The sequence below is a fragment of the Balaenoptera ricei genome, chromosome 6 (genome assembly GCF_028023285.1).
Source record: "Balaenoptera ricei isolate mBalRic1 chromosome 6, mBalRic1.hap2, whole genome shotgun sequence".
Lineage (NCBI taxonomy): Eukaryota > Metazoa > Chordata > Mammalia > Artiodactyla > Balaenopteridae > Balaenoptera > Balaenoptera ricei.
Genome location: NC_082644.1, coordinates 13993708 through 14137886, shown reverse-complemented (window position 1 = coordinate 14137886; position 144179 = coordinate 13993708).

Below are 144179 nucleotides of genomic sequence, written 5' to 3'. Positions count from 1 at the left end.
CAATATGGTATTGGCATAAAAAGATACATAGATCAATAAAACAGAATAGAGAGTCCAGAAATAAACCCACACATATATGGTCAATTAATTAATTTATGACCAAAGTGCCAAGAATATACAATAGGGAAGGGACAGTCTCTTCAAAAATGGTGCTGGGAAAACTGGAGAGCCACATGCAAAAGAATGAAACTGAACTACTATCTTATACCAGACACAGAAATTAACACCAAATGGATTAAGGACCTAAAGATAAGACCTGAAACCATAAAGTTCCTAGAAGAAAACACAGGCAAGAAGTTCCTTGACATAGGTCTTGATGATGATTTTTAAAAATCTGACACCAAGAGCAAAAGCAACAAAAATAAACAAGTGAGACTACATCAAACTAAAAAGCTTCTGCACAAAACAGGAAACCATCAACAAAATGAAAAGGCAACCTACCAAACAGAGAATATATTTGCAAATTGTATATCTGATAAAGGGCTAAAACTGAAAATATATAAAACTCATAAAATTCAATAACAAAAAAGCATTTAAAAATAGGCCAAAAATCTGATTAAACATTTTTCTAAAGAAGACATACAGATGACAAACAGGTATATGAAAAGATGCTCTACATCATAATCATCAGGAAAGTGCAAATCAAATCTGCAATGAGGTTTTACCTCACACCTGTTAGAATGGCTATTATTAAAAAGACTAGAACTAACAAGTGTTGGCAAAGATGTGGAAAAGGGAACTCTTGTGCTCTGTTGACAGAAATGTAAATTGGTGCAACCTTGTGGACAATGGTATGGAGTTCCTGAAAAACAACAGAACTACCATATGATTTAGCAATTCCACCTCTGGGTATCTACCTGAAGAAAACAAAAATATTAATTCAAAAAGATTATGCACTCCTATTTTTACTGCAGCATTCTTTACAATATGGTTCTGGCATAAAAAGACACATAGATCAATAAAACAGAATAGAGTGTCCAGAAATAAACCCACACATATATGACCAATTAATTAATTTATGACCAAAGAGCCAAGAATATACAATAGGGAAGGGACAGTCCCTTTACAATAGCCAAGAGTTGGAAGCAGCCTAAGTATCCATTGACGGATGAGTGGACAAAGAAATTGTGATATATATATAGAGAGAATATTATTCAGTCTTAAAAAGAATGAAATCTTGCCATCTAAAACAAATGAATGGATAAAGGTATTATGTTTAGTAAAAAGTGTCAGACAGGGAACAACAAATACTGTATGATCTCTCTTATATATGGAATCTCAAAAAAAATAAATAAATAACATCAACAACAAAAACCAAGCTCATGGGTATAGAGAACAGATTGGTGGTTGCAAGAGGCAGGGAGTGGTGCAGTGGGAGAAATGGTGAACTTTTTTTTAAGTTTAAAGAAATTGAATTTTAAAAGTTTTTTTAAGAGTTAAGAAACAAAATCTACATTACCACCAGAAAAAAAATGAAACAAAGACAGAAAGAAAGGGAAAAAAGAAAAATAGTAGTCTGGTGAGACATGGTGAAAGAATCTGGAAAACTGATAGTTTGATAGAATTTGGTGGTCATTTTTCCTAAAATGAACTAAAGAATTTAAGGATATGTGATGTAACACTTTGACCATCACCACCCCTAGAGTTCCAGTACACTGAAAAATCTGCACTCCTAATTATAAGACTGCAATAGCCTCCCAAGGCTTTATTTTATACCTAAAGTTATTACCTTCTTTTATATCAGGTTTGTTGTAAATGTTCATTATTATCAGTGTTGCTTAATTTAGCAGATGGTTGGAACTGAACAATTCTTCTCAGAGGAATTAAATATGGTTATGTAATTTCCCAAGTTGATTTTAAAAAGTAATTTGAGTACAAGTAATATCTAAATTTCAGTATTAGTTCAGAATCATAGATGTTGTCATTTATCCATGTCTATATTTTGAATATCTGTGATGAACTGGATTGGTCTTCCATTTTTTTAGTTCTTTATGGTCTTCAATAAAAACGATGAATAAATCAATTTTTAAAGTCAATAAAGATTAAAAAGAAAGCAATCGCACTGTTGGGAGAGCCATCAGAGCCCAATTCCAACCTACTTTTGCCAGAAAACATCCTGTAAAAACATCCTGGTCTTGGAGCCTATGCCCTCAACTGCAAGGAGCAAAATATCAAACTCAAAATAGATTAACACAAGGAAAATTATTACATACAATAAGTCCTTGGAATGAGTGGCAACTTCACCAAGGACCCAGGTTCTTACCATCATTCTGTTTAAACATCCTCAGCATCTCTGCTCTGTCCCCAGACTAGTTGCCCTCAGGGCTGTCAGTTGGCCTGAAGAGTTCCAGAAGTCACACCTAGGAAAAGTGACACCTTTTTTTTGTACCTTTTTAAAAACAAGGAACTTTTTATCAAAAGCTGCTAGCAGACACACCTCTTATCTCTTTGGTCAGAACTGATCGCACGAATAACTCTAACTCTATCTCTCAATTAGAAATATGGAATTACCTTGATAATTTAATTAATGCGAATGTACCTCATAGTTGGAGGTAAAGTCACCTTCCCTACACTCAGCTGCATGGAGGAAACAGCTGTACAAAGAATTCTGGAGATCTGTCAATAAAGAAGAAAGGGAATAAAAAATGAGTAGCAGGACTTCCCTGGTGGCGCAGTGGCTAAGAATCCACCTGCCAATGCAGGGGACACGGGTCCAAGCCCTGGTCCAGGAAGATCCCACATGCCATAGAGAAACTAAGCCCATGCGCCACAACTACTGAGCCTGCGTTCTAGAGCCCGCGAGCCACAACTACTGACCCCACGTGCCACAACTACTGAAGCCAGCACGCCTAGAGCCCGTGCTCCGTAACAAGAGAAGCCAGTGCAATGAGAAGCCAGTGCACCACAAGGAAAAGCAGCCCCCGTTCACGGCAACTAGAGAACACTCGCGGGCAGCAGTTAAGACCCAATGCAGCCAAAAATAAAAAACAACGAATAAATAAATTTATTAAAAAAAAATGACTAAGCAACCAACAGTAACCCCTAAACTAAGAAAAAAGATAAGTGTTTTATTTTTTATGAGTTTTAACTCATAATCCACTCAAATGGATTCATTCATTCGTATGATTTGAAAAAAGCAAACCAAGTGGAGCGATTTAAATTAAAAACAAAACTCTTTTGCTCCATACTTCCCAATATCTAGTTTTTCTTACAGGAGTAACACCATTTAACCTTTAAAATTATTTCTAAAATTGTATTTCTGATGATTACTTTCAGTCTTTAACTAATCTACTTTTCTACTATATTTCTTGATTCATTAATTTGAGATAAGATCTGTTGACTTCCTATTCTGACACAAGATTTAAGTCTTGTATCATCTCAGGCCTCCTGCCAATGTGATTCTTACCCTCCTTTTTTGCTTTCTTTTAATTATTTTTGTAACTTTAAATAAATGTCCACCATTATATTTCTTTTTGTAGCAACCATAAGCTACATCTCTTGCCTTTAAACTGTCAAGGTGAATAATATTTGCATCCTTTTCCAAGGCTACAAATGTCTTCTATGACTGATCTATAGTTTGACTATAAAAACAGAAAGCCGATTAATCATGTTTTGTTTGTTATTCCTCTGTAGGTACTGTGCACTGCAGAGCCATGTAGTTGATTTTGCTGTTTTGTATAGCTTTTGCATTTTTCTGGAGTTTTTAATTACCTTTTTATTTTCTCATATTGCTTGCCCTTATTAAATACTTAAGTAGTTCTACCTTCTCAACAATAATATCAAATTTATGAAATGCCATTTTTTGCTAGATGCCTCCGTCTTGGATCCTCTCTCTGTTCCCTCAATTTTGTCTGGACTGCCATCCTCCAGACCTGCTGCAAAGCTGCCATCCTGGGACCCCTGCCTTTGTCCCCTACCCTGAATCTGTGTTGCCTTGGATTCCATGTCTTCTTCATTCTTACTCTCCTCATTTTGCTAAACAAAATCGTTAAGTAAGTTCCTAAGAAATTTTGTCTGGGAAGTAATATCCCTTAGTTTTGTAAATGTCTTCATTCTTTACTCATCCTGATTGAGGATTTAAATTGGGATTTTACATATCTTTGAAAATAATTTTCCCTCAGAACTTTGAAAGCACTTCATTTCCTTTCAGTATCCAGTATTGCAGATGTGAAATTAGTATTAGTCTGATTCTCATTCCTTTATCCTTGAACTGGTTTTGCTCTCTGGAAGATTTCAGAATCTTTCATTTACTCTGTCAGTCATTCTAAAATTTCACAGTGATTTGTCTTGTACATTTTTATAATTTGTGATGTTCTATACCCTTTCAATCTGAGGGCACTTATACTCCAGCTCTTGAAATTTATCTTTCAGCCTTTATTCTATAATTTCCTTCTACTTATTTTCTCTGTATTGCCTGTTAGTCAAATGTTTACCTCCATTTTCAGTCCTCTATGTCTCTCATCTTTTCACTTATCTTTTCCCTCTACTTGTCTTTTTTTATAGTAGCTAATAAAATTTCCTAAAACTGACATTCTAATTGCATAATTGGAATTTGTGTATTTTTTACTAATCTTTTGAATTTCCAAAAAACTACTTTTTATTCTCTAACTTACTAATTTTTCGAGGCTCCTCTGATATTATTTATGGAGATGATATTTTCTTAAATCTCTCTGAAGGTACTGAGTTATTTTACAGTGCCTGGGTTATCTTACACTTTGTTAGAGTCATTTTTTTTCCTAATAATTTTTCTTTGCCTATTTCCTTTAATGTTGCAAAATTGCCACATGTTGATTGGATTACCTGTTTATGTGAACAGAGAAACCATCATCAGGCTTCACTTTATTTAATTATTTTTTATAAATGTATTTATTTTTTTAAAAAATTTTTGTCTACATTGGGTCTTCATTGCTATGTGCAGGCTTTATCTATTTGCAACGAGTGGGGGCTATGCTACGTTGCAGTGCTTGGGCTTCTCACTGCGGTGGGTTCTCTTATTGTGAAACATGGGCTCTAGCTGTGTGGGCTTCAGTAGCTGTGGCACACGGGCTCAGTAGTTCTGGCTCGCAGGCTCTAGAGTGCAGGCTCAGTAGTTGTGGCACACAGGCTTAGTTGCTTGCTACGTGGCATGTGGGATCTTCCTGGGCTCAAACCTGTGTCCCCTGCATTAGCAGGCAGATTCTCAACCACTGCGCCAACCAGGCTTCAGATTAGAAGTGGCCGAGAAGGTGGCTGGGGGGGGGGGGCAGAATGCAAAAGTCTTTATTAAGTAATGCCACAATTCATACTGGCATCCCCAGAGTTTCTGATTCAGATGATCTGGGTAGGGCCTGGGAGCTAACATTTCTAACAAGTGTTCAGGTGAAAATGATGCTCTGCAAGGGAGTACTGCTTGTGCCTCAGTTGACCTCATCAGCCTCGGATATTTTAGAACCCAATTTCCTTCATTCTGCTTCATTGGCCATCTGTTCTCTACCTTGTTTCCATCTTGCACAAAGTTGCTAAAATTTCTTTTCTACTAATGGTCCACCTCCAAACCCTATATTAGGGGCAATACTTTTTTTTGCTTTCCTTTTGTTGATTAGTTTGTTTTCTTTACTATCACATTAATAACTTTTGGAAAAAGAGAGAATATAAACTTATGTTGTCAGACTGCCTTATTATTTTTTTTCAAACATCTTTACTGGAGTAAAATTGCTTTACAGTGTTGTGTTAGTTTCTGCTGTATAACAAAGTGAATCAGCTATACATAAACATATATCCCCATATCTCCTCCCTCTTGCATCTCCCTCCCACCCTCCCTATCCCACCCCTCTAGGTGGTCACAAAGCACTGAGCTGATCTCCCTGTGCTATGTGGCTGCTTCCCACTAGCTATCTATTTTACATTTGGTAGTGTGTATACGTCCATGCCACTCTCTCACTTCGTCACAGCTTACACTTCCTACTCCCCATGTCCTCAAGTCCATTCTCTATGTGTGCTTCTTTATTCCTGTCCTGCCCCTAGGTTCTTCAAAACCTTTTTTTTTTTAGATTCCATATACATGTGTTAGCATATGGTATTTGTTTTTCTCTTTCTGACTTACTTCACTCTGTATGACAGACTCTAAGTCAATCCACCTCACTACAAATAACTCAATTTCGTTTCTTTTTTGGCTGAGTAATATTCCATTGTACATTTGTGCCACATCTTGTTTATCCATTCATCTGTTGATGGACACTTAAGTTGCTTCCATGTACTGGCTATTGTAAATAGAGTTGCAATGAACATTGTGGTACATGACTCTTTGAATTATGGTTTTGTCAGGGTATATGCCCAGTAGTGGGATTGCTGGGTCGTATGGTAGTTCTATTTTTAGTTTTTTGAGGAACCTCCATACTGTTCTCCATAGTGGCTGTATCAATTTACATGTCAACCATCAGTGCAAGAGTGTTCCCTTTTCTCCACACCCTCTCCAGATTTATTGTTTGTAGATTTTTTCATCATGGTCATTCTGACTGGTGTGAGGTGATACCTCATTGTAGTTTTGATTTGCATTACCCTAATGATTAGTGATGTTGAGCATCCTTTCATGTGTTTGCTTGCAATCTGTATATCTTCTTTGGAGAAATGTCTATTTAGGTCTTCTGCACATTTTTAGGAGTGGGTTGTTTTTTTTTTTGATATTGAGCTGCATGAGCTGCTTGTAAAGTTGGGAAATTAATCCTTTGTCAGTTACTTCATTTGCAAACTTTTTCTCCCATTGTGAGGGTTGTCTTTTCATCTTGTTTATGATTTCCTTTGCTGTGCAAAAGTTTTCAAGTTTCATTAGGTCCCATTTGTTTCTTTATGTTTTTATTTCCATTTCTCTAGGAGATGCATCAAAAAGGATCTTGCTGTGATTTATGTCATAGAGTGTTCTGCCTATGTTTTCCTCTCAGAGTTTGATAGTATCTGGCTTTACATTTAGGTCTTTAACCCATTTTGAGTTTATTTTTGTGTATGGTGTTAGGAAGTGTTCTAAGTTCATTCTTTTCCATGTAGTAGCTGTCCAGTTTTTCCAGCACCACTTAATGAAGAGGCTGTCTTTTCTCCATTGTATATTCTTGCCTCATTTATCAAAAATAAGGTGACCATATGTGCATGGGTTTATCTCTGGGCTTTCTATCCTGTTCCATTGATCTATATTTCTGTTTTTGTACCACTACCATATGGTCTTGATTACTGTAGTTTTGTAGTATAGTCTGAAGTCAGGGAGCCTGAATCCTCCAGCTCCATTTTTCTTTCTTAAGATTGCTTTGGCTATTTGGGGTCTTTTGTGTCTCCATACAAATTCTGAAATTTTTTGTTCTAGTTCTGTGAAAAATGCCATTGATAGTTTGATAGGGATTGCATTGAATCTGTAGATTGCTTTGGGTAGTATCGTCATTTTCACAATGTTGATTCTTCTAATCCAAGAACATGGTATATCTCTCCATCTGTTTGTATCATCTTTAATTTCTTTCATCAGTGTCTTATAGTTTTCTGCATACAGGTCTTTTGTCTCCTTAAGTAGGTTTATTCCTAGGTATTTTATTCTTCTTGTTGCAATAGCAAATGGAGTGTTTCCTTAATTTCACTTTCAGATTTTTCATCATTAATGTATAGGAATGCAAGAGATTTCTGTGCATTAATTTTGTATCCTGCTACTTTACCAAATTCATTGATTAGCTCTAGTAGTTTTCTGGTAGCATCTTTAGGATTCTCTATGTAGAGTATCATGTCATCAGCAAACAGTGACAGTTTTACTTCTTCTTTCTGATTTGGAGTCCATTTATTTCTTTTTCTTCTCTGATTTCTGTGGCTAAAACTTCCAAACCTATGTTGAATAATAGTGGTAAGAGTGGACAACCTTGTCTTGTTCCTAATCTTAGAGGAAATGGTTTTAGTTTTTCACCTTTGAGAACGGTGTTTACTGTTGGTTTGTCACACACGGCCTTTATTATGTTGAGGTAAGTTCCCTCTATGCCTACTTTCTTGTGGGTTTTTATCATAAACGGGCATTCAATTTTGTCAAAAGCTTTTTCTGCATCTATTGAGATGATCATATGGTTTTTCTCCCTCAATTTATTAATATGGTGTATCACATTGATTGATTTGCATATATTGAAGAATCCTTGCATTCCTGGGATAAATTCCACTTGATCATAGTTTATGATCCTTTTAAAGTGCTGTTGAGTTCTGTTTGCTAGTATTTTGTTGAGGATTTTTGCATCTATGTTCATCAGTGATATTGGCCTGTCGTTTTCTTTCTTTGTGACATCTTTGTCTGGTTGTGGTATCAGGGTGATGGTGGCCTCGTAGAATGAGCTTGGGAGTGTTCCTCCCTCTGTTATATTTTGGAAGACTTTGAGAAGGAGAGGTGTTAGCTCTTCTCTAAATGTTTGATAGAATTCACCTGTGAAGCCATCTGGTCCTGGGCTTTTGTTTGTTGGAAGATTTTTCATCACAGTTTCAATTTCAGTGCTTGGGATTGGTCTGTTTATATTTTCTATTTCTTCCTGGTTCAGTCTGGAAGGTTGTTCTTTTCTAAGAATTTGTCCATTTCTTCCAGGTTGTCCATTTTATTGGCATATAGTTGCTTGTAGTAATCTCTCATGATCCTTTGTATTTCTGCAGTGTCAGTTGTTACTTCTCCTTTTTCATTACTGAATCTATTGATTTGAGTATTCTCCCTTTTTTTCTTGATGAATCTGGCTAATGGTTTATAAATTTTGTTTATCTTCCCAAAGAACCAGCTTTTAGTTTTACTGATATTTGCTATTGTTTCCTCCATTTCTTTTTCATTTATTTCTGATCTGATCTTTATGATTTCTTTCCTTGTGCTACCTTTGGGGGGTTTTTGTGCTTCTTTTTCTCTAATTGCTTTAGGTGTAAGTTTAGGTTGCTTATTTGAGATGTTTCTTGTTTCATGAGGTAGGATTGTATTGTTATAAACTTCCCTCTTAGAACTGCTTTTGCTGCATCCCAAAGGTTTTGAGTCATCCTGTTTCCAGGTATATTTTTGATTTCCTCTTTGATTTCTTCAGCGATCTCTTGCTTATTTAGTTGTGTATTGTTTAGCCTCCATGTGCTTGTATTTTTTACAGATTTTTTCCTGTAGTTGATATCTAGTCTCATAGTGTTGTGGTGTGAAAGGATACTTCATACAATTTCAGTTTTCTTAAATTTACCAAGGCTTGATTTGTGACCCAAGATATGATCTATCCTGGAGATTGTTCCATGAGCACTTGAGAAGAAAGTGTATTCTGTTGTTTTCGATGGAATGTCCTATAAATATCAATTAAGTACATCTTGTTTAATGTGTCATTTAAAGCGTTGTGTTTCCTTCTTTATATTCATTTTGGATGATCTGTCCATGGTGAAAGTGGGGTGTTAAAGTCCCCTACTATGATTGTGTTACTGTCGATTTCCCCTTTTATGGCTGTTAGCATTTGCCTTATGTATTGAGGTGCTCCTACGTTGGGTGCATAAATATTTACAATTGTTGTATCTTCTTGGATTGATCCCTTGATCATTATGCAATGTCTTTCTTTGCCTCCAGTAATAATCTTTATTTTAAAGTCTATTTTGTCTGATATGAGAATTGCTACTCCAGCTTTCTGTTGATTTCCGTTTGCATGGAATGTCTTTTTCCATCCCCTCACTTTCAGTCTGTATGTGTCCCTTGGTCTGAAGTGGGTCTCTTGTATACAGCATATATACGGGTCTTGTTTTTGTATATTTCCGCCCATCTATGTCTTTTGATGGGAGCATTTAATCCATTTACATTTAAGGTAATTATCAATATGCATGTTCCTATTACCATTTTCTTAATTGTTTTACGTTTGTTATTGTAGGTGTTTTCCTTGTCTTGTGTTTCCTGCGTAGAGAAGTTCCTTTAGCATTTGTTGTAAAGCTGGTTTGGTGGTGCTAAATTCTCTTAGCTTTTGCTTGTCTGTAAAGATTTCAATTTCTCCGTCAAATCTAAATGAGATCTTTGCTGGGTAGAGTAACCTTGGTTTTAGGTTTTTCCCTTTCATCACTTTAAATATGTCCTGCCGCTTTCTTCTGGCTTGCAGAGTTTCTGCTGAAAGATCAGCTGTTAACCTTATGGAGATTCCCTTGTTGCCTTTAATATTTTTTCTCTTTATTTAATTTTTGATAGTTTGAAGAATATGTGTCTTGGCATGTTTCTCCTTGGATTTATCTTGTATGGGACTCTCTGCTCTTCCTGGACTTGATTGACTACTTCCTTTCCCATATTAGGGAAGTTTTCAACTATAATCTCTTCAAATATTTTCGCAGTTCCTTTCTTTTTCTCTTCTTCTTCTGGGACTCCTATAATTCGAATGTTGGTGTGTTTAATGTTATCTCAGAGGTCTCTGAGCCTGTCCTCAATTCTTTTCATTCTTTCTTCTTTATTCTGCTCTGTGGTAGTTATTTCCTCTCTTTTATCTTCCAGGTCACTTATCCGTTCTTCTGCCTCAGTTATTCTGCTATTGATTCCTTCTAGCGAATTTTTTATTTCATTTATTGTGTTGTTCATCATTGTTTGTTTGCTCTTTAGTTCTTCTAGGTCCTTGTTAAACGTTTCTTGTATTTTCTCCATTCTATTTCCAAGATTTTGGATCATCTTTACTATCATTACTCTGAATTCTTTTTCAGGTAGACTGCCTATTTCCTCTTCATTTGTTTGGTCTAATGGGTTTTTACCTTCCTCCTTCATCTGCTGTGTGTTCCTCTGTCTTCTCATTTTGCTTAACATACTGTGTTTGGGGTCTCCTTTTTGCAGGCTGCAAGTTCGTAGTTCCCGTTGTTTTTGGTGTCTGCCCCCAGTGGTAAAGGTTGGTTCAGTGGGTGTGGAGGCTTACTTGTGGAGAGGACTGGTGCCTGTGTTCTGGTGCATGAGGCTGGATTTTGTCTTTCTCGTGGGCAGGACTGTGTCTGTGGTGTGTTTTGGGGTGTCTGTGACCTTATTATGTTTTTAGGCAGCCTATCTGCTAATGGATGGGGTTGTATTCCTGTCCTGCTAGTTGTCTGGCATAGGGTGTCCAGCACTGTAGCTTGCTGGTCATTGAGTGGAGCTGGGTTTTAGTGTTGAGATGGAGATCTCTGGGAGATCTTTTGCCATTTGATATTACGTGGAGCCTGGAGGTCTGTGGTGAACCAGTGTCCTGAACTCAGCTCTCCCACCTCAGAGGCACAGGCCTGACATCCTGCCAGAACACCAAGACCCTGTCAGCCACACAGCTCAGAAGAAAAGGGAGAGAGAGAAAGAAAGGTAGGAAGAAAGAAAGAAAGAAAGAAAGAATAAAATAGTTATTAAAATTAAAAATTAAAATATTAAAAATAAAAAATTTTAATTATTAAAAAAAAGAAAGGAAAGAAGAGAGCATCCAAACCAAAAAACAAATCCACCAATGATAACAAGCACTAAAAACTATGCTAAAAAAAAAAAAAAAAAGACAGAACCCTAGGACAAATAGTAAAAGCAAAGCTATACAGAGAAAATCACACAAAGAATCATACACATACACACTCACAAAAAGAGAAAAATGAAAATAATTTATATATCTATATATAAAAAAAGGAAAGGAAGAGAGCAACCAAATCATTAAACAAATCTAACAATGATAAAAAAGTCTAAATACTAAACTAAGATAAACATAAAACCAGAAAGAAATTAGATCCAGAAAGCAAATCCCAAGTCTACAGTTTTTCCCAAAGTCCACTGCCTCAATTTTGGGATGATTTGTTGTCTATTCAGGTCTTCCAGAGTTGCAGGGCAGGGTACATCAAGTTGATTGTGGAGATTTCATCTGTTGCTCCTGAGGCTGCTGGGAGAAATTTCCCTCTCTCTCCTTTTTCACACAACTCCTGGGGTTCAGCTTTGGATTTGGCCCCACCTCTGCATGTAGGTCGCCTGAGGGCGTCTGTTCTTCGCTCAGACAGGACAGTGTTAAAGTAGCAGCTGACTAGGGGGCTCTGGCTCACTCAGGCCAGGGGGACGGAAGGGTATGGAATGCGGGGCGAGCCTGCAGTGGCAGAGGCCAGTATGACATTGCCACAGCCTGAGGCATGCCGTGTGTTCTCCCGGGGAAGTTCTCCCTGGATCATGGGACCCTGGCAGTGGTGGGCTGCACAGGCTCCCAGGAGGAGAGGTGTGGATAGTGACCTATGCTTGCACACAGCCGCCAATAGCCACGGCTTCCACCCATCCTTGGAGTTCTTTTAGTTGGAGCTCTGAATCCCCTCTCCTCGCGCACCCCGAAACAATGGTCTCTTGCCTCTTAGGCAGTTCCAGACTTTTTCCCGGACTCCCTCCCAGCTAGCTCTGGCACACTAGCCCCCTTCAGGCTGTGTTCACGCAGCCAACCCTATTCCTCTCCCTGGGATCTGACCTCTGAATCCCGAGCCTCAGCTCCCAGCCACCACCCGACCCAGTGGGTGAGCAGACAAGCCTCCCAGGCTGGTGAGTGCTGGTCGGCACCAATCCTCTGTGTGGGAATCTCTCCACTTTGCCCTCTGCACCCCTGTGGCTGCGCTCTCCCCCGTGGCTCCGAAGCTTCCCTCCCCCCCACCCACCCCCTGTCTCTGCCAGTGAAAGGGCTTCCTAGTGTGTGGAAACTTTTCCTCCTTCACAGCTCCCTCCCAGTGGTGCAGGTCCCGTCCCTATTCTTTTGTTGCTGTTTTTTCTTTTTTCTTTTGCACTACCCAGGTACGTGGGGAGTTTCTTGTCTTTTGGGAAGTCTGAGGTCTTCTGCCAGTGTTCAGTAGGTGTTCTGTAGGAGTTGTTCCACATGTAGATGTATTTCTGATGTATTTGTGGGGAGGAAGGTGATATCCACGTCTTACTCCTCCGCCATCTTGAAAGTCTCTCCCAGCCTGCCTTATTGAGCTAAAGTCATGCTGTAATATTTTGATGCATCAGAATTTCCCTAACACCAACATATTTGTCTTTAGATCTTCTTCCTTGTCCATAAGTTTCATTATCAACTATAATTTCTGGTTAAATTTTTAAAAATTTATTCTAGTTGTAAAAATTTTAGATATCTGAAAGTATATAAAGGAAGGTATGTGGGGAATAGAAGATATTTTTAAGTAACTCAAAAATAAATTGTGGCTTAGGTGGGCTAGCTGTTTACCAAGCCCAATTCCCCTTCTTCTGCAACCCCCAGAAAGTCTCCATGTAATTAGTTCTTTATTATGTGCTATGAGTGAAAGTGATGCATGTCACCTCTAGGCTAATGTGGTTAAGAAGTAAATGGACCTTCTTTACCTTCTCTTTGCTCCTCAGAGGGCCTCTCTCTGAGACCCTAAAGGATAACAGAGCCACAAGGTGGAAGGAAACTGGATCTTTGAATGACTAACCCAAAGGAAGGGCAGTTGATCAGAAACAACTTCCTTGGATTACTATGTGCTAAGTCACTGAAATCTTAGAGTATATCTTACAGCAAGCTACTCTACCCTAATTAATAAATAATGATGAAATAAGGTCCCTTTTGAGTATATAAATGTGTTTAGGATAAATTAACTTTGCATTAGACTATTTTCTGTATGAACTTCTGTTTTATGAAAGCTACAGATGCACATAGAATTTCACCACAGAAATATATTAAATCATTTTTAGTTGCCTTATTACTTAAAATTTGGTCTTATAAATCTAAAGAAAATGTTCTTGTTTCATCTCCACTTTAGTAAATAAGATCTAGTATTTGCAATGATGATGAATTGAATGAGATAATAGACAAAAAGTACTTTCCAAAATTACAAATATTATCCAAGTGTTACATAATAATTAACTTTTCTTAGGAGCAAGGGTGACTTAGAGATGATTCTAAATTTCTCCTTGTATTACTTTGTTCACTGAACTTGTAAATTTCAGATTCTTCCCCAAAAGTCAGTGGATTCAAGGTTATTGAAGATCTTAAATTAGTTTTATCAGCTCAATTCCTAAGTTAGTGCCACTGCATTATTGTAAGAAGTTTAATTTTTTGTATTATTCAATTTTTAAAACGTGAGAAGTTTTAATTAAACATCATCAGTGCTTCTAACTTTTGGAAACTCTGAGGTTCCAACTGCAGTATGTCATAAGTCATCTAAGATGATTGAGGACCCTGAAGGCCAAATGAGGCTAATCAGGCAAATTTCCACTTTGGTAATTGAACCACTGGCTTCATGCCACATGCCTAGACTGGCCTCTTGAAAGTGAGTTATCCTCCAGCCCTAAATTTCAATATTAAGATCTGCCTACAAAGAGATAGGAAAAGAGAAGAAGAATTTTGAGGGCACGTCAGTCCTCTGTACCTGTGACATTCAATAGGCCATTTATAAAATCTCAAGTTTTTACATTTAACCTAACAAATATGTATTAAACATGTATTATATATCATATTCCGAGAGGTAGCCATAAGGTGAAGGTAAGGAGCTAATCTGTATTTGCTTGTAGAAAATTCAACTCTCAGTTTTAAGTTTATAAGACAAGTTTTCTATCTCCTCTGCAACAAAGCCTAAAATGTTCATGCCTTAAGTCTGCACCAGGAGGATTTGCAAAGACCCCATAAAGGCTCATCAGTTTAAACTGGGTCCACTTGTGATTATTTTGAGAGAAGCTGGACTGGCACTTACTTTAGTGCTCAATGGAAAAAAGATTAAAATGTGGTAAGCAAAAAAATACTGTTAACAAAAATGGAAGGAAAAAAACTTACCTTACTTTTTTAAAAAATAAATATTGTAAGGGATTTATTAATATCCACATATAGAATAAAATTAGTGGACTAGTACAAATCATCAGTATTAAGGCACTCAAGCAAGACTAGAAGAATTCCCATTTGACAATCTTTTTAGCTCCATTGATGTTGCTGTCAAAAATTTAAATGGCTTAACATTGCTTATTAGTAAATTCTGACCTTCTGTATATCTGGACCAAATTAGTTTTCACTAATCACTCTCTAATAAAGTTTAAACAATATTTATTGAACATCTACTTTGTGCCACTGATTGAGATAAGATTTAACAGGAGTGGTCCCTGCCCTCAAAAGCCTTGAATGAAATGGAGAAAATTTAAAATGACACGAAAAATAATTAGCAGCTACAAGCAACAAATGACACTCAAATAATACAAGTAAGTTTTACTACAGTCCAGAGGAGGCAAAGATCACTTTCAGTTTCAGTTTCCTCAAGATTTTTCTCGAAGAGACAAAATATCAGCTGGACTTCAAAGACAGAGGGGATTTCAACAGGCAACAAGAAGCAGTTCGCATATTTTAGGGCAACAAAATATGTCCTTAGAAAGATGAGAAAGCCCATAGCAATTTAAAAGCCATTGAAAGCTCAACATATACCAAGTAGTAGAATAGGGAAGAATAGAATAGTAGCACAGAATACTCTAAATTCCAAGCCGATCTGGAAAGATCATGAGCTTTGATGACAGAAGACTTCCGTCTGGTTTCTATCCTACAAAATCAAGCTACATGACCTTGGGCAGTTACTTAATCCCTCCGAGCCTCCCTTCTATATTTGTAAACTAGGAATTATAGACCTATATCACTCATTTGTGAATCACTGACTGTGAAGGTGAAATAAAGTAATATATGTAAAACCCCTAACAAAGTAAAGCTTCAACATGTTAGTACTTCCTTCCTGTAATACATCCATTAGGTATTCATTTTAATAAGTAATGGATTGGTATATCTGCTTTCCGATCAAAGTTGCAATCTGGTATTACTAACTAAAAGAAATACCAAGGGCCAACCAGTCAGCTTCTTTTGGGAGTTGGGGATTAAAAAAAATAACTAAGAAATTCTGTATTAACTAAAAAGGATTATTCAGCTCAAGGCATATCTTAGTCAACTTCTCATCTTTCTCTCTCAAAAGCAGTGGTCAAAGAGCAAGAAATTCTATTCCCATTTATTTTTTTTCCAGTTTTATTGAGAAATAATTGACATACATCACTGTGTAAGTTTAACGTATAGAGCATGATGGTTTGATTCACATATACTGTGAAATGATGACCACAGTAAGTTCAGTTAACATCCATCTTCTCATAATAGATACAATAAAAAGAAGGAAAAAGAATTCCTCCTTGTGATGAGAACACATAGGATTTACTCTCAACACTTTCCTATATATCATTACAGTAGGGTTAGCTATAGTCATCCTGCTGTACGTTACATCCCTAGTACTTACTTATCTTATAACTGGAAGTTTGCACCTTAAGACTACCTTTCTCTAATTTCCCCTTCCCCCACCCCCCACCTCTGGTAACCACAAGTCTGATCTCCGTTTTTGTAGGTTTGGTCTTTTTTGTTTTGTTTTTTTAAGATTCCACATATTAGTGAGATCATTCAGTATTTGTCTTTCTCTGTCTGACTTATTTCACTTAATATAATGCCTTTGAGGTTCATCCACGTTGTAGAAAATGGTAAGATTTCCTCATTTTAATGGTTATATACAATGCTATATAATGTTAATGTATATACAAACAATGGAATATTATTTATATACCACAACTTCTTTATCCATTCATCCATTAATGGACACTTAGGTTGTTTCCATGCCTTGGCTATTGTACATAATGTTGCTATAAACATGGGTGTTCAGGTATCTTTTCAAGTTAGTGTGTTTGCTTCCTTTGGATGTATTCCCAGAAGTGGAATTACTGGATCATATGGTAATTCTATTTTTAGTTTTTTGAGGATCCTGCATACTGTTTTCTATAGTGGCTGTATCTTTAATCCCATTTAATACCCAAACCTTAAGGGATAAGAATTATATGATATAATGGAAATAAGTTATACAGAAACATTTAAAAGGCTGCTAACTAATTAGCCACGTAACTTTCTGGATTTTACTGTTTTCAGAGATAAAATAAAATGAATAAATTTGCCCTAACTAGGTGTCATGATTGTTATGAAAACTAACATATGATAACGTAGGTGAAAATGTCTTGAAAATTTACAGAGTACATTGAAAACTCACTGGGTTCATTGAGTAATAATCTGTGATATTGAACATTCACTCAGAGCCATTCTATACTGCCAGTGTTAGACATAGCCCTCTTCACACTCTACTACCAACAATTCATGTTGACACAAGGTTCATAATGCTTTCTTGCACTTCACAGTAGCTCCAGGCATATGTCTTTGCAATAGGCACTAGATCTCTTTCACAAAGTTTCTTTTTTTTTTAAATTTTTATTGGAGTATAGTTGATTTAAAATGCTGTGTTAGTTTCTGCTATACATACAGCAAAGTGAATCAGTTATACATATACATATATCCACTCTTTTTAAAATTCTTTTCTCATATGGGTCATTACAGAGTATTGAGAAGAGTTCCCTGTGCTATACAGTAGGTCCTTATTAGTTATCTATTTTATATATAGTAGTGTGTATATGTCATTCCCAATCTCCCAATTTATCCCTCTCCCAACATTTCCCCCCTGGTTTTTTTTCTACTTTCTGATTAAGGTTGTTCACCACTATCAATAGATCGTAGGAGAGCATTTGCGGGTTTATCCAGCCATGAGATCAGATGGAAAGCTGGGTGATATCATGGGCAATGTACAGGCTTTAGAATTAGGCAGAATTATTTTTGGTCTCTGATTCACTGGCACTTACCAGCTATCTGTCATTGAGCAATTTAACCTCTCTAAACACTTCTGTGTAAAATGGGAAAACATGTTTCTTACAAACTGTAAGACCCAGTAAGTGTTAAATGTTCCATTTAACACTTACTTTAACACCTAGTAAGTGCTAAATGTTCCATTTGTTCCCTCTTCCCGAGTATATAAGCTGAGAAATCAGTTCTACTTTACAGCTACAAAGTACTGTTACTATGTTAATTTGTAAGCCTGAGGCTGCTGCAAACAGTGTCCTTCACTGTAGGATGATGATGATGAAGGAGGAGGAAAAGAAGAGAAGGGCAAGGGGAAGGAGAAGGCAAAGGAGGAGAAGAAGAAAGCTGACAACAAAGCACATTACTAGAGTAACCTAGAATTGGACTCACTTGTTCTGGATCTTAATCCTGTATATTTCTATATGAGCTCAGTACTATGTATGCTTCCTGGTAGCTAATACAAAGTCAACTGGATGTAAAACTCAGAACCCACAGCCGTTGCTAACTTTATTATATCACTTTTTATTTTTATCTCCCTAACCACCCCTAAATTGGATGAAGTAAATGCATCTGAAGTCTAAGTAGGTGTCTATACTGAATTTTGCACTGAATTTGTAAATAGATTAAGCATGAATTTCAATAGGGTTCCATGTACTTTTGCCCTTTCTTCACTGTTCTACAATTGAGGTTAACCTATCTCATGGATAATGAGGTAAAGTCAGGAGAAAATACTTTGTCTTTTAGATGATTAAGATAAAATATCATCCTCAGAAAAGTGATATAATTTTAGCAAATATAAAAATTTAAACATTTTACACAATAAAGTACCATGTAGTTTCTTTGCTAATAACCCTAGATTTCTCCACCTACCAACTTTATCCACATTTTACCTTATCATCATTATTAAAATGACATTTTGTCATTATATTTATGTATGAAATAATAATCCATTATTGGTATATTACTTATAATACACATAATGCGTAACTATTTTCAGCTACAATAGAAGTATCATGAATTTAACCAGTCTATAGAGTCTTAACTTCACTTTAATGACCAAGACACAGTGGTCCAAGCCAATAGACTGTTAGACCCAGTGTTTGACCAACTTCATCTTTTCAAATATTGTTGTTAAGTTCATAAGTGGAAATCCTTTCTCTCATTGAAAATGAAAATGAAACATTGAAGGTCACTAACATTTTGGAACAACTAGAGAGTTTATCACTGGGGATCATTTAAATGTTCTTCAAAACAATTTTGTTACAGCTTGGCCCCTTGGCCAGCATCTGGCACTGAGCTATTCTTCTGCCCATCATCAGCCTCCTCTGGTCAGAACCTCTTTCTGGCATCACTACATTTCCCAAGGATGTAGTTATTGAATTGTAAACAAAACCAGGTCTGTAATTTCACAATCCAGTCAACATTATGCTGAAACAATTCTAGACCAGTTCCTTTCCTGAAGTCTTTTTCCTCCTAGTTTCTCATCAAACTTTTCAAGTACTTCCCACAATCTGCATCCCAGCTCTACATCACGTAAAAATAATGACACTAGTTTTGCTTGGAGATACAAAACTAAAGTTAGGGGAAAATATCCCAGTTATAAGTATAACCTACAGAAATAAAGACGAGTTAGAAGAAATATCCATATTTGCGTTACTCTACAGAATAATGTTTTTCAGGCAGAAGTGTTAACATTTGGAGTGTTTCATTGGATTCAGGTCTTCTACAAGAATAAGGGGTGGGAACATCGTCTTTATTTGCCTAAGTAAAAGGATTCTTTCAAGGATTAGGTTTTTTTTTCCCCAGATCAGTGAGTCACTCTTCTCCAAAATTTCTATCTTAGAGGGAGGAAATTGCTTATAATGTTTTAAATAGCTAGGAGGTGGTTATTGTTGTTTTAGCTTAGTAAAAAGGGTAAGTACAAGTTTCATCTTTACCACCTGCTGAGGACCAGTCACGGTGTACTAAAAATATATCTGATCTGATGATTGAAAAATGAAGAAACAGACCCATGACTGCTAAGTGATTTGTTGTACATAATGTATTCTCACAGATGGAAATATAAAAACTATAACTTTTACTCCTTTTTTCAAATCCAGTAAGCCTCTATCTGTTTAGTGTTTGAACACATAAGCCCTTAAGAATGGCTGACAAGGAAATGGTCAGAATCTAAATTTTACCTGCTTTATCCCTGCATTGAAAATCCATCCCTTTCCTTTCCTGCCTGAAGCTGTCTCGATTATATTTCAAATATCTTCTCCTCTGTAAAGTTTCCACTGAGTATCTCACACCCGCTGGGCTATTTGTGCCTTTTCCAATGACAACATTTATGTTACCGTGCATTAAATGTGAACTCACTGAAGACAGAGGTTTTATTTCATTTGCTTTTATATCTCCACTGTTTATTACACTGCCTAGCATAGCCTTGGGCATACAGGCAGACTTTGGAGATATTTCCAGTTCAGTTCCAGAACAGCACAATAAAGTGGATTTGCAATGAAGCAAGTCATGTGAATTTTCTTGGTTTCCCAGTGCATATAAAAGTTATGTTTACACTATACTGTAGTCTATTAAGTGTACAATAGCATTATGTCTTTAAAAAACCATGCACATACCTTATTTTAAAATATTTTGTTGCTAAAAAAATGCTAACCACCATCTGAGCCTTCAGCAAGTCATAGACTTTTTGCTGGTGGAGGGTTTGAAATATTGCGAGAAATACCAAAATGTGACACAGAGACATGAAATGAGCAAATGCTGTTGGAAAAACGGCATCGATAGACTCGTTTGACCCAGGGTTGCCACAAACTTTCAATTTGTAAAAATACAACATTTATGAATAGCAATAAAGCAAAGTGCAGTAAAATTAGGTATGCCCATATTGTAGAGCCATAAAGAAGAAATAATGAATGAATAAATGCCTGAAAAGAACATCTATATGATGGCAGAAAAATTGGGTAGATTAATACCTTTCAAAATAATATGTTCAATTTCTTATATTCATACTCACATTTCTGTGCCAATGAAGAATGTAGGTTGATTCCTTATTTTCCCTAAAACAAAAGCAGAGGTTCTCTGAGAAGAATGTAGATAATATCAATAGCTATTTAAAAGGTTTAATATAGTGGGCTTCCCTGGTGGCGCAGTGGTTGAGAATCTGCCTGCCAATGCAGGGGACACGGGTTCAAGCCCTGGTCTGGGAAGATCCCACATGCCGCGGAGCAACTAAGCCCGTGAGCCACAACTACTGAGCCTGCGCGTCTGGAGCTTGTGCTCCGAAACGGGAGAGGCCGTGACAGTGAGAGGCCCGCGCGCACTGCAATGAAGAGTGGCCCCCACTTGCCGCAACTGGAGAAAGCCCTCGCACAGAAACGAAGACCCAACACAGCCAAAAATAAATAAATAAATAAATAAATTTATATTAAAAAAAAAAGCAAAGCCCAAGAGGATTAAAAAAAAAATACTGTTAAAAAAAAAAAAGGTTTAATATAGTAAGAATTTGCAGAACTAGGTGACTTTTGAACAAGGAATGAATAACGTAGGATAGATTAAGAAGAAATAGTGTTCCAAGTTTATTTTTTCCTGAGGACTTGATTTTATTCTAGTTCTCTTGAATGGGTTAAAATTCACCTGGAATGTATCCCTTCACTCTATTTGGCCCAAGGTCCTAGAACCTTAACTCTAGACCCACCTCTAGTGGTCCCTTCTCATTGTGAGATTTATAATATAATAACTCTCTGAAGTAAATGAAGTCATACTCATAGTTAGAATATCTGATAACTCTGATAAAAAAGAAATAACAGGAAGAGTTTAGAACTGCCACCACAATCAAGGCCAAAACATCTTCCCCTGTAGATTTGTAAAACTGACTGAAAATATACCCTGAAAAATATAGTCCATGGATTTTTAAAAATACAAAACGTAGATATTTGCATACTTGTTAAAATGCAAAGAGTTCTGGGACCAGGAATGCATTTAGCTGTAGCCAACCATTTACACTCTTAGAGGTTCCCTCCCTCCAATAGAGGGCCATCAATGACACAGAAGGAGCTGGATTTTGGAAACACTAAGCACTGAGTCTTGGCCCAGAGAGAAGAGAAGAGAGCGAGGGGGAAGAGGAATCTCTGTGCACACAGCAGTGGTGATGATATTTCTTGGAATGAGACTTGCCTGACAATAGATGCTTAGAATGGGTGCTAGTATTACCTCCTCTTCAACTTCCTACAATGTTCTTTAAAGATACATACATACTCATTTTCTCATCTTCCAGTTCTTCTGTCATATATACTAACTTATAAAAAAAATTTTAATAGGATATTTCATGGATTTTAACTTTTATACACATGCAATTTTTACAATTTTTATAATCAGTTGTGTCATTATACACTCCCACAAGTAATATATGAGTGGTTCACTTGCTCCCCATCTTCATCAACATTTATTTTTTTCAGTATTTTTAATTTTATCCATTCTAGTGAATGTGCAATGATATCTCATTGTGGTTTTAACTTGCATTTCCCTGATGACTAATGATTTAGAATTTCTTTTCAGGTACTTATTGCCCATTCATACATAGCCTTTTGTGAAGACTCTCTTATTATTTATCATTATATTACTGAATCACAAGAGTTCTTTATTCCAGATACAAGGTCTTTGTTGGATGTATGCATTTTGAATATTTCCTCTCAGATTTTGGTTTATCTCTTTATTTTCTTAATGATATCTTGGGAAGAGAAAGAATTTTTAACTTTAATAAAATATAATTTGTCAAATTTTTAAAATATCTTTAGTGCCTTTTGTGTCTTACTTAAAAATTTTTTGCTCATTTGTGGTAGATTAAAGATGTGAGCAAATTCTTTGACATTCCTCTGATCAACAGACAGAGCCTATGCTCCCTCCACAAGCCATCTGCAATGGCTCTATGACTGCTTGACCAAGAGAATATGGTAGAAGTTATTGACATGCCAGTTTGGAGGCTCAGGCCTTAAGAGACTACCAGCAACCTCTTCCTGTCTTTTTGAATCCTGGCTTTTGAAACCCATCTACCATGTTCTACTGAAGTAGTCCTGTGGAATGGCCCCTGGGGTGGGACAGAGGTCACTAAATGGTAACTGTGGCTGGGCTCCCCACTGATAGTTAGAATCAACTGGCCAGCCATTGGGGAGATGATATGCCAGCTCCAGTTGAGTAATCCTAGCCTGACGTGTGAAGGAGACATTAGCTATCCTGTCCAAGTTGCAGATTTGTGGGCAAAATTAAAAATTGTTGTTTTAAGCCACTGTATGTGGGTTGATAGCAGTGGGTTACATAGCAGTTGATAACTAGAAAACTACCTGAAGGTTCAAATTTTTTTTGCTTGTTTGCCTAGAAGTTAAAGAGCTTTCACCCTTAAATTTGGTTCTCTGATCCATTTCAAGTTAGTTTTTTTATAAATGGTGTGAGGTAAGGGCTGAGGATCATTCTTTTTCATATAGATAACAAGTTGTTCCATTATCATTTTTGAAAAACCTATCCATTCTTTCCTACCCACCCCCAATAAATTAACTTGGCACTATTGATGAAAACCAGTTGACCATGTATATGTGAAGATCTACTTACAGAATATTCTATTCCATTGATGTATACATTTATGCTTTTGCTAATGGCATACTGTAAATTATTGTAATTTTATAGTATACATAAATATGAGATATTAAAATTCCTCTTTTTTCAAAATTTTGAAGCTCTTTTAGACTTTTACATTTCAATATAAATTTTAGAATCAGTTTGTCATTTTCCACAAATAAGGCTGCTTAGATTTTGATTGGAAATGCATTGAAATCTATAGATCAATTTGGAAAGAATGGACATCTCAACACTATTGAGTCTTCCAATTCATGAACATATATCATTCCATTTATTGAGGCCAGCAATATTTAATTTCACTCAGTAATACTATGTAGTTCAGCATAAAAGTCTTGAACATTTTATGTTCATTTTTTCCTAATTATTGTATATTTTATACTATTAGAAATAGATTTCCATCTGTTTACTGCTGATATATGGAAAAATGATTGATATTTGAATACTGATATTGCATTCTGCAACCTTGCTAAATTTGCTTATTAGATCTAGTAATTTTTTAGACACCTTAGGTTTTTCAATATTAAAAAAATCATATAAACTATAGAGACGGTTTGACTTGCTCTTTTTCCTATCTATTATAAATAATTATTATATTTCTCATTCTTACCTTATTGCAGTGGCTTAGACAAATTCATTTTCTTTGATTTTAAAAGTACTGGGAGGGCTTCCCTGGTGGCGCAGTGGTTGAGAGTCTGCCTGCCGATGCAGGGGACACGGGTTCGAGCCCTGGTCTGGGAGGATCCCACATGCCGTGGAGCAGCTGGGCCCATGGGCCACAATTACTGAGCCTGCGTGCCTGGAGCCTGTGCTCCACAACAAGAGAGGCCGCGATAGTGAGAGGCCCACGCACCGCGAAAAAGAGTGGCCCCCGCTTGCCGCAACAAGAGAAAGCCCTCGCATAGAAACGAAGACCTAATGCAGCCATAAATAAATAAATAAATAAATAAATAAATAAATAAATAAAAATTAAAAAAAAAAAAGTACTGGGAGAGGAGCTTCAAGATGGCAGAAGAGTAAGACGTGGAGATCACCTTCCTCCCCACAAATACATCAGAAATACATCTATATATGGAACAACTCCTACAGAAAATCTACTGAACACTGGCAGAAGAGCTCAGACCTCCCAAAAGTGGTATGGATGACAGGTTCTTGCTGCTCCAGCCAGGTGTCAGGGCTGTGCCTCTGAAGTGACAGACCAAGGTTCAGGACACTGGTAAACAAGAGACCTCCCAGCTCCACATAATATCAAATGGCAAAAATCTCCCAGAGATCTCTATCTCAACGCCAAGACCCAGCTCCACTCAATGACCAGCAAGCTACAGTGCTGGACACATTATGCCAAACAACTAGCAAGACAGGAACACAACCCCATCCACTAGCAGAGAGGCCACCTAAAATCATAATAACATCACAGACACCCCCAAAACACACCACCAGATGTGGACCTGCCCACCAGAAAGACAAGATCCAGCCTCATCCACCAGAACACAGGCACCAGTCCCCTCCACCAGGAAGCCTATACAACCCACTGAAACAACCTTACCCACTGGGGGCAGAGACTAAAAGCAATGGGAATTACGAACCTGCAGCCTGTGAAAAGGAGACCCCCAAACACAGTAAATAAAGGAAAATGAGAAGACTGAGAAATACGCGGCACATAAAGGAGCAGGGTAAAAACCCAACAGACCAAACAAATGAAGGGGAAATAAAGAGTCTACCTGAAGAAGAATTCAGAATAATGTTAGTAAAGATGATCCAAAATCTTGGAATTAGACTGGAGAAAATACAAGGAACGTTTAAAAAGGAACTAAGAGAACTAAACAGCAAACAAACAATGATGAACAACACAATAAATGAAATTAAATATTCTTTAGAAGGAATCAATAGCAGAATAACTGAGGAAGAAGAACGGATAAGTGACCTGGAAGATAAAATAGTGGAAATAACTACTGCAGAGCAGAATAAAGAAAAAAGAATGAAAAGAATTGAGGACAGTCTCAGAGACCTCTGGGACAACATTAAATACAACAACGTTAGAATTATACGGGTCCCAGAAGAAGGAGAGAAAAAGAAAGGGACTGCGAAAATATTTGAAGAGATTATAGTTGAAAACTTCCCTAATATGGAAAAGGAAATAGTTAATCAAGTCCAGGAAGCACAGAGAGTGCCATACAGGATAAATCCAAGGAGAAACACGCCAAGACACATATTAATCAAACCATCAAAAATTAAATACAGAGAAAAAATATTAAAAGCAACAAGGGAAAAACAACAAATAACATACAAGGCAGTCTCCATAAGGTTAACAGCTGATTTTTCAGCAGAAACTGCAAGCCAGAAGGGAGTGGCAGGACATATTTAAAGTGATGAAGGAGAAAAACCTACAACCAAGGTTACTCTACCCAGCAAGGATCTCATTCAGATTTGACAGAGAAATAAAAACCTTTACAGACAAGCAAAACCTAAGAGAATTCAGCACCACCAAACCAGCTTTACAACAAATGCTAAAGGAACTTCTCTACGCAGGAAACACAAGACAAGGAAAAGACCTACAATAACAACCTAAAACAATTAAGAAAATGGTAATAGGAACATACATATCAATAATTACCTTAAATGTAAATGGATTAAAAGCTCCAACCAAAAGACATAGATTGGCTGAATAGATACAAAAACAAGACCTGGATATATGCTGTCTACAAGAGACCCACTTCAGACCTAGGGACACATACAAACTGAAAGTGAGGGGATGGAAAAGGATATTCCATGCAAATGGAAATCAACAGAAAGCTGGAGTAGCAATTCTCATATCAGACAAAATAGACTTTAAAACAAAGACTATTACAAGAGACAAAGAAGGACACTACATAATGATCAAGGGATCAATGAAAGAAGAAGATATAACAATTGTAAATATTTATGCATCCAACAAAGGAGCACCTCAATACATAAGGCAAATACTAACAACCATAAAAGGGGAAATCAACAGTAACACAATCATAGTAGGGGACTTTAACACCCCACTTTCACCAATGGACAGATCATCCAAAATGAAAATAAATAAGGAAACCCAAGCTTTAAATGATACATTAAACAAGATGGACTTAATTGATATTTATAGGACATTCCATCCAAAAAAAACCAGAATACACATTCTTCTCAAGTGCTCATGGAACATTCTCCAGGATAGATCATATACTGGGTCACACCAAGCCTTGGTAAATTTAAGAAAATTGAAATCGTATAAAGTATCTTTTCTGACCACAACACTATGAGACTAGATATAAATTAAAGTAAAAAAAATCTGTAAAAAATACAAGCACATGGAGGCTAAACAATACACTACTTAATAACCAAGAAGAAGAAATCAAAAAGGAAATTAAAAATACCTAGAAACAAATGACAATGAAAACACGAGGACCCAAAACCTATGGGATGCAGCAAAAGCAGTTCTAAGAGGGAAATTTATAGCAATACAATCCTACCTCAAGAAACAAGAAACAACTCAAATAAACAACCTAACCTTACACCTAAAGCAATTAGAGAAAGAAGAAAAAAAGAAACCTAAAGTTAGCAGAAGGAAAGAAATCATAAAGATCAGATCAGAAATAAATGAAAAAGAAATGAAGAAAACAATAGCAAAGATCAATAAAATGAAAGCTGGTTCTTTGAGAAGATAAACAAAATTGATAAACCATTCTCCAGACTCATCAAGAAAAAAAGGGAGAAGACTCAAATCAATAGAAGTAGAAATAAAAAAGGAGAAGTAACTACTGACACTGCAGAAATACAAAGGATCATGACAGATTACTACAAGCAACTATATGCCAATAAAATGGATAACCTGGAAGAAATGGACAAATTCTTAGAAAAGCACAACCTTGCAAGACTGAACGAGGAAGAAAGAGAAAATATGAACAGACCAATCACAAGCACTTTAATTGAAACTGTGATTAAAAATCTTCCAACAAACAAAAGCCCAAGACCAGATGGCTTCACAGGTGAATTCTATCAAACATTTAGAGAAGAGCTAACACCTTTCTTTCTCAAACCCTTCCAAAATATAGCAGAGGGAGGAACACTCCCAAACTCATTCTATGAGGCCAGCATCACCCTGATACTAAAGCCAGACAAAGATGTCACAAAAAAAGAAAACTACAGGTCAATATCACTGATGAACATAGATGCAAAAATCCTCAACAAACTACTAGCAAACAGAATCCAACAGCACTTTAAAAGGATCATACACCATGATCAAGTGGGGTTTATCCCAGGAATCCAAGGATTCTTCAATATATGCAAATCATTCAATGTGATACACCATATTAACAAACTGAAGGAGAAAAACCATATGATCATCTCAATAGATGCAGAGAAAGCTTTCGACAAAATTCAACACCCATTTATGATAAAAACCCTCCAGAAAGTAGGTATAGAGGGAACTTACCTCAGCATAATAAAGGCCATATATGACAAACCCACAGCCAACATCGTCCTCAATGGTGAAAAATTGAAACCATTTCCACTAAGATCAGGAACAAGACAAGGTTGCCCACTCTCACCACTATTATTCAACATAGTTTTGGAAGCTTTCGCCATAGCAATCAGAGAAGAAAAAGAAATAAAAGGAATCCAAATTGGAAAAGAAGTAGTAAAGCTGTCACTGATTGCAGATGACATGATATTCTACACAGAGAATCCTAAAGATGCTACCAGAAAACTACTAGAGCTAATCAATGAATTTGGAAAAGTAGCAGGATACAAAATTAATGCACAGAAATCTCTTGCATTCCTAAACACTAGTGATGGAAAATCTGAAAGTGAAATTAAGAAAACACTTCCATCTACCATTGCAACAAAAAGAAAAAAATACCTAGGAATAAACCTACCTAAGGAGACAAAAGACCTGTATGCAGAAAATTATAAGACACTGATGAAAGAAATTAAAGATGATACAAATAGATTGAGAGATATACCATGTTCTTGGATTGGAAGAATCAACATTGTGAAAATGACTCTACTACCCAAAGCAATCTACAGATTCAACGCAATCCCTATCAAACTACCACTGGCATTTTTCACAGAATTAGAACAAAAAATTTCACAATTTGTATGGAAACACAAAAGACCCCAAATAGCCACAGCAATCTTGAGATAGAAAAACGGAGCTGGAGGAATCAGGCTCCCTGACTTCAGACTATAGTACAAAGCTACAGTAATCAAGACAGTATGGTACTGGCACAAAAACAGAAATATAGATCAATGGAACGGGATAGAAAGCCCAGAGATAAACCCATGCACATATGGTCACCTTATCTTTGATAAAGGAGGCAAGAAAATACAGTGGAGAAAAGACAGCGTCTTCAATGCTGGGAAAACTGGACAACTACATGTAAAAGAATGAAATTAGAACACTCCCAACACCATACACAAAAATAAACTCAAAATGGATTAAAGACCTAAATGTAAGGCCAGAGACTATAAAACTCTTAGAGGAAAACATAGGCAGAACACTCTATGACATAAATCACAGCAAGATCCTTTTTGACCCACCTCCTAAAGAAATGGAAGTGAAAACAAAAATAAGCAAATGGGACCTAATGGAACTTAAAAGCTTTTGCACAGCAAAGGGAACCATAAACAAGACGAAAAGACAACCCTTAGAATGGGAGAAAAGATTTGCAAATGAAGCAACTGACAAAGGATTAATCTCCAAAATTTACAAGCAGCTCATGCAGCTCAATATCAAAAAAACCAACAACCCAATCCAAAAATCGGCCAAAGACCTAAATAGACATTTCTCCAAAGAAGATATACAGATGGCCAACAGACACATGAAAGAATGCTCAACATCACTAATTATTAGAGAAATGCAAATCAAAAGTACAATGAGATATCATCTCACACCGGTCAGAATGGCCATCATCAAAAAATCTACAAACAATAAATGCTGGAGAGGGTGTGGAGAAAAGGGAACCCTCTTGCACTGTTGGTGGGAATGGAAATTGATACAGCCGCTATGGAGAACAGTACGGAGGTCCCTTTAAAAAGTAAAAATAGAACTACCATACGACCCAGTAATCCCACTACTGGGCATATACCCTGAGAAAACCATAATTCAAAAAGAGTCATGTACCAAAATGTTCATTGCAGCTCTGTTTACAATAGCCAGGTCATGGAAGCAACCTTAGTGTCAATCAACAGATGAATGGATAAAGAAGATGTGGCACATACATACAATGGTATATTACTCAGCCATATAAAGAAATGAAATTGAGTTATTTGTGGTGAGGTGGATGGACTTAGAGTCTGCCAGACAGAGTGAAGTAAGTCAGAAAGAGAAAAACAAATACTGTATGCTAACACATATATATGGAATGTAAAAAATATATATATATGGTCATGAAGAACCTAGGGGCAAGGAGGGAATAAAGACACAGATCTACTAGAGAATGGACTTGAGGATACGGGGTGGCGGTGGGGGGAAAGGGTAAGCTGTGACAAAGTGAGAGAGTGGCATGGACATATATACACTAGCAAACGTAAAATAGATAGCTAGTGGGAAGCAGCCGTATAGCACAGGGAGATCAGCTCGGTGGTTTGTGACCACCTAGGGGGGTGGGATAGGGAGGGTGGGAGGGAGGGAGATGCAAGAGGGAAGAGATATGGGAACATATGTATATGTATAACTGATTCACTTTGTTATAAAGCAAAAACTAACACACCATTGTAAAGCAATTATACTCCAATAAAGATGTTAAAAAAATTTTTTTTTTGCATAGGAAGAGGGAAATGTGAGCCATCTGTATTCTCACTACTTTGAGTTATCTACCATCATTATCATATAGTCTTTTTTCTATAAATATATATAATCCTTACACTATTAAATTCAGACTGTGCATACTATAGCTAGCTTTTTTTTCCACTAAACTCCACATTTTTTGTGATGTTACTCTTCATGTCCATGGTTTTTAATGTCTTGATCTTATGACATTTTGCAAATTATATGTGCCAAGACATATGTAATGTGTGGACATTTTGGGCCTCCACTGTAATCTCAAGGTTCCTCCTCTTCCCTCACCCTTATTCTTCTCAAGGAAGATTCAGAAAACAGGTCAAAAGAGCTAATGTCTCCTAGAGGAGGGTATATTGCTCAAGTTGAAGAATATACTTTAAGGCTGTATTTTTCAAGCAATGATGTTTTGAAGGGATAAATTTCAGTGTTCATAGCCATTGCTATTTTCACTCTCTTCTGTCTTTGCAAAACATTGGTCCATGCAGAGCTTCTTGTGAAATGTTAGAAAATCCACGTCTACGTTTCTCTCAAGTTAACTAAGTCTGTTTCTACCAAGTATAGCCCACGCCAGAAAAAGTTACACAAGACTGAGTATTTGAGTAAATTCAGGTAGAAAGTCCAGAGGTAGTTATTGAGAAGGAAACATTTACTCTTCTCTTTTTATTTCCTTTTTTTTTTTTTTTTTTTTTGCTATTTTGCAGGCTCACTTAATCTGATGTAGTGAGTATGGGTTTTTGACTCACTGAAGAGGCAAATTCTGAGAACATCCAGTGAAAAAGGCAAAGAATATTACTTTGCCCCACAGGATCATTCAAGCTGACCTGGTAAAATAAAAGTTTCTCTACACAGCCCAGATTATCTGAAGTTCAGAGTCAGAGCCCAGCTAAAGTGTAACTTTGCCTTCCATTGACACTTCTTTTCCTATATGTGGATATATAGGAAAAGAAAGTACATACTATATTTCCCTCCAGTCTTCTTGAGAAGAAGATGTGATGGAATCAAGTCATATTGACTCATTTCTGGGTCCCTTATTTTAATATCAAAGTAATGGCCCAACAGTCTGAACCTAACTTCTTACAGATATTTGTTTCCAATAATCTACCATTCAAAACTGCAATTAATATATTTATATTAAATCTTTTTTTAAAGTTGTGATCATTCTCTGGGATTTGTCCTCTTTCAATGACCTTTTCTTGTTTTTTTAAAAAAAAAAAAAAATATATATATATATATTTATTTATTTATTTATTTATTTATTTGGCTGTGTCGTGTCTTAGTTGCGGCATGCAGGATCTTCTTTGAGGCATGCAGGATCTTTCATTGCAGCGCTCGGGCTTCTTTCTAGTTGTGAAGCATGGGCTACAGGGCACGTGAGCTCTGTAGTTGTGGCATGCAGGCTTAGGTGTTCTGTGGCATGTGGGATCTTAGTTCCCCTACCAGGGACCGAACCCACGTCCCCTACATTGGAAGGTGGATTCTTTACCACTGGCCCACTAGGGAAGTCCCTATATTAAATCTCTGTGTGCAATTTATTTTATGGGAATTGATTCTTAAAAGTTGAATTGTATTGTTAAAGAATATGAACTGAACTTTATATACATTTTTAATTAAAACACCAAATTAGTCTTCAAGAAAGTTGTACAAATGTATATTCTTATGACTACAAAATTGACTTATCTTTTTTTCATATCCTCATCAATATTGGGCAGTAGTGTTTAAAAAATACTTTGCCAAATTAACAGAAATAAATTACATTTGTTTGTTCTATATCTTTGATTACATTTCACAGAATTGGGCCTTTGTTCTTTCTGTTGTGAATTGCCATTTCATGCTTATTGTCAATATTTCCTACTAGGTTTTTTAATCTTCTTTATCCTCTTAATAATTGTCTATCTTTCATAACGTTTCTTTGTTTCTTCTTATTAATTCAGAGTGTGTCATTTGCCTATACCTTTACTTATGGAGTAATGTCTTTCTCATGCATTGAAATTCTGCCATCAGCCTATTTTCTAATTATGATTGACTATGAAATCTATTTATACTTCCATTTCTAACACCTGACTAGTTAAGTATCACAAGATCTGATGCCTAGTGGCAAAGTTAACATATTGTCTAGACATCGTGGTCCTTCAAATCACCTTCTCTCTCCTTTCTTCTTGCAATTCGACATCATCTAACACAGAATAAGTTCCCACTCGTGTGCAAAGCTCTAGGCATTGGGAGGCAGATACAGACTCTGATGAGCAAGAGCTCATTAACTTTCCACATCCTGCTTTTGTTTTTTCTTCCCAAACAATGAGTCCACATCCTGTCATTCCCTCCCCCACACACACCTCAAGGTCTGTCAAAGGTAAAGCCCTACTGTGGCTCCAGGCACATCTGGCAAATACCCTGAAGGTGTCCATCTATGAAACTAATTAACTGAGTGCTTGGATCAACTGGAATGCACATCAAAATATCCTGATGAGATAAAGGAGAGAGGAATGTCGGAGTGTACAGCCATAGAAAAGACACCTTAGTCCAGGCCTCGGGACAATGGCATACCACATGAAGGCACTGGGTTTCCCTGCAACCAGAGTGGGGAAGGGCAGGGCAGCTGAAGAAGGAGGTTGAGGGCTGAGATTGTGCAGCCTTCTTTTCTTTTTTTTACTTTTATTGGAGTATAGTTGATTTACAATATTGTATATTGTAAGTGATATATATATGTGTGTATGTATATATATATATATATATCTCCACTCTTTTCTCAATTCTTTTCCCATATAGGCCATTATAGACTATTGAGTAGAGTTCCCTGTGCTATACAGTAGGTCCTTATTAGTTATCTATTTTATATATAGTAGTATGTATATGTCAATCCCAATCTCCCAATTTATCCCTCCCCCCACTTACCCTCTGGTAACCATAAATATGTGGGGCTTTCTTTTAACTTTCTCCAGGCTCCTGGGGGTCTTCTAGTCCTTATTTTATTTTTTTGTTGTTGTTCTTGTTGTTGTTGTTTGCAGACACACACAAATAGTAACATCTAAAATACCAAACTCTCTGAAATACCACCCTTTACATTAGTCTTACAAAACAACAAGATCTTTCCTTTATAGACTGATACCCTAGGAACATACCCTCAAACTTAGGGCTTGATACAATATACAAAATTAAATTTATTCAACAGGCAATATTTTACTAATGCTCTTCAGGATATTCAAGTCATCTTGCTCTGAGTAAAGAGACAATATGGATTCAAGATGTAAGAGTGACAAGGAGACAAACATCAAGAGAATGTTTAATGTACAAGTACAAGAAGAGATTTACAATAAAAAGGTTTCTGGCTAGTGATAATTCCTCTTTCATTTGACATCACTAAACCATCACCACTGCTATGTTTGTAAATGTTTATGTAACTGAATTGGTATAAATAATTTAAAGGAATATTATCTTTGATGTACAGATGGTTTTTCCTCTGAAGGCACCTTGGATGGTATTGGGGGCATTACTGTCTTAATTATAGAAGGTTTTAATGTGGTAGTTCTTGTGGATTTTTTTTTTCTTAAGCAGAGTTCTCTAAGGTTCAGTTTATGAAGGGCTGGAAATGGCTCTCTCGGAGCCAAATCATTTTAGAAGTAATTCCAGTGCAGGAAGTAAAGATGGGTATCCTTCTGTTTCTGGTGGAAAATAAGACACATTCTCCAGAAAGCAAAGTTAACTCAGTCCCTGTGAGGGGCGGTGACAGGAATCCTTGGAAGCAGGAGGAGATAAGAAGGGAGAGTTAAGCTATGTGAAAGAAACAAGGCAGTGGTAAGGAATAGAGAAGGGGTGGGACGTTTAGGCCCTGCTCTCAAGAGGAGTCAGCGTTTATGCAAGGCTGGTCCTCCGAAGATTCACTCTCCCGTTTTTCCTGTGATGACTTTGGAGCCTCTGGAGAGGAGAATTCTGGTCAGACTAGTGCTGTGCTCTGTGAGAACCAGGTTTGGCCTGGCTTCAGAACATTAAGAACAATAGAATCCCTGTGTAATACATCTGCCCTCCGAATGTGAAATAGTATCTCGGCAAATGTCATCAAAGATGCCCTTCATCCCTGATGAAAGTCCTCTAAGAACACAAGAGAGGTCAGCCACATGGCCTGATTTACAGGCGATCTTCCCTGAAGGGGATTGGAGATCCACGGTCTCACCAGGTCCCTCCCAGCCCTAGGCTCCTATGAAAATACATCCTGCTCATTTCCTCCCCGCGAACGAATTGCTCCTGGCAGCCTGCTGACCTTTAATGAAACTGTCTGCAACCCTAGACTTCCCCTGGGAGGTAGTGGAGGAGCAGGAAGTTGGGGAGCAAAGGAAACATAGTACAAATTGGATTTGGAGGCAAGAGGGGGAGGGAGCCTTCCTGGGATTTCAGCTCCAGAGCAACCAGCTGCATTGACCTTTGCCTGTCTCCTTTACTCTGTGCTGTTCCTTTTCAGTTTGGTTTCTTTTATGCAGGACAGTAAGCTGTGTGTGGGATGAGCTAAACCATTGGTAACCAATACATAATGCCCCCGAACCATCGAATTCTTAAAAGGAAGAAGATACAGGAGCAAGGTCATGTTTAATCACCTTCCTATTCCTTCATGAAAAACTCAAGCTACAAACAGCTGCAGAGAACTCCTTCCACAAATAACAAATAAAGTCAGAGTTCACAGGAACGGACTCTTTTCCAGTGGGTCTGTCCATTCACCTGCCCCTCTGTAGGGTAGTTGGCCTGGACCACCCATGTGGGGATAACAAACTCACCTTCTCTCTGAGAGCAGAAAATCCCTGCAGGGAGAATGAGGCAGTTTTTTGCAAAACCTTTATCTCTGTGGTCCAGGCTGCTCTAGTTGTGGGCTACTTCGTTGCTGCATCACATCTCTGCTTTCAGGAAAAAGAAAAAGGGGGAAAAAATCTCAGTACTGTAAATCTAAACACTTGTAGAAAATCATCTTGGGATTTGTTTCAGGCAGGACCCACAGGAGTTTCTCCCAGGTGGAGGTGGGGGGCAGATGATTGGATGCTTAAGAAAAGATCTAACTCAGCCTCCTTGTTTCCTGCCAGCTGCAGTTCTCAGAATTTTAGTTGTCAGTCTTCTTGAGGAGGACATGCTTTCTTTTGACAAAAGGAACACCACTGGGTACCCCCTTGCATGTACCCGTAACGCTGGGACCCTCACCACCACCACCCCAAAGAACTCAGCCAAGTGACTGGAAGCAGGTGATGCTTTTAATGGGAAAAAGATGAACTTCCAATACATTTTTTTAAATTAAATAAGCTACATGAATTATTCATTTTTCACTCCCCCCCTTAAAAAAAAGTATGGGTATGATTACATTTTAAACATCGTTATTTCCCCAGTTGAATATCAATTTCCTCCAGAAAGCTCTCCAGGATAACCTCAGCAGAAGGAAATGTCTACTCTGAATTGCTATTGCATTTATGATCAGTCCCGCTCACGTGGTGTTTCATGGATTGCTTTACAGCTATTTATGGGCACAAGACCTTTCTGGTGGTGCCTGAGTAACCCCCCAGGAGACAGGAAAAAGAACCCGAGCACCAGAGCTCACATTTGTCTTGGTCACACAAATGCTAGGTGACTGGATCTGTTCACCCCATCACTGACAACCTGAGGTGGCTGAGGGACATAACAAAAGCTGAATACAAGCTTGCCAAGAGCTGAGCAGCTGAATTCAAATCTTCTCTAAAAGCATCAGGGGTTGAAATGGCATTTATCTTAATCAGTGCTAAAGGTTAATGTGCAGACACGGTTAGCTCTGTAGAAAGAACATTTCCTTCTCTTCCTGGCTTTTTGCTATGAAAAAAGAATTCATCTTCAGAAGCCAAGAGGAGGTAATTAAAAAGCAAATGTCAGTCTGCTTCCAAAGCATCCATTTTCTGTGTCCAACCACATGACGTTGTCCTTCCTGCAGTGTCCTTGGCCAGGGGATCACCTGAGAGCGCTCCAGGAAGAGGTAATGCTGACTCAGACAGAACTCTGCAGTCCTTGCCTTAACTGCAGGCTCTCTCTTCCCTTGTGAATCCTCCTCCCCCATCGGTTCAATGGGGTAATGTCAGCTTACCCATTGCCAACCTAAGGGTGGGTGCCTACTCATCTTCTCTCTTTTGCAAACCCAAAGAGTTAAAAATATGCACAGAAGCTTCTAGAAGGCAAAAGGCAGAGGGAGTATCAATCTGCCCTGATGGATGACTCTTGAGCCCAGAGCAGCCCCAGCCCTTTCTCTGAGTCAGTGCAATAAGGAAGCATTTGGTTTCAGCATCTCCGTGCAAAGGAAAGAACTGTGTGTGTCAGCTCTGCAGAAGTATTGGGGCAAAAGGGCTGAATGGCTGGTCTGCAGTACAAGCCCCCAGGAGAGATTTTTTTTTTCTTCCTTCTTGCAGGGGACATACATCAGAGCCAGCAAACACGAGGAAAATCATGAGATGAGGTGTACCATCTGGTCAGAGGTGGAGTGAGGAAACAGCCCCAGCAGAACTGTGCAATAAGCCAGCAGTTTTCCTGTATCCACGCAGCAGCGTCTGTGAAACTGAGCTGTGGCTATTTAGGTTATTGTTTCATTGTTCCACATGGAAGTAATCCCTTAGGCAAGTTTTCTTTTTTTAATTATTATGATGATGCTTATCACCATAGAACTCAGGCAAGCAATATCCCAATCCCTTTTATAAAGGAAGAGACAAAGACACAGAAGAAAAGTCATGGTGCTGAGGAAACAGGAGGCCAGTGTTCTAGATCTAGCTCTGCCCCCACCTTTCCACAGAATCAAAGGGAAACGCATCACCTCTCTGTGTCTTTAACTCTGAGGTTGCCAAGAGCCATGTCTTTCTCTCCACATACTTCTTGCTGGCAGAACCCCAATTTTGATTGGATCATCAGCCTCCTCTGAGTTCAAGGAAGATGACTACTTCTCAGCCCCAGGAGATGCATATTGATTATAGTAATTCCATTACCCTCACTGTGATTAGTATAAACATGGATATGTAAAGAAATCTGGCAAATGAGATCTAAGACAGCAGCAGGTCTCAGAAAACATTTTTCTCACTGTTACAAGGGACATAGATGGGGATTTGCCCCTTTCTGCATTTGGATCTTCTCTATGAGGACCTGATTAGTGTTTGGAGCTGTGGCAGCCAAACTGTGTCCATGAGGAGAAGTGCCATCCATATATCAAGGATGGCACAGCAGGAAAATGGAAAGCACCTTAGTATTTGAGCACACGGCTATGCTACTGAATTAACCCTGGAAAGGTAAAATAATTAACCCCTTGTTATTAAGCCACTTGTAGTCTTATAGTTTGAAACATGTAGCTAAAATAATCCTCTAAATCTATCAACCTTGCAACTAAAGGGTTTTTTTTTTTTAAATCAATAGTTATGGAGATAGAAAGCCAGTGTTATCCAGAAACTTCTTCCCTTTATTATAGAATCTCTCCACATAAAGAAAATGGGTAAAACTGGAGTCCTACCTAAGGTCACTGCTGTCCTTTAGGAGGAATTCAAGCACTCACCCTTCACTCCAACTTTGAGAAGGAAAGATGCAAAGACCTTTTCATTTAGGCTGTATTTGGACATTTTTAGAGTTACAGTAAAGAGACTTTAAGTCATGATTTGTGCCATAATTGTTTTGTATTCTTAACTCTTTGGATTGTCTTCTCTCTCCATGCACCCATCTAGTTGGAATGTTCAGATGAACCAGGGGCTGTCCGTGGTTGGGTGGCATTTCCTGCCAAGCAGAATCTTAACAGTGGGATGCTTCTATTGGCTCTAGCCTAGACTGTAGGAAGAAGAAATTCCTTTGGTACCATTTTACTTGGGCTTAGATTTCTTTCTTTGTTGTCCCAATAAGTGAGACAAAACAAGCTGTGGATCTAGGGTCTCCCCAGCCTCCCTCTGGTGAGAGTCTTAGGCCAGAGTCCCAAAAGAAGTTTTTGTAGTTCACAAGTGATTCAGTCCTGCTTATCAGCCATAAGGAAGTCTGAATCCAAAATTTAGCAGTGCCTATTTCCCCCTGTCTATCCTTCTCGTGAAACTGACATTGTAGTTGAAGCTGAATCAACAATCTTAAGACAAAAGACACATCCTATCATGGATGTAGTGTTGCTGTTTTCCACGTGTTCCTGGTTCTTCTCCCAGGCACAAAGTAGAATAGCATTCCTTTACCCTAGCAGGTTGGGAGTGGTTATGCAGCTGAATTTGAAATGTGAGAGTCACTTCTATTAGAAGCTGTGAGAGCCAGTGCGTGACGTGCCATGCTCTTTCCCGCTGGGACATGTCTGGCATTATCCAAGAAGGCGGCTGCTCTGTCGTCCTGGGTCCCTGGGTGGCAACAATGAACAGAGCCCTGCTGGGCTAGATTGGGCATGCAGCATTAACGAGAGATAAGCCTTCATTGGTTTATGCCACTGAACTTTCTGTTTTCTTGTTTATTTTTACCACAAAGCCTAGCTTGTCCTGACAGCTACACACGCTACCGCCTCTGGCCTCTAAGACCATGCAGTGGCAGAATCTCCATAAGAGGTGTGATCCTGAACTTGAATTTTTTGTCAGAAACTTAGAACACTCTAGGCATCGCCCTATGAAAAACAGGCTGTTGGGCAGTGTTTCGAACACTGAAGGCTTCTATGAGCAAAATGACTAAGATGAAAAATGTATCCCTATTTATATATTGCTTACTAGAAAATTCCCCCAGGCTTTTTAGTTTTGAGCTAATATGTGGAGAATGCCTGTTTAAGGGAAAAAAGAGAAGGGAGGGGAATAAAAAGAAAGAGAGGGAGCTTTGGCAGACAGAGGCACTTTCTCATAGGTTATATCCTATATGCTAGGTCTGAGGCAAAGCTTTGCTGATGTCAGGGAATAGTAAACTGGAAGACCTATTATGAAACCTATTATGAAACCAGAAGACCTATATTGGAAAGCAGCTTAATCATATCATATTTACTTCTCTAAGGCAATAAGCATTTTTGGAGTATAGAATAAGTAACAGCATAACAAAATAATACAAAGTATTAGCATGTCCTTCATGCTACTATTAAATTAAAAATAGGACAAGAAAGACCTATAAAGAAAAAAGGGCACTCGTAAAAAGAGCTGTGAAGAGTAATTGAAATGATTATACTTGAACATGGGTATTATCCAAAAGAGACTTTCAAATTGAAAGGAAGTCATGAAAAGATAAATTTTCTTTTTCTGATTGGGAATGGGGGCCAGTAAAGGATATTAAAATAAAGAAAAGTGGTGTTTCAGTTTTATATGTGCCTGATTTATATATGACACAAGAAAAATCAAATAAATTGTTATAAGAAAATTAGATAATACGCTGTACCAAGTAACTCATGCAGTAGCCAATCCCACACAGGGGCCATATGAAAATACCGGAACCCTTACTGCCTTAAGAAAGGTAGGAAGAAGTCACCATGCTAATTGTAGAAAGCTTTGGAACAAGAGAGTTAGAACGGGAAATAGAGATTCTGACTCCACATAAAATGAAGTTCTCTCATGGTCCAAATGCCATGATCACAGAAGTTCCACATGATAAAGCTAAAAATCCTCTCAGTGTTTACAAAATTCAAGACTGGACTTTCTTGGGAATCAGGATAAAAAAGATAGTCAATGACAAAGTTGATAGAAGGAGCATCTTCTGAACACGAATCCCCTCTTCATCCTAGATGAAGGGATTATGTATCAAAAGGTTAAGAGGGATATTGGGGAAGTCTGAGTCTCCAGGTGCTAATCCAACATCCCAATCAGATAACTTCCTGGTATGATTATGTTCTGCAAGAATTATTTTATACCCAGACCTGTTAGACATACTGATCTATAAAAGCGGCCCCAAGAAAGAGGCCAAGCCAAAGACAGTTTTATCAGCATTCTGGAAGGAAATGCGTACAGTGTTTAAGAACGTAAATTTCAGCATCAGACAGACTTAAATGCCGTCTTAGTTCTGACATCTGCTCACCGTGTGACTTTGTGAAATCGTGTCTCTTGCTCTCAATCTTCCCATCTATGAAATGGAGAAAATAATAGAATCTACCTCATAGGGAGGACTCTGAAGATTAATCGATATAATACTTATAAAATGTTTAGTTCCTGGAATTCAGTACAAAATCAATATATGTTTGCTACTGTTAGAGCTTAAAGTTTTCCCTTTGGGCCTGAGGAATACCTCAACCTCTTTCCAATATTAAGTCAACAATCAAGTGCAGTTGGAGTATTTAACCTGCTTACATTGTTGACATTCAGCCCAGAATATGGAATCCTACTTAGAATATCTACAAACTGTTCCAGGACTGATCCAAGCAATGAGCAGTAATTAGGAATTATAAGAGGTAATATCATTAGGACACATGGAATAAAATAGTTCCGTTAAAACAAGGTGGAATTTGTCAAGACCTGAACAGTTCTCCAAATGTAATCTGAAGTTAAAGGTCACTTGAAGTTGGTCTAGTACTAATGAACATTTATTCTTTAGCTTGAGACCCTGCCTTCCCTTTGGACTGGCCTCCTGGAAAAGAAGAAATCAAATAAGTACATCACACATTTGGATTGTCCCAGATTATGGGCAAAGGATTTATATGACTGATGACAGATATATGAGATACAGAAAAGGAGCTATCAGAACCATGGCAAGAGAATCAGAAGTGCTCTGTTACTTTCTCAGAACAGAAAGTCTTTACATGGGCTCACATCAGTACAGAAGGAGTGCTTGGCATCCCTTGTACCTCGGGGAAGATCAAGTCTTTGCTCTAAGCACATCAGGTTTTGAAGTAGTTGGGAACCATGAGGAATTTTCATCTCAAATTTCAGCACTCAGCACTGAATCCACGACAGTTCTATTTCCTGATAAAATGTCTCAGCATATTTAAAAATGTGATAGGCAATGACACTTTTGGGACATTTTGAGTCAAACATTAAGAAAGATGATGGAATTTTGGGCAAATAAAGTGCTCCCCAGGAGGGGAGGAACATAAAGAATGGGACGGCATTGGCCATAGAGAACTAAATCCCTGTGCAACCTCTTTCCTTTGGGTCCCATAAGAAGTAAATATAAGCCATATCTTAGAAGTCGAATCATGTTTTTTTGTTACTCTTTGAATTCGGTCATCCTTTATCTCATTATCTTCAGGAAAATCATTTATAACTGATATAATTAACTTAATTAGCTTAGGAGACAAATATGATATACACCTCTTTTAATTTTCCAATTCATGTCTCTAGCCATAACATGGCTTAATTAATATAAAGTTCAGTGTTGACGACTTGTCCTTAATCATCCAAAGGAGATTTATGTTGAGCATACAAGTTGTTGAGAAGAATGATTTCTATTGTCCTGAAATTATGACTCAGGCACAGAGCCAAGGGAAAAAAAGTATGCTGAGGACTTCACATTGTAAGGTCAAGACCTACCAACAGCTGGACCTAGCCACTTCTTAACAAGGTTTGCTGAGAGGCACCAGTACAAAAAGAGCTTCCCAACACTAGCCATTATAATAAGAGGATTGGGGGTGGAGGGAGTAGGTTATCAGCCTTTTGGGGGAGAACATTGTCCCTCAAGAGATACTATTTCCTTCTTTGTCCATGAAAAGCCAAGGAAGGGAAATCCTAGAAAATTATTTGAGAAGATTGAGTTGCTGAAAGAATGGTAACTTGAATTTTGTTTCTTCTTTAAATATTGAAATATCCAGCAACCTTTTCAAAATAGTCCTGTGCTACTTAGGTGAAAAGGGAACTGGTGTGTATGAGAGAGGGGTGCAGTGACGCAGTCTACAAGCCTACTGTTTCATGTGGAAAAGGTACTAGAGTTTCCCTGGGGTTGAGTGGACACCCAGGAAAGTAGCTGGGCTTGACCCCTTTTGCTGGTATTTCACTGGGTAAGGAGGCTCCACCAGCAAGTGCCTATTCTTGGTAGTGATGGGAGGGGTTAGGGGCTTATATAAGAGGTTAAACAAGAACTGAATCTCTCACATCACAGATTTGTGTAATGAAGAGAGACCAATAGATTCTCTGAAGAACCCTCACATATGCCTCATGAGAAAGCTAGCATTTGAATACTAGCTCTTCTGAAGGTAGGACAATCAGATAATGTTAGACAGAAAAGCAAGGACAACTAGTAAAAGAGAAACTAAAAAAAAAAAAAAACCAACTAGGAAAAAAAAACACTTTCTAAACAAAAAGAACAATATGCGCAAAGATCCTGTGGTGGAGGGAGGGTCAAGTAAGATATTTAGTAGATGAAATCAATAGGAGTTGAAGATAACTTAAATATAGAAGGAGAGGAAGACAGAGTGTGTGAAGACAGAGTATCTCTCTTTAGTACCTGCATAGAGATAATGCTTTCTCTGCACCAGAGGGCACTGAAGTGTAAAACAATTTGGGGAGAAAAATCATGAGTTTTGCTTATTGAAGTTTACAAAGCTTTTTTTGCCTTTCAGATTGTAAAATAGTTGCAAATCCATTCATTATATTTTTAAACAATTTTATTTATATAATTAATGTGTTTAATTCTATGCTAAACATAGCATGAACGAAACAAAGCACAGCTGGAAACTCAAATAAAATGTGCTTAATGCCATCTTCTCTGAAAATTCAATTACTCAGGACTTAATAACCTTTTAATGTCACTAATTCATTCTTCTCCTCCTTCTCCTTTTCCTCCTCCTCCTCCTCCTTCTTCTTCCTCTTCTTCTTTTATCTCTCTCACAGAGAAATATTTTTTGAGTACCTACTACACACCTGGTATTGTTCTAGGTTCTAGGAGGTACAAATACAGTGGCACCAGCATCTGTCTTCAAAGAGTTCATAGTTTTAGAAAGAAATTTTTTTAAATAGACAATTACAATGTAGTGTTATAAATGCTTCAAAAGGGAAAGGAGAGAATTCTATGGAAGCACGTAACAAGGATCCATAATCCAGCCTTGGAGGGCGGGATCAAGGATGATTCTCAGGAGGCAGTAATATCTAAGGTAAAACCAGGAGGATAAGGAAGAATTAGTCCATCAAATGAGAGGCATGGAAAGGAAGAGAGATCCAAACAGAAGAAACTAAGGGGAGAGAGAGAGATGGATGGTGGGGGAAGAGATTGAAAGAGAAAGAGGCAAAGAGAGAAGCGAGAGAGAGAGAGACCATGAAATATTCAATGACTTGTAATTAGTTTAATAAGACTAAAGAGTAGGCTTGGATAATAGTAATAGCAAGAGATAAGGCCACTAAGGAGTGTGAATTTTTTCCTGAGAACACTTGGAAATAATGAAAGTTTTGAATGTTGTGTTTGCTGACAATATGATTAGGTTTGCATTTTAGAAAGATCATTCTGCTTTGTGTATTAGAGGAAAGCAAGATTGGAAGCAGAGACCACATGAGCTGCTGTTGCAATGATCCAGGTAAGAGAGAAAGTTGGTGAGCAAAAATAAAGAGAAGCAGATGACTTAAGAAGAATTTGGAAAATAGAATCAACTGCACTTGTTGATTCATTAGATGGATGGAGAGATGAGAGAAAAAGGTTTTCAAGATAAAAACAGGGACTCTGGCTTTGGGACTGAATGAGTAGTTGGATCAGTTTCTTGGGAAAAGTTTATGATTTGGGACACGTTGAGTTTTGGATGTCTGAGGAACATCCACATAGAGATGCTTAGTAAGTAGTTGGAATATATGAGTCTGAAGCTCAAGAGGAGACTATAGGGCAAGAGATATAAATTTGACCACCATTAGTTAAATATGATAATTGGAAGGGGAAGGGAATGAGATGGATCGGGAGAGTGTGGGGAAAATGTGCAGGTTGAGAAGGACAGCAGGCTAAGTTGAAATCCTGAAAAACAGAGACAACTAAGAGATAGCCAAGGAGTGATGCCTGGAAAGGATATTAAGGAAAAGCGGAGAGGTAAGAGGAACTCCAGGAAAGGGTTGAGTCACAAATGTCAAAGAAAAAGACGGTTGAAAAGGAAGGAATGTTAGGATAGTTAATGCTATCTTCTCTGAAAATTTAATTACTCAGGACTTAAACTTTTAATGTCACAAACTCTCTCTCTTTTCCTCTTTCCCTCTCTTCCAGAAAATTTTCTGAGCACCTACTACATGCCTGGTATTGTTCTAGGGGCTGCAAAGAGAGTGGCAGCAGTATCTGTCTTCAAAGAGTTCAAGTCTTTGGAAAGAAAAATTATAATAAGCAATTACATTAGTGTTATAAGTGCCTCAAGAAGTAGAGAGTTCTATGCGAGCACATAATAAGGACCCATAATCCAACCTTGGAGGGCGGGATCAAGAATGCTTATCAGGAGGTAGTAATATCTAAGCTAAAGGAGAGGTCAATGGAGGTAAGGATGGAAAAGTGTACATAGGTTTAGTAACACGGAGGTATCAGTGACTCACACACAGCATTTTGAATGAAGGAAGGAATGAATGAATGAATGAAATGCCTTGTTGTGGGATTTCAGATACCTGCTTAATACCTGATTTTAAAGGAGGTGAGGAGTCACTGTCAGGCATTCAAAAACATGTATCAAATAAAGGACCAAAGCTGCTACATTATGAGGAGAATTGCCCTAGTCCTACAGGCCTGAACACTCCATAAATAGCGATGTTTCTACTAACTGACATTTTCTAAGGAAACATTTTTATTTTTGTCATCCTCAGCTGTGATCTTATCACCCTCATTTCAGAGACTCTGTTAATTCCCCTTCCTGAACCATTCATCATTGCTAAATAAAGGATTCAAACCCCCAAGATCACCTTTCTGGGGTGATCACATTCCTGTGTTTCTTGGGAGTATCCATTCAGGAAGCATAGCTTAAGTGCTTTTCATTTCCTTCTGTGGTATTGATTGTTTTGCAGGCAGACCGGGAGACTTGGTTTATCTGCTCTCCATCAAGATCAGGCCACAAAGATTAAAATGTTTACCAAGCTTCCAGAAATAATGCTGATGGTTTGCATTCATCAGGGTCACTCTCTAGAGAATGTATTGACAAGAAAAACAGGGGTATCAACACCTCGACATAGATGAGAGGTATTTACACAACCTTTAAAGTTCTCCTGAGTCATCAGGGCCTCATGCCACTCTTTGTAACAGCATATCTGTGATGGAAAATTAATAAAACAAAATTAAAGCTCAGACTGGCCCCGTGCTCATTATCCATCATGAGGAAATACAAAGGAAACTGATTCATAAGTGACCCTCCAGTCTTATATCTCTGTGACCCATTCATCACAATGTTACCAGAGTTGTTTTTATGAAACTCAAAGTCCATCTGAGTTTGCTTTGCTTAACATCCTTTAATGGCTCCTTTAACTTACAGGATAAAGTCATAGCTCCTCATTGGGGTAATAACAACAGTAACAATAACGATGGTAAATGACACACACCGAGGATTGTTTCAAGCTTGTTAAATACACTATATACCACCTTAAACATTTTAAAGGACCTTTGATATAGGGTTTATTAGTAACCGCATTTTGGGAATCATTAGTAGCCCCATCTTAGAGGCAAGAAAACTGAGGTTTGCAGGAGTTTAGTAATATTTTCAAAGGCAGACAATTCATAGGTGGTAAAGACGGGATTTGAAGCCTGGCTGTGGCTTAAAATCTAGGGCTCTTAACCACTATAGATATTCCCATCACAAGCTCCATCTCGCCAGGCTTTTCTCCACCATTCTACTAGGTGTGTCCCAACTGCACCAACACTGTAACACTGCTCTTTTTTCTTCTCCTAAAAACTAAGACTAAAGAAAAAACAATAGCAACAAATATCGTCCTGCTTTTCCATACCTCTGTGCCTTTCGTATGCTATCTTTCCTTACTCTAGGGGAAATTCTTTCTTCCTTGTTATGTTCCTGGAATAATCCTAAGTATTATTCAAGCCTCAAGTCCTCTGATGGTCTTTTCTTCAATTTACCACCATCCACTCACCCAGCATTCCCTCATGTACCCTTGTAACAAACAGCTTTGCAATATAGGGACATATATTCATCTCCTTTGACAGGCAGGGCAACTGAGGCTTAAAAAAAGTTAACTACCCACCTGAAAGTTGCAGAGTTATGGTTGGGTCAAAATTCTATGCCTAGATTTCTAAATCCAAGACCAGCACCTCCTTTGGATTATATTTTGCATGATCATTCTGTCAAAGGCTGAGACAGGTGTGTTAAAATCTCCAGCTACTCTTATGTGACGTTTGATTCCTTCACATATTTCTGTATAGAAAAGATTTAATTTATATGTAGTCTGATGATATGTTATCTGAAATACAAAGCTTTAAGACTATTTTGACATATTTTTGGATCATATAAAAAATATATAAAAAAGATTCTGTGTCCCTTTCCTTGAAAATTATGATATTGATATGGCAACCACTGCATTTTTTTAAATTTTATTTGTTTATTTTTGGCTGTGTTGGGTCTTTGTTGCTTCACGCGGGCTTTCTCTAGTTGCGGCGAGTGAGGGCTACTCTTCGTTGCAGTGCACAGGCTTCTCATTGCAGTGGCTTCTCTTGTTGCAGAACACAGGCTCTAGGTGTGCGGGCTTCAGTAGTTGCGGCATGCGGGCTCAGTAGTTGTGGCTCTCAGGCTCTAGAGCGCAGGCTCAGTAGTTGTGGCACATGGGCTTAGTTGTTCCACGGCATGTGGGATCTTCCCGGACAAGCGCTCGAACCCATGTCTCCTGCATTGGCAGGCAGATTCTTAACCACTGCACCACCAGGGAAGTCCCAACCACTGCATTTTTTATTGCATTGAGTTTATATGTCTTTCTACAACTTTTACTTTTAATCCCTCTGTCAACAAATTTTGGCTATGTCTTATAAAGACTATGCTTATAAATAATATTTTTTACCTAATCTAAGAACCTACAAATTATCTTTCCTTTTTTCAACATATGTATTATATTTTTTGTTAGCATAAAGGAAATGCATGTTCTTTGTAGAAAGTTTAGAAAATATAAAAAGATATAAAGAAATCAAAGCACATGGTATGTCACCACCAAGATATAATCACTATATATTCAAATTTTCTACACTTTTGTGTAATATATAATTTAAAATTAGCACTTAATATGTATTTATTGTATGTACTCTGTTAAGGGCTTAAATGGGTTAAATCATTTATACTTTACCAAAGCCATATGAAGTAGATATTATTATTATTTCCATGTTAAAGTGAGACAACAGTAGTAAAAGAGAGATGAAGAATTTTCTCTAAAGTAGACCTTGGGTATTAAACCAAGGAGCCCTGACTCCGTGGGTCACATTCTCATTACACTATATCTCTTCCTAATAGACAAATTAGAGGAAGATTCAGTAGGTAGGTGGGTAGGTAGGTGAGGGTGGGGGTAAGAATATATTCCATATACAGAACTGCATATTGTTTTGTAACCTGCTTTCTCACTTAAAATATATCACAATTTTCCTTATTAAATATTTTTCCAAACCATGATTTATGACTGTATAGCATTGTATTCTACAAATATAGCTTTATTTATTAATCAATTCCCTGTAGTTTAACATTTAAACCAAGGCATTTTCTTTATTTTCTAAGTAGAATGAGTTGTTCTAACAAAGGAAATGTATAGCTTGGTGCAACCAGGTCAAATAATGGCTTTATCAGGGTATTTCTTAAGCAGGAGAATATTCCCAAAGTTACACTTGCTTTTGTTTCATTGTTTTGTTTTAGTCTTTTATAATTTAATCAGAAGTTATTTTTGCAAGTCCTGGCTTTTTGTTTGTTAGCTTAGTTTTTGTTTTGTTTTGTTTTGTTTGTTTTTAGGTTGATGGATCTCTGTATTAGTGCTCTTGCCTTGGAAGCTCTCCAGCCTGGAATTACTGTCATGCTTCCTCCCTACTCCATTCTCTCATTCTCCAGCTTCCACCCCCAATCCTATGGCTGTTTACAGTATTTGTCTTAAGGATGTACACCCCCTGGTTCAATAGGCAAGTTTCACAATAAAGCTGCCCTAAAGGCCATCAGAGGCAATTGCCTCTGAAGTTGAAGAGTGACCACATTGGTCTCAACCATCTCTCCATCCACCAGGAATCTACCACTTCCAAAAAGACTACTCCACCAGAGGGAGGTCCCACTCACACCAAGAACTTCTATTTTCATTCTGTTGTTGATGTTATTCTCCTTTTTTTTTGCTTTACGTCTACTTTCAGTTACTGACTCACAGGGAAAATCTCCATCAACATTTCTGTGATCATTAACTCACCCAATTTCTTTCCTCTTACCCCAGTTACAATTCCCATCCCTTTCTTCATTCTTTCACTTTTCCTTATTTCCCAAACTCGGCCTCTTGCCCACACAAACACACAGATACCTTTAAAAAAATAATATCTAGAATTATTGGACTACGTATTATTATTTTTAACATACGCATCTCCTCTTCATATTTGAATAAGACTAACTCTAGGCTGTCCTGTCATTTATCTCAAAGGAATGTAGGTAATTTCTTTCTGGCTTGCCTTATAATTCCTCCAACTTCTATTAGAATTCTTCTATGTTTTGTCTGGAGGTGGGATGATGTCAGCTTACTTAAATGTTTCTCATCTGTGACTTAACAGTATGAGAAAGACAGAGAGAGAAACTTGCTAAGGATACTCCCAGCAGGTAAATTTGGTCTCGGCATGGCTTCTCCATGTTTACTGAAAATATTATACCAGGAAGGTTTTCTGTATCTAGTTTCTGTTCAATCAAGCCTCCATCTTAGTTATACTCTGTGACTTGACTGGTATTACTGCCTGTCCCATCTGCAAAGAGCACTGTTGTGTCCAAGAATTATCCATCCCTACAGCACGAGGATGAGCCGTGGAACATTCTGGAAGAAACTGAGTCAAGAACATTCTGGAAGAAACTGAGCCAAAAGAAATTGTACAAATTCTGTTCAGTTTGGCAGCCTCATCTAGCACCTCCAAATGTAGCCATCTCTGGATGCAAAGTTGTTTCACATGGAGCAATCTCTCTCTCTCTCTCCTTTTCCCTCCTTCTCTCCCTCCCTCTTTCCCTCCTTCTCCCCTTCTCCCTCTCCACACCCTACCCACAACTCCACTCCTTAAGTCTATTGCAGCTCCTTGTGACTTTCCATCACTTTCCATGAACATGAATTGTGAGTTAGGCTCCTGATTGCTTTCACACTGGTTGCATCTGCCTGAGAACCAGCAGAGACTCTTTGCCTTTTGTGGCAATGAATGACACCCCTCCCCAGTTTACATCACTGATCCTGGTTTTCTTCTATTTTTATATTTCTTTGTTCATTGCAGCCAATTCTGGTGGGAGGGGAGAGGGTGGGATATGAGTATTTGTGTTCCCACTGCCATTCTTCCTAGAATTCTGCAGCATCTGTTCCTTTTAATTAAGACAATCAGTGCCATGTTGGGTAAATCCAACTTGACCATTCTGCTGACAGAGATACTCTGGTCTTCCTAACCATTGTGAAGAAGGTGCTCTTTTAAAAGACAATGCTACTGACATGTATTATTATTTAATACGTATATTTGAGTTTAACTTAATTGCCCATGACATCTCCTCACAGAGACAGAAATCAGGATCCTCTGAGACAGAATCTTTGTCCAAAGACACTGAAGATTTGATTAGAATAGATCATAGAAGTTATCCTGAAACTATTTTCCCACTGTCCTGAGAATAAACATTTGTCAGTCTCCTTTGAAATGCTTTGTTTAGACCCAACCAATATGATCACTAAATACCCTTCAATGAAAACATATCCATTTTCATTAGTCACATAAATTAGAAAATATAATTGTCTCTAAATCCTGTACATATTCCGGCCATTCAATGATACAGATTTTTACTCTAGGAGAAGGGCCTCTTGGTATCAGATGATTATTTCTAAAAACAGAAAGAGTCAGTGATCTTTGCCTAATAACAAATCACATTGTAGTTTTGATTTGCATTTCTCTAATGATTAATGATGTTGAGCATTCTTTCATGTGTCTGTAGGCCATCTGTATATCTTCTCTGGAGAAATGTCAAAACTACAATGAGATATCATCTCACACCGGTCAGAATGGCCATCATCAAAAAATCTAGAAACAATAAATGCTGGAGAGGGTGTGGAAGAAAGGGAACTCTCTTGCACTGTTGGTGGGAATGTAAATTGATACAGCCACTATGGAGAACAGTATGGAGGTTCCTTAAAAAACTACAAATAGAACTACCATACGACCCAGCAATCCCACTACTGGGCATATACCCTGAGAAAACCATAGTTCAAAAAGAGTCATGTACCAAAATGTTCATTGCAGCTCTATTTACAATAGCCAGGACATGGAAGCAACCTAAATGTCCATCGACAGATGAATGGATAAAGAAGATGTGGCACATATATACAATGGAATATTACTCCATTACTCCAAAAAGAAATGAAATGGAGGTATTTGTAATGAGGTGGATGGAGTTAGAGTCTGTCATACAGAGTGAAGTAAGTCAGAAAGAGAAAAACAAATACAGTATGCTAACACATATATATGGAATCTAAGGGAAAAAAAAAAAGCCATGAAGAACCTAGTGGCAAGACGGGAATAAAGACACAGACCTACTAGAGAATGGACTTGAGGATATGGGGAGGGGGTGAGGTGAGATGTGACAGGGTGAGAGAGTGTCATGGACATATATACACTACCAAATGTAAAATAGATAGCTAGTGGGAAGCAGCCGCATAGCACAGGGAGATCAGCTCCGTGCTTTGTGACCACCTAGAGGGGTGGGATGGGGAGGGTGGGAGGGAGGGAGATGCAAGAGGGAAGAAATATGGGAACATATTGTATATGTATAACTGATTAACTTTGTTATAAAGCAGAAGCTAATGAAAAAAAAAAAAGAAGAAGTATATATAGAGTGAAAACTGAAAGTTCTCAAAAAATTATTAATAAATTTATATTTCGGTGTAATATAGGTATATATTTATGCTTTATAAAGTTTGTTGCATCTTTGGTAAAAAAAAAAAACAACAAATCACAGAATGTTAGCACCAGCTTCAGAGATTATGTAGTACAACTCTTCATCTTACTGATGTTAAAAATAAAGGTGCAAGAGCTAGAGATTAATGGCTACAAAGCCAGTTAGGAGAAAATAGTGCCCAGAATTCACTATTGTATGACCCACTGTCCAGTATTTTTCTTTCCACACCGTTATTTTAAATCTTCAAAAAGCACATGTGTGCATGTGCACACAGACACAAACACACACACACACTAACACACATTCCAAAAAAAAAAATCCCTTTCTATTGCATCAGGAACTGAATGGGGTATTTCCAGTGATTACTGTATGGGGCAAAAAGATAAAAAGTATCAGGACTCTCACATACCCAGGAGAATTTTTAGTTTCCATCTATAAGAAATCCTGCACATTCCTTCTACAGTATGAAGTTAGAAGATCCTAATATCTTCCTCCTTTCTCATGAGATATTGAAGTCATTCAAAACACTCCAGGGGTCTCCCTTCATTCAGAGTTAAGTCACTATTGAGACCTACCTGATCTCTCTTGTACCCCATTTCTCCCCTCTCCCACTAGCCCACTAAATATCATCGATACCTTCTCGCTCTTCTTCCTTTCTTTTTTTGCTCCGAAAATACATTTATTGATATATTATCATGCTGCACCATATCTACTTTTAATTTCTAAGTTATTTTTACAAAATTATACAATTTTGATTATTAGATGAACTAAAAATTCACCCATAAATCCATTATCATAGCAGACAATAGGTTTCTTAAGAAAGAAGCGTAAGTTGTTGCAATCTATATGTACATACAACTAAATATACATTCTTCAGATAACATGATATTATAATTTTCCATGGCGGTACATAGTTCTCATAGCCATCCCTTAATATAGATGATTAAAAATACATATTCTTTAAAGAAATTTTTGACAATAGTTTAAAAATTGTTAATTGTCTGAATATATCTGAGTATTTTGTTTTGGCCTATTTTTTATCCTTATGCTAATCTCGCTCTTCTTCAAACAAGGCAAGTTTGCTCCTGCTTTGGGGTCTTAGCCCTTGCTATTCCCACCATGTGTTTGCCTTGTAGCTCTTCCTTCGTGTCCTTGTCTTTCCCCAAGTGCCCTCTTCTCAGTAAAGTCTTATCCCAACTAGCAGCACACTCTGACACCCTTCTCCTCTTTATGTTTCAACATAGATTTCACTCTTCCTGACATAACATACATGTTGATTGCTTTTCTCCTCCAACTACAATATAAGCTTTCTAAGTTGAGCCGTGACTTTTAGAGGATTCAGAAAAAGGTAGACCTCAAGGACTTAAAACTATATTGTTGACTGGGTTTGCAAGCTCTGTGCCTCCCCCTCCAGTTTCCTGGGAGCCTAGTATGTAGGAAATTTAGGAAGTTCGTGTGTGGAATAAAGAACCGTCCCTACACCTGAGGTCAGACTGTGTGTTCTTGGGGATTCTGATTTGACAATGTTCACTTTCTTACCCTGGGCTTTTCTGTTGCTTGTGTGACAAGACAAAAATCATCTCCCCAGACCATTTCTGCTTGAAGTCAGAGACATTATGCATGTGAGTTCTGACAGAAGTTATTGACTGAGCAATTTGTTGATTATTATGCATTGTGACATTGCTTTTATTGTTGTTTTGAATTATTTAAAGACTTTACTGTTACTTAACTTGCCATGTGTTTCCTTTTTTTTAATGTCAGCACTTAGGCCTTACATATAGCAGGCTCTCACCAAATGTGCAGTGATATAAAAGCCATGATAATTGTTTAAAAGATAAATTGATGGATTAGAATGCTAAACAGCATAGCATCACACTGATAGCTTTTTACTGTCTAACTTTTTACTACTTATTTTGTCTGATGTCTCCGAATTGTTAACTGGTGAAGGTCAAACAAGGAAATTTGATGTCAAGGCTAGACCTTCTCAAAAACCAACTGGCATAGATGGCATTTGTTGTCAAGTTCATACTGTTACTATCACCACTTTGTCAGTTTGGCATGAAGTAGGAAAACAGAGAAATCTCTACAATTTTATAAAGAATTAAAGTCTTTTCTTTGGAGGCTAGCTGGCAGACAGTTGATTTCAGAAATCAAGTACCAAAGAAGTTAAAGCATGTGGCCCCCAAAACACAGAAGATACATTTTTATATTTGCATTTTTTGAGTACTCATAAAAAAGAATAGTTTTCCTTATGAATCATGGTGAGTTACCTAAATATGTTACATAATACAAATTGCACTTTCTATTTATTGGACCTCCAAACTGAAAAATCAGGAAAATTCAATGGGTATAGTAGAAAATTATTTTTTAAAGAATTTACCTATCCTTTATGATATCTCTATGAAAAAATGAAAACATGTGCAATACATTGAAGTTTCATCATATGCATCATATGCATATGCATCATATGCATTTATTCAAACTCAACACTGGGCAAAAGAGAGAAATAAACTTAATAGTGACAATTTATAATAGCCAGGACATGGAAGCCACCTAAGTGTCCATCGACAGATGAATGGATAAAGAAGATGTGGCACATATATACAATGGTATATTACTCAGCCATAAAAAGCAATGAAATTGAGTTATTTGTAGTGAGGTGAATGGACCTAGAGTCTGTCATACAGAGTGAAATAAGTCAGAAAGAGAAAAACAAATACTGTATGCTAACACATATATATGGAATCTAAGAAAAAAGAAAAAAAAGGTCATGAAGAACCTAGGGGCAAGACAGGAATAAAGACATAGACCTACTAGAGAATGGACTTGAGGATATGGGGAGGGGGAAGGGTAAGCTGTGACAAAGTGAGAGAGTGGCATGGACATATATACACTACCAAATGTAAAATAGATAGCTAGTGGGAAGCAGCCGCATAGCACAGGGAGATCAGCTTGGTGCTTTGTGACCACCTAGAGGGGTGAGATAGGAAGGGTGGGAGGGAGGGAGATGCAAGAGGGAAGAGATATGGGAACATATGTATATGTATAACTGATTCACTTTGTTATAAAGCAGAAACTAACACACCATTGTAAAGCAATTATACTCCAATAAAGATGTTTAAAAAAAAAAAACAACTAGGCAAACTGAAAAAAAAAAAAAAAAGAACCAAGTGGCAGGATGGGAATAAAGACGCAGACCTACTAGAGAATGGACTTGAGGACACAGGGAGGGGGAAGGGTAACCTGGGACAAAGTGAGAGAGTGGCATGGACATATATACACTACCAAATGTAAAATAGATAGCTAGTGGGAAGCAGCCGCATAGCACAGGGAGATCAGCTCGGTGCTTTGTGACCACCTAGAGGGATGGGATAGGGAGGGTGGGAGGGAGGGAGATGCAAGAGGGAAGAGATATGGGGATATATGTATATGTATAGCTGATTCACTTTGTTATAAAGCAGAAACTAACACACCATTGTAAAGCAATTATACTCCAAGAAAGATGTTAAAAAAACAATAAAATAAACTTAATAGTGACAGATGGAGAGGAATAACAATTATCAGAATGTGTACATCCTTATGGTCTCATCATTCATCATATATTTGGCATACTTATTACTACATGGGAATTTATATACAATTTCTTATATATGGTATTTTTGCATTATTTAAAAACTATTCAAGAATAATTCTGACAATATGTAATTTTTGTCCTAACATTACATGAGTATAAACTGTACTACAGTTAACAGAAGTTTTTTGTGTTTCTATTAAGAGACAAATCTCTCTGCATCTTTGTCACCTCTACATGTTCTGAGTCTTTGAGCAAAGGCATTTACAGACATTTTAACAATAATTGTATAAGGAAATATTTCAAGATTATAAAGCTTCCCTCCTTTCTTTAGTGTAGATTTGTTTGTATTCCAGGATAAGAAAAATAATGTCTCTGGAGGAGATGATGGGCACATTTCTCAGAAATATCTTATAAGTTTGGAGTTTCCTGAACTGTGTTCCTCAAGCATGACGCAGATCCACTGTGCATAGCATTCCACTTTGGTCTGCTCCACATCACTCTCAATGAGATTAAGGAGGCAAAGAGAACTGATCTGAATGTAAAGCTTATGCTGCATGCTGTGGCATGGATAATAAACCATATAAATCCATTAGGGCCCATTGTCCCCTAACCAATGGAATCTATGAAAATGTGGCAAGAAATCTTAGCAACAATCTGCTGCTTAAAGACTGCTTGACCACCTGACAATTCGTAGTTGAACCAGGTACAAAATATTCTTATTAATATATCACAGTTCACCCAAATGCTAGTCTTCATTACTCTGCAATCATTCACTAACATTTTAGCAACTACTTGAATTATTATTTAAAAAAAAAAAAGGAATACTAAAGAGTTTGAGAACGACAAGAATTAAGAAGAATAACTAACATTATGGACAACAAAATCAAAAAGGACTCAACAGGCTTGAAGAATGGTTTAAAATGAACAAAGAGAACATTCACAGAAATGTATTTAAAGTCCTAAATTTTAACATAGTTGGCCCAGAACAGAATAGTCAAAATTCAAATTGGCTATTCATATGAAGAAAAAAATAAGAGAAAAATTAAAAATACCCAGGGTACTTCATTTCCAAACATAAGAGAGTAAAATAATCAAGACTCCTCTCCTACTAGAGACAATTAGAAAACAGTACAAAACATGGGAAATTACTATTTTCAGACATTGAACAACAGGCAGTACAGGACTGTGATCCCCTAAAAAAGCAGAGAAACATTTTCTCCCTAAGGTAATCCTGGATATGGGACAAGGAGAGGAAAACAGAGTCTAAAAATCTTGTTTGAGATTGAGAAATTCAAGTTTAGTGAGGCTGAGGTAGCTATAGTTTCAAAGGAGAATGACTAAAAAGAAGGGACTACACAGAGGAAAGAGTTCCAGAAATATGCATAGGAGTTCCTGTGAGTCTTGGTTGAAGATAATTCTACACATGTGTAAGGTAAAACCCAACAAGAAGGGACCAAAATAACTTTCAAGGGAAGAATTATTACCAGAAAGCTGTAAGACTAACAATTTCTGGAGGCTACCCAGGACAAACCATGACTTGAGTTCCCTCTAACAGGGATAGAGATATCTTGTTGACCATGTGTACTATTTAGTAGAGACCTCTGAAGACCCAAACCTTCAAAAAGAGAGAAAGAATAAATGAAAAATGAAGCTAAATTAGCTCTACAATAAATATTGCTCTAGACCTACTGTAAAAGAGGTTAGAAACAAATTTCAAAAGGTTCAAACTAATGCACATGTAATTTAACTGCCTGCAACAAAACAAAAGACCAGAATTCTTTAAAGGACCACAACGAAATCCAGCACTTAACAATGTAAAATATACAGCAGCCAATTAAAAATTACTACCTGAAAATTACTACAGAAAACAGGAAAAGTGTTTTACCATCAATAGAAACAGACTCAGAAATAACAGGGATGATGGAATAGGCAGAAGAAGACATTAAAACAGCAATTATAAATATGTTCTGTATACTCAGGGATATAAAGAAATACATGAAAATCATAAGACAAAAATGGCAGATGTAGAAAATATCCAAATCAAACTTGTATTGATGAAAAATACAAGCTCTAAAATGAAAACACACTAGAAAAGATTAACAACCAATTAGACACTCTATAAGAAAAGATCAAAGAACTTGAAGACACAGCAATGGAAACTATTCAATGGAAGCACTTCCGTTTGGAAACACAATCAGGAAAAAGACTTAAAAAGTAAAGCTTTGGTGATCTGTGGGGCAATATCAAGTGGCTTCATATATGTGGAATTAGAGTCATAGAAAAAAAGGGACATAAAAATATTTAAAGAAATAATGGCCAATTTTTTCCCAAAATTTGATGAAAATTATAAACCTACAGATCCAAGAAGCTCAACAAACCCTAAACAGAATACACACTAAAAAAAATCACTTCAATGAATATCATAATAAAATTGCTAAAACTCAGTGGTAAAAATAAAACCTTAAGCGAAGTTAGTGGGAAAAAGCAGCATGTTATGCACACACACAAAAAAAAATCAAAAGTAAGAATAAGGGCAAATATCCTGTCAGAAACTATGTAAACCAGAAGATAACAAATTATCTTTAAAGTACTAAAAGGAAAAATGCTAGAAACCTATAAAATGTTGAAAAAAATCAACAGCCAGCAAATCTGTAACACAAGAGATGCTAAACAAAATTCTTCAGGCAGAAGGAAAAAAATACCAGATAGAAATTTTATCTACACAAAGAAATAAAGAGTGCTGGAAATGGTATAAATGTGGGCAAATATCAAACATTTTTCCTGATTACTAATTTTATTCAAAACCTGATTAAAGCAAAATAGTAACTGTGTATTGTGGCTTACACCAATTGAAGGTAAAATATATGACAAACAAGGTACAATGTATTGGCCTGGGAAATTGCAAAGAATGCTGTAAAGTTCTTACATGAAGTGGTGTGATAGTATTTGAAGGTAGACTGATAAGTTAAAAGTTTATATTATAAACAGTAACCACTGAAAAATATAACAAAAGAAATAAGGACATAAGATAAGCCAAGTGAAGACAAAATAGTATCTCAAAGTATGCAATCAATCCAAAAGGAGATAGGAAAACAGGACAAAAATAAACAAAGAAAATATGTCACAAGTAGAAAAGGATAACAAAATGGTAGATTTAATCACAACAAATATTTACTTACATTAGATATAAATGGTCTAAATACTTCCATTAAAATGCAGAGATTATCACATTAAATAAAAAAACAAGATCCAACAAAATGCTGCTTTAGAAATAAAGAAAAAGTGAAAAGCTAAAGGTGGAAGACTGGAAAAATAAATACCATGCAAACACTATTAAAAGAAAACTGGAATAGATATATGAAAATAAGAAAAAGTAAATTTTAGAACAAGAATTATTAGCAGGGATAAAGAATGACATTTTTATTTATAAAGAGCCAATTTATCAAGAGGACATGACAATTCTAATTGCATTTGTATCTAATAACAGAGCTATAAAATATATGAAACAAAAGCTGAGAAATTTTAAAGGGAAAATAGGCAATTCCATAATTATATTTAAAGATCTCAACATTCCTCTCTCAGTAATTATATAAATATACAGAAAAATAAATATACAGAACATAGAATAAGTACAGAGCAAGCTACAGGCATACCTCATTTTATTGTGCTTAACTTTATTGCACTTTGCAGATATTGTGTTTTATACAAATTGAAGTTTTGTGGCAACCCCACATCAAGCAAATCTATCAGTACCATTTTCCAACTGCATTTGCTCACTTTGTGTCTCTGTGTCACATTTTGGTAATTCTTGCAATATTTCAAACTTTTTCATTATTATTATTATATTTGTTATGGTAATCTGTGTTCAATGACCTTTGATGTCACTATTGTAATTGTTTTGACATTTTTTTAGCTATAAAGTATTTTCTAATTAAAGTATGAACATTGTTTTTTAGACATAATGCTATTACACACTTAATATACTACAGTATAGTGTAAACATAATTTTTATATGTAGTGGAAAACCAAAAACTTCGAGTGACTTGCTTTATTGCAATATTTGTTTTATTGCAGTGGTCTGGAACTAAACCCTCAACATCTCTGAGGTCTATATAGAGGACTGAACAACAATGTTGACACACTTGGTCTAATTGACCACAGAGGCACCCTCAACACATTTTAAAACATTAAAACCACATGCTTTAGTCAAAGTGTCGTTAAAATAGGCAATTATGATATAAAAAAACAACCCTATCTAGAAAATCACATATTTTAAAATTAAGAAATATACTTCTATCTAGAGATCTGCTGTACCACATTGTGTCTATACTTAACAACACTGTATTGTGCACTTAAAAATTATCAAGAAAGTAATCTCATGTTAATTGTTCTTACCACAATTAGAAAAAGATCCTTTTAGGAAACTTTTATAATTTATCCTTTTGGAATGGAAATGTCTATTCTATGCCTGTTCATCATTGTATTTTGGAAGTATACAAACTGCTGTCTTGTTTCTCAGTTTCACAGCTGGAGAGAAATTTTGCCTCAGGATGAATCATACCTCAAGTCCCATCCCACCCATACCTGATTTAGATGATATTTAGATGAGATTTTGGACTTAGAGCTGCTGCAGGAATGGGTTAAGACTTTTGGGGCTGTTAAGATGGGGTGAATACATTTTGCATGCAAGAAGAACATGATTTGGGGGAGCCAGATGACAGAGTATTATGAGCTGAATTTGTTTCCCCCCAAAATTCATATGTTGAGTCCTAACACCCAATACCTCAGAATGTGACTGTGTTTGGAGATAGGATCTTAAAGAGGTAATTAAGTTAAAATGAGGTCATCAGAGTAAGCCCTAATCCAATATGACTGATATCCTTATAAGAAGAGAAAATTTGGCCGCAGAAGAGCACAAAGGGAAGACACAGGGAGAAGACTCTTTTTCAAGCCAAGTAGAAAAGCCTCAGAAGGAACCAACCCTACTGACCCCTTGATCTTAGACTCCCAGACTCCAGAACTATGAGAAAACTAATGTCTATTGTGTAAGCCACTGAGTCTGTAATACTTTGTTCTGGCAGCCCTAGAAAACTAAATATACCATACAATCTAGCAATTCTATTTCTGAGCTTATGCCCCAAAGAAGTGAAAATATGTACTCCAACAGGTATTTGTACACCCATGTTCATAGCAGCATTATTCACAATAGCCAAAAAGGTGAAAGCAACTCAAGTGTCCATTGATGGATGAATGAACAAAATCTGGTCTACTTATGCAATGAAATATTATTGAGCCTTAAAAAGGAGGGAAGTTTTAACACATGCTACAACATAGATGAACATTAAAGACATTAAATGAAATAAGCCAGTCACAAAAGGACAAAACTGTATGATTCCATTTACATGAGGATCCTAGGTTAGTCAAATTCTAGAGACAGAAAGTAGAATGATGGTTGTCAGGGACTGGGAAAGTGTAGAATGGGGAGTTAATATTTAAATGGGTACAAAGTTGCATTTGCAGGAGAAGAAAAAGTTCTGAAGATGGGTAGTGGTGAAGGGTACACAACAATGTGAATGTATTTAATACCATAGAACCGTACATTTTAAAGTAGTTAAAATGGTAAATTTTATGTTACGTGTATTTTACCACAATAAAAAAAGGAGAAATAAACACTTTTTCAGACAAATAAAATATGAAAAAATTCATCAGCAGCATACCTTCAATATAAGAAATATTAAAGAAAGATGGAAAATATTACCAGTTAGATATCGGCTCTTCATAAATTAATGAAGAACATTGCAAAGGGTAAATATTTGAATGAGTATAAAAGACATTTTTATCATTTTTAATCTATGCAAAAGATATTTGACTGTTTAAAGTGAAAATAACGACAATGTGTTGGGGGGTTTATAGCATATGCAGAAATAAAATGTCTGAAAATAGCTCAAAGGACAGGAGGGTAGAATTGGGTGAATTCTGCTGTACACTTTTTACACCACATGTGAAGTGGTATAGTATCACTTGAAAGTTAAACCTTAACTTTCAAATGGCACTAAAGTTAAATGCTAAAAAATAAAAAAACAAGTATAGATAATAAGAAAATCATATTTTTAAAACTCAATCTGAAAGAAAGAGGCAGAAGGAACAAAGAGCAAATGGAAGAAATAGACAAGAAATAGAAAGATGGTAGATTTAAACTAAACCACTTTGATAATTATGTTAAACATACCTTATTTCAGCTCAGGTCTTCCAAGAAACAGATGCCAAAATGAGATTAGATGTGCAAGAGATTTATTGGGGAACATGCCTGTGAAGGAGCACGGGGAGACAACTGGGAGAGGCTGGAAGAGCCTTTAGACCACAATATAGGTCTGACATCTGTGAAAGAAGCAAAAGAAAGGAAAATTGAGTAGGACAAGCCTCAGACCATTTCACAGTTCTGAGAATCTCACAGCAGGTTAATGAAATCTCACTAGCAAAGGTTTCCCATTAGAGGCAGGAATGTCCCAACTCTAATAACTCTGTCATGCTGGGAACAACCCAGAGGAAGCATGGTTTCAGCGTGAGCACCATGTTATATCTGAATGTATGATTGGAGGTGTTTGTCTAACTATGCTTCCCACAGAAGATCTGCTCGCAGAGAGATTGAGCAGGTACATCCATGGCCACCATAGTCCATCTTTGTCCTACACAGATGCATGTCGCTAGACATTTTCCATGGTTCCATTGACCTCTTTTCCGTAATGAAATACACTTTAGCCCCAATTGCTGCAGTTGGTTTCAGGGCCACCGTTGGTACTGATCATCTCCCTCCCCTATCATCCACTATAAATTTCTCTACCTTCCGCTGGTACCTATGCCGGTCTTTGTGTCTTACCTGGTGCTGTAAACCAAACCTTCATTTCTGAAGGATCTGAACGTATGCTCATCATACCATCCTCAGAGGTGGCTACACATGTTCACACTAAGAGGCACCTAAGTGGATCACCTGGGTACCATAAATGTTCCTCTCTACTTCTACTGTGTAAAAGCAGATCTATCTGACTCTTTCTACTCTTAGCATCAATTACTCCTGCCAGTACAATTACTCCTCTTCTCACTTGTTGGTCACTGTTTAAAGAACTCTGAAATGCCCTGGCATTACGTACAGTATACAGTTCGATAAGATTTTATTGTGTCCCCTAGTAATAGTATGGCGGGCCAGAATCTCTACTTTGTAGAGCTTGTAGTTGCAGAGATGGGAAGCACAAACTCTACCAAAAGGATATTAGATCCCACTCAATTTTTCTGTAAACCTAAAACTATTAAATAAATAAATAAATAAAAGTATATTAATTTAAAAAAAGAGGGGAGAGTCAGGTCATGTCATTCCTCTGCTCTAAACACTACAGTCGCTCCCCATTTCATTCAGACTCCAAACCAAAGGTTTCTATAAGGCCTACAAGGCCTCCTTTCATGACCCCTATGACTTCACCTGCTACTAAAATTTCCCTCTCACTAATTTACTCCAGGCAGGCTTCTGGCGTAGAATATTTGCACTGGACATTTTCCATTATCTGGAATGCTCTTCCCATAGGTATTCCCATAGCTAATCTCATCTTCTTCAGGTCATTGCTTCAAAGAATACAGATAACATAAAACCCCAAAAAATATAAATAAGAGAAATAGCCCAATTCAAAGAACCTGGGCATAAGATTTGAATCAACTCTCTTAAAACAGGAAATCCAAATGGCTACTAAAAAAGAAGACACGTTCAACTCTTTAGCAAGCAATGAAATGCAAATTAAGACCAAGATGGAAAACCATTACAGACCTATTAGATTCACAAAAAAATATAGTATCTGACAATTTCAAGTGTTGGTGAGAAAGTGGAACAATAGGAACTCTCTTGAGAGTGAAAGTTGATACAAATTCTTTGGAAATAGTTTAGCATTTTCTAGTAAATTTGAAGGTATGCATTCTCTATGATGTAGCATTCTACCCCTAATTATACACTTCGGGGAAACTCTAGTACATAGCCAGAAGTTAAGTACTGTAGAGTCCATAGCAGCATTGTTCAAATTAGCTCCAAACTGGAAATGATCTAAGGTGCATCGAAATAGAATCAATACAATAATTGTTATCTATTAACACATTACTGTACTATACTACCATAAAAACTATGTAAACTATGTATATATACATCAACATGGATGAACCTTACAAATATACTACTGAGTGAAACAGCAGTCAAAAAAGAAAAAAAAAAACTGTATAATTAACTCGCATAAATTTCAAAAGCAAACAAAATCAAACTGAGGCCCTTAGGGGTTAAACTATAGAGGCAATAAATCTATAAAGACAAGAAAGGCCAGATGGTCACATTTCTTTGGTTGATATGTCTGATGAGAGAAGATTCTGTTCTGACTGTGGAGAGGCATGTGGCCAGTTTCCACTTGGTCTGAGTGATTCACAAATGTTGCTTTGCAATTGTTTTTTTTTTTTAACCTGTACATATGTTTTATGCCCTCTCTGTATGTATAAAACATTTCACAAGAAGAAAAACAAACAAACCCCAAAAAGGCAAATTGATGATGGATCTAAATCCACAGCCATCAATATGAATGGAAGACGCAGTCAGAAAATTAAGAAAACATCTGGGGGCTTCCCTGGTGATGCAGTGGTTGAGAATCTGCCTGCTAATGCAGGGGACACGGGTTCGAGCCCTGGTCTGGGAAGATCCCACATGCCATGGAGCAACTAGGCCCGTGAGCCACAACTACTGAGCCTGCGCATCTGGAGCCTGTGCTCCGCAACAAGAGAGGCCACGATAGTGAGAGGCCCACGCACCGCGATGAAGAGTGGCCCCCGCTTGCCGCAACTAGAGAAAGCCCTCGCACAGAAACTAAGACCCAACACAGCCAAAAATTAATTAATTAATTAATTAATTTAAAAAAAAAAATACTCAGGCTTGGGTCCAAAAAAAAAAAAAAAAAAAAGAAAACATCTGGTTTACTTTTTTCTTCACATTTCTTATGGCTTTGGCTTACATTGAGTACTAATTACCTATTGTTTGTGCTGCTACCTATGCATTTTAATAGCTGTTCACTGATCTAGTCTGACCTTCTGCTTAGTAATTTCAAGTAGTCAGCAGGAGGTCTTAAATTGCATTAAGACATAATGCATTATGCAATATTGTAAAAACTGAGGTAAGACGATGCTAGGGCTTGCAAAGCAGCAAAATGTAAATGAGACACTTTGGTTACAAGACATGGCTTTAACTGGAAGAGAAACGTCACACAATTGAGTTGCACTGGTCTCAAGCAAAAGAAAAAAAAAAGAGACTAAGAACATTTGCTTTCTCCTGCTCCCAGGATTCTGAACTGAAATCCCTTTAATAATTTTCTTACTTTAGATTTCAGTTCTGAGCAGGGCTATTACACAATTTGGCAAATTCATTTCAGAAAGACTGTTGCCAAGGTCATTTCCTAATCATGTAGGGTAGGATGGTTTGAAAAATAAACTACAGCAGATCCAGGATTTGAAAGCAAGTCTCTCTAATTTCAGAAACTTTATCAGCTGCCATGTCACATGGTCTTCCTAAAAGTGCTCTAGGTGATTTTCAAAACCATCTATGTAATCTCCTTTTGAGGCCATACTCAAGTTTCACAAAGCTGGTTTGGTATGTAATTGTGACTACAGAAGTTGTATGAAATCTGCCTTCTCTAAATCAACTCAAAAATGAAATAGAAATGGCTTCAACAGTACAATTTTCTGTTGAGATATTTCTGTAGGTAGAAGTCAAGAAATAAAATACACTGTGATATCATGGGAAGCTCCCTGGATCAGGGTCCAAAGACCTTATAGATTGTATGACCTTGGACAATTCATGCAATCTTTCTCTACATAATTTGTCTAATCAGAAAGATATAATAACATCTGTCAAGCCAATCTCATGTTGGATGGACCAAATGAGATGGAAGATATGGAAATAGTTTATAAATCTTAGATCATTCTGCAAATATTTTATAAGTATTGCAAAAGCCAAATGGAGAAGATGCTCAAAATTTCTCCTCCTTAAAGTCCTCAGACATTGTACACATCTAATGGCAACTCTCTTCCCAGTTACGTGTGGTAGCGCATCTCACCAGGTTTAATTGTGCCAGTCGCTTCATCTCCATCTGTAAAATTCATAACTCCTCAGAGCTGCACTTTACAGGGATGTGGTTAGGAAAAGTGAATAGGCAGAAAGGCAGAATGACATTGAAGACTGGACTGAGTTTTGGATTCTTATTTTCCTGTGTGACCTTAGATGTGTGAAACAGATGATCGCTCATGTCCTATCTATTCTAAAGCTTAATATAAAGAGTACATTGAGATAGGAATCCTGCTGACTGTCCAGCCATAGAACATATGCTTTGAAGCTTTCTATAATAATGACGAGGCCCTGGCTCCAGCCCAATGCTCACCAGGTCCCCCAGTGTGGGCTCACTTTCAAGATGAACCCACCAGCATTTGCTGTTTAAGACCATGGCCATAAAAGAAATTTCTTTCCTGTGTAAAGCAAACTGGATCATATGGGGTCTAAATCCATGACCTTGGCCTTGTTAGCTGTGCTCTAACTAGGTGAAGTAATAGGTCCAGATGGTAACAAGATGTAGAACACTTTGCAGAAGTCATTCCGTACTTATATAGATCAGAGATGACTTCCAAAAACTGAATCCTTTGATAGCATGTGCTGTTTCACCCCTAGGTACATAGTGCATGGTTCTACAGAAGCAAAAGTAGGGAGACAGATGGTCAAGCTGGAGGGAAGGAAAAAGAGAACAAACATAAAGGGAAGGAAGAAAATGTTAGGATTCTGGCCAGTGCCCAGAAATCTGAAATATAATAGAAAGCTTATAAATCACAAAGCATGAGAAACTTAAGCAAAAATGTTAGTTGTTGCAGTACAAAGCTTAGCCATCAAAATGAAATATCTCTCCTTCAAGAGAACACACTATCATCAAAACAAAGTATAGTACACAGTTGGATTGGTAAATATTCATGAAAGGTCTTCAACCATGAAAAGAAAATAACACTGAACCTAGGAACACTTGAGAAGAATTCCAAAGTTAAAGGAATCAGGGGCAAGGCCCAGAGCTGGCTGGGGATATTTCCAGCAGCAAGGAGAGAGCTCTTTGCAACCCTTGTTACTAAGGAAATTTCAGAGCCATTCTATAAATAGCTTCCTGCCATTAGCCCCATCAGAAATGAGATTTTGCTGCAACACTGCAGCTCTGTGTGCTGCTGAAGGAAATTTAATTCTAACCAATTCTTTCTTCCAGGTTTTGCTTTCTGCCAAAAAGAAAGATAAACACTGCAGGGAAGAAAATGGAAGTGTTGATAGATGTATAGCTCAAGACTGCAATGCTTCTTTTACTCAAGAATTTTAACTCATGCAACTATGAAAATAATCCCAGTATTAAACTAGATAGGAGTTCAGTTGTGATACTTTCAGGGTTGGCATCTAATGCCTGTTTTTCATGGGTCGTGAAGAAGGAATTAATATGGTAATCTAGAACCTTTTCTTTTATTGAATAAACTCTAATTCCCTTGCAAAGTTTCTTTCATCCAAGACATTCACATAATAGAATTTTTTTAATTTGTAAGTATTCTCATTTTGATAAGTTATAAACTTCCCTTCTTACACATCACCATTTTTGCCTTTTTCTCCTACTATTTGTTTGTTTTCTTTTGAATTTTTTCCCAACAAATAACTGAGTAATTTGCAACTATTAATTTATTTCAACAAATGTAAACATCAGTTTGGGAAAAAAAAAATTGGCTGTGATACAATTTAGTAGGTGTCATTCCAGCAGGTAGTTTTTATCAAAATTGCTGCATTTGGAACCTTCAAGCCTAATCTTTGGCAAATGCAGGGATAGAAGGAAGCTGATTTCAATACCTGTCCCCTTATTCCTTCTACCTTTGGAACTCTCTTATCCAGAGGGTCTCTGACCATGTCTTTAAATCCACAGGATCAATTCACCTAGCCCTGCTTAAGATGTTTTGCTTTCTGCTTTCCTCTTCTTCTCCCAAAGCAAAACTTAATTCCTTCCCCACATTAATCTGCAAATTCAATGCAAGCAAGTCCCAGTGGAATTGACAAGCAAATTATAAAATTTGTTTAGAGGAGTAAATATGCAAGAATAGCCAACAAACTTTTTCAATGAAGAATAGGAAGAATAATAAGAGAGGGATTTGCCCTACAGAATATCAAAACATAGTACAAAACTACATAGTTAAAACAGTATACAAGTGAAGACCAGCAAATCAATGGGACAGCGAAGAGAATCCAGATACATGACTATATATCTACCTACGTATATATGTATATAAATATAAAATATGAAAAGGTGATATTTTAAATCAGTGAGAAAGGTTATTGGACAAATTGGCTATCCATCCATCAAAGTAATAGATTTCTTACCACATGCTGTATACAAAACTAAACTCAAACTAAATAAAGGATCAAATGTAAAAAAGTAAAATTTGAAAGATACTATAATAAAATGCAGAAGACTAACTTTATAAATTTCAACTGGAGTAGAAGAGGGGAAGGCTAAGCAGCCCATAAACCCAGAAGCTCCAAAGGAAAACATGAATATATTCAACTATGTAAACTTTCAAATCATGAATATAGTGAAAGACACTGTAAACCAAGTGTAAACAGAAGCCTGAGAGAAAATAGTGCAAAATAGCGTCCCTTATATAAACCTTAAAAAATCAGTATGAGAAAAGGCAAATAACTTAGCAGAAAAAAATAGACACAGAATCTGAGCCAATAATTTATAGAAGAGGAAAAAACAATGACTGATAAGCATAAAAAACATAGTCTCCCTAGAGGTCAGAGAAATGCAAGCTAAAATAAAATGAGGTTTTGCTTTTCAGCTATCACGATAACAAAAATGTAAAACTGATAATATCTAGAATTACTCAGATTATAGAGAAAGAGAGCTCTCATACATTCCATCTATCCCCTTAAACTCATCTTTCTGCTTACTCTCTAGCTGCTCATATGCAGCCAGAACCATCTGGAGAAAAATACACAATCACCCTGAAAGCCTAACTGCAAACATACTATCACAAATTTCTCATAGCACACAACACTGTCCAACAATCTTCTTACACTTTCTGTCATGTTCACGCTCCCATTCTCCAAAAATATTATTAGCTTTATGCTCTTATTTTTTCAAACCTTCAATCTTTCCAATACTTCTTTACAGCACTTCCTTTACAGCTAAATTTGTCTGATATTTCGTTAAGAAAAAATAAGCAATTAGGTAGTCATTTCTCATTTTCCCACCACTAAGTCAACTAATTTATCTGCATCTGCAACTATACCATCTTCTTTGCCTTTTGTTACTATGGATAAAGTGTCCCTAGTCCAATCTAAGGACAATCCTTCATTTGTTCTCTGAATCCCACCACTTTTTTTAAAAAGAACTTCAATCCTACATTAATCATCACTGACTTCTCCCTCTACTGAATCAGTTTTATCTGCATGCAAACCTAATCTAGCCTCTTCCGTCTTCACACACACACACACACACACACACACACACACACACACACGTCCTCTTCCAGTAGTTAGCACCCCATTTCTCTTTTCCTTTTCTGAGGAAAGCTTCCACCCTATGAGTTATTTATTATGGCTTTCTTCACTTCATCCCATCACATTATCTTCTCTTCTCTGAGTCACTGGGCTTCCATCACCACCACTTCACTGAAACTATGAAAATTAAAGTGATCAATGAACTCCATGCTGCCAACGACTTTCCTGTCCTCATCTTATTTGACGTCTCAGCAGCATTCAACAAAGTTCACTTCATCTGCCTATTTAAAATAATTCCTGTTCTTGGATTCTGTCACCCCAAACTATGAGACTTTTCCCGGTGTCACTGACCACGGTTGGTTTCTCCTTCTTCACTTGACATCAATACATGAAATGATTCAAGACTGTGTTCTGTTTTCCACTTTTCTGTCTATACATTTTCCTTAAGAGATTTCTTCCATTCCTGTGTCCTTAAATACCATCTAGATGCCAGTGACGTCTAAGTCTGCATCTTCATTCCTGACATCTGCTTAACTCCAACTTTGTATATCTAAGATCCTTCTTGTACCACCACAAGGGAGCCTAAGAGTCATTACAAAATTAATATAGGCAAAGCAGAATTCTTAGTATATCACACCATGTCCAAGGCTATTTTTTCTCATCCCTATTCCAGTAAATGTCACCACAAAACAATCATTTGCTTAATCCCAAATCCTAGTAGTTGCTCTTTATGTATCCTATTTCATCATACCACAAATTAATCAGCAAGTCTTATCTCCTTCATCTGTAAAACATGTTTCTAATCTATTTAATTTTTCCCACTTCACTATTAATACCCTTGTCAAGCCACTCTCCTTTCTTAAATGGATTATGATGGATTATTGGTCTTCTGTCTTGTCCACTTGAAATCCACTCTCCATGGAGCAGTCATATATCTCTCTAAAACATAAATCAGATCCTCTGCAATGGCTTTCCACTGGAGTTAGAATGAAAAGGTCTTCCATTTGTCTGACTCCAGCCTATATCTGCAAGATCATTAGTTCCAATAGGCTCTAGCTGCACAGATCTATGTGCCCTTGAATATACCAAATGTCTTAGAGTCTGTCCATGAGCCATTCTATTCCTGTTTCACACTGTTCCTATCTCTGTAATTGGATGGCTATTTTTTAACTATTTTGTCTCTTTTTTTATATTTCATTTCTTAGTAAAACTTTCTCTGACCACTGAACCTAAAACGACAAGATCATAATCACTCTCCATCACATAGTCATTTTATTTTTTTTCATACCTGGTATAAATTCCAAATAGTTCTCTTATTCACTTACTTACTTATCTCTCTTCCACCCATCCCATCTCTAACTCTTTGCTGGAATGTAGGCTGCATGAGGACCTCAACTGTTTTTTTTCTTAACTGTGTCCTTTGTGCCTAAAAAAAAAAAAATGCCAAACATAATCCAGAGATTATCCTGGATTATCTGAGTGGGCCCAGTGGAATCAAAATAGTCCATATTAGAAGGAGGAAGAAGGATCAGAGTCAGGGAGAGAATACATGAGGACAAAAGCAAAGGTCAAAGAGGTGACAAGAATGGTATTCTTCTGGCTTTGAAGATGGAGGGAGGAGCCAGAACCAAGGATCGTACCAACGTCTAAAAGCTGAGAGAGGTGAAGGAGTGGGTCTCCCCTCGAGCCTCCAGAAGGAATGCACACCCGCCAACACCTTGATTTTAACCCAATACAACTGATTTAGTATTTCTAATTTCCAGAACTATCAGGTAATAAATTTGTGTTCTTTAAGCTGCTAAGTTTGTAGTAATTTGTTACGGCTGCAATAGAAAAGTAATACAGTCTGTCATCATTTGAATTTACATGATTTTTATGTAGTAATTTCACCTCAAGACATATATCCTTTGGAAAGTCCACATCGTTTGATTACTATAGTTTTATATTGTCTTAAAACTGGGTAGTGAGTCATCCAATGTTGTTCTTTCAGTATTGTGTCAGCTTTCCATGTAAAATTTTTCCTTTCCATAAAAACTTTAGCAACAGTGATGGATACCTGCAAAATAGCCTGTTGAGATTTTGATTAAGATTGCATTGAGGGCTTCCCTGGTGGCGCAGTGGTTGAGAATCTGCCTGCTAATGCAGGGGACACGGGTTCGAGCCCTGGTCTGGGAAGATCCCACATGCCACGGAGCAACTGGGCCCGTGAGCCACAACTACTGAGCCTGCGCGTCTGGAGCCTGTGCCCCGCAACGGGAGGGGCCGCGATAGTGAAAGGCCCGCGCACCGCGATGAAGAGCGGCCTCCGCACCGCGATGAAGAGTGGCCCCCACTTGCCGCAACTAGAGAAAGCCCTCACACGAAAACTAAGAGACCCAACACAGCCATAAATAAATAAATAAATAAATAAATAAAGTATTAAAAAAAAAAAAAAAAAAAAAAAAAAAAAAAGATTGCATTGAATCTGTGGATCAAATTGGGAAGAATTGACATCTCAACAATATTAAGTCTTCTAATCCATGAACACAAAATATATTTCCACTTATTTAGATCTCCTTTGATTTCTTTTATCAGTGTTCTCCCCCATTTAGATCCTATACATAATTTTTTTTAGATTTATATGCAATGGTAAATATTATTGATTTTTTATTTCAAATTACAATTGTTCATTGTTAACATATAGAAAAACAATTGATGTTGTATGTAACCTTGAATTCTGCAACCTTGATGTACTTGTTTAGTAGTTCCAATTTTTTTTTTGCTAATTTTGGGGATTATCTACATACACAATCTATTATCTAAGAACAAAGACAGGTTTGTTTCTTTTCCAATCTAGACTTATTATGGTGATCATTTCACAATATACACAAATATCAAATCATATTTTTTACACCTGAAATGAATATAATGTTATATGTCAATTATATCTCAATTTAATTTTTTTAATAAAATAACATAAGGCTACTAGGACTATTTCTCTTTGTGTGAGTTTTGGTAGTTTGTTTCTTTCAGAGAATTAGTACTTATCATGTAAGTTATCAAATCTGTGGGCACAAAATTGTTCACAATATTTCTTTATTATCTTTGTCATGACCACAGAATCAGTAGTGATGGCCTGTTCATTTTTATTATTGGTAATTTGTGTCTTCTCTCTTTTCTCTTTTTTCCTCATTAACCTAGCTATAAGTTTATTGTTTTACTGATCTTTCTGAATAACCAGTTTTGATATAGCAGATTTTTGTTATTGTTTTCCTGTTTTCCATTTCATTGATTTCTGCTCTCATTTTTACCACATCTTTTTTCTGCTTGCTGTAGTTTTCTTTCTCTAGTTTCCTAAGGTGGAAATTAGGTCACTGAATTTAGATCTGCCTTATTTTCTAATATATATATTTGATATAATTATTATAAATTTCTCTCTAAAGCTACATCCTACAAATTTTGATTATTTTTTAAATTTTGCTTTACTAACAATATATTTAAATTTATTTTGAGACTTTTCCTTTGGTCCATGGTTGTATTAAAATGTGTTGTTAAATTTCCAAATATTTTGGGAATTTCTTCCAGTTTAATTCCTTTGTAGTCTGAACATCCACTTTGTATTATTTCTATTCTTTTAAATTTGTTGTTTTAAGGCCCAGAATATGATCTATCTTGGTGAATCTTCTGTAACAGTTTGAGAAGAGTGCCTATTCTTCCATTATTTGATGAGGTAATCTATAAGTATCAATTAGGTCAATTTGATTGATAGTGCTGTTCAGTTCATCTATCTCCTTACTGATTTTCGAACTATTGGTTCTATCAATCACTAATAGAAGAATGTTGAATTCTCCAACAACAATAGTGAATTGGTCTATTTCTCCTTTCATTTCCTTCAGTTTTTGCTTCATATACTTTGATGCTATGTTGTTAGTTACATAAACACTTAGCATTGGTTTGTCTTCTTGGAAAATTGACTCCTTTATCACTATGTAATGCCCCTCTATTTCCCTGTTAGTCTTCCTAGTCCTGACATCTACTTCCTCTGAAACTAACATAGCTACTCCAGCTTTCACTAGCCTGATATATCTTCTCCACTCTCTTTACTTTTTAACCTGTCTGAGTCTTTAGAGTTAAGTGAGTTTCTTGTAAACAACATATAATTGGGTCTTTTATATCTACTCTGTCTCTGTATTTTTTTTATAAGAGAATTTTTTCTTTAATTAATTTATTTATTTTTGTTTGCATTGGGTCTTCATTCCTCTGCCTGGGCTTTCTCTAGTTGGTGGTGGCTTCTCTTATTGCAGAACATGGGCTCTAGGCGTGCGGGCTTAAGCAGTTGTGCTTCAAGAACTCTAGAGCTCAGGCTCAGCAGTTGTGGTGCACAGGCTTAGTTGCTCCACGGCATGTGGGATCTTCCCGGACCAGGGCTCGAACCCGTGTCCCCTGCATTGGCACGTGGATTCTTAACCACTGCGCCACCAGGAAAGCCCCTCTGTCTCTGTATTTTAAATGGTGTTAGAACATTCACATTTAATGCAATTAGTGATATAGTTGGATTAATATCTACCATGTTTGTAACTGCTTTCCATTAATTGCATTTGTTCTTTGTTTCTTTTTTCCCACCTCTTTTTCTGACTTCTCTGGTTTTAATTAAGCATTTTATATGATTCCATTTTATCTGTTCTCTTAGCACATCACTTATACTTCTCTTTTTTAGCTGTTTCTAGTGATGCTGTAGAGTTACTAATATAAATTTTTAACTAATCTAAGTTCACCTTCACATTAACACTCTGCAACCTCACATGTAGTGCACATATAGAGAGTAATCCAAATTTCTCCTTCCTATCCCTTGTGAAATGTGTTGTCATTCATTTCACTCATCAATATGATATAATCACCCAATACTTTGTTACTCATTTATTTAAATAAACAATTATCTTTTAGATCAGTGGAGAATATGAAAAATAAAAGTATTATTTTACCTTTATTTATTTCTTCTCTGATGCTTTTTTTTTCATGTAGATCCAATTTTTTGTCCTATATCATTTTTCCTCTACTTGAAGAACTTTTAACATTTATTGCAGTGGAGGTCTGCTGGTGATGAATTCTCTTAGCTTTTTTGTTTTTCTGATAGGGTCTTTTTTTCCTCTTCACTCTGAAAGATAATGTTGTTGAATATAGAATTTTCTCTTTCAACACTTTTTTTTTTTAGAGGGAGTTTTTTTTTTTTATTTTTTTTTATTTTTAGCTGTGTTGGGTCTTCATTTCTGTGCGAGGGTTTTCTCTAGTTGCGGCAAGCGGGGGCCACTCTTCATTGCGGTGCGTGGGCCTCTCACTATCGCGGCCTCTCTTGTTGCAGAGCACAAGCTCCAGACGTGCAGGCTCAGTAGTTGTAGCTTACGAGCCCAGTTGCTCCAGGGCATGTGGGATCTTCCCAGACCAGGGCTCGAACCCATGTCCCCTGCATTGGCAGGCAGATTCTCAACCACTGTGCCACCAGGGAAGCCCTCTTTCAACACTTTTAATATTGCACACTACTCCCTTCTAACTTGCACGGTTTCTGACAAGACGCTTGGTATAATTCTTAACCTTGCTACAGGTAAGATGATTTCCACCCCCCCTGGTTTCTTTCAAGATTACCCTTTTGTCATTCCTTCTTGCAGTTTGTATATGACATGTCCAGGTGTGGTTTACTTTTGGTATTTACCCTGCATAGTGTACTCTGAGCTTCCTGAATCTGTGGTTTGTTGTCTATATTTTGGAAAGCTTACAGCCATAATTACTTTAAATATTTCTTCTGCTCCATCTTTGTTCTCCTTCTGGTATTGCAATCATGCAAAATTACACCTTTTGAAATTGTCCCACATTTCTTGGATGTTCTATTCTATTTTTTCTTCATTCTTTATTCTCTTTGAATTTTAGTTTGGGAAGTTTCTATAGACCTATCTTTAAGGTCATTAATTCTTTCTTCAGTTGTGTTGAGTCTACTGATGGCCCGTCAAAAACTTTCTTCAATTGTATTACAATGTTTTTGATTTAACATTTGCTTTTGCTTTTTTCTTAGAGTTTCCATTTTTCTGTTTACATTACCCATTTGTTCTTATATCTTGTCCACTTTCACTATTAGAATCTTTAACATATTAATCATAGTTATTTTAAATCTTCTTTCTGATAATAACAACATCTTTGTGACCTGAGTTTGGTTCCAATGATTACTTTGTCTCTTGAGACTGTTTTTCTTGCCTTTGGCATGTATTGTAATTTTCTGTGGAAAGCTGGACTTGACATATTAGGCAATAGGAACTGAGGTAAATAGGCCTTTGATGTGAGGATTTATATTAACTTGGCAAGGACCTTGGCTGTATTTAATGTTTTCCATAGCCAGAGGCATCAGTTTTCTTAATGTCTTTATTTTTGTCTCCCCTGTTGACTTTGGATTTCCCTAAGTACCTTGGGGAGAATCTATGCCTTGCAGCTCTTTCCACTGTAATTCACTGTAATACTGGAGCTCAGTTAGTGTGATAATAAGGTGTGGTGGAAGACAAGCATTCTATAATCTTATAATTAAATCTCAGTCTTTTAGCGGGGCTGTGTCTCTGGTCTATGACCTTTACAAGTGACTCTCCAGTAGTATAGATTTTATTCTTCCCCATTCCCCATTCGTTTCTCAGGCCACAAAATCCCCAGTCTATTTCTTTGAAGCTCTGAACACGTTTACTATGTGTTTTTCCCCTTTAGATGATACAGGAATGCTAGAGTGTTCTAGAGTGGCAGGAATGTCCTTTCCCAGCTAAGACTGGCAAAATCTCTTCCTCTGGAGAGAAGTCATTTGTTATGAAGAAGGTTGTGGGTGTATTTCACAAGGATTACTCGTCCCTTCTCCTCGCCAGAATTTTGAGGAACTCTTCCTCAGGCCTTCAGGAGAAGAACCTAGTGGGGTTCACGGAGATGAAGCCCACAAGAGCGTGGAAGACCCTCCAAGAATGTTGCCCCCAGTAGTATCTCTCTCACGTTAGTCCACACTCAGCTCCCAGCAATTCATCAAAATAACCACTTAACTGTCTTACCTGTTTATGGCTGCAGGAGCTTCTGCAGGCAAAGGAGGTCAGGAGACCAGGGGTTTCAGAAACAAATATTGTAAACCTTGAATGAAGAATCCCACCATGTGTGATGAAATATTGAAAACAGCTCTATGACTTGATAGATCTGTTTATTAAAAAAATTGAAAGGAAGAAGTCTTCTTATTTGTAACTTTTTGTCCGATATAAGTGCAAACTTAAAAAAATATTGCAGAAAGAGTACAAGGAGTACTCATGTACACTTTTCCAAATTAATTGTTTACCTTTAGGTTGATTCAATTCATATATGAATATTTTTTATATGAATATAATATATATGAATATCATTTTTTTCTGAATTATTTGAGAGGAAGTTGGAGACATCTTGCCCCTTTACCTGATACTTCCGTGTGTATCGCTTAAGAAAAAAAGTATCCTACATGACCACATTACAGTTTTCAAACTCAGGAGATTTAACATTGATACACTATACAATATTATTCTATAGTACACAGTCCATCATCAATTATTGCCAATTGCCCAATGACAATGTCTAGCTGTTTTAAGATTACATATTGCATTTAACTGCCATGTCTCTTTAATTACCTTTGGAAGAAGGGGCTTGAAGTGCATTGGAATAGTGGCAGGCTTGGGAAGAAATTATTTCTGTGGAAGGGAAGAGTGACGTGGGCTGGAGAAGCATCCCTTGGAAGCTTAAAGGTGAAGAAAAGAAGGAGAATAATAGTTTAAATTATTGACAATTATCAGAATCACAAAATGAGAAAACATACCAGTTCATAAGAATAATCACTGATTAAAGAAACTGTACTTTACTAACAGAACAAGGTATAAGTACCTTTGATATAAGAAACCAAGAACACAATGAAACTCCTAACTCCTGCTTACATACACCTTATTAATACTGATTCAGAAAAAAATACAACACTTAAAGATGAAGAGAAAAATGATGTAAAATTTCATACTTACAAAGCCACTTTATGAAGAAAACTTTAAATGAGAATAAAAATACTGGGCTTCCCTGGTGGTGCAGTGGTTAAGAATCCGCCTGCCAATGCAGGGGACATGGGTTCGAGCCCTGGTCCGGGAAGATCCCACATGCTGCAGAGCAACTGAGCCGGTGTGCTACAACTGCTGAGCCTGCACTCTAGAGCCTGTGAGCCACAACTACTGAAGCCCACGTGCCTAGAGCCCGTTCTCCGCAACACGAGAAGCCACCACAATGAGAAGCCCATGCACCGCAACTAGAGAAAGCCTGCTCGCAGCAACGAAGACCCAATACAGCCAAAAATAAAATAAATACATTTAAAAAAAATGAGAATAAAAATATTGCAGCTAATGTAAAGTCTTCCCTTAAAAATCAACCATTCAAACATAAAGCAGAGGAAAACTATTTTAAAAAACTCTCCAACATAAACTATATGCCTTTTAAGAAACATTTGAAAAAAAAAAAATTCCTGAGTCAAATATTCAAAATATCAGAATTGAAATGATTAACAGAAATGATCATGCAAATAATGGAATGAAGAAAATCATCATGGAAAATAAAATGAAAGTACAAGGTACTGAAGGTTGTAACTGGAAAAATGGATCTGATATGCTTGACAGCAAAGTATGTATTAGAAACTATTAGACTTTAAATTAAAATATAGTCTGAGCTTTCAGGTAAAAGACCCAGTTACTTACAAAAGAAAAAAAATTAGCTTGTTATCACACAACTTGATAACCCCATACAAATCAAGACTAAAGAAAAAAGTATTTTTAAATGTCAAGGAGAAAAATGTGAGACAGTTTTAGATATAGTTAAATATTCCTTTAAATATCAAAGTTAAAAGAAAAAAACCCACAGTTGACAGGTTTAAAAACTCAGAGAAGATTTTGTTTAAAAAACTTTCCCAGGGAATTTTCTAGATGACAAGTTTTATTAAACGAAGAGTTTGAGGATATTTAGCAAAAAAACTAATAACAAAGTTTTAATATATTTAACTGGAGATCTAAGATTAAAACAAAGGTAAGGACAAGTGAAAGAATAACATTTAACTCTTGTATATTGTAAAACAGTATAAATAATGCACTAAAATAATAGGAGAAGAAAGTGAAGAGTACAGTCATCTCATTTATTATCCTTAGATATCAGTGAGAATTAGCATATATTATTTAAAACTGAAACCCGAATAATAGAAGCCTAAATAAGGAAAAAGTGATTGATGTTATCATAAGTAAAAGTAATGACTAGAACAAAAACAAAGCCTTCAAACATTCAGAAAGAAATACAAAAAAAAAAAAAAAGCAAAGAAAACATACCAAATAGAGGAAACATGCTGTAAATATGGCATAATATTTCAAAATATTTCACTGATAAAAGTTAGTTGTGTTTCTATTTATCAGTGATGAACAATCTGAAAAGGAAATTAAGAAAGCAGTTCCATTTAAAATAACATCAAAAAGAAATAGGAATAATCTACAAACAATAAATGCTGAAGAGGGTGTGGAGAAAAGGGAACCCTCTTGCACTGTTGGTGGGAATGTAAACCGATACAGCCACTATGGAGAACAGTATGGAGGTTCTTTAAAAAACTAAAAATAGAACTACCATACGACCCAGCAATCCCACTACTGGGCATATACCCTGAGAAAACCATACTTCAAAAATAGTCATGGACCACAAAGTTCATTGCAGCTCTATTTACAATAGCCAGGACATGGAAGCAACCTAAGTGTCCACTGACAGATGAATAGATAAAGAAGATGTGGCACATATATAAAATGGAATATTACTCAGCCATAAAAAGACACGAAACTGAGTTATTTGTAGTGAGGTGGTTGGACCTAGAGTCTGTCATAAAGAGTGAAGTAAGTCAGAAAGAGAAAAACAAATACCGTATGCTAACACATATATATGGAATCTTAAAAAAAAAAAAAAATCGTTCTGCAGAACCTAGGAGCAAGACAGGAATAAAGATGCAGACGTAGAGAATGGACTTGAGGACACGAGGAGGGGGAAGGGTAAGCTGGGACGAAGTGAAAGAGTGGCATGGACATATATACACTACAAATGTAAAATAGATAGCTAGTGGGAAGCAGCTGCATAGCACAGGGAGATCAGCTTGGTGCTTTCTGACCACCTAGAGGGGTGGGATAGGGAGGATGGGAGGGAGACACAAGAGGGAGGAGATATAGGGATATATGTATATGTATAGATGATTCACTTTGTTATAAAGCAGAAACTAACACACCATTATAAAGCAATTATACTCCAATAAAGATGTTAAAAATAAATAAATAAATAGGAATAAATCTAACGAAGGAGGTAAAAGACTTGTACACTGAAAACTGGAAAGCATTGCTGAAAGAAATTAAAGACAAAATTAAGCAAATGGAAAGACATTCTGTGCTCATGGATAAGAAGACAATATTGTTAAGATATCAATGTTAACCAAAGTGATCTACAGATTCAATGCAGTTCTTATGAAAATTTTAACAGCCTTTGAAGTCAATCCTTAAAATCATATGGAATTGCAAGGGTTCATGAATCACCAAAACAATCTTGAAAAAGAAGAATAAAGTTGGTATACTCACACCTCCTGAGTTTAAAACTATCTACAAAGATACAGTAATTAAGACAGTATGGTACAGGCATAAGGGCAGACATATAGATCAAAGGAATAGAATAGAGAATCCAGAAATAAACCCACACATACATGATCAATTGACTTTCAACAAGTATGCCAATGCCATTCAGTGGAGAAAGAACAGTCTTTTCAACAAATAGCTCTGGAACAACTGGTTATCCATATGCAAAAAAATGAAGCTGGACTCTTACCTTACACCATACACAAAAATTTACTCAAAATGGATCAAAAACGTAAATGTAAGGGCAAAATCTACAGAACACTTAGAAGAAAACATTGAGGAAAATCTTCATGACCTTGGATTTGGCAATAGTTTCATAGACATGACACCAAAAGCATAGGCAACAAGAGACAAAAATAAATTCACTTTATCAAAATTAAGAACTTTTGTTCATCAAAAGACACTATTAAGAAAGCAAAAAGACAACCTACTCAAAAGGTGAAAATAATTGCACATTATATATCTCATAAGGGATTAGTATCCAGGATAAAAAACTCCTAAAACTCAATAAAACAAACAAAATAAATGCTAAATTCAAAACTAGGCAAAAAAGACATTTTTTCAAGGAAGATACACAAAAGGTCAATAAGCACATGAAAAGATGTTCCACATCATTAGTTATTAGGGAAATCCAAATCAAAACTACAGTGAGATACCACTTCACAGCCATTAGGATGTGTATAATCAAAAATATTAATATTAATAACAAGTATAGGTATAGATAGTGTTGAGAGCTACACGACATTGTGAATGTATTGAATTGTACATCTATGAATGATTGAAATGTTACATATTACATTAGGTATATTTTATCATAATAATAAAATTGATTAGAAAGAAAGACACAGAGTAGGGCGATGATAATACATGCAGCTTGTTGAAAAGGATGATAAATTCTTCTAGACACCATGTTCTTAAAACATAATGGCAAAGTATCTTAAGACAGGACTTCAAAGAAATTCTGGGGTCATTTGGGTTATATAACTCTATTTTTCAGACTGTTAGTAACATAATGGGTTCAGACAATTTGTCTCTACCCAGTATTTATAATCCTGGTCCAAGGCAGTTTCATGAACAAAGACTAAGCTATTTGAGAGATAACCCCAAGAACAATAACAAGAGTAGTGACCACAGTAATAAAATTTAAAGGATAATATATAATATAACTATGTAAATTTAAACTTGAACTGGCTGTGGCAGTCATATTTAGGCTGGACATTTTGCCAGTGGTAAAACTGAGGCACAAATAAATTTTCATTATTTGTTTAAGGTCAAAGAGTTATTTCTATCACAGTTATGTTTCCAGACTTCTAATTCAGAGGCTCCTCTACTTTGCCACACTGATGTAATTTTTATTTATCCAGACACAATAATTACAATGGTTTTGAGAGTTAAGCACTGTATGTTTATTTGGCAACATAAAACACATAACTTGAAAATGCTGAATGACACTTAAAATTAATGAAAATAAAACTCCACTGGATTTCAAAGAGCCCAGCTCATCCATGAAAGTGATTGGGGCCAGAGGAAAGGCTGTCATAGTTATAAGTACTCTATTCCAGGAATTCATCTGACCATTTTCCAGTTATCTCTGACTCTTGTTGCTTCTTGATCCTGGCTTTCCTGATTAATCAATCCTCTCCCCATTTTGGTTCTATGGACTGCTTATCTAGCCTCTGTGATTAGCAACCAAATATTGGCTTTCCCTGCAGCATAGCATTCCCTACCCACTCACGTCTCCCATAATAATTTTGTTGTTTGCTCTATATATCTATGAGCTACACGGATAAGAGGAATACATGCTTGGACTACCTGGGACTGATCATCCCTCCTCCAGGGCTTGTCAGAGGTTGCTGAACATGTTAAAGGAGACATTAAAGGCCACCTGATTTAACAATACAACCAATGTTCAAATGTACTCAATAGATTCTGCCTGCCCACTTGCATCTCATAACTAAACTGGCTATTTCTGGCTGTTAGAGAATGTTTTCTTATCTTTAAACAAACTATGTCTCCTTCTGACTTCTACCTCACTGATTTCAGTTGTAGGCCTTGGAGTAAAACAGAATTTACCTGCTCCGTCTTCCACATGACACCGTCACATATTTTTAAAGATTTTACAAGTCCCCCTCTAAATTTGCTATTCCCCATTCTGAGATAAGGAGCAATCAAAATTCCTTCAGAAATTTATCAAATGAGTTTTTTTAATTCCTTAATGTCCCTGTCACTCTTCCAAAACATCATCCAGTTCTTTCATGTTCCTCTTTAAGTGTGATGTGCAGAGCCAGATACAATTCCCACCCCAGGTATTGTCTACCCCTCCTGAGAGGAACAGGAGTAAGATTCCCTGTGATTCAGATACAGCATCTCAGTCCCATTTCTCCATTCTCCATCTGCATCCCACTACCTCCAGCATCTTGCTCCATTTACATCTTCATCCTTTTCCAGAGCCTGTGATGCTTTCTCTTCCTTAGGTGGTTGCAACTCACCCTACTTGGGAAGAGCTTTCCTTTCCTTTCATGGAACTCCAGTGTTCCAGTTTCTGTCCCTTATCTTTCTTCTTGGTGGAAGGAAGAAGGTAATTCCAATTTGTCCAGGAAACCTAAGTTGAGATGTATTTCCCAAGCCTTCTGAGTACAGTGACTAACTTTCAGTTTACACATATACAGCAGATAATCGTCTACCACAAGACAAGTATGTCATATCTCCTAAAGGCCACTGAAAGCTCCATTCTTTTATGGTTACTAGCAATGCACTAGGGTTTTTTCAAAACTAGAGCCTGCCTGCTGAGCCCCCATACTGACCCTCCTCCACACCTGTCAGTCCTGGCTGTACATCAGAATTACCTGCAGAATTCCTTAAATTTCTTTTAAAAATGGCCCCTCTCCCAAGGATTCTGATTCAATACATTTTTATTGTTACTGCTGTTGTTGATGTAGATGTTATTTTTGAGTTCACGGGTGATTTTTTTCTAAAGCTTCTATTGAGACCAAAGCTCAAGACTCTGAAGTTTTGCTCACTCATCTACTAGTTATGAGATACGGGCAAGTTGCTTAAGGAATGTGAGCTTCAGCTTCTCACCTATGAAATGAAATATAAATAATGCCTATTATATAGGTTCTTAATATGTTTTGAAAACATTTAGCACCATATTTGACATAAAATTTATATTTAATTCATGGTAGCTACCTCTCAGCAAATCCTACTATGCAAATAAATGCCTTCTCACCTTTTTTGGTCTACCTTAACCATTTCTTCCACCAAAGACAGAGTTAAAGTCTCCCAAATCTGGGTACTAATAGTACCTCATACAATATCAGTTATTGTACTTTTCATATAACTGGATTATAAAGACCTAGCAATGAAATATTCCTCTGAGAATATTGTCAAACCAATATTCCTGAAATCTTTAGCTCTGACAAAGATAACTATTCAAACTTATTTATCTATGATCTTTACCAAGAACCCTTAGTAGATTATATAAAACGACCAATAAAAAATCATTCCCTGGGACTTCCCTGGGGGTCCAGTGGTTAAGACTACGCCTTCCAATGCAGGGAGTGTGGGTTTGATCCCTGGTTGGGGAGCTAAAATCCCACATGCTTCGTGGCCAAGAAACCCAAATATAAAACAGAAACAATATTTTAACAAATCCAATAAAGACTTTAAGAATGGTCCACATCAAAAAAAAATTTTAAAAAAAAGTATACTTAAAAAAAAAATCATTCCCTAAAATATCCTTCACTTAGGGGCCCAAACTTATAGCTAAAGAATGAAATTTTATTAAAATATAACCTATAAGATGTTTGAAATTTTAATTTCTTTGGGGTGGTTTTTCTTTTTGTTTCTTTATCATAAAGACACAAAGAAGAAGAAGAAGAAAGACCTCCATATTCTAATTGCAAATCCATCACATAAATTATTGGCAGATTCACTTTTGTTGGATGAGCTAACGTGATTTTCAAAACTCCCGGCTGAGCTAATGTGATTACAATCAGTTCCAATTAACCAGGGGTCAACCTGAGCCAAGCGCCTGCCCCTGACCTAACACAAGCTGAGGTCGATAGTGGAAGAAGGGATGGCATCTGCTCAATAAGGAAAGCATCCCAGTCATCACACTGCACATAGAAAGACAAAGCTGTGTTGGCACTGCTCTCTCATCATTCGTCCAAAGGGACGTATATAAGCGTCTCAAAGATAGCGAATTGTGATACCAACGCTAGAAACCCTCACAGTTCAGCTCTCTTTTGCACACATGAGGAAGTTAGAGCCTGGAAGGGAGAAACCACTTACCTTAGGTCCTGACTGTGGCATGACTCCTTCAACACATCATGCCATTTCAGATGACTTTCTAGCAAAAATGTATGTGGGCCCAGTATGGGGCGTCATTTGAAAGTGCCCCACCTATAAAATATGCTATGGAGCTTAAAGACATGTTTCTTCTATCCTTCCCCCACAAAAGCAAGGAGAATTATAAGCAACTTCAAATTAAGTTTTAATTGCAGTGGTTTTCAAGTGATTAATACGTTTACTTTTTTTCCTGAATTACTTATAATGAATTGTGCAGTGTTGTTTTTTCCCATGTCTCTCAAGAACAGAATAGGATTCCATACTAGGGAAATACATTTGCTCCTAAAACCAAGAAGGGCAAGCCCAGTACCCACCCTGATTCCAAGCTTCTGTGAATAAAGGAGTTTTGTCCAAAGGTGATCTTTACAAAAATGGTTTGCATTGACAGGTAAAACATGTAAAATATCCCAAGGATATTTTGAATAGTTTACTTTGCGTATGTACCACATTCATATCCATTGCGTAACACTCAATACACCAAAATAATTTCTCTCATACCTCTCTTTTTCTCTTCCTCTGCTCCTACTGCCACATTCTCTTCTTCTCACAACACTCCCTTTCCTAGTCTCCCCCATATCTCTTTGTGTGTGATTCTCTCCCTCTCCATCACAAAATTGCTCCAAATTTGTCTTAGATGGCTAATATAACCTACCTATAAGTCAATCTCATAACTAATTCATGGTGAGCATTACAAGAGAAATAAACACAAAATAAATGTATTTGCTGTTAAAACTCAAATTATGAAAACTGAGTAAAATTGATCAAAGAATCATATATTTTTGATGCATTTATAGCCACAAAAATTCACCAAAGGGTATTGGACTTAGAGGAAATTATTGCCACCAAAGAAATCCCCCAGTAACAAAAAGCCAGGATAACTAATATGTGATTGATGAACTAAATATTAGTCTTAAAATTTAAATTGAATAGAATTTATTGTGATAATATTAATTTCATGAAATAAAAATGAAAATGGGAACACTGGAAATGGTTTAGTGGCTCTTTTTTTTTAAAAAAACGCAGCCACAAAATTAAATTGATTTAATACAATTTACTACTGTCTTAAAAATTTATCTGTGGCCAAATATGACTAAAATGTTTGCATTAAAATGGCTAAGTCAAAATATTGTGTACCCTATGAGCGAATGTCAGCAATGATAAAAAGTTTATGACTTGCCTAAGAGTAACTCCACAGCTTCCATTACAGGGTAGATGGTATCATTATCTTCAATAATAAGGATATTCAAACTTTTTAAAGTGCCAGAAGCATGCTGTTCTCCAGAAGCCGGTGCCCAGCTCTAAATGAAAGATTTCAATCATGGTTGATACACACAGGCAGGTCCATAGATTGTAGTACATAATTTAGCCTTATGAATCTTATATGTCCCTTATAAATTGAAACTTACAATTATTCCCCTATATTGTGGTTAATTTGTAAAGTAAGTAGGCTAATGTCTCAACATTCTCTTTGGTTTTTCACTGAGTTATTAAGAAGGCATTTTCCCAAATCCTTGATCAAAGCAATAACAAAAATGGAAGAACCTACATCTATAAAGGAGATATACAGGGATGAATTGATTGCTATCTCTCCTGAGCTGTAGTTGTTGTGGAAAATGGCTTAAGTAGACTGACATTTGATTCATATGGTGAATGTGTGCATGTGTGTAAATATATGTATGTGTATGTGTATTATATTTAAATATAGAAGAACATATAGAGAGAATATTTTATATATATGTATATAATGCATAGTGTAGTGAATATATAACTGAGATACACATGGCTCTGTATCAATGTACACACTTTGCAGTGGGAGAGGGGGCTTTCCACTGTGAATAAAATTCATATTTTATGGCAAGACAAGAAAAAATTTAAACATAAAAAATTGTCTCTGCCCTTCAGCCTCCTCTCTCCCCTCTCCTGTGCATTGTATATCTGTATTATGCACCAACCAACCTCCCCCATCAGCAGAAATACCTGCTCAACCATAAAGAGTAACATTCTCCTAGCACCAACAAGACAACTCCTTAAAAGATAACATTCCTTCTTGAGGGGGTCATGAGAAGCCACCAGTCTGTTCCTACAGATCTGGATTGTGCAAACTATCTATGTCATTTAATGTACAGCCCTCTGTCTAAAAATCTACATAACGGTGCTTTGACCTTTAACAGGGAGAACAGTTCTCGGAGCTTTCTGAGAGGCTGTTCCCGGGTTATAATCCTCAATTTGGCTTGACAAAAATTTTCCATTTCTTTCTTAGATGACTGATGAATTTTTTCCTCAATACCAGGCAGGGGTAGCAGCATGTTCCAAGTTTCTTAGTTGAAAAGGCAATAAACATAATCAGTGGAGGAAGCTCCAAGTGGTATGAGTGTCTGGACTGTGGAAGACAAAGCTGGTGACTTGTACAGCCCTAAGTGAACATAACAGGTCTCAATGAATAACTTGCTAATTATTTTTCCTTCCATTGTTATAAGCTCAAAACCTCACCTAATATTTGTAATGACGTGGATGGAGTTAGAGTCTGTCATACAGAGTGAAGTAAGTCAGAAAGAGAAAAACAAATACAGTATGCTAACACATATATATGGAATCTAAGGAAAAAAAAAATGGTCATGAAGAACCTAGTGGCAAGACGGGAATAAAGACACAGACCTAGTAGAGAATGGACTTGAGGATATGGGGAGGGGGAGGGGTGAGATGTGACAGGGTGAGAGAGTGTCATGGACATATATACACTACTAAATGTAAAATAGATAGCTAGTGGGAAGCAGCCGCATAGCACAGGGAGATCAGCTTGGTGCTTCGTGACCACCTAGAGGGGTGGGATAGGGAGGGTGGGAGGGAGGGAGATGCACGAGGGAAGAGATATGGGAACATATGTATATGTGTAACTGATTCACTTTGTTATAAAGCAGAAACTAACACACCATTGTAAAGCAATTATACTCCAATAAAGATGTTTTAAAAAAAAAAACCTCACCTAAAAGCAGTTACTTTATCCTAGGCAAAAATGCAATGTGGAGAATTTCCTACTCAATTGTGCAAAAGATACAATAGCAATAAAGTCACAGATAACAAGGAAAAACATGTATATATGAAGATGAATGGCTTAGATTGTTGGAGGAAAAAAACCCATCCACCCATGAATGGCCCCAGGCAAAACCATCAAAGTACAGAACTTCTTTCTGGCTGCCCTTAATCTCTGTCTTTGTTAGATTTCCTTTCTCTTTGCTTTCTAGCTTTATCTCAGTGCTCACAGACTGTCACCAGGATCATCTTCATGTTTCATTTCCAGTTTTACATTTTAAAAGTGAATATTTTCACGCTGATGTATTTAGTAGGAGAGGTACTAATAGCTGCACTTTACTTTAAAAATGCATCTAAAAAAATAAGATAGATGAAAGTGGAAAGGGGGCTGGGTAGCTGGATAGATGTGTGATAAAGCCAGTATAGTAAAATGTTAACAGTAGAATCTAGGAGTGGGAGGAAGGGTGTATATACTTTGCTATATGTATGAAAACTTTCCTAATAAAATGCTGAAGAAACTGTGGGCATAATGGCCCAAATTCAGCCAGCAGGAGCCTGCACAATTTTGCTCGAGTCCTGTTAACATGAATCTAGTGTCTTCAATAGCTTGTTTGCTATTTGTTATGACAAGATGTTCCCGACTCATCTTGTTTATTTCCTGTTCCCACCTAGAAACAGACAATGCAGTGAAAAACAGTGTTTCAAGACAACAATCTTAGTGTTAGGGATATTCATTGAGACTGGGCTGGACATTGTTTTATGGGCCTTTTCAGAGTACAGAGTGGAACCGAGCAAATGTTCCTTGTGCGGCACCTCCCCCCCCAAGTACAAAGCCCCCTCCATATCCCCTGCCTCTTTTTTATAGAAAAGCTGAAGTCTCCCAGGCCTCCCTGAGTCACAAAAGAGCAAACTAAAGCACTTAAGCAGTTAATGATTAGGACAAGAGAGTCACATACTCCATGTCTGATGCACGTTCTTGAGTTGTTTTACAGATACTGTAACCGCCACCGGAGGGAAAAAGCTAACTGCTTGATGACCAGACTGCAGCCATGACATTAGCTGCTCCATTTTGAGCAGTACTGAATCTGTGACTAGCACAATTCCAAGAACTGACCTTAAGAGAATGGGATTAACACTATTGCTCGTAATAATCTATATCTTTGCGGGCATCAAAATAATTGTAGCTGTTCTGCCTGTATATGTAAACGGGCAACTATAACTGTCAGCAAAGAGATGCTACAAACCCATGTCGAGTCTTCCACTCTAAGAATAAGGCACCCTATGTCATCATGAAGAAGGTACAGAAGACAGACCTTTGCCCATAATCCCATAGAAATGGAATGGTATTCTGAGAAGTGGGGATTTGTAAGCAGCTTTTGGCAGGAAAGAGCTCTCTGCAGGAGGCCCCTTTTGTCTTGTCACTAACTTAACCGGGCACCCCCCTTGCTCTACTCATCTCTGGCCCTAGCACACTTTTGTATCTTTTGATCATACAATACCTTGCCTAACCTGTTGGTTCCTTCCATGGATCAAATAAGTAGAAATGATGAATAAGTAGTTAACAGATGTCCAGATCTCTTCCCTAGCTTCCCCTTCAGTAATCTTTTGAACAAACTGTGAATAAGATAGCATCTAAGGAAAGATCACAAGAAGTCAACAAACCTGCACGCCATGGGGGATGGTGGCAATTTTGACCCCCTATCTCAAAGATTAACTGAGATTACTTCCTTTTTTCCTTTAAAATTTTTCACAGCTGAGCAGAATCTTCGGAGATGGTTTTGGAGGGACACCAAGTCCACCATCTGTCCAGATTGCTGCCATTCTGATTAAAAGTTGTTCTACCAACAATTGCCTCTCGGGCATTAATTTTTGAGGGTGAACAGCAGGACCTGAGTTCAGTAACAAGAGCTAGGATAGAGATAAGAGGAAAGAGAAAGAGAGATTTTTTTTAAAAAAATAAGATGCCCCATAGTGCATACTGATATTTCCTTTTCAAGTTAATACTACAGGGATTTCCCTTACCCTGTCCTATATTACTTCTGTATATTTTCCCACACTGAGAATCTTGATCCTCAAGGTGCAGAATATAACAGAAATAGAATATCCCACAATTCCTCTTTGCTCTATCCCACATTATACAGACAACAATCTCTGAAAGGTGATACTAATATAACTATTCTGATCACTTAAACCAATTAAAATTTTTTGCATATAATTGCCCCATTCTCCCCCCCTTTTTTAAAGTAATGTATTAACATTATCAGAGCATATAAGCTGTTACATACTGTGCTCTCTTTTAATCCTCATTTAGTCTTATTTCTGTGGATAACTTTATGTTTTATGCTCATTGATATCTTTCTACTCATTTTCATCTAGGACATTCTCTAGTAGATTCCTCAAGAAAAGCTCATGGAAACAATATTTCTTTAGTTCTTGCATGTTAATTACAGTTTGTGGCCTTTATAAATGAAAGTCGGTTTCCATTAAAATCCTTAGCTCACATTTTCTTTCCTTGAATATCTTAATTACTCCATTTTCTTTAGGCATAAAAGATTACTATTGAAAAGTTTGATTATAATCTAACTTTCCTCCTTAAACATCTCTTCTATTTAGATGTTCAAAGGATTTTTTTTTGTTTGTTTCTCTTTAAAGTCCAGTAGTTTTACTAGAATAAGTGTTGGTGTTGGTCATTCTAGATTTATATTTTCAGGTACATGGTGTGTTCTTTCCATTTGAGCATCAATAAGAATAAGAAATACAAGAGATTGAAGCCCATAAAATTATATTTAAAACTAGGAGTTTATAATGATATAAAAAACCAACTGAGGGCTTCCCTGGTGGTGCAGTGGTTGAGAATCTGCCTGCCAATGCAGGGGACATAGGTTCGAGCCCTGGTCTGGGAGGATCCCACATGCCGTGGAGCAACTGGGCCCGTGAGCCACAATTGCTGAGCCTGCGCGTCTGGAGCCTGTGCCCCGCAACAAGAGAGGCCGTGACAGTGAGAGGCCCGCGCACCGCGATGAAGAGTGGCCCCCGCTTGCCGCAACTAGAGAAAGCCCTCGCACAGAAACGAAGACCCAACACAGCCATAAATAAATAAATAAACAAATACTTAAAAAAAAAAAAACCAACTGGAAAAAAATAATCAATTAGTCACCTTGAAGGAAGACAGGGAACCAACTTAAAAACTGATAGAGGGAAAATATCAAGCATTGATTCTGTCTTTTCTGCACACTGGGTAACCAAACAGTAGATAAAAGAAAGATCTATTCATAAGAATATTTTAAGCTCATAAATGAAAGAAAAAAAAAAGATTGAAGCAGAACATCACTATTTTGCAAGAGGGCTGACTTATTTTAGATTCCAAATCTCTTATGTTGCCCTTGAGGGTGACTGCATATAATTTAATAAATCTGTAGTCATCAGCCATCTTAAATGATTTGTTATTGATGTGATATAGGTAGGACAGGACAGTTGTGGATAAAAGAATATACTGGCTTCCTTCATGGAGGCTGTGCTGTCCAAAATAACCTCTCAAACTTTTTGAAGCCTTATTTAGAGGACATGTAAATTTAGAGGTGGTCCATCAACAATGCAGGCAACACCACAGCGTATCAAATAAGCATCTTAAATACAGCTTTCCAGGCACATTGGTGATGGAAACAAACAAAAGCTGACTAAAATCACATAAGCATAAACATTAACAATACTCAATATGGATAACAAGAGCTAGACTTTCCTAGGAATTTACTAAGTGCAGCCCTGGACTAATCTCATTTGATTCTCACAAAAATCTTTGAGGCACATACTGATACTTTCCCAATTTATAAATAAATTGTACATTTCTCCTGGGTTATAGTCTATCCCTGAAACCAGTCACACTTTTAAGAGGGTGATGTTTTATTGATTGACTTACAGTGAGACTGCTAGGTGTTTGGAAACTTCTCCATAGTCATATATGTAAGAAACATAGCAGTAAAGAGAATAAGCATCAGTCCCAGAAACAAGAGATGGAGAGTATAGGGGGAGCTCTCATCTACTTGAAATAAACCTTACAGACGTTGCCAAGAGTAAGTCCCAATTCCTCTTCCTGAGAAATATTTGCTGTATCCAAAGGGCAGTCAGACGGGAAAAAATAAGACTCCCTTCTACAGCTCCTGCACTGAAGAAGATGGGGATGAGGCTTCATAATTTTTCCCACAAACTTGCAGAATCAACTGTCTCCAAGATTAACGGAGGCACTAGTAGAGCACTTTCAACACCCTGGAGGAGAAGAATATGTGCAAAGATGGAGGTCCCTGCTAGGACTTCCCAGAGCCCAGGTCCTTCCACAAAACCCACACTTTACAGAAAATGAGTCACAGCTTTTTGGCATAGGAGTAACAGTTTCTATTAGATTAGTTCTGGAACCCAAAGAGAAGTCACTATGCTAGAACAAATATCACAAGACAGTAGACTTTTTCTTGTTGAAAGCTGAATAAACAAGAAATAACAATAAAGTCTGAAAAATAAATGGGGCAGCATAAAAGAGAAAGATACACACAGCACACAAGGCAGAGAAAGGACATTTTTTTAAAAATTATTTACTCTAGTAAACATGTTTTATAATCTCAGTGAAAGTGAAGAATAACCAAACATAAAGCAAAAGGTGAAAGATGATGTGAAAAACTAAGAGACAAATGAAAATTGAGAAGTCATTGTAAGGAAAGAACATAGGGAAACTATGATAAGATTTAAGATGGCATTAGTAGCAATAAAGGACAGAATCTATGCTCTGTAGCAGATTACAAGCTTACTGCTATGATCTGAATGTTTGTGTCCCCCAAAATTCATGTGTTGAGATCCCAACCCCTAAGATGATGGTATGAGGAGATGGGGCCTTTGAGAGGTGATTAGGTTATGAGGGCAGAGCAGTGCCCTCATGACTGAGTTTAGTGCCCTTATAAGAAATAAAATTCTGTTGTTTATAAGTCACCCAGTTTATGGTATTTTTTATAGCAGTCCAAATGGATTAAAACACTTACAAACTTGAGAAATTCTCCTAAAATGAAAAGAAAAATATAAGTTATGAAAGCAATCAGAATGAAGAAATTAGATTATGAAGAATAGCTTATAATTTAAAATACGTATAGTCAGTGTTTCAATGAGATCAGGATCAATATTATAAAAGCAATAATCAATAGCATAAAAGAAATATTTTCCTATACCTATACGTACACCTGCAAATTTGTAGGACAGATCATTAAAAAAGAATGTTCATGAAAGAAACCAATGTTTAGATTTATGCCAGTGATTTTTTTTTAACTTCAAGCTTAAAGAAATAATGATGCAAGCATCTAGGCAGCTACAAAGAAAAAAATAGAGAGCTGGACTCCCAATTCTCTATAGCAACTCTAATTGCCAAAGAACCAAGTACTAAGGTCTTTAAAATTGAGTGAAACATACCATGACCAAGAATTCTAAAGCCAGCCACCTTTTCATTTACATGTGAAAGCAACAGAAAGCCATTCATATATGCAAGTATGCAGAAAATAAACTCTATATATTATTTTTCTGGGGAAAAAAAGAACTAGTCTCAAAGTAATAGGAAAAAGTCAACATAAATAACTAAAACCCAGAAAATATATACTGTTATAAGGACTAGCATTCAAAATAGTAAAATGTAGAATTAAATCCAAAAATCTCATATAAATGTTTTACTGTGCATATTAAAAATACTATTTGAAGAAAATATTTAGTCTTAACCTTGGATTAAACAGTTTTTAAAAGTATTTTTTAAATAATAGTAATAAACTCACAAAAATTTCCAAATTTTTCTGACAAAAGAAAATAAAATTGGAGGTAGTAAAGTTTACTAATTGACTTTTGTAATAATAAAGGGAGTTTCATTATTGATATTGCTAGAGAAGTATAGTTTTTAAATTATTTTTTAAGAAAAGTTAACTATGAAACATATAAGAAAACATATAAGAAAAGGCTCTTTGAAATTTAAAATATTGCACCTAAAATAGAAAATTCAATATAAAAATTGCAAATAGGGTCAAGAAAATCCACCAAGGGACTTCCCTGGTGGCACAGTGGGTAAGACTTCACACTCCCAATGCAGGGGGCCTGGGTTCAATCCCTGGTCAGGAAACTATATCTCACATGCATGCTGCAACTGAGAGTTTGCATGCCACAACTAAGGAGCTGGTGAGATGCAACTAAGGAGCCCGCCTCCTGCAACTAAGACCTGATGCAACCAAATAAATAAATAAATATTTTTTAAAAAAAGAAAATCCACCAAAACATATTGAACTTAATATTATAAAATAAAAAGGTGAAACAGATGGGAGAAGAGGTGCAGAGTATGACAGTAGCTCTAATCCTCTCATTTTAGACAGTAGGAAATCAAATGATTCTATTTAAATTTTATAGAACAAGAAATAAAGCTTTAAGCATATTATTTAAAGTTACAAAGGCAATCAGGAGGGTAATAAAAATAACACTATAATTGTCAAAATGTGGGGGATAGGATAAAGGGGAGATGAGGAATAATGTAAGTGGCCTAAATATTTTTCTGAGCCCAGAGTCAGTGATCATTAAACGTTCAGCAAATATTGAACATTTATTATGTATTAAGCACTGCTCTGGATACAAGAGACCCATCAATGAACAACAGAATGCTTACCCTCATGGAGCTTCCATGATAGAGCAGAAAAACAGATAATAAGCAATAGATCTATGATTAAGGAAGGGAGCCATTACAGAAACATGGAATCAGGAGAGGGTCACCATACAGGAGAAGTGAACCTGGGTCAAGACACTTGGCCAGGTATGATGATCTTGCCAAGAGCTCAGATCTATGCAAATTGGCCTTTAGGGTATAGAGCAGAGAGGTTTAGGGTGAAGAGTGGATTGGGAAGGACAAACAGAAGACATACAGTACAATATATTGCTAATAAATAAGGACGCTGTCTTAAGTTGTTTGAAGATTATGCGTGCTCTGAGGGAAAGGCAAATGTAATAGGATGAATCAGAAATGATGGTGTAGGAAACGACATGCACTTTTAAATAGAGGTGTTCAGGTAACATCTCACTGAGAAGATTTTATTTAAGCAAATACTTGGAAAAGGTGAAGGGGTGAGCCTTGTGAATATCTAGTGCAAAAGTTATTCCAAGGAACAGAAGCAGCCAGTGTAAGTTCTAATCACAGGAACATGCCTGAAGATAGAACACGGAACCTGAAAATGATCATTCAGCTCCAGCATATCAGACAGGTAAGTGTTGGATAACACTGCATTCATTCAGCAGATACTTATGGATCACCAATGACATGCTTATTATTCTTCTAGGTCTGAGTGTCCAGGATATTATAAGAGACAAGGTACTAGTTCTCTGGAAGCTTACATGTTAATGGGATAGATATCAACTAGCCAAGTAAACAAGGAGATAAACATGGTGACTTTAGACCATGGTGTGTTCTGTAAGGAAAACAAACCAAGGTAGAACGAGAAAAGGAAGTAGGAAGGCAGGGCTTGTTTCAGATTAAGTGGTCTCTGAAGAAGTGACCTGACACTGAAATCATGAGGAAGCAGTCAAGGGAAGAGCTGAGTTAAAGGGTTCCAGCCAGAGGGACAACAAACCCAGAGATTTGGAACAAGAGAGTGCTCAGGGCATTTGCAAATTAGAAAGAAGACTGGTTTAAGAAATAAAAAACAAACCAAAACAAAAAGAAACAGTTAAGAAAGTAGACAGATAAAGACAGATATGACATGATATAGCTTATATGTGAAATCTAAAGAAATGGCACAAATGAACCTATTTACAAAACAGAAGTTGAGTCACAGATATAGAAAATAAACTTGTGGCTACCAGAGGGGGAAGGGAGACAGGGATAAATTGGGGGATTGGGATTGACATATACACACTACTGTATATAAAATAGGTAACTAATAAGAACCTCCTGAATAGCACAGGGAACTCTATTCAATACTCTATAATAACCTATATGGGAAAAGAATCTTAAAAAAAGTGGATATATGTGTATGTATAACTGACTCACTTTGCTATACAGCAGAAACTAACACAACATTGTAAATCAACTCTACTCCAACAAAAAAATTAATTGACAAAAAAGAAATAGTTAAACATGGATTGTCTTTAGGATGCAGAACTGGTAATGAGGATCAACAAAGGAAGAAGCTATTTTCTTCTATTTGTCTTTCGGTTCTACTTGACAAAAGCTAAAACTCCTGAAATACTGCAAGTTGAATAGCAATACCAAAATATGTAAAGTAAAAGCAAGGTGAAATAGATCAGTACCAGAGCGGTTGGAGTCTTTAACACATGTCCATCTGTCGCTAAACCAATTTAAGTGAATAATGGACAAGATGGTGGAGTGGGAAGATCCTGGGTTTGCCACCTTCCACAGACTTAGCAAAACTACATTAGAGCAACTACCTCTGAGAATGACCTGAAGCCTAGCAGAAAAGATCTTCTACAACTGAGCATAAAAAGGAAAAAATTTTCGATAATTCTCCTTCCATACATATTTCTGTGCATACATGTACCCCAAGGTATCTTAGATACTATACTTAATGCTTTATAGCCTGAGATGGGTATAGTTGAGATGGATAAGAGCAGCAGAGAGGCAGTTCTGGCCTCAGCTCATTGTACTGGCATGGCAACCCACAGGCAGGAGTGTTATCATAGTTGTGGAGTTCCTCCTGAGGAACAAGAGGTGCACACCCCATCATGGCCTACCCAGTCCAGATGACCTGCACTGGGAAGATGAGATCCCTACGGTCTGGCTTTGAAAACCAGCAGGGCTTATGTCCAGGAGAGCCAGAAGTCTGTAGGAAACCCAGACTTCACCCTTAAAAGGAACACAAAAACTCTTTCACTCCCAGTCCTGGTGCAGAGGCAGCAGTTTGAAAAGCACCTGGGTCATACATGAAGGAGATTCATACAGATTTGGGGGCAGGTACCCAAAGGGCAGGGATCTGTTGGAACATTCTCCAGGTACAAATGCACTGGCAGGCAACCCAAAGCAATCTGCAGATCCAATGCAATTCCTATCAAAATACCAAGAGCAGTTTTCACAGAACTAGAACAAATAATCCTAACATTTGTATAGAAAAGAATTTTTGAGTTGGGTTTTTGACCCTTGCCTACTCATTTCTCAAGGCTCCTACCAACATTTTTATCTAATAACACTCCTCTGTCCAAACATCAAGTCTTCAATATCCTTCTAATCAATTTCCTCACATTTCACATCACCAATACTCAGCCCCCAACCTCAGTCCCCTTTATTTCATTATATCTCACCAGATCTTTCTGATATATAAATACAGTCAAGTTATTTGCTTATTTAAGATGTCACTGGACTCCTCTGGTTAAAATCAAACTTCCCCATATGGGCCACTGGATCCTTCCTGATTGGGACCCTTTATTGTAATATCTCACCTCCCACCAATTATTGTACTTTAGCCATACCCAAAAGTTTTGGATGCCATGCTGCTTCTCTCTTCTGTGCCTGAGAAGGAGCTTTTAGCCCTTACACTAAAAATAGATGAGTCTCATGATTTCCCTGAGAGTTAAGGCTAGAACACAGAGAAGTTTATGAGATTGATTTCCAAACGATCAAAAAACTGAGAGAGACACACTAGGAAGTCCCTTCATGGGCGGAGACTGCGGGTGGCAGAGGGGGGAAGCTTCGGACCCACGGAGGAGAGCACAGCCACAGAGGAGAGGGGATTCAGAGCGCCGCCTAAACGACCTCCAGAGACGGGCGCGAGCTGCGGCTAACAGCGCGGACCCCAGAGACAGGCGAGAGCCGCGGTTATCAGCACGGACCCCAGAGACAGGCAGGAGACACTAAGGCTGCTGCTGCCGCCACCAAGAAGCCTGTGTGCAAGCACAGAAATTAAAAACAGAGATTAACCAAGATGGCGGAGTAGAAGGACGTGCTGTCACTCCCTCTTGCGAGAGCACCAGAATCACAACTGACTGCTGGACCATCATTGACAGGAAGACCCTGGACTTCACCAAGGAGGATACCCCACGTCCAAGGACAGAGGAGAAGCCACAGTGAGACGGTAGGAGGGGTGCAAGCAGAGTAAAATCAAACCCCGTAACTGCTGGGTGGGTGACTCACAGACTGGCGAACACTTATACCACAGAAGTCCACCCACTGGAGTAAAGGTTCTGAGCCCCACGTCAGGCTTCCCAACCTGGGGGTCAGGCAACGGGAGGAGGAATTCCTAGAGAATCAGACTTTGAAGCCTAGTGGGAATTGGATTGCAGGACTTTGATGGGACTGGGGGAAACAGAGACCCCACTCTTGGAGGGCACACACAAAGTAATGTGTGCATCAGGACCCAGGGGAAGGAGCAGTGAGCCTGGGGGAGACTGAACCAGACCTACCTGCTGGCGTTGGGGGGTCTCCTGCAGAGGCGAGTGGTGGCTCTGTTTCACCGTGGGGATAAGGACACTGGCAGCAGAGGTTCTGGGAAGTTCTCCTTGGCGTGAGCCCTCCCAGAGTCTGCCATTAACCCCACCAAAGAGCACGGGTAGGCTCCAGTGTTGGGTTGCCTCAGGCAAAACAGCCAACAGGGAGGGAACCCAGCCCCACCCATCAACAGTCAAGTGGATTAAGGTTTTACTGAGCTCTGACCGCCACAGCAACAGGGAGGGAACCCAGCCCCACCCATCAACAGTCAAGTGGATTAAGGTTTTACTGAGCTCTGACCGCCACAGCAACAGTCAGCTCTACCCACCACCAGAGCCTCCCATCAAGCCTCTTAGATAGCCTCAACCACCAGAGGGCAGACAACAGAAGCAAGAAAAACTATAATCCTGCAGCCTGTGGACCAAAAACCACAGTTACAGAAAGATAGAGAAGATGAAAAGGCAGAGGGCTATGTACCAGATGAAGGAACAAGAAAAAACCCCAGAAAAACAACTAAATGAAGTGGAGATAGGCAACCTTCCAGAAAAAGAATTCAGAATAATGATAGTGAAGATGATCCAGGACCTTGGAATAAGAATGGAGGCAAAGATTGAGAAGATGCAAGAAATGATTAACAAAGACCTAGAAGAATTAAAGAACAAACAAACAGAGATGACCAATACAATAACTGAAATGAAAACTACACTAGAAGGAATCAATAGCAGAATAACTGAGGCAGAAGAACGGATAAGTGACCTGGAAGACAGAATGATGGAATTCACTGCTGCGGAACAGACTAAAGAAAAAAGAATGAAAAGAAATGAAAACAGCCTAAGAGACCTCTGGGACAACATTAAATGCAACAACATTCGCATTATAGGGGTCCCAGAAGGAGAAGAGACAGAGAAAGGACCAGAGAAAATATTTGAAGAGATTATAGTCGAAAACTTCCCTAACATGGGAAAGGAAATAGCCACCCAAGTCCAGGAAGCGCAGAGAGTCCCATACAGGATAAACCCAAGGAGAAACACGCCGAGACACATAGTAATCAAAGTGGCAAAAATTAAAGACAAAGAAAAATTATTGAAAGCAGCAAGGGAAAAACGACAAATAACATACAAGGGAACTCCCATAAGGTTAACAGCTGATTTCTCAGCAGAAACTCTGCAAGCCAGAAGGGAGTGGCATGATATACTTAAAGTGATGAAAGGGAAGAACCTACAACCAAGATTACTCTACCCGGCAAGGATCTCATTTAGATTTGATGGAGAAATCAAAAGCTTTACAGACAAGCAAAAGCTAAGAGAATTCAGCACCACCAAACCAGCTCTACAACAAATGCTAAAGGAACTTCTCTAAGTGGGAAACACAAGAGAAGAAAAGGACCTACAAAAACAAACCCAAAACAATTAAGAAAATGGTCATAGGAACATACATATCGATAATTACCTTAAACGTGAATGGATTAAATGCCCCAACCAAAAGACATAGACTGGCTGAATGGATACAAAAACAAGACCCATATATATGCTGTCTACAAGAGACCCACTTTAGACCTAGGGACACATACAGACTGAAAGTGATGGGATGGAAAAAGATATTCCATGCAAATGGAAATCAAAAGAAAGCTGGAGTAGCTATACTCATATCAGATAAAATAGACTTTAAATTAAAGAATGTTACAAGAGACAAGGAAGGACACTACATAATGATCCAGGGATCAATCCAAGAAGAAGATATAACAATTATAAATATATATGCACCCAACATAGGAGCACCTCAATACATAAGGCAACTGCTAACAGCTATAAAAGAGGAAATCGACAGTAACACAATAATAGTGGGGGACTTTAACACCTCACTTACACCAATGGACAGATCATCCAAAATGAAAATAAATAAGGAAACAGAAGCTTTAAATGACACAATAGACCAGATAGATTTAATTGATATATATCGGACATTCCATCCAAAAACAGCAGATTACACGTTCTTCTCAAGTGCGCACGGAACATTCTCCAAGATAGATCACATCTTGGGTCACAAATCAAGCCTCAGTAAATTTAAGAAAATTGAAATCATATCAAGCATCTTTTCTGACCACAACGCTATGAGATTAGAAATGAATTACAGGGAAAAAAACGTAAAAAGGACAAACACATGGAGGCTAAACAATACGTTACTAAATAACCAAGAGATCACTGAAGAAATCAAAGAGGAAATCAAAAAATACCTAGAGACAAATGACAATGAAAACACGACGACCCAAAACCTATGGGATGCAGCAAAAGCAGTTCTAAGAGGGAAGTTTATAGCTATACAAGCCTACCTAAAGAAACAAGAAAAAGCTCAAGTAAACAATCTAACCTTACACTTAAAGAAACTAGAGAAAGAAGAACAAACAAAACCCAAAGTTAGCAGAAGGAAAGAAATCATAAAGATCAGAGCAGAAATAAATGAAATAGAAACAAAGAAAACAATAGCAAAGATCAATAAAACTAAAAGTTGGTTCTTTGAGAAGATAAACAAAATTGATAAGCCATTAGCCAGACTCATCAAGAAAAAGAGGGAGAGGACTCAAATCAATAAAATCAGAAATGAAAAAGGAGAAGTTACAACAGACACTGCAGAAATACAAAACATCCTAAGAGACTACTACAAGTAACTTTATGCCAATAAAATGGACAACCTGGAAGAAATGGACAAATTCTTAGAAAGGTATAACCTTCCAAGACTGAACCAGGAAGAAATAGAAAATATGAACAGACCAATCACAAGTAATGAAATTGAAACTGTGATTAAAAATCTTCCAACAAACAAAAGTCCAGGACCAGATGGCTTCACAGGTGAATTCTATCAAACATTTAGAGAAGAGCTAACACCCATCCTTCTCAAACTCTTCCAAAAAATTGCAGAGGAAGGAACACTCCCAAACTCATGCTATGAGGCCACCATCACCCTGATACCAAAACCAGACAAAGACACTACAAAAAAAGAAAATTACAGACCAATATCACTGATGAATATAGATGCAAAAATCCTCAACAAAATACTAGCAAACAGAATCCAACAACACATTAAAAGGATCATACACCACGATCAAGTGGGATTTATCCCAGGGATGCAAGGATTCTTCAATATACGCAAATCAATCAATGTGATACACCATATTAACAAATTGAAGAATAAAAACCATATGATCATCTCAATAGATGCAGAAAAAGCTTTTGACAAAATTCAACACCCATTTCTGATAAAAACTCTCCAGAAAGTGGGCATAGAGGGAACCTACCTCAACATAATAAAGGCCATATATGACAAACCCACAGCAAACATCATTCTCAATGGTGAAAAACTGAAAGCATTTCCTCTAAGATCAGGAACGAGACAAGGATGTCCACTCTCACCACTATTATTCAACATAGTTCTGGAAGTCCTAGCCACGGCAATCAGAGAAGAAAAAGAAATAAAAGGAATACAAATTGGAAAAGAAGAAGTAAAACTGTCACTGTTTGCGGATGACATGATACTATACATAGAGAATCCTAAAACTGCCACCAGAAAACTGCTAGAGCTAATTAATGAATATGGTAAAGTTGCAGGATACAAAATGAATGCACAGAAATCTCTTGCATTCCTATACACTAATGATGAAAAATCTGAAAGAGAAATTATGGAAACACTCCCATTTACCATTGCAACAAAAAGAATAAAATACCTAGGAATAAACCTACCTAGGGAGACAAAAGACCTGTATGCAGAAAACTATAAGACACTGATGAAAGAAATTAAAGATGATACCAACAGATGGAGAGATATACCATGTTCTTGGATTGGAAGAATCAACATTGTGAAAATGAGTATACTACCCAAAGCAATCTACAGATTCAATGCAATCCCTATCAAATTACCAATGGCATTTTTTACGGAGCTAGAACAAATCATCTTAAAATTTGTATGGAGACACAAAAGACCCCGAATAGGCAAAGCAGTCTTGAGGCAAAAAAATGGAGCTGGAGGAATCAGACTCCCTGACTTCAGACTATACTACAAAGCTACAGTAATCAAGACAATATGGTACTGGCACAAAAACAGAAACATAGATCAATGGAACAAGATAGAAAGCCCAGAGATTAACCCACGCACCTATGGTCAACTAATCTATGACAAAGGAGGCAAAGATATACAATGGAGAAAAGACAGTCTCTTCAATAAGTGGTGCTGGGAAAACTGGACAGCTACATGTAAAAGAATGAAATTAGAATACTCCCTAACACCATACACAAAAATAAACTCAAAATGGATTAGAGACCTAAATATAAGACTGGACACTATAAAACTCTTAGAGGAAAACATAGGAAGAACACTCTTTGACATAAATCACAGCAAGATCTTTTTTGATCCACCTCCTAGAGTAATGGAAATAAAAACAAAAATAAACAAATGGGACCTAATGAAACTTCAAAGCTTTTGCACAGCAAAGGAAACCATAAACAAGACGAAAAGACAACCCTCAGAATGGGAGAAAATATTTGCAAATGAATCAACGGACAAAGGATTAATCTCCAAAATATATAAACAGCTCATTCACCTCAATATCAAAGAAACAAACACCCCAATCCAAAAATGGGCAGAAGACCTAAATAGACATTTCTCCAAAGAAGACATACAGATGGCCACGAAGCACATGAAAAGATGCTCAACATCACTAATTATTAGAGAAATGCAAATCAAAACTACAATGAGGTATCACCTCACTCCTGTTAGAATGGGCATCATCAGAAAATCTACAAACAACAAATGCTGGAGAGGGTGTGGTGAAGAGGGAACCCTCTTGCACTGTTGGTGGGAATGTAAATTGATACAGCCACTATGGAGAACAATATGGAGGTTCCTTAAAAAACTAAAAATAGAATTACCATATGACCCAGCAATCCCACTACTGGGCATATACCCAGAGAAAACCGTAATTCAAAAAGACACATGCACCCGAATGTTCATTGCAGCACTATTTACAATAGCCAGGTCATGGAAGCAACCTAAATGCCCATCAACAGACAAATGGATAAAGAAGTTGTGGTACATATATACAATGGAATATTACTCAGCCATAAAAAGGAACGAAATTGAGTCATTTGTTGAGACGTGGATGGATCTAGAGACTGTCATACAGAGTGAAGTAAGTCAGAAAGAGAAAAACAAATATCGTATATTAATGCATGTATGCGGAACCTAGAAAAATGGTACAGATGAGCCAGTTTGCAGGGCAGAAGTTGAGACACAGATGTAGAGAATGGACATATGGACACCAAGGGGGGAAAACTGCGGTGGGGTGGGGATGGTGGTGTGCTGAATTGGGCGATTGGGATTGACATGTATACACTGATGTGTATAAAACTGATGCCTAATAAGAACCTGCAGTATAAAAAAACAAACAAAACAACTAATACTAAACTTTCATTGGGTTATTTGTATGGAAACATGTTAATATAAATGTTTCAGACATTACATGAAATTTCTAAAAATCTTATATTTGTATTTGTATGGAAATAGGTATGGAAATATGTTAATATAAATGTTTCAGACATTACATGAAATTTCTAAAAATCATATTTGTATTTGTATGGAAATATGTATGGAAATATGTTAATATAAATGTTTCAGACATTAAAAAAAAAAAAAAAACTGAGAGAAATTCTTCATAATAATGAAAGAAAGGACAGAATTGCATGTGGGGAAGAGAATTGCGGTGGGAAAGGTCTGAAACACAAGTTGCTACTGATAAGGACGTGGGGACCATATGAGGAACTGGGCTGAGAATGAGGCCAGGGAAGCTGACATCAAAAGTGCAAAAGCAGTGAAGACAGGCTTTTTACAAGTGTGAGCCTAGTTCAAAAAGAAAATGAGGAGATTGGTGATTCCTTCAAAGGGTTGCACAGTTGCACAGTGGTTCCTTCAAAGAGTGTCCACATTTTTGTGAACAGAGTTGGAAAGTAGAAAGAAATACCACAAAACATGTATTTTTCCCAAGAGTCAAAACCCTTGTCAGGCTGCTCTTCATATGACATAATGTCCTCAGAACTAGGAAGTGTTTAAATTTCATGTAACCTATTCAGTTATGAGGTTAATAATTAAAGGGGAAGATATTTGAATACACATTTTAAAATGCAACAGATGCTTTTAAAGGGTATTATTTCCTGCACCAAAGATAAAGTGAGACTTAAAAATTCATGTATGAAATGTCACCTTGAAAGTATGAGGACAGCTGCACACAGTATTAAATGAAGCCACAAGTAAAAACAATTGGCACTGTGAACAGAATTTAATAGAGACCAAAAAACCAAAAAAACAAAAAAGGAATGGAGGGGTGGCAGAAGGCACACTTGACATTAATTTACAGAGATATAAAAGACAAATCTTTTGCAATAACATAAAAAATATTTTTCTTACAATAGAGGTAATTTGTGTTCATTATAGGAAAAACAAATGAGAAAAAGAAGGAAATTAGAGTCACAAATAACCACATGAGACAGCAATTACACCTATTAACATTTTGATAATTCTCCTTCCATACATATTTCTGTGCATACATGTACCCCAAAGTATCTTAGATACTTAATGCTTTATAGCCTGATTTTTTTTACATTATAAAATATCAAGAACATTTTCTGCATTAATTATTCTTCTAAAGCATATTTTATGACTACAGTATTCAATTAATTAGATCTAGAATGCTTTATTTATAGAGTACCTACTCAAACATTTAAGTAGTAATAACTACTTTTGTTTTTATCTGCAATGTTATTATGAACATCCTTACAGCTCAGTTTTATAGGCTTTCATAATAATGTCATTGAGACAATATTTCTCAAACCATATTGTGCAGTGGTTTAATCCCTTGAAGTATTCCCCCCCAAAAACTATGGTTAAATAAGTTAGACAAGAGCATTTGTTTATGTTCTCTTGAAGTTCACAATATACATTAGCACATTAAAATTCTGAGAAATTCTCTGGGTTAAAAGCTTTATTTAAGCAAGCATTTTGTCAAATTGTTTAAATCACTGAAAATCCTTCATGTTCATGTACAATTGTTAATATGCCTCAGAAATGCATATCTTAGAATTCTTAAAAGTGAAATTGGAGGGAGACCTTCAAGAAGGCAGAGGAGTAGGACGTAGAGATCACCTTCCTCCCCACAAATACATCAAAGATACATCTACATGTGGAACAGCTCCTACAGAACACCTACTGAGCGCTGGCAGAAGACCTCAGCCCTCCCAAAAGGCAAGAAACTCCCCATGTACCTGGGTAGGGCAAAAGAAAAAAGAAAAAACAGCGACAATAGAATAGGAAAGGAACCCACACCTCTTGGAGGGAGCTGTGAAGGAGGAAAAGTTTCCACACACTACGGAGGTCCTTCACTGGCAGGGACAGGGGCTGGGCAGAGGGAGAAGCTTCAGAGCCACGAAGGAGAGTGCAGCAACAGGGGTGCAGAGGGCAAAGTGGAGAGATTCCTGCACAAAGGATCAGTGCCGACCAGCACTCCCCAGCCCGAGAGGCTTGTCTGCCCACCCGCTGGGGTGGGCGGGGGGGGGGGCTGGGAGCTGAGGGTCGGGCTTCGGAGGTCAGATCCCAGGGAGAGGACTGGGATTGGCTGCGTGAAGACGGCCTAAAGGGGGCTAGTGCACCACAGCTAGCTGGGAGGGAGTCCGGGAAAAAGTCTGGAACTGCCTAAGAGGCAAGAGACCATTGTTTCAGGGTGAGTGAGGAGAGGGCATTCCTTCCCCCTGTGCCCACAGAAGGCAGAGCACTGCCTAAGCGAGCTCCAGAGAGGCACGCAAGCTGTGGCTATCAGCTCGGACCCCAGAGACAAGCATGAACTGCTGCTAACACTGTTGCCTCTGCCACCAAGAATCCTGTGTGCGAGCTCAGGTCACCACCCACCCCCCAGGAGCCTGTGCAGCCTGCCACTGCCAGGGTCCCGTGATCCAGGGACAACTTCCCCAGGAGAACACATGACATGCCTCAGGCTGTTGCAATGTCACATTGGCCTCTGCTGCCGCAGGCTCGCCCTGCATTCCAATTATGACTACCATACCCCTTCCTCTCCCCAGCCTGATTGAGCAGGAGAGCCCTAATGAGCTGCTGCTTTGGCCCTGTCCTGTCTGGGTGGGGAACAGACTCCTGAGGGTGGTCTACAGGCAGAGGTGGGGCCAAAAGCAAAGCTGAACCCCAGGAGCTGTGTGAACAAAGAAGAGAAAGGGAAATTTCCCTGTGCAGGTTCAGGAGCAGCAGATTAAATCCCCACAATCAACTTGATAAACTCTGCATGTGAAGAATACCTGAATAAACAACGATTGTTCCCAAAATGGAGACAATGGACTTTGGGAGAAAATGTAGATTGGGGTTTGCCTTCTGCATCTAATTTGTTTCTGGTTTTGTTTATCTTAGTTTAGTTTTTAGTGCTTATGATCTTTGGTGGATTTGTTTATTGGTTTGGTTGCTCTCTTCCTTTTGTCATTTTTTTTATTTTTTTAAATTTTTTATTTTTTAATTATTTTTTTATTTTTTAAATTTTTTTTCCTTTTTCTCTTTTTGTGAGTGTGTATGTGTATGCTTCTTTGTGTGATTTTGCCTGTTCAGGTTTTCTTTTACCATTAGTCCTAGGGTTCTGTCTGTTCATTTTTCATTTGTTTGTTTGTTGGCTTTCTTTTTTTTTCCCTGCTTTTTCTTTGAGCTGTGTGGCTTGGCAGGATCTTGATGCTCTGGCTGGGTGTCAGGCCTGAGCATCTGAGGTGGGAGGGCCAAGTCCAGGACATGGGACCACCAGAAGCCTCCTGGACCCATATAATATCAGTTGGCGAGAGCTCTCCCAGAGATCTCCATCTCAACACTAAGACCCAGCTCCACCCAATGGCCAGCAAGCTCCAGTGCTGGACGCCCCATGCCAAACAACTAGCAAGACAGGACACAACCCCACCGATTAGCAGAGAGGCTGCCTAAAATCATAATAAGCTCACAGACACCCCAAAACACACCAACAGACATGGCCCTGCCCACCAGAAGGACAAGATACAGCCCCAATGACCAGAACACAGTCACCAGTCCCCTCCACCAGGAGGCCTACACAAGCCACTGAACCAACCCCACCCACTGGGGGCAGACACCAAAAATAACAGGAACTACAAACCTGCAGCCTGCAAAAAGGAGACCCCAAACACAGCAAGTTAAATAAAATGAAAGACAAAGAAATATGCAACAGATGAAGGAGCAAGGTAAAAACCCACCAGACCAAACAAATGAAGAGGAAATAGGCAATCTAACTGAAACAGAATTCAGAGTAGTAATAGTAAAGATGATACAAAATCTTAGAAATAGAATTGAGAAAATACAAGAAACGTTTCAACAAAGACCTAGAAGAACTAAAGAGCAAACAAACAATGTAGAACAACACAATAAATGAAATTTAAAATACTCTAGAAGGAATCAATAGCAGAATAACTGAGGCAGAAGAACAGGTAAGTAACCTGGAAGACAAAAGAGTGAAAATAACTGCTGCAGAGCAGAATTTAAAAAAAATAAATGAAGACAGTCTCAGAGACCTCTGGGACAACATTAAATACACCAACATTCGACTTATAGAGGTCCCAGAAGAAGAAGAGAAGAAGAAAGGGTCTGAGAAAATATTTGAAGAGATTAAAGTTGAAAACTTCCCTAACATGGGAAAGGAAATAGTCAATCAAGTCCAGGAAGCGCAGAGAGTCCCATACAGGATAAATCCAAGGAGAAACACGCCAAGACACATAAACTATCAAAAATTAAATTCAAAGAAAAAATATTAAAAGCAGAAAGGGAAAAGCAACAAAGAACATACAAGGGAATCCCCATAAGGTTAAGAGCTGATCTTTCAGCAGAAACTCTGCAAGCAAGAAGGCAGTGGCAGGACATACTTAAACTGATGAAAGGGAAAAACCTATAACCAAGATTACTCTAACCAGCAAGGATCTCATTCAGATTCCACGGAGAAATTAAAATCTTTACAGACAAGCAAAAGTTAAGAGACATCATCACCACTGAAGCAGCTTTACAACAAAAGCTAAAGGAACGTCTCTAGGCAGGAAACACAAGAGAAGGAAAAGACCTACAATAACAAACTGAAAACAATTAAGAAAATGGTAATAGGAACATACATATCAATAATTACCTTAAATGTAAATGGATTAAATGCTCCAACAAAAAGACACAGACTGGCTGAATGGATACAAAAACAAGACCCATATATATTCTGTATACAAGAGACCCACTTCAGATCTAGGGACACATACAGACTGAAAGTGAGGGGATGGAAAATATATTCCATGCAAATGGAAATCAGAAGAAAGCTGCAGTAGCAATACTCATATCAGACAAAATAGACTTTAAATAAAGACTATTACAAGAGACAAAGAAGGACACTACCTACCAACAGATCAATCCAAGAAGAAGTTATAAAAATTGTAAATATTTATGCACCCAACATAGCAGCACCTCAATACATAAGGCAAATGTTAACAGCCATAAAAGGGGAAATCAACAGTAACACAATAATAGTAGGGGACATTAACACCCCACTTTCACCAATGGACAGATCATCCAAAATGAAAACAAATAAGGAAACACAAGCTTTAAATGATACATTAAACAAGATGGACTTAATTGATATTTATAGGACATTCCATCCAAAAACAACAGAATACACTTTCTTCTCAAGTGCTCATGGAACATTCTCCAGGATAAATCATATCTTGGGTCACAAATCAAGCCTCAGTAAATTTAAGAAAATTGAAATCGTATCAAGTATCTTTTCCAACCACAACGCTATGAGACTAGATATCAATTACAGGAACAAAACTGTAAAAAATGCAAACACATGGAGGCTAAACAATACGCTACTATATAACCAAGAGATCACTGAAGAAATCAAAGAGGAAATCAAAAAATACCTAGAAACAAATGACAAGGAAAACACGATAACCAAAAACTTGTGTGATGCAGCAAAAGCAGTTTTATGAGGGAAGATTATAGCAAGAAAAATCTCAAATAAACAACCCAACCTTACACCTAAAGCAATTATAGAAAGAACAACAAAAAAAAAAAAAAAAAAAAACACCAAAGTTAGCAGAAGGAAAGAAATCATAAAAATCAGATCAGAAATAAATGAAAAAGAAATGAAGGAAACGATAGCAAAGATCAATAAAACTCAAAGCTGGTTCTTTGAGAAGTTAAAATTGGTAAACCATTAGCAAGACTCATCAAGAAAAAAAGGAAGAAGACTCAAATCAACAGAATTAGAAATGAAAAAGGAGAAGTAACAACTGACACTGCAGAAACAAAAAGGATCATGAGAGATTACTACAAGCAATTTGCCAATAAAATGGACAATCTGCAAGAAATGGACAAAATCTTAGGAAAGCACAACCTTGCAAGACTGAACCAGGAAGAAATAGAAAATATGAACAAACCAAGCACAAGAACTGAAATTGAAACTGTGATTAAAAATCTTCCAACAAACAGAAGCGCAGGACCAGATGGCGTCACAGGCTAATTCTATCAAACATTTAGAGAAGACTAACACCTATCCTTCTCAAACTCTTCCAAAATACAGAGGGAGGAATACTCCCAAACTCATTCTACGAGGCCACCATCACCCTGATACAAAAACCAGACACAAAAGAAGAAAACTACAGGCCAGTATCACTGATGAACACAGATGCAAAAATCCTCAATAAAACACTAGCAAACAAATCCAACAGCACATTAAAAGGATCATACACCATGATCAAGTGGGGTTTATTGCAGGAATGCAAGGATTCTTCACTATATGCAAAACAATGAATGTGATACACCATATTAACAACCTGAAGGAGGAAAACCATATGATCCTCTCAATAGATGCAGAAAAAGCTTTTGACAAAATTCAACACGGATTTATGATAAAAACTCTCCTGAAAGTGGGCAAAGAGGGAATTTACCTCAACATAATAAAGGCCATATATGACAAACACACAGCCAACATCTTTCTCAATGGTCAAAAACTGAAAGCATTTCCTCTAAGATCAGGAACAAGACAAGGTCGCCCACTCTCACCAGTATTATTCAACATACTTTTGTAAGTTTTACCCATGCAACCAAAGAAGAAAAAGAAAAGGAATCCAAATCAGAAAAGAAGTAAAACTATCACTGTTTTCAGATGACATGATACTACACATACAGAATCCTAAAGATGGTACCAGAAAACTACTAGAGCTAATCAATGAATCTGGTAAAGTAGCAGGATACAAAATTAATGCACAGAAATTGCTAGCATTTCTATACATTAATGATGAAAAATCTGAATGAGAAATTAAGGAAACACTCCCATTTAACACTGCAACAAAAAGAATAAAATACCTAGGAATAAACCTTCCTAAGGAGACAAAAGACCTGTATGCAGAAAATTGTAAGACACTGATGAAAGAAATTAAAGACAATACAAACAGATGGAGAGATATACCATGTTCTTGGATTAGAAGAATCAACATAGTGAAAATGACTATACTACCCAAAACAGTCTACAGATTCAATGCAATCCTTAGCAAACTACCAATGGCATTGTTCACAGAACTAGAGTAAAAAATTTCACAATTTGTATGGAAACACAAAAGACCCCGAATAGCCAAAGCAATCTTGAGTAAGAAAAATGGAGCTGGAGGAATCAGGCTCGCTGACTTCAGACTATACTACAAAGTTACAGTAATCAAGAGAGTTTGGTACTGGCACAAAAGCAGAAATACAGATCAATGGAACAGGATAGAAAGCCCAGAGATAAACCCACACACATATGGTCACCTTATCTTTGATAAAGGAGGCAAGAATATACAGTGGAGAAAAGACAGCCTCTTCAATAAGTAGTGCTGGGAAAACTGGACAGCTACATGTAAAAGATTGAAATTAAAACACTTCCTAACACCATACAGAAAAATAAACTCAAAATGGATTAAAGACCTAAATGTAAGGCCAGACACTATAAAACTCTTAGAGGAAAATATAGGCAGAACACTATATGACACAAATTATAGCAAGATCCTTTTCGACCCACCTCCTAGAGTAAGGGAAATAAAAACAAAAAGAAACAAATGGGACCTAATGAAACTTAAAAGCTTTTGCACAGCAAAGGAAACCATAAACCAGACGAAAAGACAACCCTCAGAATGGGAGAAAATAGTTGCAAATGAAGCAACTGACAAAGGGTTAATCTCCAAAATATACAAGCAGCTCATGCAGCTCAATATCAAAAACAAACAAACAACCCAATCCAAAAATGGGTGGAAGACCTTACTAGACATTTCTCCAAAGAAGACATACAGATGGCCAACAAATACATGAAAAGATGTTCAACATGACTAACCATTAGAGAAATGCAAATCAAAACCACAGTGAGGTATCACCTCACACGGATCAGAACGGCCATCATTAAAATAACCTGCAAACAATAAACGCTGAAGAGGGTGTGGGGAAAAGGGAACCCTCTTGCACTGTTGGTGGGAATGTAAATTGATACAGCCACTATGGAGAACAGTATGGAGGTTCCTTAAAAAACGAAAAATAGAACTCCCATATGACCCAGCAATCCCACTACTGGGCATATACCCTGAGAAAACCATAATTCAAAAAGAGACACGTGCCCCAATGTTCATTGCAGCACTATTTACAATAGCCAGGACATGGAAGCAACCTAAGTGTCCATCGACAGATGAATGGATAAAGAAAATGTGGCACATATATACAATGGAATATTACTCAGCCATTAAAAAAAACAAAACTGAGTTATTTGTAGTGAGGTGGATGGATCTAGAGTCTTTCATACAGAATGAAGTAAGTTAAAAAGAGAAAAACAACCATATGCTAACATGTATATGTGGACTCTAAAAAAAAATATGGATCTAATGAACCTAGGGGCAGGACAGGAATAAAGATGCAGACATAGAGAATGGACATGGGACTTGAGGACATGGGAAGGGGGAAGGGTAAGCTGGGATGAAGTGAGAGAGTAGCATTGACATATATACACTACCAAATGTAAAATAGATAGCTGGTGGGAAGCAGCCGCATAGCACAGGGAGATCAGCTTGGTGCTTTGTGACCACCTAGAGGGGTGGGATAAGGAGGGTGGGAGTGAGGCACAAGAGGGAGAAGATATGGATATACATGTATACATATAGCTGATCCACTTTGTTAAACAGCAGAAACTAACACAACATTGTAAAGCAATTATACTCCAATAAAGATGTTTTTAAAAAATGAAATTGCTGTGTCAAAATATAGGGCCATTTTAAGGTTCCTGAAATCTATTACTAAATACTAAAGAGTCTTTTAAAAAAAGGGTCTGCAGTGTAAAAGGCTTTCTCTAAACTAATGACAGCAATTTTCTTCCTAGTTTAATTGAGATATAATTGACATATAGCACTGTACAAGTTTAAGGTGTACAGCATAATGATTTGACTTACATACATCATGAAATGATGACCGCAACAAATTTAGTGAACCTCTATCATCTTGTATAGATACAAAATTTTTTAAAAAGAAAAAAAAGTATTTTTCCTTGTGATGAGAACTCTTAGAATTTACTCTCTTAAAATTTTCATGTATAACATAGAGCTGTGTTAATTATATCAGTCATGTTGTACATTACACCCTCAGTACTTAACTTCCCATTATCACTTGAAGTTTGTACAATTTGATTACCCTCCTTCACTCCTCCCCCACCCTCCAACACTACCACCTCTGGTAATCACAAATCTTATCTCTCTTCTTTTCTATGAGTTTGTTCATTTTTTTTTTAGTTAATTTACAATGTTGTGTTAGTTTCAGGTGTACAGCAAAGTGATACAGTTATACATATATGTATATATCTATTCTTTTCAGATTCTTTTCCATTATAGGTTATTACAAGATATTGAGTATAGTTCCCTGTGCTACACAGTAGGTCCTTGTTGTTTATTTTATATATAGTAGTGTGTATTATATTAATCTCAAACTCCTAATTTATCTCTCCCCCTCCTATCCCCTTTTGTTCTTAAAGTGTAAGTTACCTACAACACTGTTGTTTCCTGGTGCACAAGATAGTGATTCAATATTTCTATACATTACTAAATGATCCCCAGAAAAAGTAGGTTATCACTTGTCACTGTACAAAGATTTTACATTACTATTGACTATATTTCCCATGCTGTGTGTTTCATCCTCATAACTCGTTTATTTTGTAACTGGAAGTTTATACCTCATAATCTTCCTCACCTATTTGATTTATCCCCTCATCTCCCTCCCCTCTGGAAACCACCAGTTTGTTCTCTGAATCTGTGACTCTGTTTCTGTTTTGTTGTGTTTGTTCATTTCTTTTGTTTTTAGATTCCATGTGTAAGTGAAATCATATGGTGTTTGTCTTTCTCTGTCTGATTTATTATACTTAGCATAATAATACCCTTCAAATCCATCAATGTTGTCTCAAACGACAAGGTTTCACTCTTTTTGTGGATGAGTAATATTTGATTGTGTGTGTGTGCATGTGTGTGTATCACATCTTCTTTATCCTTTCATCTATTGATGGGCACTTAGGTTGCTTCCATATCCAATGTGTGTCTTTAGATTTGAAATGTCTCTTGTAGGCAGTATATATATATGGGTCTTATTTTTTTTATCCATTCAGCCACTGTATGCCTTTTGATTGGAGCATTTAGTACATTTACATCTAAAGTAATTATTGTTAGGTATGTACTTATAGCCATTTTGTTAATTGTTTTCTGGTTGTTTTGTAGTTCTTTTTTGTTCCTTTCTTCTTTTGTTTTCTTTCCTTGTGATTTGATGACTATCTTTAGTATTACATTTCAATTCCTTTCTTTTTTAATGCATGTATCTATTATAGATTTTTGGTTTTGGTTACCATGAGGTGTGTGTGTGTGTGTGTGTGTGTGTGTGTGTGTATGTGTGTGTGACTATTGTAAGTTGATCTAAAAACACATTCCTACGATCCTTGATTTTTACGTCCCCCCTTCATCTTTAATGTTTTTTACATCATATGTTATATTTTTTGTTTTGTGTATCCCTTAAGTACTTATTATGGATATAGATGATTTTACTAATTTTGTCATTTAACCTTCTTACTAGCTTTATAAGTAGCTTATCTACTACCTTTACTGTGTTTTTGTTTTTACCAATGAGATTCTTCCTTTCATAATTTTCATATTTCTAGTTGTGGTATTTTTCTTTTCCATTTAGAGAAGTACCTTTAACATTTCTTGCAAAGCTTGGGACTTCCCTGATGGTCCAGTGGTTAAGACTCCACTTTCCAATGCAGGAGGTGCAGGGTCGACCCCTGGTCAGGGAGCTAGGATTCCACATGCCTCGCAGCCAAGGAACCAAGGCATAAAACAGAAGCAATATTTTAACAAATTCAATAAAGACTTTAAAAATGGTCCACAACAAAATGTATATATAAAAAAATCACTTTAAAGAAAAACATTTCTTGTAAGGCTCATTTAGTGGTGCTGACCTATTTTAGCTTTTGCTTGTCTAAAAGTCTATCTCTCCTTCAAATGTGGATGATAGCTTTGTCAAGTATTCTTGGTTGCAGGTTTTTTCCTTTTATCACTTTGAATATATTATGCCACTCCCTTCTGCACTACAAAGTTTCTGCTGAAAATCAGCCCATGGTCTTATGGGAGTCCCCTTTATGTAACTAGTTGCTTTTCCCTTTCTGCTCTAATATTCTTTATCTTTAATTTTTGCTATTTTAATTACAATGTGTCTTGGTGTGGTCCTTTCTGAGTTGGTCTTGTCTGGGACTCTCTGTGCTTCCTGGACCTGAATGTGTTTCCTTTCCCAGGTTATGGAAGTTTTTATCTATTATCCCTTCAAATAAGTTCTCTGCCCTTTTCTCTCTCTCTTCTCTTTCTAGGATGTTTATAATGTGAATGTCTGTATGTTTGGTGTTGTCCCAAATGTCTCTTAAACTGCCCTCATTTTCGAATTATTTTTCTGTTTTTCTTTTCAGTTTCAGTGATTTCCACTACTCTTTTTTTCAGCTCAGTGGTTCATTCCTCTGTATCATCTAATCTACTGTTTTGTTTGTTGGTTGGTTGTTTTTTTGGGTTTTGTTTTTGGTTTTGGTTTTGTTTGGCTGTGCTGTGTGGCTTGTGGGATCTTAGTTCCCCAACTGGGGATCGAAGCCAGGCCCTTGGCAGTGAAAGCGCTGAGTCCTAACCACTGGATTACCACGGAATTCCCTCATCTAATCTACTATTGATTTTTCTACTGTATTTTTTATTTCAGTTATTATATTCTTCAGCTCTCTTTGGTTCTTCTTATATTTTCTAACTCTTTCAAACTTCTCACTGTTTATAAATTCTTCTCCCGAGTTCACTGAGCATGTTTGTTTATGATCAATCATTACCTTAACTCTTTATTGGGTAGATTGCTTATCTCCACTTCACTTAGTTCTCCTTCAGGAGTTTTATCTTGTCCCATCATTTGGAACATATTCCTTTGTTGCCTCATTTTTCCAATTCTCTGTGTTTAGTTCTATGAGTCAGGTAGGTCGGTTACATTTCCCAATCTTGGAGAAGTGGCCTTATGTTGAAGACTCCTTTGGGGGTCAGCAGCAAACTCCCCTCTGTTTACCAGTGCTATATGATCTAGGTACCCCCTATGTGGACTCTATGGGCCCTTCTGTTTTGGTGGGGCTGACTACAGTGGGCATGCTGGTAGGCAGAGCTGGTCCTCTGCCCAGTTGGCTGCCAGGCCCTGCCTCATGCTGAGGTTGCTGGCCACAGGTGGGCAGGATCAGGTCTTCATGCATCTGGCTGCACAGCTTGGGGAGGCCAGAGGCTAGTGCTGGCGCACTGGTGGATGGGGCCAGGTCCTGGCATCGCTTTGCCTTTGTCAGTTTGATATGTGGCAAATTATAATATTTTAATTGGCATTTCCTATTTCTTAATGAGCTTAACCTTTGTTCCACATTTACTGAAAATGTCTATTTTTGTACAAATTGCTTATTCATAACCTTTGTCAATTTTTCTATTATGGTGATCATCTTTTCTTTTGCTTATTATAAAGCCCTTTGCATATAAGTAATATTAGTATTTTTGTCTCATGTATTTCAAACATTGTCTCAGATATTTTTCAAATATTTTCATTATGTTTTAAAATCTTAGTTATTTCTTTTTATACAGACAAAACTGGAAAAATTTTTTATGCATGGTTTCTGCTTTACTGTCTTAGTAGAAGCCTTTCCCACCTAAAAATCATATAACCTCTAACTATTAAACTAATAAGAAAGATCAGGAAGGAAATATACAAGGTACAAGAGCAATATACCACAGTCAATATATCGTCTATAAAAAGATTCTATTTACCATAAAAGAAACAAACAGTATAAAGTTTATAGGAATAAACTTTATAAGAAATATGCAAGACCTTTATGGAAAATACTATAAAACTTTACTGAAGGGCGTAAAAACAGTCCAGAATAAATGGAGAGGTATCATATGCTATTGGATAGGAAGACTGAATATTGTAAAGACATCAAACATTCCAAATTAATCTATAAAGTTAATTCAATTCTATTAAAAGTCTCAAAGAATTTTTTTAATAGAACTTGACAAGCTAATTCTAGAATTAATATGAAAATGTAAACACGTAAGAACAGCCAACAAAACTAAGGAGGGATTATTTTCCCTAGCAAATATTAAGAATTATAATGTATGGTAGCTAATGCATAGGACTAAATGATCATTGAAATAGAATAAAGAACTCAGAAACAAACCCATATGTATATGGAACATTAGTATACTACAAAAGTGACATTTCAAGTTACTAGAGAAGAAGTAACTATTAACTAAATAGTGTTAGTATACGAGTGATTACCTACTTAAAAAATAAAGTTAGGTCCCAACTCATGTCACTCACATAAAACAAACAAAAAACTGAAAGAATTAGAGGAAAATATAGAATATATCTTTTCTTACTAAAATAGAAAGGTCTTCTTAAACAAGAAATAATAAACAGAATTTATAAATTAAGTTGCTAAATTTGGTCACATCAAAATTGAAGTATCTCTGAAAAATGACTTCTTAAAAAGACAAAAGACATACACTAAATATTTGCAGCAAGTATGACAAAGAAAAGAACAATTGGTGTGACCAATCTTATAGACTCACTCACTGAACTCCATTACAATCCTTAGTAATGTGCCTTACTGCACACTGGAGACAGGAAAAGCAAAATTCCATTTTCCACTGTCCTGTACAGTTTAGGTTTGATATACATTGATATGCAACCTAGCTATCACTAAGCAGTTACACATTTATGAGATTTGGAAGAAAAAAGTGAGGCAAAGGCAGGATTCCTACCTCTGTTGTTTCTTTGGGAAAGCTGTTATGCGAGCACGTAGTTTTCCTGTGGCAGTGGTAGCAAACATCTCAATGTCAAGGCCCTAGACTCATGCATATAGAAAGCCAGGGTACTCTGGACCATGCACGTAATCCATAGACAACTGGTGTAGTACAGGAAGTTGACCTGCTAAGCAACTTTTGTCAAATTTCCACCTGTAACCTTGGTTTCCACTTACAGTACCTCTGAATCCCATTTCTATTGCTCCAGGCCTTCAGCAAAGTCTTGTTAAAAGCCACAGTCATGGTCTCAATTATGCTGAGGGGAATTAGCAACTGTATTATGCCTTCTTCATGGCCAAGAAAGCAAAAGTGAGATAGTGAGAGAGATGCAGAAAGAAACAGAGACACACAGAGAGATAGAAACAGAGACAAAGAAAGAGAACCAGAAAATCAGCCATATTACAAGCTTCAGAAGCAGCATGTTGACAAATTGAGGAGACCAGAAAGAGATATTTGAGGAATTCGTTTCAGGGTGAACACCTAGTTGCAGAAATCACCAAGTTCAGGGAGGGGCTAATTTCCAGCAAGTTGGTGGGGGCTCATGCTGGAAAAAAAAGTACAAAAAAGAAGTATAACCTATTTTGTGGCCACAGAGTGGTAACACAGGGGACTTAGAGGTTACAGTAAGAAATTTTACCCTAGTCCCAGCTTAATTATTCAGGAAGCCACAAATGCCACTAAGATCATAAGATGCTCTCAGAAGAGTGAAACTATCATTTCTGTACTCCATGGCTCAATTAGGGAAACCATTAAGCCCGGTGAAAGCAGATTCTCATCAATAATGAGGCTGCCAGAGAGACCTCTAGCATCCCTATTTTCCTGGACCCACATAAATCTGAAGACACGCACACAACATGGGTTACACAGACTCTCTGCTTCCCACTGAAGAAATGACAGGTGGAAATTCTGCTCAAATAATAATCTGAATTAGAGGACAAGTCTTAAAAACTAGAGAAATGAAGAATCACTGGGCTTTTAGAAATTATGTCATCTAATGACTTGTTTTTCAGTTGAAACTGAATTCTTTTTTCAGAAAATTAAAGACTTCTTTAGTTAAAAATTAAAGAGAATTTAATTATTTAAAAATTAAAGAAATGTAATTATTTAATTAAAAATTAAAGAGAATTAAAATGTTTTTCCTAAATACTGACAGCTAAAAAGTAAGAAACAATAAATAGTAGTTATAATTTCTAGATTATATTATTATTAGACCTTTTTTTTTGTAAAGGATATGTAATCTTGTGTCATTAAGTGAACAAAAATCAGTTGGTTCCCACATCTGCCATCTCTTTTGGAGTAACTGATTATGTTTTGTAATTTTGTTTAATCTCTTCTGTCGGATGTTTTAGCCATAACATTTTGTATTATTATTTAGTGATTGCTCTAAGGCTTACAACATGTATCTTTTACTGAAACATTCTTTCATGAATTAATACTATACCACCTCATGTATAATGCTATAACCTTTAGATATGACTCCCATCCCAACTTTGCACTATTATTATCATACATTTTATTTCTTCACGTTAGAAACCCCACAATACATTGTAATTATTTGTTTGCTCTGAATAGTCAAGTATCTTTTAAATAAATTAACACATTTAAAAATTCTTTTATATTTGCCGACATATTTGCCCTTTTGGTTGCTCTTCATCCCTTCATGTAGGTCCAAATATCTTCTAATATACTTTTCCTTTATCCTGAAGAGCTCCTGTTAACATTTCTTGTCGTATAAGCCTACAGTAACAAATTCTCTCAGCTTTTGATCTGAAAGTGTCTTTGTCTTCATTTTTGAAAAAAATATTTGATGAATATAGAACTCAAGGTTGACAGTTTTTGTTCCTCTTTCAATCACTTTGAAAATATTAGCCCATGGCTTTCAGGCTTACATTGTTTCTGATAAGAAGTAATAATAATTTTTACCATTGTTCCCATAAAACAAATATGTCTTTTAAGATTTTCTCTTTATACTTGGTTTTTAGATGTTTTACTCTAGTGTACCTTCTTGTGGCCTTTTTTGCATTTATGCTGCTTAGGGTTGTATTTTTTCATTAAATTTGGAAGTTGTTAAGTTATAATTTTCTATTTTTTCTGAATTATTATTAGCTTCTCTCTTTCTGAGTTAAAATTATGCATATGTTATACCACTTGATGTTGTCTCACTTGATGTTGGTTCAGTTTAATTTTTAGTATTTTTTTCTCTGTGCTTCAGATTCAATTGTCTATCTTCAAGATCACTGAAAGTTTCTTCAGCAGCTGGAACATCTCATAAGCCCATCAGCAAAATTTTCATTTCAGATATTGTATTTTTCAATCCTAAAATCCCTATTTGGTTCTTTTTTATAGCTTTGGTTTTTTACTAAGATTCCCCATCTTTTCTGTCGTTTCTTGTAAATCTTTGAACATAATTATAATAGCTGTTTAGAAGATTTTGTCTACTAATTCCAACCTCTTTCATCTCTAGGTTTCTTTCTATTGACCTATTTTTCTTTACTGTGGGTGACATATTTCCACTTCTTAAGTACAGATGAAACAAATTAAAAGCAAATAACAAAATGATAGCTGCAAACCTAACCACATCAATAATGACATTAAGAATAAGCAGATTAGAGGCTCCACGTCAATTCAGAATGTAAGAAAGTGAAATCCACTTCAACTTAGAATATAGGGTATTAGAATGTTGCTCCTTAACAATAAAAATATTAGACAATCCACAAAAATCATATCCTTTATTGAGCCCATCAGAGAACTAAGGTCTCAATGCAACTTTTGAATTCCAAAGGGTTAGAAGACCCTTTAAGAAACATCAAATGACTGAACTGTTTCACCTTTTGCAGAGTACAAAAACAAGAGGCATCTACCACAAAGAAGGGTAAGAAGAAAACAGCTGAAAGTTTAACAAGTTCTTAAAGGCAAATGTAGACTAGAATGATGATTATAATCCCTAAGAGCCTCCCATACAAGGGGTTCATGGTTACTAGCCAGCTCTTTTCCGTGGGCTTTACTAGGTACTCACAGGAAAGATGAGGACACTGTGGGACCTCATAGAGCCGTCTTAGAGGTGCACGTTCACAAAACCTCATCCATTTTCTGGATCCTTCTCTCATGCAAAACACTTGAGCCAATGGGGGAGCAATAGGAAAGCCTCCTGCCATTGGAGGAGCGGCATAAAACCTCATGGACCCAAGGTGCTCCCCTAATACAAAGTTGAGGTTTGTTATCATTGGTGAAAGGAAAAAAATAAAATAAAATAAAATAAAAGTGTTATTCCCAAGACTTCCCACTAAAACATGCAGACTCTGGCTGCCAACATTGCAGGCAGGGGGGTGACAGGAATTAGAAAAAAGTCCCAATCTTAAAGTTTAGGCACATGGTGGCTGCCTGAGAAAGAGGACAGACCAGAAGATCTAAGGAAAGTTCCACTGTGCTACAGTGGAGCTCATACTAAGTAGCAAGCAACTCCAGCCTACTTCAGGGTGAGGGGTAAGAGCATGGAGAGAGACACACTCTACAATATAGGCTTTCTGGATCTGCTAAAATCTGAGGGTGAAGAGGAAATACTGAGGAAAACACTCTATCATTCAAGATCCACACAAGACACAAGGTGGCCTACAATTTGGAGAAATTTGACACCTGTGATCTACTGAAGGTACTATACTAACAACAAAACCCAAATGAAGGTCAGCTGCAGACTACATTGACTCAACCACCCACAGCAAAGGCCTGGCAAAAGGAAATGCATGCCTATTTTGGAGTGTAATTACTATTTACCTCAGCCTCTACTGTTCTTTTACATATAATATCTAACATTCAATCAAAAAGTATAGGACACACCCAAAAAAATCAATATATTGTACAGCATTTATATATGTATATAAATATATTTACATATATATGTATATATACATATATATATGACCCATTGTTAAGAGGTAAAGAATGTCAACAGAAACACATGCAACCAGATGTTAGAATTATCATACATGGTCTTTAAAATAACAATGAATAATGTGCTAAAGTATCTAGACAAATAGGTATAAATATTCATAAATATATAAGGAACTACAAAAAAAGTCAAAAACTATTAACAGAGTAAAACATAAATGCTAAAAAATTAACAAAATTATGAAAAATCTACAGCTAACATTATACTCAATAGTAAAAAACTAAATACTTTCCACCTAAAATCAGAAAGAGGGCAAGAATATTTGCTCTTACAATTCTATTCAATATTATACTGAAGGTTCTAGCTAGTGCACCAAGAGAAGAAAAAGATATATAAGCCATACAGATTGGAAACTAAGAAGTAAAACTGGTTTTATTTGCAGACATGATGTATATATAGAAAATCATAAGAAATATGCAAAATATCTAGTAGAGCTAGTAAGCAAATTTAGTGAGATCATAAAAGACAAGGATAATATACCAAAATATCAATTTATTTGTAAAACAAGCAGTAAACAATTGGAAAATTTTTAAGTAATACCATTTGCAATTGTATGTAAAATCGTAAATGCTTGGACATAAATGTAATAAAAGATATTTTATACTTCTACACCAAAAAGCACATCACATTGCTGAGAGAAATTTAAAAGATAAATACAAATGGAGAGATATATCTTCTTTAGGGCTTGGAAGATTCAATGTTGTTAAGATGTCCGTTCTCTTCAGATTAACCTCTATATTTAACACATTCCCAATAAAAATCACAGTAGACTTTTTGTAGAAATTGACAAGTTGATTCTAAAAGTTATAGGGAAATGCAAAGGACCTAAAACAATTAAAACAATCTTGGGGGGTTAGCTGGAAGATTTACATTCTCATGCCTTAATACTTAACATGAAGCCACAGTAATCAAAGTATTTTGGTACTGGGAGAAAGCCAATAAATGAATCAAAGGAACAGAAAAGAGTACAGAAATGCACCCATACTTACAAAAGCATCAAAGCAATTCATGGGGGAAAGAAAAGTTTTTCAACAAATGGTACTGAAACAACTAGATATCTATATGATTGAACCTCAACCCTTATCTCACACCATACACAAAAATTTTGGATGGATCACAGACCAATGGAAAAACTAAACCTATAAAGCTTCTATAAGAAAACATAGGAGAATACCTTCATGACCTTGGATTAAGCAGAGATTTCTTAGACGGACACAGAAAGCACCGATCATAAAAATATATTGATAAATTCAATTTCATCAAAATTCAACACTTCAGCTCATAAAAAATAACTATAAGAGAATGAATAGGTAAACCACAGACAAAGGGACAATTTCACTATACATAGATCTAATAAGGGACTTTTTTTCAGAATACATGAAGAATCTTTATACTTAATAGTAAAAAGCCTAGTTTTTTAAGTGGGCAAAAACCTTGAACAGACACTTCCAAAAGAAAAATATGAAAATGACCAATAAACACATGAAGAAGTGTTCAGCATCATTAGTCACAAGTGTAACTCAAACTAAAACCATGATGAAATGTCACTACAAACTCACTAAAATGTCTAAAATTTAAAAGACTAACAGCGGTTGGTCTGAATGTTGGTTTAATGTTGGATGTTGATTAACCAACAGCGGTTGGTTAAATATCGGCAGGGATGTGGAATAACCTTAACTCTCACACTTACACTACCCTTAGGAATGTAAAATGGTACTTTGCAAAACTCTTAGGCTGTTTCTTAAAAGATTGCACATATACCTATCCTATGACTCAGCAATTCCGGTCATGCATATTTACCCAAAGGACATAAATACAAATGTTCGCAAAAATATCTGTATAAGAATATTCATAGCAGCTTCATAGAAGGTAGCCCAAAACTAAACATAGCCAAAACGTTCATCAATAGGAGAAAGAAGAAACAAAGGGTCATGTATGTATATAAAAAATATTATCAAGCAACAAAAATCAACACAGTAGGAATACTAACAGCTACGCTTAAATCTCAAAAAAAAATTATGTTGATCCAAAAAATGGAAACAAAAGAGTGCCATGTTATTTCATTTAAGTAAAGTTCTAGAAGTAGAAGAACTAATCTATGATGAAAGAAACACAGAACATTGGTAGCCTGTGAGCAAGGACTTTTGGAAAGGGGAATGAGGAAAATTTCTGGAATGATGGAGTATGGGTAACACATCAACCTATCCCCTTAAGATCTATCATTTTCACTGTAAGTAAATTTGCCTTAATAAAATAACAATTTTAAAAAGTTAAAATAATATGGTTTCTCTTTTTATTCACATCATTTATTATTCTAAACCATTTGTCCATTTTTTGTTCAAATTTGGATCATGACTTTCTTGTACAGCTTTTTTTTTTTTGATGCATTTCTCATTGCCTTTTCTTTCTCTTGCAGAAAGAAAAAATAATTATGCCTTCATCATCTTTAAAATTGCCCACATTCTTTATCACACAAATTGTCACGGCACTCACTTTAGTGCCTAATGAAGTAATCACAGGACTTTCTCTTCTAATTTCCTTCAGTTGTATTTCAGGCTTGTGGCACAGCTCTCAACACATGGTTTCTTTTTATTGCACTGCTGTTTTAGGCCCACTGTTTCTTAGACATCACTTTTCTTAGATTCTTTTTTCATTTTTCTGGAGTATAACCTCAAGCAACATTTCAGAAACTTTATGGGAGTTAAACCTTTTAAATCATTGCATTCTGAAAAGCATCTCTATTTTGCTCTTATAGTAGATTGCTAATTTAGAAATGTATAGAGTTCTACCAAAATTACTTTCCTTTAAATCCTAAAGATTTTTTCTTAATTTTTGACAATGAATAAGATCTGATTTTTCATTCACATGTAGGTAAACTGTTTTTTCTTCTTTTTTTTTAAAAGAGATTTCAGACCTCTTTTTAACCTTGGTGACTTGAAATTTCATTAAGATAGGTCAAAAGGTAGGTTGAATTCCAAATTTAAGGTTATAGCGAACAGATTCTTTTTTGAATTTTTGATTTTATTTTATTTATTTTTTTATACAGCAGGTTCTTATTAGTCATCCATTTTATACACATCAGTGTATACATGTCAATCCCAATCTCCCAATTCATCACACCACCACCACCACCACCCCCCATCACTTTCCCCCCTTGGTGTCCATACGTTTGTTCTCTACATCTGTGTCTCAATTTCTGCACTGCAAACCAGTTCATCTCTACCATTTTTCTAGGTTCCATATACGTGCGTTAATATACGATATTTGTTTTCCTCTTTCTGACTTACTTCACTCTGTATGATAGTCTCTAGAAACCAAATACTACCAGCCACAGAATCTATCAGACTTTAAGGTTCTCAGGACATAAAACATTTAATTTGTTAACTTTTGCTTGTTTATTTCAACAAAGAGTACTGAAAACCTATCACATCCCAGGGACTATTTGAGGAACTTGGGATACAAGACTGAAATAAAAACAGTTAAGAATCTATACCCTCCTGTCCTAGAGTTTATATTCTAGTATAGAGAGGCAGACAATAAACAATAAATACAAGTTAAAAAGAAGTACATACATAAAATATATAAAAAGTAAATATAGAGCATAATGGAAGTTGATAAATGCTATGGAGAATACAGGCAAAATATAGGGGATTGAGAATATGAAAACTCTGCAATGGTATAGATTGAAATTTCAAATAGGAAGACTAGCATTACTTTATTGAAAAGGTAATATTTGAGCAAAGACTTGAAGAAGGCAAGGGATGCATCTAAGGAAAAGAGCATTACAGGCAAAAGGAAGAGATGTTGAAATAACCTACAACAGTAAAGTACTTGGCATGTTTGAGAAATAGCATGGAGGCCAGAATGGTTAGAAGAGAGTGAGTAGGAAAGAAAATAATAGGAGATAATATACCTGGAATGTGGGGAAAGCAAATCATGTATGGCTTTTTTAAGCCTTGAAAGGTTTTTAGAATGAGTGATACGATCTGGATTATGTTTTTAAAGAGCCAAACTGATTGATCAATTAACTAGAGACAGATAGAAAGACATCATATATATTATACATGAACACTTCTTTCTTTTTCATAAAAATATGCTTCTGATTATTTGTTTTCTTGTCTTTTAGAGTAACATTCCTTACTTAGTAGAAATGAAAAGCTCTCTCCACAAGCGTTCAATGAGTCTCCACTAGGTGTCTGGCACTGTCCATGGTGCTGAAGGTGCTGAGGAAACAAGTTGAAAAGGTTGCTTCTTTCATGGAGAAAATCAAGAAATAATAAACCAGTAAATAAACAATAAAACAAATGGCTATAACATTTACTGTGGGGGGAAAGTAGAAGACACAGATGAGGTGTAAAATAACTTGACGGCCACTTTAGAAGGGATGGTTGGGGTAAACCACTCTGAAGAAGTAGCAATTAAGCTAACATCTAGGAAGCTATCCATATAATGGTCAAGGGAAGAGCCAAGGGACTCTCTTGTGCACAGATCTTAAAGCAAGAAAAATAAACTTACTCTGGTCAAATAACTAAAAATTCACAGTGTACTAAATCATATTTGTTACCGGGAAACCAGAGGCTTAAGTAGGGGTCACATCATGGGGCATGGGGGAAGGGGATTGAACGAGGATGATAGTAAAAGAGATGGTGTGGACAAATTGAGTTCAGAATATGACTGAGAGCAACTAAGAAAGGGAAGTCTAAGGCTTTTATACTGATTTAGTCATGCACGCCTTTTGTTCTATGTCTTGCTGGGGAGAAGATGGTTTTCAAGGCTATGGAATCTTTAAACTCTGATTTGGTAAACAAAAATCTTTGTGTAAGGCATAGTTTGAAATTCCATGGAATTGCCTTTAATGAGAGCTTAAAGCTCCCTAGAAAAACTTCAGACATAGCAAGATTTTTAAATAAAGCAGCCTCTTTTTTTCTTGCCTCTGAAACTGGAACAAAATGCCCTAGGTTTGTTTGCCAGGCCAGAGGCACTCAAAGTAAAAAGGTGAAAGTGAGTGCAGCCTAATGAAAAGAGGACAGGATCAAAGCAGAACACAGCCAGGTTCAACTTATCCAATATCACTGAGGAACAAGAGATTCTGTGTGAGCAATCTCTCCAGCTATCACTCAACTATTCAAACAAAACTTCTCAAAGAAAGCAGCCCTACTTAGATTAGACTTATTTAACAGTTTTATTCAACAGGGCATGGATTTTAGAGTCAAACTGGTATAAATGTGAATCCTAGCTGTTTGCTGTGTATCCATGAGCCAAGGGACTTGATTTTTCTAAACCTTCTAAACTTTCAAAGAAAAGAGTATATCTACCTCATGTGTTTGTTGTGAGAATTAAATGAGCTAATTTGGAAAGAAACTTTACATAAAATGTCAATACTCTCCGGTGGCCAATAACTATTTGGTAATGTCTTCTCTGGAGTAAAAAGCCACTGTCAAGTTGTACAGGCAATATAAATCATACGGGTAGAAAATAATGCAACTGAGAAATCTTTCTTTAACAGCTGATATGCTAAAGAAAATCACAGAAAAGTCCCCTACTGCTTTCTTGGTTGGAAAATCTACATCCTAATAAGAATAAAGATTGCCTCATTTATTCTAAAACATGGGGGGTTTCGCTGACTCCATGTTAATAGTTTAACAAAGTAAATGAATGACTTCTCAGAGAAAAGAGATGCTGCATTTGGAATATTTCCCACTATGAAGCTCTCTAACTCCTTTCTTCCCTTTCACTATTTCATATTGACTTAGAATAAAAAGTGATCGTCAAATATTGACATGATCAATGATCAGAGAAGCAGCAGAGGTAAGGTGGGGAGAATAACAACAGTTGTAAGCTGAGTACAAGGCATGAGCCACATGCTATGCTGGATAATTTTAATCTTTCCACCAATTTTTTCTTTTTATAATATTTATTTATGTATTTATTATTTATTTTGGCTGTGCAGGGTCTCAGTTGCGGCATGCGGGACCTTCGTTGCGGCATGCAGGCTTCTTATTTTCAGCATGCGAACTCTTAGTTGCAGCATGCCCGCAGGATCTAGTTCCCCAACCAGGGATCGAACCCAGGCCCCCTGCATTGGGAGCGTGGAGTCTTACCCACTGGACCACCAGGGAAGTCCCCTTTCCACCAGTTCTTAAGGAGGATGCTCTTTCCTCCCTTGCAGATGAAGAAACTGTTTCACATAGGAGTTATGTAATGTGTCCAGAGCACACAGCTATGAGGAGGCAGAAGAATTTGGACCCAAGTCTGTCTTACTCCAAAGTCCAGGTGACTTCCACCACATCAGGAGAAAAGAGACACCCATCCTAGACAGTTTGACAGAAGGACAACCAGCAGCCTCAAGGATGGGAGTGATTTTAAAAAGAAAGTGAATGTTACCTAAATAATTATTTTGTACAATCTTCATTTTTACTTTGTTACATGTTATTTCTATTGTATGTTCTGTAGTCTAGCCCAGCGGTCCCCAACCTTTTTGGCACCAGGGACTGGTTTCATGGAAGACAATTTTTCCACGGGATGGGTTGGGGATGGTTCAGGCGGTAACGCAAGCAATGGGGAGTGATGGGGAACGGCAGATGAAGCTTCGCTCGCTCGCCCACCACTCACCTCCTGCTGTGCGGCCCGTTTCCGAACAAGCTGCGGACCCGCTACCGGTCCACGGCCTGGGGGTTGGGGACCCCTGGCCTAGCCAGCATTGCTGCCCTCTGCTTTTCCTCTGATCTCTGCTGCTTGGAGTCCTAAGCGGCTCTAGCCGTGGTCCTCTCTATGGGGGGCCCTCAGCACCCAGGACCTGGAGCATTGTCGTCTCTTTCCCTTCACACAAAGTCTTGTCAAAGCCTATTTACTTCACATTCTTATTTCAAAACCTTTCCTTCTTGGCCATTCCAACACGAAACCACTAAACACTGACTCACAAACTTTCAGCTAGAACAGAGAGGCAGCTTTTCATATAATACAGAAATGATGGCAACTTTTCAAAAGGAAATTCTCAGTGAAAGAACAATGTAAAGTCCCCAGCAGAGGAAAGGATGTTTTCTCTTTGTCAAAAGTCCTTAAACATTGATTAATGACATGCTGAGAGATACAGTCACCCAGGGACTCCTGAAATATTATAATGTATTTAGTTTGAGTGTGTGGAAACCCCGTCTCCATGAAAATCCTGAGACATATGACTACTCAACTTTCTCCTTGACAAAAGTTAGGTTCATTTTCCAGGAAGACTATACTTTTCTCTACTATCGTTTTTCTCATTTAAAAAGTATCCAGGGCTTATTTAAAGGAAATTTAATTCGTGAAAACCTATCTGGGTTCCTCCTGGACTCGTAAATCACAGCAGTGTCCAACAAGTGTTCTTAGTCACAAAACTATGTCAAAGGAGGAAAAAATAATTAGAACAAGAATTTAGTACCTTTTATAATTTCTACAGATAATTCGGCCCAAAACAATTTTATTCTCTTTTAGAGAAAATATTAAAAACATAAAAACAATAACACTGGATTCTCTCCTAATAAAATCTTGTATTTGAATCATTGCTTTTAATTTTCCAGAGTGCTTTCATACCCATTATATGATTTTATGTTCAAAACCATAGAATAAGGAAAAGTAATATTATTCCTATTTTACATATTAGAAAGGTGAGGCAAGGGGGCACTATGTGATGTCCCTAAGTTCATATGACTGGTTAGTGACAGAGCTAGGCTAGATAATTTATTACAACTTCTGTAATTATTTTCTCTCTTAGTCTACTTATTATTCCTGTCATTTTTTCTATTTCTATAAAAGGACCCATTCTGCATTCCTTCAACAAATATTTGTTGAGCACATATTATTGGGCAGGTGGGGATCTAGGAGGCAGTGATATATTGGTGAAGATAGATAATATCTCCATTCACCGGAAGCATCCTTTCTGGTGGGGAAAGAAAGATAAAACAAAGTAAATTGAAAAATCAGACAGTACTAAGTGCTCCGCCAAGGGTGACATGTTGGCAAATGACTGGGGACCATTTTAGTCTAATTGGTCATTGTACCACCCTCCTCACAGTCCCCAGGTTTGTAACCTGAAGCCCTTCCTTTTTACAGCTCACACTGTGTCTACTGTCATGTCATAGCCCATCAGCACCTTTATAACTCCTTGATGTCTTTTACATGTTTCTCCTCTCCTCCAGTCCCATGATCCTTGACTCAGACCCTTCACATCTATCGGATGAAACCGTCAAAACTTGCCCAGCTGGTCTCACTGCCTCCAGTCTCTTACCCTTCCAGAACACCTTTCCTAATTCTACCAAACTGATCTTTGCAAAACCCATGTTGCAAAACCCATGAGAAAGACTTTATCCCCGAACACAAGGTTCTATCCAATCTGATCGGAACGTCTCTCCTAAATTTACTTCATTCTAAGCAAATGAAACCACTCACTCTTCTTTATGCCACACTTGCACTTTTCTACTTCTACACCATTGTTCCTATCACTCCATCCATTCAGGATCCCCTCCTAGCCAGTTCTAAAGCCTGTCTCTTTTCCAGGGCCAGCTCCAAAGACACCTGTTCCTTGAATGAATGAGTAAATGCATGAATGAATAAAACAGTCTCTGGTGCCTCCCCCGCTCTGCTTTTGTCATTTGACTAGATTTTTGCCAACTAGCATTGCTCTGTCTTTTATATTGCCCTTTGCCTCTCTAAGTGAGCATGATTTCCCCCTACTCCTCCATTGGTGTATAGTCTAATTGTTTTGTAATGTTCCTTACTAGCCTCAGTTTGTTAGCTATAGCCCTCTGTCCCCCAATGCAAACACACTTTACCCCAATATCATCTGCCAGCTGATGGCACCTTCCTCCAGGAATTGGCCAGGCTCTGAATTCAGACCTTTTCTGCAATGCTTTGGGATTCCCATAAAATTCAAACAGATGTCTATATTCTTGTCCTTTCAGAGCCTCCTATGGTACTTTCTTTTCCTTTTAAGGCTCAGCAAAAATGCTTTCAAGAGCACATGAATGAAAGGAACAGGGGAGCATAATGCATAGTTTCTACAAGAAATCAATGGCTACCAAAAATATTCCACATGAAACACCCTGAATGAAGCATTTCTAGTCCCAGCAGAAGCCTCTGGGGAGCACATGGGGCTTTGGCTGTGATGTCTCATGGGGACACTTCCCAAAGTGGAAAGGTATTTTTCTTTCAGACAAGGACATTGCGTAAATTATGTGATGCAGCTAATACTTAGATCTTCTCTCAGATAGGTATATGCTGAGGTCTACATAATGCTGTATTCACATAACCATTGATGCAGGAAGACTCAAGAGGAAACCTTTAATGCCAACATGGTTGAAAAGTTGTCAGTACTTCAGTGGTTGTCAGTGGCTGCTGAATGTCACCAGGTGTTGAGAACTCACAAGGAGAAAAAGAGTGGAAATTTCTATCACAAACAGATACAGATTCACAGAGAGTTTAGACTGTCAGACCTCTCCTAATGATGTCCCTGGTTTTCATTGTGGACAAAGGGAGCTGTTGACTGGTGTGAATACAGTCTCCAGCTCCTCATTTCTACCTCCACAATCCACCTGTTTCCCTAATTCACTCGCTCTTTAAATCTCCACAGTGGCTATTTCACATCTTATCTACTCTCGTTATATCATCTATCTGCTTCGCTCTCAGCACCCATCTTCCACTTTACTGAGAAAATAGGAGCCTTTAGGCAGGAATTCTCTCAACTGTGTGCTGTCCCACTCGTTGTTAGTTATCAGCATTTATTCCCACCCTTTCCTTTTTATTCTTGTTGCAATGCAAGCGTTGCCCTGTTCCCCATCTGAAGCTCACCCCTCCACCTGTACTCCAGATCTCGTCCCCTCTTTTGGAGAAGGTGCTTCATCAAATATCCCTAAATCTCTCCTTTTGTTGCTTTCTTCTTATCACTGTGGGAAAAACATGTTCAGCATTCCTACATAGAGAAGGTAAAAACAAAAGCAAAGCCTTCAGCCCTCTCTTGGCAAGCCAGCAGATTGCCAATGCTAACTATTGCCCTGGGTCTGATTTTTTTTCATTCTGTACATTTTCTTTGCATGAACTCAAGCAATCTCCATGCTTCAGTTATCACCCATTTGCTGATGACACACAAGTCTCTCTCATCTCTAAGGCAGGCTTCCCTTCTGACCTTCACACCTGTGTGTCCATCTACTTCCTGGACACGGATGTGCCACATGGATATGCTACTACCACATGTACAAAAACTGAACCCAGCATCTCCTCTCACCCCCACCCCAATTTCCCCTCAAACTGGCTATTGTGCCGCGTCTTTCATTTAACGGCACCGCACTCACTCCTACCACCCAGGCAAGAAAACTGGGGATCATCTTTGCCTCCTTTCTTCCTCCCTTACTGACCCTGCCGTCATGTATCGTCACTGGACCTTGTTGCTTCGGCTCTTCAGTTTATGTAGGCTCTATCTAAGTAACACGGTATGGCCCTCCAAGAAGAATTTGCCATAGGGCTCCATAATCAATCAGATCAATATTTATGCAAAAAAGCAAGAATATACACAGTAAGTGGGACCTACAAAGATCAATAAAGAAGACCTGTGTAACAAGAAATGCAAAGAGTTGTTCTGGAGTCTGAAGGAAAATTATAACACATGGAAATACGGATCTTCCCCCAAAATAAGGAGCATCGAAAGTGTAAATATCTAGCCAAATAGAAAAGACTAGTTTCCTGTTAATTTCTTTAAAATACATACGAATCTTTAAAGCAAGATAGTATCTTGTTAGTTTTATATCATCTTAATGTCAGCATGTTAATAACTTTTAAAGAAAAATATTTAGTGGCCATTTTGTAGGTTATATCCCCTTGTTTTATATGATCTTAATATCATCATTTTATATCATTTTAATATCATCTTATAGGCTTATAATAAATGTATATTTAACACATATGACAACAATAGCATAAAAAACATGGCAAAAGGGGTAAATAGGCCTTACAGTTGCAAAGTTTCTGTATTTTATGTGAATTGGTACAGTTTTCATTCTAAGTAACTAGGAAAAACTAAGAATTGTACTTTAGTAATTTCTAGAGCTACCATTCAAAATAACATTAGTGCAAAGAAAAATAGTTTAAAAAGCAATGGATAAGTTCTAATTACATTTTGATCATTAATAATAAGAATAGCAAATATTTATTGAGTGATTTCTGTATGCGATAATCTCATTTAAACTTCAGAAAAATTCTATAAAGTCAACACTGTTATTTTTCCCACTTGACAGATGAGTAAAATAAGACTGAGAAATAAAGTAATTTTCCCATATTTATAACAGGGTTAGTCCCAGAGCTGTCAGACTACAGTATACACTTTTTATAAAATAAATTTAAAATTTCCACTTATTTTTTAAATAATCATAGTAGCTACACATGTGGAAAAAATAAAGATACAAAAATGTTCCTTCCACCAAACTCCAGTCCTATTCCCAAAAGTAGCCCCTGTCAATGGTTTCATATATTATTCTAGAAAAAGAAACTGTATGCAAATACCAACACGTATGTTTTTGACAAAAAAAGCTAGCATTCTGTCATATAGATCATTTTTCCAGCTAGTGGCTCTTAAAATCTTTTCATATTCATATATGTAGCTACGTCATTCTTTAGTGGCTACATCTCATTCCAAGTATGGTTGTAACAAAATTTATTAAATTCACTACTGAGGGAAAATTAGGTTGTTTCCAGTTATTGTTGTTGTTACATACTACATCAATTAAGACCTTTGCAGTACATTTACAAATGTATATGTACAATAAATTCATAACCATGGCTGGGTCATTGGGTCAATTCATTTTGTATTTTGATAGATATTGCCAAATGACTATTCATCGTTTTCATCAACTCTTGTTTCTAAAACAGATTCTGAGAGTACTAGAGTCTGTGAACTCAGTTACTCTTCAACCTCTCTTTAAGTAACATTGAAACTTTGCTTCTGATATTTTAACTTAATAAGAATTTGGTATTTTTATGTGGTCAAATCTATTGACCGTTTCCTTTTTTCATTATATAAATTTCAGGTGTACAACATTATAATTTGATGTCTGTATTCACTACAATGTGTTTACTCCCAAAAGTCTAGTTACTACCCATCATCATAAAATTGACGCCCTCCACACCTTTCACCCACCCGTTAGTCCCCTCCCCTCTGGTAACCACTGATATGTTCTCTGAATCTATGGTGTCTATGACTTTGTTTTTGTTTTGTTTGTTCATTTGTTTTGCTTTGTTTCAATTTCACATCAGAGTGAAATAATTAGGTATTTTTCTTTTTCCTTCTGACTTACTACCCTCAAGGTCCATCCATGTTGTTGCAAATGGCAAGATTTCATTCTTTTTCATGGATGAGCAGTATTCCATTTTGTGTGTGTGTACATATATATACATACATATATGTATATATATCACATTTTTCTTTACTCATTCATCCATCAATGGACACTTAGGTTGTTTCCATATGGCAAGAAGTAAGGGTGCTTGTTAAGCAAGAGTTGGTCGGGGTCTGAAATGTTTGTATAGTTACAAGAGGAGACCTTGAGATCATAAGATTGTAGCTGGCAGTTGCTAGCAAATATTGTTTTGAGAATAGCTGGTGGTGTCCTTGAGTCTTACACAGTTGAGAAAATTCAAGTTCTCAGTAACACAGGAATGTGGCTGAAACCACATCCACAATGGCCAGCTGGCTCCATTTTGAATGCCTGAACCACAGCTACTCCATTTTGATTTTTAAACGCATTCTTTTCTTTCATGGTTAAAGCAGATGTACAATGTACATTTGAGGGATCAAAACACATGCTGCTCTAGTTAGCATAAAGTTTAACGTAAATCATATACAAGCCAGGACGACTTCCCCATACCTCAGTATGTGAATATTTCTTCCATTAGTAAATAATGCTTCACTGAACATAAGGGTACACATACCTTTCAAAGTAGCATTTTCATGTTCCTTGGATAAATAGAGAACTGGAATTGCTGGATCATATAATAGTTCTAGTCTTAAGTTTTTCAGTTCTCTATACTCTTTTCCATAGTGGTTGCACCAATTTGAATTACCACCAACAATATATAAGGGTTACCTTTTCTTCACATGTTCCCCGACTCTTGTTAATTCTTGTTTTGATAATAGCCATTCTAACCAGTGTGAGGTGAGATCTCATGGTTTTGATTTGTATTTCCCTAATAATTAGTGATGTTCAACGTCTTTTCATGTGCCTGTTGGTCATCTGTATTTCTTTGAAAAAATGTCTATTCAGATCCTCTGTCAATTTTTAATTGGATCATTTGGTTTTTTGTTGCATTGTATGTATTCTTTATATATTTTAGATATTAATTCCTTATCAGATATATGATTTACAAATATCTTTTCCCATTTAGCAGGTTGCCTTTTCACTTTGATGATGGTTTCCTATGCTGTGCAGATGCTTTTTAGTTTGATGTACTCCCATTTGTTTATTTTTTCTTTTGTTTCCCTTGCCTTAATAGTCAGATCCACAAAAACTTCACTAAGACTGATGTCAATGAGGTTAACATCTATGCTTTACCTTGAAGTCTTTCATCCATTTTGACTTAATTTTTGTTTATTGTGTAAGACAGTAGTTTCATTCTTTTGCATGTGACTGTCCAGTTTTCCCAACACAATTTATTGAAAAGACAGTACTTTCTCCATCACATGTTCTTTGCTCCTTTGTCATAAATTAATTGTCCATATATGTGTGGATGTATTTCTGGTCTTTCCATTCTGTTTCATTGATATATGGGTCTGTTTTTGTGCCAGTACCATACTGATTTCAGGAAGCATGATACCTCCAGTTTTGTTCTTCTTTATCAAGATTGTTTATGCTATTGGGAATATTTTGTGTTTCCATACAGCTTTTAGGAAATTTGTCCTAGATCTGTGAAATATGCCATTGCAATTTTGATACGGACTGCACTGAATCTGTAGACTGCTTTGGGTAGTATGGACATTTCAACAACATTAATTCTTCCAATCCATGAGCATGCTATATCTTTCCATTTGTTTGTATCATCTTCAATTTCTTCCATCAATGTCTTACAGTTTTCCAAGTACATGTCTTTTACTTACTTGACTAGATTTATTCCTAGGTTTTATTCTTTTTGATGCAATTATAAATGGGATTGTTTTCTTAATTTCTCTTTCTGGTAGTTCATTATTAACATATAGAATTGTCACAGATTTCTGTATATTCATTTTGTATCATGCAATTTTGCTGAATTCATTTATTTGTTCTAACAGTTTTTAAATGGAGTCTTAGGGTTCTCTATGTATAGTATCATGTCATCTGCAAATAATGACAATTTTACTTCTTCTTTTCTAATTTGGATGCATTTTATTTTATTTTATTTTATTTTATTTGCCTAATTGCTCTAGCTAAGACTTCCAATACTATGTTGAATGAAGTGGTGACAGAAGGCATCCATGTCTTGTTCCTGATCATAGAGGAAAAGCATTCAGCTTTTCACTGTTGAGTATGATGTTAGCTGTGGCCTTGCCAAATTTGGCTTTTATTGCATTGAGATATGTTCCCTCTATCCCCATCTTGTTGAGAGTTATTCTTATCATAAATAGATGTTCAATTTTATCCAATGCTTTTTCTGCATCTATTGAGATGATCTTATGGTTTTAATTCTTCATTTTGTTAATGTGGTATATTATGCTGATTGATTTTCAGATGTTGAACCATCCCTTGCATCCCTGGAATTAATCTCATTTGATCATGATGTATAATTTTTACAATATATTGTTTAATTCAGTTTGCTAACATTTTGTTGAGGATTTTTTCATCTATGTTTGTCAGAAATTTTGGGCTGTAATTTTCCTTTCTTTGTGGTGTCCTTGTCTGGGTTTAGTATCAAGGTAATGCTGGTTTCATAAAATGTGTTTAGAAGTGTTCCCTCCTCTTCAATTTTGGAAGACCTTGAGAAGGATAGGTGTTAATTCTTCTCTGAACACTTAGAAGAATTCTCCAGTGAAGCAGCCTGGTCCTGAACTACAAGATGCAGAGCCAATGCCTTGTGGACCCAGAACAACTTCAGTTCTACAGTTAACACTTCTTAGGCCCAAATTAGGCATCTTGCTAATGGTAATTGAGCAGTTGATTGTGACCCTTTTTTTCTGTTGGTCTAGGAAGCCCAAACCTAAATTTATAGCCCAAATATAGTACCCATGCTCTCCTTTGTGATTCAAAATTATGTTCCTTTTTTTTTAACATGACCATGGCTTTCTATTTTTATTTATATTTTCTTGGTATCATTTCCCTATTTCTTAGTCTATCGCTGTTTTATGGCATTTTTTTTTTATTATTGCAGTTCTGCAGTAGACCAAGTGGCTAGGAATTACCCAGGACTAGAGGGCTTCTTTCAGTCTATTCATTACATCCATTCTGTTCATTCATCTCTTTATGCCATAAAATAGATTCAATCCCTCTTCATCTCTTAGGGACTTTAAGATATTAAAACTGATTGTTACAAATACCTACTTCTCCTATAGGTGATCAAGGATGATTTAAAAGGAAAAGTAAATTAATAAAGGTATGTATAATACAGTGTTGGGGATTTCATATACCATTCCTTTCAGGAAGGCTAGCACACAAAAAATTGTTTAAATATTGTTAATGGAAGTTAAGCAACTCATGGAAGAGATTCATATTCAAGATCTTCTCCGAACTCCTAAGATTAGATCTCCAACCAGTAGTGTTCTTAACTTGCTTCTAAATCCTAACATAAAAGCAAGATCATCTGAGCATGTTCAAAACTCTTTCGTTGGGATTCCCTGGTGGTGCAGTGGTTAAGAATCCTCCTGCGAGACACTATAAAACTCTTAGAGGAAAACATAAACAGAACACTCTATGACATAAATCACAGCAAGATCCTTTTTGACCCACCTCCTGGAGAAATGGAAATAAAAACAAAAATAAACAAATGGGACCTAATGAAACTTAAAAGCTTTTGCACAGCAAAGAGAACCATAAACAAGATGAAAAGACAACCCTCAGAATGGGAGAAAATATTTGCAAATGAAGCAACTGACAAAGGATTAATCTCCAAAATTTACAAGCAGCACATGTAGCTCAATATCAAAAAAACAAACAACCCAATTCAAAAATGGGCAGAAGACCTAAACAGACATTTCTCCAAAGAAGATATACCAATTGCCAACAAACACATGAAAGAATGCTCAACATCACTAACCATTAGGGAAATGCAAATCAAAACTACAATGAGGTATCACCTAACACCAGTAAGAATAGCCATCATCAAAAAATCTACAAACAATAAATGCTGGAGAGGGTGTGGAGAAAAGGGAACCCTCTTGCACTGTTGGCGGGAATGTAAATTGGTACAGCCACTATGGAGAACAGTATGGAGGTTCCTTAAAAAACTAAAATTAGAACTACCATATGACCCAGCAATCCCACTGCTGGGCATATACCCTGAGAAAACCATAATTCAAAAAGAGTCATGTACCAAAATGTTCATTGCAGCACTATTTACAATAGCCAGGACATGGAAGCAACCTAAGTGTCCATCGACAGATGAATGGATAAAGAAGTTGCGGCACATATATATACAATGGAATATTACTCAGTCATAAAAAGAAACAAAACTGAGTTATTTGTAGTGAGGTGGATGGACCTAGAGTCTGTCATACAGCGTGAAGCAAGTCAGAAAGAGAAAAACAATTACCGTATGCTAACACATGTATATGGAATCTAAAAAAAAAACAGGTTCTGAAGAACCTAGGGGCAGGACAGGAATAAAGACGCAGACGTAGAGAATGGACTTGAGGACATGGGGAGGGGGAAGGGTAAGCTGGGACGAAGTGAGAGAGTGGTATGTACTTATACATACTACCAAATGTAAATAGATAGCAAGTGGGAAGCAGCCGCATAGCACAGGGAATCAGCTCTGTTTTGTGACCATCTAGAGGGGTGGGATAGGGAGGGTGGGAGGGAGATGCAAGAGGGAGGAGATATGGGGATATATGTATACGTATAGCTGATTCACTTTGTTATAAAGCAGAAACTAACACTGCTTTACACTAACACTGTAAAGCAATTATACTCTAATAAAGATGTTAAAAAAAAAAAAAAAAAAAGAATCCGCCTGCCAATGCAGGGGACACAGGTTCAAGCCCTGGTCTGGGAAGATCTCACATGCCGCGAATCAACTAAGCCCATTCCCCACAACTACTGAGTCTGTGCTCTAGAGCCCACCAGCCACAACTACTGAGCCCGCGTGCCTAGAGCCCGTGCTCCGCAACAAGAGAAGCCCCCGCTCTCCGCAACTAGAGAAAGCCCACGTGCAGCAACGAAGACCCAACACAGCCAAAAAATTAATTAATTAATTAATTTTTTTAAAAACTCTTTTGTTAAATAGAAAATTGTCTTCTCTCTTTTCTCTAATCCAGAAAAATAATTACATCATGCAGCTTGTGAATCACACTTGTGTACATGAATGGGGAATGAAAAAAAAATAACAGCCTTGCCAAATTAGCAGTGTATGTATGCAAAGAAATTCACAAATTACAGTGATTATTCTGAACATCTGACTCCAGAGGGAATCATATCCCAGTCATAGAAACAGTTGAAAATGAAAATCCAAGAGCAAATCCTGTTGTTCCTTCATATATACTGAATCTGTTTTAACTCCCCCTGTATTGCCACCATCCTTGTCTCAGTGACCATGAACATTTGCCTGGACTATGAAATTGCCTTGGAATTAGACTCCTTTCTTCCTTACATGTTCCTTACAATCCATTCTCCAGAAAGAATACAGAGTGAATTTTCCAAAATAAATTACATCACATCACTCCCCTGCTTAAAACTCTCCAGTGGCTCCCACTGCACTTAGATTAAATCCAGACTTAGTTTTATCACCTACAATGCCCCTTAAGAACATGGTCTTGCCTGCTTCTCTTACCAAACCTTATAATATTCTCACTGTTTCTTACTCTGTTTGATGTGTTCCTCAAACAAAATAATGACTGCATGTATTTGCCCAAATTTGCAGAAACATACACTAAAAGAGTAAATTTTTCTGTATATTATGCTTTAAGTTTTAAAATGAAATATTGCTATGAATACCAATAAACAACTGGAATTTTCCATTTTTAAAAGATATTTAAAATAACAACAAAGATTAAAAGATCCTTCAACAGCAGCTGCTAGTTTCCCACTACCCCCACCTCTATATTGATTTTTTTTCTTTTCTTCCTCAGTGAGAGAACTCTGATTTTATTAAGGGTAACAATATATCCAACAGAAAACTCCATTTTCCAGCCTCCCTTGAACCTAGAGATTGCCAGTTATATGTGAGCAAAAGAATGTTGGTCAGGAGCTCCCAGAAATCCTTTTTTGTCCTTGTACACTCCCTCCTTCCAGCTGCAAGGAATTAGACATTATAGCTGAAGTTTCAGAAACCACGAAAGAAAAGAATAGAGAACTACAAAGACCTCAAACTTGACATTTTGTGTAATTGAAACATAAGTTACTACCTCTCTCTGGGCTTCTTTTATTTAAGAGGTTGAGCCATAATATGTGTAAGACACTGGAGCAGGTTCTCTTCAGGCATCTAGGCTATTCTCAACTAATATAGACACCTAAGCATATATCTAACAAAATAGTGACTGTATCCTTGAAACATAGACTTCACACATGCTTTTCAGCCTTTCCTCTCTTAGATAGGGCAGGATGGCTAGAGTGGGCTGGAGGTGGGTATTTCCCTTATTCCCCAGGAAAGGTTCGAGGAGCTTCAGGTTCGGTATTTTTCCTTCCTCTAGGTCAATTAGGCTCTGATAATACCCCAGCAGGTTAAGCTCTGGTTAAACAGTTTCTCCTGCTGGCAGACCTTGTTAAGGCAGAACAGAATGCTCTGGCATGTTTCAAAATAGTTTCTTTTCCCCTACCCCTGCTGGAAGCATAAGGGGATTTTCCTCTGATATTTACTGTGAGAACCTGATAGAGCTCCAGGAGATAAAGCTCACAAAAGCACGGGTAGATGGCCAGCAAACACATGAAAAGATGCTCCCCATCACTAATTATTAGAGAAAGGCAAATCAAAACTACAATGAGGTATCACCTTACACAGGTCAGAATCACCATCATCAAAAAATCTACAAACAATAAATGCTGGAGAGGGTGTGGAGAAAAGGGAACCCTCTTGCACTCTTGGTGGGAATGTAAATTGATACAGCCACTATAGAGAACAGTATGGAGGTTCCCATATGACCCAGCAATCCCACTACTGGGCATATACCCAGAGAAAACCATAATTCAAAAAGACATATGCACCCCAATGTTCATTGCAGCACTGTTTACAATAGCCAGGACACAGAAGCAACCTATATGTCCACTGACAGATGAATGATTAAAGAAGATGTGGCACACATATACAATGGAATATTACTCAGCCATAAAAAGGAACGAAATTGGGTCATTTGTAGAGACATGGATAGACCTAGAGACTGTCATACAGAGTGAAGTAAGTCAGAAAGAGAAAAACAAATATCGTATATTAACGCATATATGTGGAATCTGGAAAAATGGTATGGATGACCTTATTTGCAAAGCAGAAATAGAGACACAGCCATAGCGAACAAATTTATGGATACCAAAGGGAAAGGGGGGAATGGGAGGAATTGGGAGATTGAGATTGACATACATACACTATTGATACTATGTATAAAAAGATTAAGATTGACATATATACACTATTGATACCATGTATAAAACAGACAACTAATGAGAATCTACTGTATTGCACAGGAAACCCTACTCAGTGCTCTGTGGTGACCTAAATGGGAAGGAAATCCAAACAAGAGGGGATATATGTATACGTATAGCTGATTCACTTTGCTATACAGTATAAACTAACACAATATTGTAAAGCAACTATACTCCAATAAAAATTCTTAAAAATAAAAAAAATTTTTTTTTAAAGTATGGGTAACCTCTCCTTCGGTGACTGAGTCCCCCTGGAGTTTTTAACTCTCAGACGTCTCCAAACTGACCTCCCAGCAATTCATCAATAATATTTCAGGTTTCCTAACCTGGCACTGATTCCCAGAGAGGTTAATGCTTCTGGGCTTCTGCTCAGGTAAGCTGTGATTCTCTGCAGTCTCCTGTTAGTTGCTCCAATCTGGGGGGCCATGGTTTGCCCTATTCTCACTATTCATTTTGCTCAGCTTTTTACTTGTTAAGACAGAGTGACAACTTCCAAGTTTCTTACATACTAAACTGTAACTATCTAAAAAATATATGTATGAAATGTTTATGGGGAAAATTATAGCTTAATAAATATAATAAGACCTAAATAAATGGGGAGATTTCCAAAATAATGAATGAAAATACTTGACACTATAACAATTGAAATCTATAAATTTCATGCAATTCCAGCCAAAACCCCAATAAGATTTTTCATGGAACCTAACAGGAAATTTAAATTTATATGAAAGAGTAATGGGCTAAAAAGAGCCAAGACAATATTGAAGAATTATGTTGATGGGATTTGGCCAACTAGATATCAGGCCTCAATAAAAAGCTACAGTAATTAATGGAGAGACAAATATATCAATTAATCAGAGTAAAGAATCTGGAAACTATTTTTAATATAGTAGTGGCATTATTAATGTGGGGACAGTTTAATCATGTAGAAAAGATATAAAGGAGGTCGGAGAAGATGGCGGAAGAGTAAGACGCGGAGATCACCTTCCTCCCCACAGATACATCAGAAATACATCTACACGTGGAACTGCTCCTATAGAACACCCACTGAACGCTGGCAGAAAACGTCAGACCTCCCAAAGGGCAAGAAATTCCCCCACGTACCTGGGTAGGGCAAAAGAAAAAAGAAATAACAGAGACAAAAGAATAGGGACGGGACCTGCGCCAGTGGGAGGGAGCCGTGAAGGAGGAAAGGTTTCCACACACTAGGAAGCCCCTTCGCGGGCGGAGACTGCGGGGGGCAGAGGGGGGAGCTTCGGAGCCACGGAGGAGAGCGCAGCCACAGGGGTGCGGAGGGCAAAGCGGAGAGATTCCCACACAGAGGCTCGGCGCCGAGCAGCACTCACCAGCCCGCGAGGCTTGTCTGCTCCCCCGCCGGGGCGGGCGGGGCTGGGAGCTGAGGCTCGGGCTTCGGTCGGATCGCAGGGAGAGGACTGGGGTTGGCTGCGTGAACACAGCCTGAAGGGGTTAGTGCGCCACAGCTAGCCGGGAGGGAGTCCGGGAAACGGTCTGGAGCTGCCGAAGAGGCAAGAGACTTTTTCTTGCCTCTTTGTTTCCTGGTGCGCGAGGAGAGGGGATTCAGAGCGCCGCCTAAACGAGCTCCACAGACGGGCGCAAGCCGCGGCTCTCAGCGCGGACCCCAGAGACGGGCGTGAGACGCTAAGGCTGCTGCTGCCGCCACCAAGAAGCCTGTGTGCGAGCACAGGTCACTCTCCACACCGCCCCTCCCGGGAGCCGGTGCAGCCCGCCACGGCCAGGGTCCCGGGATCCAGGGACAACTTACCCGGGAGAACGCATGGCGCGCCTCAGGCTGCTGCAACGTCACGCCAGCCTCTGCCGCCGCAGGCTCGCCCCGCCTCCTCCGTACCCGTCCCCCCCCCCCCGCCTGAGTGAGCCAGAGCCCCCGCAACAGCTGCTCCTTTAACCCCGTTCTGTCTGGGTGGGAACAGACGCCCTCAGGCGGCCTACACGCAGAGGCGGAGCCAAATCCAGAGCTGAAACCCAGAAGCTGTGCGAACAAAGAAGAGAAAGGGAAATCTCTCCATGCAGCCTCAGGAGAAGCGGATTAAAGCTCCACAATCAACTTGATGTACCTGCATCTGTGGAATACCTGAATAGACAGCGAATCATCCCAAAATTGAGGCGGTGGACTTTGGGAGCAAGATATATTATTTTTTCCCCTTTTCCTCTTTTTGTAAGTGTGTATGTGTATGCTTCTGTGTGAGATTTTGTCTGTATACCTGTGCTTTCACCATTTGTCCTAGGGTTCTGTCCGTCCATTTTTTTTTTTTTTTTAAATTTTTTTTTCTTTTTTTCTTAATAATTATTTTTTATTTTTTCTATTTTAATAACTTTATTTTATTTTATCCTCTTTCTTCTTTTCTTTCTATTTTTTTCTCCCTTTTATTCTGAGCCGTGTGGATGAAAGGATCTTGGTGCTCCAGCCAGGCATCAGGGCTGTGCCTCTGAGGTGGGAGAGCCAACTTCAGGACACTGGTCCACAAGAGACCTCCCAGCTCCACGTAATACCAAACGATGAAAATCTCCCAGAGATCTCCATCTCAACACCAAGACCCAGCTTCACTCAACGACCAGCAAGCTACAGTGCTGCTCACGCTATGCCAAACAACTAGCAAGACAGGAACACAACTCCATCCATTAGCAGAGATGCTGCCTAAAATCATAATAAAGCCACATACACCCCAAAACACACCACCAGACGTGGACCTGCCCACCAGAAAGTCAAGATCCAGCCTCATCCACCAGAACACAGGCACTAGTCCCCACCACCAGGAAGCCTACACAACCCACTGAACCAACCTTAGTCACTGGGGACAGATACCAAAAACAACAGGAACTACGAACCTGCAGCCTGTGAAAGGGAGACCCCAAACACAGTAAGATAAGCAAAATGAGAAGACAGAAAAACACACAGCAGATGAAGGAGCAAGGTAAAAACCCACCAGACCTAACAAATGAAGAGGAAATAGGCAGTCAACCTGAAAAAGAATTCAGAATAATGATGGTAAAGATGATCCAAAATCTTGGAAATAGAATAGACAAAATGCAAGAAACATTTAACAAGGACCTAGAAGAACTAAAGAGGAACCAAGCAATAATGAAAAACACAATAAATGAAATTAAAAATTCTCTAGAAGGGATCAATAGCAGAATAACTGAGGCAGAAGAATGGATAAGTGACCTGGAAGATAAAATAGTGGAAATAACTACTGCAGAGCAGAATAAAGAAAAAAGAATGAAAAGAACTGAGGACAGTCTCAGAGACCTCTGGGACAACATTAAACGCACCAACATTCGAATTATAGGGGTCCCAGAAGAAGAAGAGAAAAAGAAAGGGACTGAGAAAATATTTGAAGACATTATAGTTGAAAACTTCCCTAATATGGGAAAGGAAATAGTTAATCAAGTCCTGGAAGCACAGAGAGTCCCATACAGGATAAATCCAAGGAGAAACATGCCAAGACACATATTAATCAAACTATCAAAAATTAAATATAAAGAAAACATATTAAAAGCAGCAAGGGAATACCAACAAATAACACACAAGGGAATCCCCATAAGGTTAACAGCTGATCTTTCAGCAGAAACTCTGCAAGCCAGAAGGGAGTGGCAGAACATATTTAAAGTGATGAAGGACAAAAATCTACAACCAAGATTACTCTACCCAGCAAGGATCTCATTCAGATTTGATGGAGAAATTAAAACCTTTACAGACAAGCAAAATCTGAGAGAGTTCAGCACCACCAAGCCAGCTTTCCAACAAATGCTAAAGGAACTTTTCTAGGCAAGAAACACAAGAGAAGGAAAACACCTACAATAACAAACCCAAAACATTTAAGAAAATGGGAATAGGAACATACATATCAATAATTACCTTAAATGTAAATGGAATAAATGTTCCCACCAAAAGACACAGACTGGCTGAATGGATACAAAAACAAGACCCGTATATATGTTGTCTACAAGAGACCCACTTCAGACCTAGGGACACATACAGACTGAAAGTGAGGGGATGGAAAAAGATATTCCATGCAAATGGAAATCAAAAGAAAACTGGAGTAGCAATTCTCATATCAGACAAAATAGACTTTAAAATAAAGACTATTACAAGAGACAAAGAAGGACACTATATAATGATCAAGGGATCAATTCAAGAAGAAGATATAACAATTGTAAATATTTATGCACCCAACATAGCAGCACCTCAATACATAAGGCAAATACTAACAGCCATAAAAGGGGAAATCGACAGTAACACAATCATAGTAGGGGACTTTAACACCCCACTTTCACCAATGGAGAGACCATCCAAAATGAAAATAAATAAGGAAACACAGGCTTTAAATGATACATTAAACAAGATGGACTTAATTGATATTTATAGGA